The sequence below is a fragment of the Mobula birostris genome, chromosome 25 (genome assembly GCF_030028105.1).
Source record: "Mobula birostris isolate sMobBir1 chromosome 25, sMobBir1.hap1, whole genome shotgun sequence".
In the NCBI taxonomy this organism is placed as follows: domain Eukaryota; kingdom Metazoa; phylum Chordata; class Chondrichthyes; order Myliobatiformes; family Myliobatidae; genus Mobula; species Mobula birostris.
Genome location: NC_092394.1, coordinates 40,541,362 through 40,685,540, shown reverse-complemented (window position 1 = coordinate 40,685,540; position 144,179 = coordinate 40,541,362). Strand labels below are relative to the sequence as shown.

The following is a 144,179-nucleotide window of genomic DNA, read 5'->3' as shown; positions in this document are numbered from 1 at the left end:
CCCTCCTGACAGACACTCTCACGTCTGTGTAAGAGACTGAAATCACAGGATCCTCGGGGGATGTGTGAGTTTGTGAAGGTGCCTCCGTGTTCTGGCAGTCAAAGTGAGCACAGAAGTCACTGAGATTAACTGGAAGTGAAACTCTGTTGTCACTCACGTTCCTCGATTTCACTTTGCACGAGGTGACAGCAACCAAGCCCGGCCACATCTGGCAAGAATCCTTCATTGATTCAAGTTTAGTCTGAAACTGTCACTTCATTCATGAGGTGGCTTTCCAGAGATCGTACCTGGACCTCTTGTAACTTTCTTGGGTGCCAGACTTGAATGCCTCTGACCTGGCCCCTGGGAGACTGCGGATCTCGTGGTTCATCCGGGGCTTCTGGTTGGGGATTTTGTGGGGACACAATTGTCTGTGACTGTTTTAGGAAGTCTGTGACAACTGTGGTGTGTTTGGTCAGATCCACAAATGAGTCCTCAAACATGGCCCAGTCTACCGACCCATACCTACTCCTCTTCCTCCTGCAACCACCTCCTTGTTGTCCTACTCACTGGAGCCATGTTCTTCAGCCTCTGTCTATGCAGGCAGGAGAAGGACAGCCAGGTGACCAGATTTCCCAAAGTGCAGTCCGGGCTGGGAATGGTAGGCATTCCTTATCTTAGTATCACAGGGTCAACCTCGGTGAGTGTCTGTTAGGATCGTTGATGTTTCCAGGTAGCACAGAATGCTGTTCCCTCGCCCCACCACAAGACCAGCTGCAGCTCTATAAAACTTTGGTTGGGCTACACTTGGAGTGTGGTGTGCAATTCTGGTTGTCCCATTGCATGAAATGCTGCCCCCCCCACCCCACCACAAGACGAGTTGCAGCTCTATAAAACTTTGGTTGGGCTACACTTGCAGAATGGTGTGCAATTCTGGTCGTCCCATTGCAGAAAGATGTGGAGGCTTTGGAAAGGGGGCAGCACAGGCTCACCAGGACGTTGCTTGGGTTAGAGAAAATGGGTTATAAAGAAAGGTGGGACACTCTTGGATTGATTTCTCAGTAAAGTCAGAGGCTGGGGGTGGGGGGAGACCTGATAGAAGTTTATCACATTATGAGATCTGTAGATAAAGTAGACAGTCAGAGTCTTGTCAGAGGGGGCCCAGGTGGTGATGAAAGCAGATACAATCGTGTGTTTCAGAGGGGCCCAGGGGGCAATGACAGCAGATACAATTGTGTGTTTCAGAGGGGCCCAGGTGGTGATGACAGCAGATACAATCGTGTGTTTCAGAGGCCCAGGTGGTGATGACAGCAGATACAATCGTGTGTTTCAGAGGGGCCCAGGTGGTGATGACAGCAGATACAATCGTGTGTTTCAGAGGCGCAGGTGGTGATGAAAGCAGATACAATCGTGTGTTTCAGAGGGGCCCAGGTGGTGATGACAGCAGATACAATCGTGTGTTTCAGAGGGGCCCAGGTGGTGATGACAGCAGATACAATCGTGTGTTTCAGAGGCCCAGGTGGTGATGACAGCAGATACAATCGTGTGTTTCAGAGGGGCCCAGGTGGTGATGACAGCAGATACAGTCGTGTGTTTCAGAGGCTCAGGTGGTGATGACAGCAGATAGAATCGTGGTGTTTCAGCAGGGTCTAAGTGCACACACAAACATACAGGGAATGGAGGGATATTTATCATGTGTCAGTAGCAAGAACTTTAGTTTAACTTGGCATCAAGTTCAGCACAGATGTTCTGGGCAGAAGAGCTTGTTCCTTCTGTGTTCGACATGTGGCTCAGGAACATGGTGTTCAGTTATTCCGTCCCATAAAATTCAGCGTAAACATGTCATGCCTTGGGTCATTTGAAACACTGTCCATTGAGAGTAAATCTGAAATCTGAAACCTTTTGGTTGGAGAAGGAACTGAGTAATCCTGCTGATGTTCGACTGGACCCCTTACATCTGAGAGTAACTAAGCATTAACTACCATGTGAGTAGAAAGCTTCTTTGTGACTGTAACAAAGCAATAATGAGTCTATGAAAGTGAGAATTATTACGCAGAAACAGAAAACCTACAGCACAATACAGGCCATTCGGCCCACAAAGCTGTGCCGAACATGTCCTTACCTTAGAACTTACCTAGGGTTACCCATAGCCCTCTATTTTTCCAAGCTCCATGTACCTATCCAGGAGTCTCTTAAAAGACCCTATCGTATCCACCTCCACCACCGTCGCCAGCAGCCCATTCCATGCACTCACCACTCTCTGTGTAAAAAATGTACCCCTGACATCTCCATTGTACCTACTTCCAAACACCTTAAAACTGTGCCCTCTCCTGCTAGCCATTTCAGCCCTGGGAAAAAGCCTCTGACTATCCACACAATCAAGGCCTTTCATCATCTTACACACCTCTATCAGGTCACCTCTCATCGTCCATCGCTCCAAGGAAAAAAGACCAAGTTCACTCAACCTATTTTCATAAGGCATGCTCTCCAATCCAGGCAATATCTTTATAAATCTCCTCTGCACCCTTTCTATGGTTTCCACATCCTTCCTGTAGTGAGGCGACCAGAACTGAGCATAGTACTCCAAGTGGGGTCTGACCAGGGTCCTATATAGCTGCAACATTTCCTCTTGGCTCCTAAACTCAATCCCATGATTGATGAAGGCCAATGCACCATATGCTTTCATAACCACAGAGTCAACCTGCACAGCAGCTTTGAGTGTCCTATGGACTCGGACCCCAAGATCCCTCTGATCCTCTACACTGCTAAACGTTTTACTATTAATACTATATTCTGCCATCATATTTGACCTACCAAAATGAACCACCTCACACTTATCTGGATTGATCTCCATCTGCCACTTCTCAGCCCAGTTTTGCATCCTATCAATGTCCCGCTGTAACCTCTGACAGTCCTCCACACTATCCACAACACCTCCAACCTTTGTGTCATCAGCAAAGTTATTAACCCATCCCTCCACCTCCTCACCCAGGTCATTTATAAAAATCACAAAGAGTAGGGGGCCCAGAACAGATCCCTGAGGCACACCACTGGTCACTGACCTCCAAGCAGAATATGACCCATCTACAACCACTCTTTGTCTTCTGTGGGCAAGCCAGTTCTGGATCCACAAAGCAATGTCCCCTTGGATCCCATGCCTCCTTACTTTCTCAATAAACCTTGCATGGGGTACCTTATCAAATGCCTTGCTGAAATCCATATACACTACATCTACTGCTCTTCCTTCATCAATGTGTTTCGTCACATCCTCAAAAAATTCAATCGGGCTCATAAGGCACGACTTGCCTTTGACAAAACCATACTGACTATTCCTAATCCTATTATGCCTCTCCAAATGTTCATAAATCTTGCCTCTCAGGAATTTCTCCATCAACTTACCAACCACTGTAGTAAGACTCACTGGTCTATAATTTCTTGGGCTATCTCTACTCCCTTTCTTGAATAAGGGAACAACATCCGCAATCCTCCAATCCTCCGGAACCTCTCCCATCTCCATTGATGATGCAAAGATCATCGCCAGTAGCTCAGCAGTCTCCTCCCTCACCTCATCCAGAAGCCTGGGGTACATCTCGTCTGGTCCTGGTGACTTATCCAACTTGATGCTTTCCAAAAGCTCCACCACATCCTCTTTCTTAATATCTACATGCTCAAGCTTGTCAATCTGCTGCAAGTCATCCCTACAATCGTCAAGATCCTTTTCTGTAGTGAATACTGAAGCAAAATATTCATTAAGTACCTCTGCCATCTCCTCCAGTTCTATACACACTTTTCCACAGTCACACTTGATTGTTCCTATTCTCTCACATCTCATCCTCTTGCTCTTCACATACTTGTAGAATGCCTTGGGGTTTTCCTTAATCCTGTCCACTAAGGCCTTCTCATGGCCCCATCAGGCTCTCCTAATTTCTGTCTTAAGCTCCTTCCTGCTGGCCTTATGATCTTCCAGATCTCTATCATTACCTAATTTTTTGAACCTTTCATAAGCTCTTCTTTTCTTCTTGACTCGATTTACAATAGCCTTTGTACACCATGGTTCCTGGACCCTACCATCCTCCCAATGTCTCATTGGAATGTACCTCTGCAGAACTCCACGCAAATATCCCCTGAACATTTACCATATTTCTTCTGTACATTTCCCTGAGAACATCTGTTCCCAATTTATGCTTCCAAGTTCTTGCCTGATAGCCTCATATTTCCCCTTTCTCCAATTAAACACTTTCCTAACTTGTCTGTTCCTATCCCTATCCAATGTTATGGTAAAGGAGATAGAATTGTGATCACAATCTCCAAAATGCTCTCCCACTGAGAGATCTGACACCTGACCAGGTTCATTTTCCAATAACAGATCAAGTATAGCCTCTCCTCTTGTAGGCTTAACTACATCTTGTGTGAAGAAACCTTCTTGAACACAACCTAACAAACTCCACCCCATCTAAACCCCTTGCTCTAGGGACATGCTAATCCACACTTGAGAAATTAAAATCTCCCACCAGGACAACCCTGTTATTTTTACACCTTTCCAGAATCTGTCTCCCTATCTGCCACTCGATGTCCCTGTTACTATTGGGTGGTCAATAAAAAACACACAGTAGAGTTGTTGACCCCTTCCTGTTCCTAACGTCCACCCACAGAAACTCCGTAGACAATCCTTCCACGTCGTCCTCCTTTTCTGCAGCCGTGACACTATCTCTGATCAACAGTGCCACGCCCCCACCTCTTTTGCCTCCCTCCCTGTCCATTCTGAAACATCTAAAGCCTGGCACTTGAAGTAACCATTCCTGCCCCTGAGCCATCCAAGTCTCTGTAATAGCCAAAACGTCATAGCTCCAAGTGCAGATCCACGGTCTGAGCTCATCCGCTTCGTTCATAATACTCCCACATTAAAATTGTTGTTTTACTTCATATGGGAGGGACACAGTGTCGTTCTGCTCCCCTAGTCATCACTTCTTAAAATACAGCGTATTTCAACATCTAGGGTATGACGTCAAAATGGTGTTTGTTTTCTTTGCTCTAATTGTTTTTTTTTGCAATAATTGTGAAAAATTTATGTTTAATGTTTGTAATTGTGAATGTTGCTTATATACTATGTGCCTGTGACATTGCTGCAAGAAAGCTTCTCGCTGCATCTGTCCAAATGAAAATGAGCTCACATTTGACTCTGTGTACAGGAGACCCAGTATTTTGGGTTGATGATGAAGAAAGTAGTCATTGTTTGCATTGGGTTCAACAGTGAGCTCTTCGATGCAAGGATCAAAGTCAAAGCTCACTCAACACATCCAAATTCTCAAATAGCACAAAGTTGTCAAAGGTATGTTTCCAATATTAGAAATGTCCTTCAACTCCATATTAAAGATGTCTTCACATTTCATTATCAAAGCTCTATAGAGAATTTTCACTTTAATGCACACTTCAGTGAGCACTAATAAACTCTACACAAATCTACAGATGTTGGTACAGTAATTATAACCAGAAGAATTTCCTGACAGAGAAATGTTATTAATTTTCTACCGGCCTGTTTCAGTGATGTGAATTATTTTGACAGAGCCCCAATGAGATCTGCTCTTAACAATATGGTTTTGCTGTCTTGTAATATAGAATTATTGCTGCATTTGTCAGAGAGCACCTGCATGTGACAGAGCCGAGAATGGCTGACAGTAACATAACAATGTTTGGACTGCTCGTAATCGGAAACAATCTGATCTGACATCGACACACTCTGATTTACACTGTCGTTACAGGTTTAATATATTGTAATGTTCTTTAGGATTAATGTCATATCGTTTCTTAGGTGGAACGTTCTCTTTAGCTTTGGAGGAATTTTTATATCATTCCTCACATTAACCCAGGCAACCTGTTCATATTCTATACCTTCACAGTATGGTCCGGGTCAATTTTGACCTGGCCCAAGAATCCCCTCATAACAAGTGTCTAGACCAAATTTTGAACCACAGATCTATTTAGAATGTATAAATAGCCTATCTGACATTAATAAATGGGTGATTAATCCTTAATTAATGTTTCAAAGATCTAAAATCCATTTCAATAGATACGGGTCAAATTTGACCAGGAACAGCCTCAGTGTGCAAAAATTTGTAGTACCTGTACAAAAGTATAAAATTTTTAAATATTTTCATTTTTGCGCATTTTGAGTCACTTTAGGAAAAGTTATCAAATTTCTGCTTTAAAAACTGGCATTTAGGGTGTTTTTACTGCTGTCAAATGTTAAAACGGGTCAAATTTGACCCCAACAGTATGTAAGGGTTAAATAAGTTGTTTTATACAGTCGGATACTCCAAGAGCGAAAATACTTAGTGGGCAGAAAGCACACATGAATGGGACTCATTGGTCTGAAAGGAGCAGTAATTCTCTGTCTCGTTCAGAGTTTCCATTCCCTGAGACACGACTCTGTCAGGTATCCTGACCTCTGGGTGCCAGCACCTCCAAATGGGAACTGTTGGGGGATGAGAGATTCCTGGCTGTCCTGAGGGCATGGGACAGAGGCTGCAAGAATTCCACACTGAGGGTCCCATGCAAAACTGTCTGTAGTGGGACAGAGGCTGCAAGAATTCCACATTGAGGGTCCCATGCAAAACTGTCTGTAGTGGGACAGGCTGAGGCTGCAAGAATTCCACATCGAGGGTCCCCGTGCAGAACTGTCTGTAGTGGGACAGGCAGGGGCTGCAGGGACACCAGAGGTGGCCACACTTTACTCTCCTGCAGCCAGAATATGGGCAGGAATCAGAGATTGGACTGCTTAGGCATCTGAGAAGATTCACCTTAGCCACCATTTCTACAGGTGAGCCACAGAAAGTATCCGAGCAGGAAGCATCTCAGCCAGACAGCCTCAGAGGTTTGGGTCAGCCTTGGCTTGCTGGGGCAGTGAGGTAGTGGCTCTGCCAGCTGTACCACTGTGACACCCAACACAGCCCCATGAAGACACAATGTCCAGCGAATGTGGGGCAATGGTGGGAATCTGCACCACTGTGTTAACCAACACAGGGTAAGGAACACAAGCCCATGAGGACCCACAAGGTACCACGAGCAAGGGGGAGTGTTGGGAATCTGTACCACTGGGTCAGCCAACACAGGGTAAGGAACACAACCCCATGAAGACACAAGGTCCCGTGAGCGAGGGGGAGTTGTGGGAATGACCCTACAGCTAACGGGACTCCAGCTGTCACACACCACACTGTGAATGAACGTTGTGAAGATGGTGCTTCACTGTCAGTGGCAACAGGGCAGCAGAGAATGATCAGACACCCTGCCTGAAGCAGGTCCATTAACGTCGAGGCAGGGAAGGTGAACATCCTCCTTTGAGTTGTGAGTTCATTAGGAAGCTGCATTGAGTGTAGATGACACTAATTTCACCGGAGGTGGCCTTCTGTTACTGAAATTCATCTGTCACCACAAAGGCCTGTCGACAGGAAGAAAAGCAAGAAAGACTGATGAGCTGGAGGTAATTAAACACGTCTCTACAGATGAGTAAAGATGACTGTAATTGGAAGTAAATTAGCAGAAGAAAGTTGCTTTAAACATTCAGTGGAATCGCTGTGTTATTGTGTGTGGACTTCAATGAAGTTGTTCTTTCTTTAATCCCAATGTCTCTGCCAAAATGGTGCTTCTGAGCTGTGTTTCGCACAGGGTTTGTTGGGCAGGTGAGGCATCCCAGCCTCACAGACAAAATACCAACCTGGAGCTGAGGCAACGTACATTCCCACTTCGAGTGTTGCCACTAACCCCAGAACAGTAATGGAGGGAAGCAAAGGCCACATCTCCAAATGACCCACCCTATGCATAGCAAGTAATGTGGAAAACAAAGAACTGGAAAACTCACCAGGTCAGGCAGCATCTGTGGAAAGAGAAACAATGAATATTTTTGTCATGGGACCCTTCATCAGAACATGCAAATACTGATCTGGGTGATATTGTGATTCCTCCCATTGTTGAATAGCCGAGCAATGATCAGACTCCAGAGCAGCTCATGGAGAGAATTCAGTCAGGAGAATGGACAGGGTCCGATCCGGACCAGGGACAGGGTTCGATCCGGACCAGGGACAGGGTTCGATCCGGACCAGGGACAGGGTTCGATCCGGACCAGGGACAGGGTTCGATCCGGACCAGGGACAGGGTTCGATCAGGACCAGGACCAGGGACAGGGTTCGATCAGGAGAATGGACAGGGTTCAATCAGGAGAATGGACAGGGTTCGATCCAGACCATGGACAGGGTTCGATCTGGACCAGGGACAGGGTTCGATCAGGACCAGGGACAGGGTTCAATCAGGAGAATGGACAGGGCTCGATCCGGACCAGGGACAGAGTTTGATCCGGACCAGGGACAGGGTTCGATCCAGACCAGGGACAGGGTTCGATCAGGACCAGGGACAGGGTTCGATCAGGACCAGGGACAGGGTTCGATCAGGACCAGGGACAGGGTTCGATCAGGACCAGGGACAGCAGATTCCAGTGTGTTACTGCTGACGAGAAGTGAGAGGAGAGATTTACGGAGTGAGATGCTTTTCCACCTTAAAATTATTCACTTTAGTTTATTCCATTCTGAACGTTGGTCTCAGGAGGGCAGGTCATGAGATTCATCTAATATTAAAGTCTGTGATGACACAGGACTGGTCAGGATGGCAACGACAGGAAGCTGGGCTTCCTGGGGTTGGGGGGTTAGGTGGCATTAGAAAGTGTGGGGTAGAGGAACAAGGGAGAATTACTTCCAGGACTACAACCACACTGTGGATTGTTCGACTGTTTCCTTCTCTTCCTTCCTGAACCATATTGGTTAATAGATGTACGAACAATCAAACTATCATCAATCATAGGAGTCTCGGTAACAGGCCTTCGTCAATGGCTAGAGAAGGGTTATTGATATCACGGGATTCTCGCAGAGCATCAATCAAGGGCCAGCATATTAGTTATAGACCATTCATTATCCTCTGATGGGTGATCACTAAGTAGGAAGCTTTTTTCTTTGCAGCAGAGAGGAACAAACAGATTGTTTAAGATGTCAATATTGCCACGCTTCACTGAGCTCTTCAGAATGATTTATCTCTGTTCATCAGCATCGATCGGCTGCTCCACATGGGTTCTCAGTCCCATTCGCCTCATCAGAGAGCAAACACACAATGGGGTGGACGGCAGGCTCTGTAGCTTATGGTCTTGCAGGTTTTTGAGAGAATAGAGGCCATCACAAAGATCACAATTGCAGAGCACTCCAAGTGTATCACACTGTCTTACTCATATTTATCTCACTTTTCCTTCTGATAAAGAAGGAGGCCATTCAGCCTGTTGAGTCTCTGCCAGCCCACAGGTGAATTCTATTGTCTCTCCTCCTTATTTCTGTGCACGCTATTCTCTCTCACAGGCTCATCAACTTCTCCTCGTTCTCCTGTCACCCACGCTTTGCAGCTTCACTTTGTCCCCGGCACCTTGAAGACTCTGTCCCACCCTGGAATCACATCTGTGCTACACTTGGGGTCATTCACAGTGACCAGCAGCACATCTTTGGGATGTGGGAACACACTCAGCCACAAAGAGAACATGCAAACTCCACACAGACAGTGCCAGAAATCAGGAGCAATCCTGAGTCACTGAAGCTATGAAGCCGGCAGTCAAACCTGCCACAGCTCTGTGCCATGCTGGAGATTGTTGGAGAAGATCTCAGGTGTTCAGGGGTTAAGTGCTCAGCACTGCAGTTGACTCAGATGTTCATGACGTGGGTCAGAAGGAGAGGTCAGCTGCTTTGTTGGAGGATTCAATAGACAGCAGGGAAGACGGCATTTCTGTTGTCACAGATGTGATTCCAGTACAGCACATTGTCTTTCTGGTGCCGCGGACAAGGTGAAGCTACATCACACAGTGAGAGAAGGCGATGAGCAGCCCAGGTACAGTAGACATGCTGTTTGAGACCCAGATTGGTACGGCAGTGAAGGCATTGATACAGCTTTAAAAAATTATAATAATATATTTCAGTTTAATAAAGGTAACTATACGGTAGAAGACAGAAGCAGGAGTATATGGAACATAGACCACAGGACAATACACTCAGGATCAAACACGGATCCGGGGACTGTGCAGCAGTATTAACCCGCCAGCACAGCTGGGATAGTCTTGCACTGGAGATATTTCAGAGTGGGCCAGAGAGTGACCAAGTCACACAGCACAGAGACAGACCCTTCGGCCCATTGAATCGATACTGACCATCAACCACCCATTTATACAAATCCTCAACTAATCCCACTTCACTCTCTCCACACCCCATCAACCCCTCCCATTGAATCAATACCAACCATCAACCATCCATTTATACAAATCCTAAACTAATCCCACTTCATTCTCTCCACACCCCATCAACCCCTCCCATTGAATCAATACCAACCATCAACCATCCATTTATACAAATCCTAAACTAATCCCACTTCACTCTCTCCACACCCCATCAACCCCTCCCAGGTTCTACCACTTGTCTACACACCAGGCACTATTTCAGATGCCAGTTCACCCACCAGCCCACACATCTTTGGGATGTAGGAGGAAACCATCTACAGCAACGCCATGCCTGACACAGGGAGAACGTGCAGACTCCACACAGACAGTACGGAATTTGAGTCTCTGGCTCAGTGAGGCAGAGGCTGCACGACTGTGCGATTCATGAGTTTAATTCCTGGAAAGTTTGTGAAGTGTTGGAAATAGTCACCATGGTCTGAAGGAGCACAGTAAGAGATCTTGTATCTATAAAATCAGATACACCAGGCCCCCCAGATAGAATGTACCCCAGAAGGATCCGGGGTCCTCGGGAGGTCATTACGATTGTATAAGACATGCGTTAGGTGACAGGGTGCGGAGGAGATTTACAGGAAGTTACCAAGACTGGAGATTCCTAGTCCTGAGCAGCCTGGCTGGGCTGAGGGTATTTTCCTTGCAGCAAAGTATTGTGGGAAATGAATGGGGACGAAGACAGAGCGAACATGGACAATGGTGGAGAAGGAAATTTGGGGAGTTCTGGAAATTACTGCCCAAGGACGGCAGAAACAGAAACCCCGGGATGAGCCTCTGGAACAAAAGTTGGGAAGAGCGATGAACCTAAGGAGTGAATCTTTAACCAGTTCAGTTACTAAGCAGCCTTGCCCTGTACTCCCATGTACATGTGAGGCATCTGAAAGAATGGAACTAGAGCTGGAGATCAAACACACTGAGTAAGTGCATCAGAGAATGATGTAACATGAGTCCATTCGGCCCATTGCTCCTGTACTGGCTCTGCAGCAAGCCAGTTCATCTCCGTTGCTCTTCCTGATCTGCCTGAACAGTGTGCAAGACAAGCTTTTCACTCTCTGTCGATAAAGCGACAATATCAAACCAATTCCAATTCCATTTCTCAGCAGCAGGAATGTTAGGAATTTCTGAGGTTCATGGAGAGTTTATGAACCACACACATATTTCACTCTCTGGGTAAAAATCCACACACAGGTCCAGTGACAAGCTTTGAAATAAATTCTGTTGAAAGTTTCCCTTTTCTTGCACTATGATCCATTTTCTTTGCTGGTTGATATCCCAGAAACTGAAATGTTTCATATTCATCCATCAGCATCCAACTGCAGCTCTGATTTATATTGACTTGATCTACTTCTCCGTTCTTTATGTTTAATGTTCTGTACTTACAGTATCTTTCCCACAATTCAGGTTTCCTCCTTCAGAAAATAGTTCTACTGATTGAAGTAATTGCTTTAGCTTTACTGATGATGGGCTGTAGAATTTCAAACTGTCCATGTATGGAAGGCGAGTCAGGGTAAAACTCACTGCTCCAGGAGATAACGTACTTCATCACTTTCGTATGTTGCTGTGTTGGATTTTAGATTGACGGCTTAAAGAGTCAGAGAACAGGAACAGGCCCTTCCGACCTCTCGACACCACGCGGCCGGCCTACACCATGTGACCAATTAACAATGAACCTGCATGTCTTTGGAATTTGGGAGGAAACTGGAGCACCTGGAAGAAACCCACGAGGTAATGGGGGAAAGTACAGGCAGCGGCAGGAATTGAACCCAGGTCAATAACGTTACGTGTACCACTACACAACCGTGTGTTAGAAACTGATCACTGCACTAACCACTACACAACCGCGCGTTAGAAACTGGTCACTACACTAACCACTACACAACCACGCATTAGAAACTGATCACTACACTAACCACTACACAACCGCGTGTTAGAAACTGATCACTACACTAACCACTACACAACCGCGTGTTAGAAACTGATCACCACACTAACCACTACACAACCACGCGTTAGAAACTAGTCACTACACTAACACACGTTAGAAACTGGTCACTACACTAACCACTACACTAACACATGTTAGAAACTGGTCACTACACTAACCACTACACTAACACATGTTAGAAACTGGTCACTGCACTAACATGCCACACATCAGAATCTGGTCCATTGATAGAAAGGCCTGAGGCAACAAATATCTCCACACATTTGAGTCAAACACGGCTAAATGCATTATTATTAAATAGCACAGTTTCCTATGAATAAAGTAAGGCTATGTTGCTAGATATTTATGAAAGGTTAGGTTACTGTGTCTGTTGCGTTGACGTACAGAGCTGACAATGGAGCCAGGCTGCAGGGTGGAGAAACCAGTGGTGCAAGTTTTCATTCGGAGACTTTGATTCACAGGATTTCTGATTCTGTCCTGCTTAGGGGCCGTGGACATGGCAAAATTACACAAAGTCATTAACGAGGGACCCGCTGAAGACTCTGTTTAGAAACATAGAAAACCTACAGCACAATACAGGCCCTTTGGCCCACAATGCTGTGCCGAACATGTACTTACTTTAGAAATTACTTAGAGTTATCCATAGCCCTCTATTTTTCTAAGCTCCATGTATCTATCCAGGAGTGTCTTAAAAGACCCTATCATGTCCACCTCCACCATTGTCGTCGGCAGCCCATTCCACGCACTCACCACTCTGCGTAAAATACTTACATCTCCTCTGTACCTACTCCCAAGCACCTTATGCTATAGAGTTATACGGCACAGAAACAGGCCACTCACCCCACCCTGCCTCACCCATCCCTACTGATCCCATCTTCCAGCACACAGAGTTTCAGCTTCGTATGACGAGGCAATTCGTCTCTGTCTCAATACTGTCAGGGAATCTGTTTCCTCCACTCTCTGCGGCAGAGCATTCCAGGTCCTTAGCCGTCTCTGGGTGAAAAAGGTCCCGTCAGATCCCCTCCAAATCTCCTCGCCATTACTCCAAACCATGTCCTCTGGTTTTATCTCCCTCTGAAATAGGGAAAGGTTTCTTGTCGTCTGCCTTATCATAACCTCTCGTGAATATGTACACTTCGATAATGTCCCCTTGTAACTTGCTCCACTTCAGCGAAATCAGACCCAGCCTCTCCGGTGTTAGAATCTGATCAGATTCAGGTTAACTTGCTCCACTTCAGCGAAAGCAGACCCAGCCTCTCCAGTGTTAGAATCTGATCAGATTCAGGTTAACTTGCTCCACTTCGGTGAAATCAGACCCAACCTCTCCAGTGTCAGAATCCGGATCAGAGAACGTAAGTGCAAGCAGACTAGAAACAGAGGTCATGGGTTAAGGGTGAAAGGTGAAATGTTTAAGGGAAACGTGAGGTGAAGTTCTGTACTCAGAAGGTAGTGAGAGTGTGGAATGAGCTGAAGTGGTGGATGTGGGTTTGATTTCAACATCTGAGAGGTTTACATGGTACATGGATGAGAGGATTAGGAGGGGCAGGTTGATGGGACTAGGCAGTATAATAGTTTGGCATGGACTAGATGGGCTGAAGGGCATGTTTCTGTGCTGTATTGTTCTGTGACTGTATGACTGTGTTGGAAATGCCCCCTTAATTTTGTTCTGCAGCCCAGACGGTTGTTCAACCAATGTATCATTGTTGTGAGACCTACTGTTCCTTGTCTATAACCTTAATGTTCCTCCTTGAAATGGAGTGTTCACTTTAAACAAATTAGTTAAGCTGGACGCTGACTGGTGTTTTGCTCAGGTGCAACATAAGCTCTGTGGTTCTCTTCTCCATCCTCTTTTTGTAAAATCAAAACATCCACATCCCATAGTCGAGGTTTCTCCATGTCTTTCCATGTTCACAGACTGTGCACATTAACTGCTCTGCTTCTACCTCGATTTGAAGTTGCACCATTAATTACCTTGCATTTCCTCACACATGCTGAATGACATTTACTTGTCTATGCTTTTCAAAACTCAAAATGAATGTGGTCCCAGATTATTTCCTCTAAAACATTCCACAGCACCAACTTCAGGTTGACTTGCCTGCAGTTGATCTCTCTCTCTCCCCTCTCTCTCTCCTTCCCTCTCTCTCTCTCCACCCCCCCCCCCCCAACATTTTTAAATAGCAGAGTTCACATTTGTGTTTTTGCAGCCTCACATCCCAGGAGGAAGGTGGCCGGACTCTTATTGACCCTTACGCTCTTTCGAAATCCCAGGATGCATCCGATCAGGACCAGAACTCATTTTAGGATCTGCTGATTAAATTGTGTACTCTATTCAAACTAATGTCATCCCTCCAAGCTCTTCAATCATTACATCAGCAGCTTGTCTTCCATCATGAAGAAAGACACTTCATGAGAGGCTGGAGGATCACTTGTATGGTATCAAAAATTGTTGGCAATGCCCAGTCAGAAAACTGGGAATTAAGGAATTCTATTCCATCAGAAGGTGAGCTCTCTGACGTCCATCAAAGGCGCCTAATCATCATCATCATCATCATCAGGTGCCGTTCCCAGTTTGAGCTTTGACTGCCATGGCCCACACACTCCTATTTTGGGTCAAGTGGACCAATTCATTGGTATTCATTTCCAGTTCTCTGGCTGCTGTCTCCATCATCATTTGTCTTTATCTTCCTCTTGCTTTCTTCCCTTCAATTTTTCCCATAATTACCATGCATTCTCACTCCTCTTTCCTAATCACATGTCCAATGAAGTTACATTGCCTTTACATGATCTCAAACTGTGGAAGGTGGTGGATGAGGGTTCGACTGCAACATTGAAGGTAAATTTGGATGGGAGGGGTATGGAGAGCTACGGTCCGAGTGCAGGCCAACGGGATCAGGCACTTTCATAGCTTGGCAGTGGAACTTTTGATGACTTCAGCTGAAATAAGATTAGGGAACCCTGCAGGCTTCTCCTCAACAAGAGAAACTGGGCCAGGCTTCTGTTGGTATAATGACCTGACGATCATAGCTTTATATTACTGGACAATTTCAAATGCTGCCGAATGCTTTTTCAATGGTCAGGGTACCTACCTCCCCCAGCATCTCGGGCAAGGCACGTTAGAAATATATAGAAGGTTGATTTTAAGATAACAAACATTTTCATTACAGACATCTTAAAGATAGGTTAATTCAGCTTAGTCTAATCAGCCTCATGTTCAGCCATGGTGTGACTCTAAGCTGAACAAAGTTAATGTTCAATTCAAGAATCACTTCTCAGTTTACCTGCAACTGAAGAAAGCTGGGAAGCTAGCAGAATGGATATTAATCACTAGTTGAGGATTAAATTACAAGGTTAAGAGTTAATCACTGCCCTTGGGTTCAAGTTCATTAGTAATCACAGTTCAGATTGATATAACTATGTCAATATAAGATGGTTCAGTGACAGACGGAAGCAACGGCTTCTATGGGGTCAACCGAAGGTGGTGTTGTCTTTTTTTAGATATATTGTTTACGATCACAAGTCTCTGCTGCACAGTAACAACAAAATCCTGCAGCTCTGCCCGATCAGCGAGCTGCTCGTTGGGGAAAAACTGAAGGAGCCGGACGATGAGGACCACCTGCTACCGGCGTCAGAGTTGGGGCGCGAAGGCCGTGTGCGGCCAACGGCGGGTGATTACTAACCGCTTTTCTTGTGAACACGGCACCCTGTTGGACATTGGTGGTGTGGAATGCCGCAAGTCCGGTTCATCGGTTTATTAGTGAACGACAGCTGTGGATAGCACAGCAGCTGTGTGGTCTCGGTGGTAGCACAGACTAGGCCTCAAGCCACGGTGTCTCCTGTTTGCAGCTGCCCAGGGGGAGGAGTCAGAGTTGGGCACTCCACTGGAGTGCTGGATGCGGTGTGGTGCTGCGCCCATGGTGGTGTAGCACGGACTAGGCCTCAAGCCGCGATGTCTCCTGTTTGCAGCTGCCCGGGGGGAGGAGTCAGAGTTGGGCATGGAGTGCTGGATGCAGTGTGGTGCTGCGCCCATGCTGGGGTCAGTGCTGCCCCCAGTGTTCACTCAGCAGAGGACAAGCTATATTGAGTTTGACTGCAGACTGCTGTAACATTCATGAACTGAGGGACTTGGACCATTTTTTCTGTGACTGTATTTTACTGCTACCTTTATGTGCTTGTATCTTCTATATGTTTGCTACTTATATGTGCTATATGTGCCCTGTGCTGTGTATGAATGCTGGCACTGTATTTTACACCTTGGTACCAGAGTAACACTACTTTGTTTGTTTGTATTCATGGTATTCATGTATGGTTGCATGACAAATAAAGTTGAACTTGGTTTTAATTAATCACCATTTACGGGGTGTTAATTGCATATTAGTGGGAGGATAAGAGTTTTAGTTGACTTCTAGACTTCACCTTTCATATCTACTTCAGATATTGATTTTTAAAAACACAGTTAATTATTGGCTGTGCACAGTACTGTGGCGGAATGGAAATCTCCCGGCTCTGCTCACTAATCATCTGCCTGAGCAACTTGTCTCCTTCTTGCTAGCGGAGGTCCCAGGAGCGGTTTATAATTGAATTACCTGTGCTCTCAGATTCAAGGTGAAATGCTAAATACTTTCATTCAGAACAAATCCTACATCTGTCCTGTAAGGGAACCCCGGCTATGTTTCACCGTTTAACAGAATTCATCTGTTTTAGCTTTTGGTTCAGCTCCTGTGATGTGTTCCCGATAACTTAGCACTTGACCCTTGCAATCTACGTTAACGACTCACTCTCCCTTGTTTTCCTGGTCAGACATTCGATCTCAAATAACACAAAAAAAATGGCATTTTAAACATATAGTGTAGGCCCTGTCATCATTCCTACAAGGCTTTAGACCTGAAAAATACACTTCAGTATTAGCTTGGGTTTGATGTTTCTCCAATGACTTTATGGTCAAGGACAAAGGCAGCATGTTAAAGGATGAAATGCTCGGCTGGAAAATCAGCCTGTTTGTGCATTTTTATAGTGTGTCAGATCTGGACATTAAAGCTACACTGTTTACAATAGTTAGACACACACGGTTATTTTGGGGTTGTTTAGGAAATAGGCCGAGGAAATAGTTAGACACATGATATTATTTTAGGGTTGTTCAGGAAATAGTTGGACATGCGATTAATTTAGGGTTGTTTAGGAAATAGGCCCAGGAAATAATTGGACACACTATTATTTTAGGGATTTTAGGAAACAGTTGGACACATGATTAATTTAGGGTTCTTTAGGAAACAGACCTAGGAAATAGTTGAACACACAATTATTTTAGGGAGTTTAGGAAACAGTTGAACGCATGATTAATTTAGGGTTCTTTAGGAAACAGCTGGACACATGATTAATTTAGGGTTCTTTAGGAAACAGGCCCAGGAAATAGTTGAACACGATTATTTTTAGGGAGTTTAGGAAACAGTTGAACACACGATTATTTTAGGGAGTTTAGGAAACAGTTGGACACATGATTAATTTAGGGTACTTTAGGAAACAGTTGAACACATGATTAATTTAGGGTCCTTTGGGAAACAGTTGGAAACATGATTAATTTAGGGTTCTTTAGGAAACAGTTGGACACATGATTATTTTAGGGAGTTAAAGAAACAGTTGGAAACATGATTAATTTAGGGTTCTTTAGGAAACAGTCCCAGGCTCTTCTGGGATGATCTCTGTTTACTCCTTTTGCATCTAATACCATCCAGTTTCATCCAATAATTCCACTTCAGCTCAAACTTCTCAATGGGAATCAGCTTTTAACAGAGATGTGACCTACTACATTGCGTTTCACTCACAGTAAAACAAGGATCAAATCCTGCAGAAAGTTGGGAAGGAGCCATGAACTGTAGAGGTTTATCTGGTTTTCCACCAAAATCTGGACACAACTTTTGTCCAAAGAATCACCAGCTATGCTTGTCACACCTTTCCATCGTGCCCTTCAGCATATGAAACCATGATCACTTCCCCTTGTCACATCTTTCCATCATGCCCTTCAGCATACAAAACCACGACGACTTCCCCGTCACACCTTTCCATCGTGCCCTTCAGCATACAAAACCACGATCACTTCCCCTTGTCACACCTTTCCATCGTGCCCTTCAGCGTACGAAACCATGATCACTTCCCCTTGTCATACCTTTCCATCGTGCCCTTCAGCATACGAAACCACGATCACTTCCCCTTGTCACACCTTTCCATCGTGCCCCTCAGCATATGAAACCACGATCCCTGGCCCCTTGTCATATTTTTCCATCGTGCCCTTCAGCATACGAAACCACGATCACTGCCCCCTGTCACAGCTTTCCATCGTGCCCTTCAGCATACGAAACCACGATCACTTCCCCTTGTCACACCTTTCCATCGTGCCCCTCAGCATATGAAACTACGATCACTTCCCTTTGCTGAGCCTGCACCCGACCACTGGGACCATACACAGTACAGGAGGCTCCTTGGGACACTCCATCAAATGGAGACACCACTCCCCAATCAAATGGACACAACTTCATCTCTCCTAATCCAACGTAATAATGGCCATCAGGAAAATATTAACCTCTGTTGTTGGACCAAAATGTCACGAAGCCAGTTCCATTTCCTTACAATTGTCCCAGATCCCTCAACACCTTTCCTGTCCATGTACGTATCACATATCATTTAACTGTTGTTGTTCCCCTCTCAGCTATCTCTCTCAGAATTTGATGTGAGATATTAAATGCTGAGCTTTGCATACGCGTTGTAGTCACCCAGATGGAAGTCTGATGATAGGATTCAGAAACAGGAAAAGCTGGGAATTTGATGCTGGATATTAAATGCTGGGCTCTGCCTACGTGTCGTAGTCACCCAAGAAAGTGTCTGACGACAGGTGTCAGAAACAGGAAAAGCTGGAAACACTCAGCAGATCAGGCAACTTCAGACAGAGAAACCAAGTCAACGTTTCAGTTTGACGACCCTTCCTCAGAACAGGGAAAGAGAGAGAAAATATAGTGTGAAATTGCAGAGAATATGGAAGAGGGGCTGTCGGACAACAAGAATATTTCTGATAGGCTGAGGTCAGGCTTATTGTGGAGATGAAATGTTAATGTGGGTAGATACAGAGTGACGGTGATGGGCGATGTGTTGTAAAAGGCAGGACAGGGTTTGATAATGGAGGAAATAAAAGCAAAACAAAAACTCAGGCAGGATGGCAGATGGATGACTAACGACAAAAATGGTCCACTCTAATACGGACAGAAAGAACGAGTTAGCAGGAGTTACAAAACTTGATTTAAAGTTTGGAAGGCTGCAATGTGGTGTCAGTGAAGAACAGATTCTGTTCCACACGTTTCCATCGGGTTTTGTTATGGCAAAATGGCTGGACATAGACAGACGGTCAGCGTGGGGACAGGATGGTCACAGACAGACGGTCAGCATGGGGATGGGACGGTCACAGACTGATGGTCAGCATGGGGACGGGACGGGATGGTCACAAACTGACAGTCTGTCATGGGGGGGAACACGGGGAGCTGACCCAAATGCAAGACACAGACACTGAAGTACTAGGAACAGGACTAGGTTTGTCAAGAATGCAAGGGAAGTGAGGAAGAAACGACACTGGACAAGACACAGGCCCTGGACAAGACTAGGATACAGGGGCTGGGCTAGGACTAGACTAGGGAAGCGGGACCTGGACGAGGAACAAGGAACTTGGAACCTGGACAAGGACTCCGAGCCAGAGACTGGACAGGGACCCGGAACCAGGGTCTTGACTCGGGCTCTGGATCTAGGTGAGGACAAGACGTAGCAAGGAAACAGGACTGGACGAGGACATGAAGCTCAGACTTGGTCTTGGGAGACAGGAACGCAGAACACAGAGCCTTGGTCTTGGGAGATAGGAACACAGAACACAGACCCTTGGTCTCGAGAGACAGGAATATGGAACACAGAAACAGGACCCCTCCTTGGGAACAGGTAGGGTTGGGATTCAAAAACAGAATGCTGAGCACAACGAGACGTTTCTCAACACAAGGTAGCGGCAAACAGCCGGACCTACCTAGCAAAGGTGTGGACACAGAGACAGTTCCAACTCAAGGTAGCAGCAAATGGCCAGACCTACCTAGCAAAGGTAAGGACACAAAGAGACAGTTCCAAGCAACGAATGAAAGTTCCTTATTTAGACACAGCAAGGCTCCTTGAGCAGGCATTTTTAATTTTGTCTAAAGGAGCCTCTCTGATTCCAAACAACATATCATAATTACTGGATATTGAACCATCAGGAAAAGGTTTCAAATTAGAAATGACATCTAATAAGTTCTTATCAGGACGCATAGGAAATGTATGTAATTGAGATCGTAGAAAGTAATTTGTAGATATCAAAAAAGTGGGTTTTTGGTAAGCTATATTTAGCTGACAATTGTTCAAATGAAAAGAGATTTCCTCCAACAAACAGATCTTGGAAGCATTTAATACCTAATCTATCCCATTCTTTAAAAACTACATCCGTCATAGAAGTTTTAAAAAAACAATTCGAAAGGATGGGACGAGAAAGAGAAACTCTCAATAAACCAAAGTATTTTCTAAATTGCAACCAGATCCTCAAAGTATGTTTAACTACCGCATTGTCAGTTAGTTTGTTTAAAGATAAAGGAAGTGAGAATCCAAGAAGAGAAATTTTTTTAACAAGAGTTAGCTTCTAAAGAGACCCAAACTGGACAGTCCTCACGGTTAATGTAATATGATCAAAACGTAAGATTTCGTATATTGACTGCCCAGTAATAAAACCTAAAGTTTGGTAAAGTTAAACCTCCATTCTTTTTAACTTTTTGAAAGTGGACTTTATTTATTTGAGAATGTTTGTTTTTCCATATATAAAAAGATAGGATAGAATCAAGAGAATCAAAAAAGGACTTGGGAATAAAATGGGTAAGGCCTGAAAAAGGTATATACATTTAGGCAGGATATTCATTTTAATAGAATTAATTCAGCCAATCAGCGATAAAGAGAGGGGCGACCAGTGTGATAACCTCCTTTTCACATAATTCAATAGTGTAAGAAATTTTTCTTTAAATAGGTGTTTGTAATTCTTAGTAATTGCTACACCCAAATAGGCAAATTGATTTCTTACAATTTTAAAAGGAAGGTTAGTATTAATTGACACCAATTTATTCAAGGGGAAAAGTTCACTCTTATGTAAATTCAATTTATATCCTGAAAACTGACTGAAACAGGAGAGTAAAGAAAGCATAGTAGGTAATGAAGTCTCAACATTAGAAATAAAAAGCAATAGATCATCAGCATAGAGAGAAACTTTGTGGGTAGTACCTCTCCTTAAAATACCAGTGATATCCCTAGATTCTCGAAAGGCAATAGCTAAGGGTTCTAAGGCCAGATCAAAGAGCAAAGGGCTCAAAGGACAGCCTTATCTGGTTCCACGTTGGAGTTTAAATGGTTTAGATTCTGAAAACTAGTAAGAACCTGAGCAGAGGGAGATAAATAAAATAATTTAATCCAATGAATGAAGTTGGAACCAAAGTTAAATTTTTCTAAGGTTTTAAATACAAACCCCATTTCCAGAAAAGTTGGGATATTTTCCAAATTGCAATAAAAACAGAAATCTGTGATATGTTAATTCACCTGAACCTTTAACTGACAAAAGTACAAAGAAAAGACTTTTAGTAGTTTTACTGACCAACTTAATTGTATTTTGTAAACATACGCAAATTTAGAATTTGATGGCTGCAACACACTCAACAAAAGTTGGGATAGAGGCATGTTTACACTTGTGTTACATCACCTTTCCTTTTAATAACACTTTTTAATCGTTTTGGAACTGAGAATACTAATTGTAGTAGATTTGCAATTGGAAATTCTTGTCCATTCTTGCTTGATATAAGACTTCAGCTGCTCAACAGTCCGTGGTCTCCGTTGTCTGATTCTCCTCTTCATGATGCGCCAAACATTTTCAATAGGAGATAGATCTGGACTGGCAGCAGGCCAGTCAAGCACACACACTCTGTGTCTACAAAGCCACGCTGTTGTAGCCCACGCAGAATGTGGTCTGGTATTGTCCTGCTGAAATAAGCATGGACGTCCCGAGAAGAGACGTCGCCTTGATGGCAACATATGTCTCTCTGGGATCCTAATATACGCCTCAGAGTCAATGGTACCTTCACATACATGCAACTCGCACATGCCGTGGGCACTAATGCACCCCCATACCATCACAGATGCTGGCTTTTGCACCTTTCGCTGATAACAATCTGGATGGTCGTTTTCATCTTTGGCACGGAGAACTCGATGCCCATTTTTTCCGAAAACTGGCTGAAATGTGGACTCATCTGACCACAGCACACGGTTCCATAGTCTTTCGGTCCATCTCAGATGAGCTTGGGCCCAGAGAACTCGCCGGCGTTTCTGCATAGAGTTGATGTATGGCTTCCTCCTTGCGTAATACAGTTTCAAGTTGCATTTCTGGATGCAGCGATGGACTGTGTTGAGTGACAATGGTTTTCCGAAGTACTCCCAAGACCAGGTGGCTATAATTGTCACAGTAGCATGACGGTTTCTTAGGCAGTGCCGCCTAAGGGCTCGAAGATCACGCGCATTCAACAGTGGTTTCTGACCTTGCCCTTTACGCACTGAGATGTCTCTGAATCTTTTCACAATATTATGTACTGTAGATGTTGAAAGGCCTAAATTCTCTGCAATCTTGCATTGAGAAATGTTCCTTTTGAACCGACTAACAATTCTCTCACGAATTTTGGCACAAAAGGGTGAGCCACGACCCATCCTTGCTTGCAAAGACTGAGCCTTTGATGGACGCTACTTTTATACCCAGTCATGATACCTCACCTGCTACCAATTAGCCTGCTTAATGTAGTCTTCCAAACCAGTGTTACTTGAATATTCTGTGCACTTTTCAATCTTATTTTAACTCTGTCCCAACTTTTGTTGAGTGTGTTGCAGCCATCAAATTCTAAATTTGTGTATATTTACAAAATACAATTAAGTTGGTCAGTAAAACTATTGAAAATCTTTTCTTTGTACTTTTGTCAGTTAAATAAAGGTTCACGTGAATTAATATACCACAGATTTTTGTTTTTATTGCATTTTGGAAAATATCACAACCTTTCTGGAAATGTGGTTTGTAAATAATTCCACTCAACCTGATCAAAAGCCTTCTCAGCGTCTAGGGATATCACGCATTCTGATATCTCCTTAGAAGGAGAATACATAACATTTAGTAAATGATGAATATTAAAATGAGAATACCGATTTTAATAAATCCAGTCTGGTCATCAGACATAATAGATGGTAAAATATTTTCAAGCCTACGAGCCAAAACTTTGGATAGAATTTTAGTATCAACATTAAGTAAAGAAATTGGTCTATATGAAGAGTATTCAGTTGGGTTCTTATTTTTTTTAAGAATAAACAAAATGGAAGCTTCATAAAATGATTGTGGCAGCCTACCCAACTTAAAGGAATCCTAGAAGACAGAACATAAATACAGTATAAGCAATGAGGGAAAAGCCTTGTAAAATTCTCCAGAACATCCATCAGGACTCGGAGACTTCCCAGAGTACAATGAACATACAGCCTCGGCAATTTCCTCATAAGAAATAGGTTGATCCAACCACTTTCGATTATCAGCAGATAGTACAGGGACGTTTAATTGGTCTAAAAAATTATACATTACAGTATTATCTTTAGAAGAGTCAGAACTATAAAGTTTAGAATAAAATTCTCTAAAGGTATTATTTACTTCTAAATGGTCAGTTGTCCTATCACCATTAGCTTTACAAATTTCTTTGATTAGATTAGATTAGATTATGAGGACACTCAGTCCTCGTTTATTGTCATTTAGAAATGCATGCATTAAAAAAATGATACGTTCCTCCAGAATGATATCACAAGAAAACACAGGACTAACCAAGACTAAAACTGACAAAACCATTTAATCATAACATATAGTTACAACAGTGCAAAGCAATACCATAATTTGATAAAGAGCATACCACAGACACGTTAGAAAAAGTCTCAAAGTCCCTATAGACTCATCATCTCACGCAGGCGGCAGAAGGGAGGAACTCTCCCTGCCATGAACCTCCAAGCGCCGCCAACTTGCCGATGCAGCACCATTGGAAGCACCTGACCACAGCAGACTCTGAGTCCGTCCGAAAACTTCGAGCCTCCGACCAGCCCCTCCGACACAGCCTCTCCGAGCACCATCCTTTGCCCAGCGCTTCGAACCGCCCCGGCCGCCGAGCAACAAGCAAAGCTGAGGACTCAGGGCCTTCTCCTCCGGAGATTCTGGACCACACAGTAGCAGCAGCAGCGAAGCAGGCATTTCAGAAGTTTCACCAGATGTTCCTCTGTGCTTGCACGTCTGACTCCATCAAATCAGGATTGTGCACGGCACCTGACTTGACAAATAACAGTCACCACCACCGGAGTGGCCGCTGCGAGCTGCGTCATGCCGCCATCTTCTCCTCTCCTTTAGCTGTTTAGCTATAAAGGTTTTTAATTGGTTTGCCAATAATTTACCTGTTTTGTCTCCATGAATATAGAATTGACTTTTATCTTTTAGGAGTTAGCTTTCAATTGGATATGTTAAGAGAAGATCATATTTAGTTTTAATTTCAATACGTCTTTCTGGAGCCAAGGCATATTTTTGGTCTAATTGTTTCAACTAATTAGCTAACTCAATTTTCTCTTTATTGACCTTTTTCTTAACACTTGCAGTATAAGAAATAATTTGTCCTCTAATATAGGCCTTAAAATCATCCCATATAATAAGAAGTCTCTTCCAATGTATCCTCTTCAAAAAAAGAATAATTTGTTTCTCCAGAAACTTTAAAAAAATCCTTATCAGATAAAGAAGTTAAGATTAAAATGCCAAAATCTACTTATTTGTGGGAGACCAGGGAGATTTAAAGATAAAAGCACAGGAGCATGATCTGAAACAGCAACCTCTTTATATTCACAGGGTCGAACTAATGGAATCATTTGGCTAGCAATAAAAAAAAATCAATCCTGGAATACATATGGTGGACATGAGAAAAAAAATGACTACTTCCTATCTTCTGGATGTAAAAAACACCAAACATCAACAATACCGCATTTCATTAGAAAGGATTCAACGAATAAAGCTGATTTATTAAGGGTATCTGGTTTGGAAGATGACCGATCTAAAACTGGGTCTAACCAGCAATTAAAGTCTCCTCCCAACACTAATGAGTAACATAGAAACATAGAAAATAGGTGCAGGAGTAGGCCATTCGGCCCTTCGAGCCTGCACCGCCATTTATTATGATCATGGCTGATCATCCAACTCAGAACCCCGCCCCAGCCTTCCCTCCATACCCCCTGATCCCCGTAGCCACAAGGGCCATATCTAACTCCCTCTTAAATATAGCCAATGAACTGGCCTCAACTGTTTCCTGTGGCAGAGAATTCCACAGATTCACCACTCTCTGTGTGAAGAAGTTTTTCCTAATCTCGGTCCTAAAAGGCTTCCCCTTTATCCTCAAACTGTGACCCCTGGTTCTGGACTTCCCCAACATCGGGAACAATCTTCCTGCATCTAGCCTGTCCAATCCCTTTAGGATTTTATACGTTTCAATCAGATCCCCCCTCAATCTTCTAAATTCCAACGAGTACAAGCCCAGTTCATCCAGTCTTTCTTCATATGAAAGTCCTGCCATCCCAGGAATCAATCTGGTGAACCTTCTTTGTACTCCCTCTATGGCAAGGATGTCTTTCCTCAGATTAGGGGACCAAAACTACACACAATACTCCAGGTGTGGTCTCACCAAGGCCTTGTACAACTGCAGTAGTACCTCCCTGCTCCTGTACTCGAATCCTCTCGCCATAAATGCCAGCATACCGTTCGCCTTTTTCACCGCCTGCTGTACCTGCATGCCCACTTTCAATGACTGGTGTATAATGACACCCAGGTCTCGTTGCACCTCCCCTTTTCCTAATCGGCCACCATTCAGATAATAATCTGTTTTCCTATTTTTGCCACCAAAGTGGATAACTTCACATTTATCCACATTAAATTGCATCTGCCATGAATTTGCCCACTCACCCAACCTATCCAAGTCACTCTGCATCCTCTTAGCATCCTCCTCACAGCTAACACTGCCACCCAGCTTCGTGTCATCCGCAAACTTGGAGATGCTGCATTTAATTCCCCCATCCAAGTCATTAAAATATATTGTAAACAACTGGGGTCCCAGCACTGAGCCTTGCGGTACCCCACTAGTCACCGCCTGCCATTCTGAAAAGGTCCTGTTTATCCCCACTCTTTGCTTCCTGTCTGCTAACCAATTCTCCATCCACATCAATACCTTACCCCCAATACCGTGTGCTTTAAGTTTGCACACTAATCTCCTGTGTGGGACCTTGTCAAAAGCCTTTTGAAAATCCAAATATACCACATCCACTGGTTCTCCCCTATCCACTCTACTAGCTACATCCTCAAAAAATTCTATGAGATTCGTCAGACATGATTTTCCTTTCACAAATCCATGCTGACTTTGTCCGATGATTTCACCGCTTTCCAAATGTGCTGTTATCACATCTTTGATAACTGACTCCAGCAGTTTCCCCACCACCGACGTTAGGCTAACCGGTCTATAATTCCCCGGTTTCTCTCTCCCTCCTTTTTTAAAAAGTGGGGTTACATTAGCCACCCTCCAATCCTCAGGAACTAGTCCAGGATCTAACAAGTTTTGAAAAATTATCTCTAATGCATCCACTATTTCTTGGGCTACTTCCTTAAGCACTCTAGGATGCAGACCATCTGGCCCTGGGGATTTATCTGCCTTCAATCCCTTCAATTTACCTAACACCATTTCCCTACTAACATGTATTTCGCTCAGTTCCTCCATCTCACTGGACCCTCTGTCCCCTACTATTTCTGGAAGATTATTTATGTCCTCCTTAGTGAAGACAGAACCAAGGTAATTATTCAATTGGTCTGTCATGTCCTTGCTCCCCATAATCAATTCACCTGTTTCTGTCTGTAGGGGACCTACATTTGTCTTTACCAGTCTTTTCCTTTTTACATAGCTATCAAAGCTTTTACAGTCAGTTTTTATGTTCCCTGCCAGTTTTCTCTCATAATCTTTTTTCCCCTTCCTAATTAAGCCCTTTGTCCTCCTCTGCTGAACTGTGAATTTCTCCCAGTCCTCAGGTGAGCCACTTTCTCTGGCTAATTTGTATGCTTCTTCTTTGGAATTGATACTATCCCTAATTTCTCTTATCAGCCACGGGTGCACTACCTTCCTTGATTTATTCTTTTGCCAAACTGGGATGAACAATTGTTGTAGTTCATCCATGCAACCTTTAAATGCTTGCCATTGCATATCCACCGTCAATCCTTTAAGTGTCATTTGCCAGTCTATCTTAGCTAATTCACGTCTTATACCTTCAAAGTTACCCCTCTTTAAGTTCAGAACCTTTGTTTCTGAATTAACTATGTCAGTCTCCATCTTAATGAAGAATTCCACCATATTATGGTCACTCTTACCCAAGGGGCCTCTCACGACAAGATCGCTAATTAACCCTTCCTCATTGCTCAAAACCCAGTCCAGAATAGCCTGCTCTCTAGTTGGTTCCTCGACATGTTGGTTCAAAAAACCATCCCGCATACATTCCAAGAAATTCTCTTCCTCAGCACTTTTACCAATTTGGTTCACCCAATCTACATGTAGATTGAAGTCACCCATTATAACTGCTGTTCCTTTATTGCACACATTTCTAATTTCCTGTTTAATACCATCTCCGACCTCACCACTACTGTTAGGTGGCCTGTACACAACTCCCACCAGCGTCTTCTGCCCCTTAGTGTTACGCAGCTCTAACCATATCGATTCCACATCTTCCCGGCTTATGTCCTTCCTTTCTATTGCGTTAATCTCTTCTTTAACCAGCAACACCACCCCACCTCCCCTTCCTTCATGTCTATCCCTCCTGAATATTGAATATCCCTGAACGTTGAGCTCCCATCCTTGGTCACCCTGGAGCCATGTCTCTGTGATCCCAACTATATCATAATCATTAATAACAATCTGCACTTTCAATTCATCCACCTTATTACGAATGCTCCTTGCATTGACACACATAGCCTTCAGGTGCTCTTTTACAACTCTCTTAGCCCTTATACAATTATGTTGAAAAGTGGCCCCTTTTAATGCTTGCCCTGGATTTGTCGGCCTGCCACTTTTACTTTTCTCGTTAGTACTTTTTGCTTCTACCCTCACTTTACACCCCTCTGTCTCTCTGCACTGGTTCCCATCCCCCTGTTGTGAACTAACCTCCTCACGCCTAGCCTCTTTAATTTGACTGTATTTAATTTGAATAAAGACTGTATTATCTATAAAGTTTGAAACCCACCCCTCCCAGATTTAGCTTTGAGTTGGGCACGTGGCCAAGTAATGAAGGTGTTCGTCTGGCGATCTGAAGGTTGCTAGTTCAAGCTTCAGCTGTGGCAGTGTGTTTTTGTCCTTGAGCAAGGCACTTAATCACACATTGTTCTCGTGTCTGTGCGAGGAGTGGCGCCCCAGACTTCCAATCTGCACCTCGTAAGGCATAAAAATGCCCGACACAGGCCTCTCATGGTCTGAAACGATGTTCACTCCCCTCCCTTCCTCCCCTCCTAGATTTAGCTCGAAAGGAGGAACGAAAATGTAGCCCTCTCCACCGGCTAAAAAGGCGTGAATTGTCACATTTAGGTACATGAGTTTCTTGTAAAAAAAATAATTGGAACCTTAAGTTTTTTCAATTAGGCAAAAATCTTATTCCATTTCAGAAGGCGATTTAACCCTTTCACATTGACTAAGTAAATTAACAGCTTGGTCCATTTTTAATATTATTTAAAAGAAAGGTTAAGATCATGACCATACTGGAATGTATATTAAAACCCAACATGGAACCTTGAGATAGAGTAACCAAGCAACAGATTTGGCTGAGAACCCAATACAGCTTCCAGAAAAACCCTTCCCCCCCCCTCCACCCAAAGCCAGAAAGCCAACCAATAGATAGCCGGTAGCTATGAATAATAACATCATCCCCCCCAAAACAATCCTGCTGATTTAGCTCCAATCTATACCAAGGTTAGCTGCCTTCCAACCTAGACAAAGCAACAGAGAAAAAAAACTTAAACCTCATACCAAGAACACAGATTAATTAATTAATTGAAGCCTTATTAATAGAGAAAAAACCTGAAAAATACATATAATATAAAATACCAAAAAAAAAATCAAAAATAAAAATATATAAACACTCAAGGTATTAGTTTGTTCAAACCTTATTCTCTTAGTAAAACATTAAAAAGTTCAAAAAGAGAGTTAGCTACAAAGGGTTACCAAGAGTAAGAGAGGAAGTTATTCATGCAAAAGGATATTGAGCAGTTAGTCTTCTGATTCCAAAAATTCTTGAGCATCTTCAACCGAACGGAACTACTTCTTCAAGCCATCCCTCAATATAATTCTGAGCTGCGTGGGATAACAAAGAGAAGGCTTGAAGCTGAGTCGTTAGCCACCTTGAATTTCCTGTGACTCCAAAAGAATTTGCTGTTGTTTTGGATGCAATTCCCTCTGGTGTAATTATGTTGTTTAGAAATACATAATATTCGGTAGTTGAATTACCCAACTTGGATCCATCCAGTACAGCTGTAGGAAAGATTTGTTTTCCTCCATCTTTAAAAAAAAATAGAGGTATTAGAAGTTTGTTTTAAAAAGACATTACTTCTATTCCTATGGCTGTTAGTTTTTGGAATAGTCGCTTGGGGAATCTGAGGTGGAGAAGTATTTGGGGCTTAGTTAATAAATATTTATCGAGGAATAAAATTAAAGAAATTTCTTTTAAAATTATACATAGATATTATCCAACCAATGTTTATTTGATAAGGTTTAATTCTGATATTGAAACTAACTGTTCTTTTTGTGGTTTATGTCCAGAGGATTTAATTCATCTGTTTTGGAATTGTGAATGTGTTAGAACTTATTGGGTTGATGTTTGTCAATTTATAGATCAATATATTAATGTGGATTTTACTTTTTGTTTTGAAAATGTTTTATTTGGGTTTACTAATAATACCAAATCTCATAGGGATCACTTCTTTATCATAAATCTTTTGTTAATTTACAGCAAATTTTATATCTATAAATGCAAATATAGCAATAAGAAACCTCTATTCATATTTTTTTTACATTAGACTTGAAACTATACATTAATACTCTGAAAATTTCCCATAACCAGAAAGCTGTAAAGACTGTACAAATTTGTCAATGTTTCGGGTTATTTCTGTAAATGTTTTTGTTTTGTGACTCCCTTTAGATATAGTTCCATCTGTCCAGCAGTATTTACAGTGGATTTTCTTTTTTGTTTGTATATTTAAAGTTAATAGTCATATATTTGTTGCTGCTTATATGTAATTCCCTGGCTTTGTTAGCATATGTTCAGTATTTTTGTTTTTGTTCAATAAAATTTTTAAAAATCATTTGACATGGCACGTAATGATGATGTCATTTAACATGGCACACAATAATGATGTTATCTGACACAGCACATAATGATGTCATTCGACATGGCATATAATGATGATGTCATTTGACATGTCATGTAATGATGATGTCAATTGACATGTCATGTAATGATGATGTCAATTGACATGTCATGTAATGATGATGTCAATTGACATGGCCAATAATGATGATGAATGTAAGTGAACAGGGGGTCAACTGGCACAAAAATGGTTCCTGCTACATCTCCATGGAGACCGGAGCTGCTCCATTAGCTACGCTGTACAAGTGAGCAACACCTCCAGACTGGAAACAATAATCGCTTGGCTCCACATGAACCCCAAGAAGTGATTGGTACCTCTAGCATTCTGCCAAACAATGCAGCAAGCATTGCAACATGTGTCTGTACCGGCTTTCCGTAAATGCCCTGCTTTTGCCGTCCTCATCAGAATCCTCTCGGGCCAAACTGGTGAGTAACCTCCCTCCCCTGTGGAACGAGCACATTAGCCCCTCATCTATGTGTGTGAGCTTTCTGTGAGTGTACCCACATGTGTGACCATGTAAATATATGTGTGTGTTTGTGATTGTGCGTGTGTGTCTGTGATTGTGTGTTTGTGATTGTGCGTGTGTGTCTGTGATTGTGTGTTTGTGATTGTGTGCGTGTGTATCTGTGTGCGTGTATCTGTGTGCATGTGTATTTATGAGTGTGTATCTGTGTGTGCGCATATTTGTGTGTGTACGTACACGTGTGTGATTGTGATTGTGCATGTGTGTGTGTGTGTGTGTTTGTGATTGTGCGCGTGTGCAGGGTTTGACCCACAAAATGGCCTAAGTCATAAGGAAATGCATAAATATTGAGAAACTTCCGGGACTGTCAATGAATACAGCCTTTGAAACAAGCAGGAAAAAGCATCTATCAATTAGTTAGTTGATATTCATGTCCATCAGCCTCATTTCCTCAACCAAACACCCAAAGAGTAAAATATTGTCCACTTTGCCACATTTTATAATGCAGATATTAGTGTTTTTCACAAGACTGCTTAGGGAGTCAAGTTAATAGTGGCAGAATTATGTGCCCTGTATGGACAGAGGTCGAGTTAAGTCAGTCGTGTTTACTTGTGAAAGGAAATTCAATCAGCTATCGGTAAAGCCAAGTTGCAAGTGTGACATTGGCTACTTTACCAATACCCTAAACCGGGTTAATTTCACCTCTGGAGCAGGGAATTTTTCTGGAGAAGATTGGGTTTACTTTGTGCAGTCAGAAAAGATCCATAAGATGTACAGGAACTAAAGAAAAACCATTTCCTGTTTGCAGGGGAATTTGTACAAAGCAGTTTAATAGTAATGAGAAAGAAATACACGATGCTGGGATGGATTTCTGCCGAATGTTAGACATGATTTCAGTACACCAGAATGTTAATGAGGAATGTAGCACGCTGTAATGTTTCACCGCTAATGTAATGGTCTCTCTGTAATGTTTCACTGCTAAGGTAATGGTTTCTCTATAGCAGCAATGTTTGGATTATGGCTAGAGATAACGGGGGCTTTGGAATGTGTGCCGTCCAATGAGAGGCGTGTTGTTCTTTCTTGTGGGTCTGGGAACAGGGATTTTGCTGTCTTTTTTCGGCGAGAGAAGAGGAGAAAATGCGCGAGTGGAGAGAGTAGTAGACCGCCAGACAGAATGGACTCGGAGTGAGGGTCCGAGGGTCCGCGACGCTCGGGGGAGGTCGATGGGGAACGAATGGATGGAACCGTGAGCTCCAACGTGCACTTTAGACTGTTTTATGTGAACGAGGTCTTTTTCTTTTTTTGATTCTTTACTAACCTATAGTCAAATTAAGAATTATAAAGTTCAATCATTTAATCGCATATTGTGTACTGTTTGTTATTTTGTGGTACTGATTTGTAATAGGGGACACATCGTGCATCATCCATCCAAACAAGATTTCTCAAGTTTGACCGGGCCGAGGCTGTCTCCCCCTAGATTACGCTGCTAGCCAAACCGAGAGTTACAGGAAGAAATACACAATGATGGAATGTTAGACAAGATTTCAGTACACTGGACTGTTAACCAAAAGCTTGCAGCTCTTTACCAGACCTGCTGTACTTCTAAATCATATGGAAATAGGAAATATTGAGACATCTCATCTGCAGGGGCTGTGTCCTGCATTTTGTGTGTGTTGTCAACGAACACAGCCTTGTGTTAGAGAAGCTGCAGTTCTTCATCGGCAGAGGGATGTGTCAATCAAATTCAGTGTATTTGCACGCAGTTGTGGTCCAGGAGATATTTGTCAGGCTTTCAGGAGCCAGAACGTGCCTCTGCCTTACTCATCTCAGGAGGTGAACTCGTTAACAAACATAATTCAGACAACTACAATGGTGAGAAACAGTAAGTTTTCACATTGTTCTCAGCATAGTCCCATAAGAGTCTAGTTGGTAATCTGGTGGTGACTCCTACCCTCTGTCAGGCTGTCAGGATCTTCCCTTGTGGTCTCTGCCCCTCTGGAGCTGCCCTGGCCAGTGTGCCAATCTGCTTCCCCAGCTGCAGGCACAGAGTTGGCAGTAGTGTGGTCAGGCAAACAGGAGGGGGCTCTCACTATGGATGTCATGAGAGAACATGTGCGGGCACAGAGTTGGCATTAGTGTGGTCAGGCAAACAGGAGGGGGCTCTCACTATGGGTGTCATGAGAGAACATGTGCGGGCACAGAGTTGGCATTAGTGTGGTCAGGCAAACAGGAGGGGGCTCTCACTATGGGTGTCATGAGAGAACATGTGCGGGCACAGAGTTGGCATTAGTGTGGTCAGGCAAACAGGAGGGGGCTCTCACTATGGGTGTCATGAGAGAACATCCATCCTGGGCATCTCCCAGCAGCCACAAGGCACTGATGTACATGGACAACGCTGTGTCAACGTTGTAAGTCACTACAGCACAGAAACAGGCCATTTGGTCCATCTAGTCCATGCTGAACTGTTACCCTACCTAGTTCCATTGACCTGCACCCGGACCATAGTTCTCCATTTCCCTCCCATCCGTGTACTTATCCAAACTTCTCTAAAATGTTGCAACCTACAAACATTGTTTGAACATATATAAAAGGGAGGATTAATAGTGACAATACAATGCTAATTTGAGTATTATCTTTCATTTTCAGAAATTAATTTTGTGTTTGGCAAAGGATTTTATTCAGTAAAGTATAAAGTATAAGTTATGTGATTATTTTCAATTGTTGAAGAGATATTGAGTAAAGCAGACTGAGCTCAACATTGTGCCCGTGCTTTCTTGTCCCCTGTTCTACGTCTCAGTGAACAAATATAATCCAAGTAACTACACTGAGTTTGATGCTGTGTCCATGCTTTCTTGTCTTAGCTAACAAATATAATACATTGGTGTGTTTTTTGAAACAGAGACTACAAAGGCCCAAGGCTGATTCAAATGAACACACAGACACATTTACACACCACCTTCATTGTCACCTACCCAACCTTCTGCCCCTCCTGAGATAGACTCTGTAAATCTCACATTGGCACTTCAATCACACAAGAAATAATAGAATTGGAGCAGGAGAAAGTCATCACGACCCCAGGGAGCTGCCTAAAGTGAAGTGGATAGAAACTGTGCCCCTTCGAGAAGTACACAGTAGTAACCTGTACTTGTGAGAGCCATTCCTATTTCTGTGATATGTTTCATGGCAGGTCACCAGTATCCTGTACTTATGAGAGACATTCCTATTTCTGTGCTGTTTTAGGGCAGGTTGCCACAGACAGGTCACTGACCCTCGTTATATAAAACCCATCTTGCCAGACACGTCAAGAAACCAAATGAATTTAGCAACAGTTATGTGTAGAGTCTTGTATCAAAGACTAATCTGTGCTCCAAGCAGCAGACTAACATAGCTGAAATTTCCAATAACACTTTGATTTATTATTACTGACAAGGGTCAACAAATGCAAATATTTTAGGAACTTACATTTACTTGCTGTGGATTCCCTTTGAACAAAATTCCAACAACGCTATAAAGTTCTCATAACCAGGCTCGTGATCATTGAATTAACATGCTTACATAAACGTAACGATGGTCTTCATTGTCCCCACCACACCTCAAACGATCAAACATCAGAAGATTCACATGGAACTGGCCTTGCTTCACACCTTGCTCGATGGGAAATGTCCGCCACCCATAACTGCTTGTTGGGAGATGACTCAGAGGAGCTTGAGAGTGATGCACTTTTAGCATGTTGTTCCAGAGCTACAACGGTCTCTTTCCATAGAAGTTATGTTGCAAACTAGACATACTTTAACATGAGATACAGGATCAGAATTAGGCTTTTCAGCCCATCAAGTCTGCTCTCCTTTCAACATGGCTGATTCATCTTCCCTCTCAACCCCACTCTCCTGCTTTCTCCCCGTAACCTTTGCTGTCCTTACTATTCAAGAACCTATCAACTTCCGCTTTAAATGTTCCCAGTGACTTACCTCCACAGCCATCTGCAGCAACTAGCTCAACAGATTCACCATTCTCTAGCTAAAGAATCTCTGTGTTAAAGGGATGTCTGACTATTCTGAGGCTGTGCCCTATGCTGCTAGTCTCCCCTACTACTGGACACATCCTCTCCATATCCACTCTACCTCAGCCTTGCAATATTAGGTAGATTTCAATGAAATCCCCTGCATTCTCCTAAACTCCAGCGAGTGCAGACTCAGATCCAACAAACACTCCTCATATATTAACTCTTTCATTCCTGGGATCATTCTTGTAAATCTCGTCTGGACCCTCTCCAACGCCAGCACAATCTTACCCAGATATGGGGCCCGAACCTGTTCACAACTCTCCAAATATAGTCTGATCAATGTCCAATAACGTCTCAGCATAACGTCTTGCTTTTATATTCTAGTCCTCTCGAAATGAATGCAAACATTTCATTTGCTTTCCATAGTACTGACCCAACATGCAAGTTAAAGTTTAGGGGACCCTACACTAAGACTCCCAAGTCTCTTTGTAGCTCTGAATTCTGAATTCGCTCTCCATTTAGAAAATAGTCTCTGCCTTTATTCCTTCTTCCAAAGTACACATCCACATGCTTTTCTACACCGTTTACATCTCCCAATTTTTCCCCACTCTCCCAATCTGTCCAAGCCCCTCTGCAGATTCCCTGCTTCCCCAGCACGACCTGCCCCTTCATCTATCCTTGTATCATCCACAAACTTTGCCACAAAGCCATCAGTTCCATCATCCAGATCATTAACATATAACATGAGAAACAGCAGACCCAACACCGACACCTGCAGGACCGGTGACCCCTGTTTCCATCCAGGGGGTCAGTGTGGACATGGTGGAGGATTACAAATACCTGGGGATATGAATTGACAATAAACTGGACTGGTCAAAGAACACTGAGGCTGTCTACAAGAAGGGTCAGAGCCATCTCTATTTCCTGAGGAGACTGAGGTCCTTTAACATCTGCCGGACGATGCTGAGGATGTTCTATGAGTCTGTGGTGGTCAGTGCTATCATGTTTGCTGTTGTGTGCTGGGACAGCAGGCTGAGGGTAGCAGACATCAACAGAATCAACAAACTCATTCATAAGGCCAGTGATGTTGTGGGGATGGAACTGGACTCTCTGACGGTGGTGTCTGAAAAGAGGATGCTGTCCAAGTTGCATGCCATCTTGGACAATGTCTCCCATCCACTACATAATGTATTGGTTGGGCACAGGAGTACATTCAGCCAGAGACTCATTCCACCGAGATGCAACACAGAGCGTCATAGGAAGTCATTCCTGCCTGTGGCCATCAAACTTTACAACTCCTCCCTTGGAGGGTCAGACACCCTGAGCCAATAGGCTGGTCCTGGCCTTATTTCATAATTTACTGGCATAATTTACATATTACTATTTAACTATTTATGGTTCTATTACTATTTATTATTTATGGTGCAACTGTAACGAAAACCAATTTCCCTCAGGATCAATAAAGTGCAACTATGACTATGACACCACAAGTCACCAGCAGCCAATCAGAAAAAGGTCCCCCTTTATACCCATTCTTCGCTTTCTGTCAGTCAGCTAATCTCCCGTCCATGCTTGTATCTTTCCTGTATTACCATGGGTTCTTATCTTGTTTAGCAGCTTCATGTGCGGCACCTTCTCAAAGACCGTCTGAAAGTCCAAGTAAGCAACATCCACTGACTCTCCTTTGTCTATGTTGCCAGTTATTTCCTCAGAGTTCCAACAGACTAGTCAGGCAAGATTTCCCCTAAAGGAAACTACACTCACCTCTGCGCACAACTCTCTGAAATTTCTGTCATGCTGCTGCTGTCCTTTGTGAAGACTGACGCAAAATACTACGTTCGTCTGTCATTTCTTTGTTCCCCATTACTACCTCGTCAGCGTCATTTTCCAGAAATCCAATGGCCACTCTTGCCTCTCCTTTGCTCTTTATATACCTAAAAATACTTTTGACATTCTCTTTTACATAATTGGCTAGCTTACCTGCATATTTCATCTTTTCTCTCCTTATTGGTTTTTAGCGGCCCTCTGTTGGTGTTCAAAGGCTTCCCAATCCTGTAGCTTCCCACCAGTTACTGCTATACTGTGGGTCCTCTCCTTTGTTTGTGTGCTGCCTTTGATCTTCTTTGTCAACCACAGTTGCCTCATCCTCCTTTTAGAATGCTTCCTCTTCTTTGGGATGAAATGAGTGAGTGAGTGTGTGTGTGTGTGTGTGTGTGTGTCAGTCAGAGAGAGAGAGAGTGTGTGAGAGAGGGAGGAGGAGAGAGAGAGAGAGAGAGAGAGAGAGAGAGAAAACTTTCCTCTCTGAAGACACTGGTTGATTAACAAAGGGATGTGATGTGATGATGAACCAGATGCTGCACATTGATGAACAAACCTGACATTTAGTGACTCAGGGCTGTAAAGTTCATTGGGTACAAGAGCATTGTACTTTGGGGAAGACTGCAACTCTGGCAGATCACCAGCCCTGTCCCAATCACCTTCTCGCTAAAGTATTTGCAATCTTCCTCTCGCTGAGCTGAGAGTATCAGTGACGTTCCTGATGTAACAGACTATGAGACGTGTCTGAGACCTACAGCAACAGCCTGGAGTGATCCTGTGCCTGGGAAATTAAGAGTGACCACGGCCCTGACCCTGACCTTGACTGGCTGTGAGGACAGTCTAGCCAACATCAAAGGTTTCAGGAAGGTCCGAGATCCCAGTGAGGCTTTCCTTTGTTCCGAGTCATTACTGCTCAGAGAAGTCTAACTATGAGTGCAGTCCCTGGAAAACTTGGGTGAGTAGGATCACAATGATCAGTTCGTCTCTCCTTCCTGCCATCAGCCACCTTGGCCATCTGCTGTGTTTTCAAAGCACGGGCACCATTTACACGTTACCCATCCAGAGGAGCAGTAACTCCTGACAAAGACTCACTGGAAGTTTCTCCTGCAGAAACGTTGTGGGGAGAAAGGAAGACTCATTCGGAAGCATGCACAGTGAGTGGAGTAAGTGGCAGTTTGAATGTGATTGGCATCGGAGACAGTGGAGGAGCATTGTAAAAGCTGCTCGGTCTCTGTGTAAACAAGGACTGATAGATTTGTACCAATAAATACAAAAACGAAGCTGGAATAGTGCAGAGTATTACATTATTGTTTATAGATTCTGGGCAAGTTTCAGTTCAGTACTAATAACTTCACTGATAATAATAATCCTGCTGGAAATCTCCAAAGCAACCTCATTTCCCCGAAAGCAACAACGTTGTTCTACTGACATTAAATATTTTCAAAAGTGCATTATTTATGATCAAACTATGCATACATTATACATTGAGATTCGTCTCCTTACAGGCAGCCCCAAAACAAAGAAACACAAAGCAACCCAGTAAAAAAGTGGTACAAACACCCAAAGTTCAAAGATAAATAAAACAAAGCATGCAAACAATAAACTCAAGCGGATAGCATTCTGAACTGAGGTCCACAGAGAGTGAGAGACCCACAGTTCAGCGCAGAGCTGAGTGACACAGAGAGTGTGAGACCCACAGTTCAGCACAGAGCTGAGTGACACAGAGAGTGTGAGACCCACAGTTCAGCGCAGAGCTGAGTGACACAGGGAGCGTAAGACCCACAGTTCAGCGCAGAGCTGAGTTACACAGAGTGTGAGACCCACAGTTCAGCACAGAGCCGAGTGACACAGAGTGTGAGACCCACAGTTCACCGCAGAGCTGAGTGACAGAGAGTGTGAGACCCACAGTTCACCGCAGAGCTAAGTGACACAGAGAATGAGACCCACAGTTCACCGCAGAGCTGAGTGACACAGAGTGTGAGACCCACAGTTCACCTACCCGACTGAAGTTATCCCTCCGAAACCTCCCATTTTCCCAGGACTCCTGTAACGCTCCTTTAGAGGGTGAGAATCATTGTGCTCCTGCAAATTAGCCCAGTAGTTTGCCATCAACTGCATGCTTCTTAGCTCCAAAGGCATTACTCCCATTTCTACCTGGAGGGCTGACGCTGGTGATGTTTTAAAAAGCCCCACTGCACACTCTTAAAGATCTGAGCCTGAATCACATCCAGTTTCCTTATAAGAGACCTAGCTGCTGATCCATATACTATATTTCCATAGTCCAACACAGAACTTACTAAAGCCACATATATTCTCTTCAACGCTGAACAACTTGCTCCCCATTCCCTACTAGTCAAATATCTCATCACATTTATCTGTTATGTTATGAATATTATCTGTTCCTTCTCTCCCGTTTAACACACCTGGGTGTTGACTGATTGTTCTTTCCCTTCTCCTTCTTCAGACAAATTTTCTGAACTGTGTATCTGTACAAACGACTTGGCCATGATCTCAGCGTTATCCCTACTGGAGACTGCTGTTTCCTCCTCAGATATCATTACTGGATATTCCCATTCCCTTCTATCTCCCCCCATCCTCTTAATCATTCCCCATCCCTCTCCCACAGGTGTTGTTCTTCCTATTTTGTTGCAAAAACTCCTCCAACTTGCCCTTTTAGCTTGACGTATAGCTCTTCTCACCACTGCCTGTGCCTTCTTATATTAAATCAAATGCTGCATGTTATAGGTTCTTTTAACCAGCCTGAATGCTCTATTTGTTTTTTTACAGCCTGACAACATTCCTCTGTCCACCATGGTACCAGTTTTCTATTCATCCTATTTTTACTCCTGGGTATAGATCCTTCTGCTGCCATAATAATTGCTGAAGTCACCTGACTGTTTAATTCATCTATATTTCCAGAAATGTCAATCTTTGTCAATGCCTCTTCACTCAACTTCTGGAACTTACCCCAATCTTTTTTTCCAAACACCCACTTTGGGATTCCACCACCTGATCTTACTTCAACTCTTTCACCCATTGAACATAAAACTGGGTAGTGACCACTGCCTACTTTCTTTTATAAAGTGCTTGAGTTCCTGGCTATTGGTCAGTAAGCTCCTTGCATTCCATTGCAAAAGAATCACCATAATTGGTATTAACCAACCCATGACACTTCCTGGCTTGACACGTGTCCCTGAGCCTTCTCATTAAACCGAATTATGACAACACCTTCTTTCTGAACTTCCTCACTTTCAGAGCTCGCTCTACTGTCATTTCTTATTCTTTTATTCCCCTTGTCTCGGTTTTCATTATTCTGTCCCCCATCTCCTCATTCCCTTTATTTCTCCCTTCACAATAATCCATTTCTCCCCAGCTGCCTAGCTCTGAACCCAAATCCTTATCCCGCTCCTTCCCCACTCTTTCCCTCAACCCCCCTCACCCTCACCTTGTCCACCATCACCTGACCCACACGACCCACCCCAGCAATTCCCGCTCCTTCCCCACTCTTTCCCTCAATCCCCCCCTCACCCTCGCCCTGTCCACCATCACCAGACCCACACAACCCCTCCCAGCAATTCCCGCTCCTTCCCCACACTCTTTCCCTCAATCCCCCCTCACCCTCACCTTGTCCTCCATTTCCAGAACCGCCTCCCAATAATTCCCGCTCCTTCCCCACCATCTTTCCCTTAACCTCCCCTCAGCCTCACCTTGTCCTCCATTACCGGACCCACACAACCCCTCCCAGCAATTCCCGCTCCTTCCCCACTCTTTCCCTCAATCCCCCCCTCACCCTCGCCCTGTCCACCATCACCAGACCCACACAACCCCTCCCAGCAATTCCCGCTCCTTCCCCACTCTTTCCCTCAATCCCCCCCTCCCCCTCGCCCTGTCCACCATCACCAGACCCACACAACCCCTCCCAGCAATTCCCGCTCCTTCCCCACACTCTTTCCCTTAACCTCCCCTCACCCTCACCTTGTCCTCCATTTCCAGAACCGCCTCCCAACAATTCCCGCTCCTTCCCCACCATCTTTCCCTTAACCTCCCCTCAGCCTCACCTTGTCCTCCATTACCGGACCCACACAACCCACACAACCCCTCCCAGCAATTCCCGCTCCTTCCCCACCCTCTTTCCCTCAGCAAGTTCCAAACCACATTCACACATTCACCCACTCCAAAATCAGCCGTAGTTCAGCCTCTCGCCAGCCCAGCCGACCCGAAACACTCGGCGCCCCCCCGGTTACCTCCCTGAGGACGGGCCGCAGCCTCGGCCGCGACCCGCTGACCCCGGGGTCACAGGTCAGACCCGTTTAATGGCTTTTACAGTTCAGTTTAGCGGCTTCGCTCCGTCACTGAACATCATGTTACAGTTCTTACCGTGTTGTGTTCATAATAACGCGTTTCATTTGTATTTTAAACCACATCCAGAATGACGGGCCCCGCGGCAGGCGGTCCCGTGGACGGAGGGTGAGGGGTCAGTCTGTGAGGGGAAGGAGTTTCTGTTTCCCCGAGTCGGGTCTGGGCGGCTGCCGGGCCGAGTGAGGCTGTGTCCGGCGGGAGAGGCTGGAGGGGCCGAGCCGAGGCCGGGAGAGCATCTGCACGTCGTGTCGGAGCCGCTGGAGAGACTCCGGGTGGGTGGAAGCAGACAGCCCGCATGGTCGGTGAGAAAGGGCCGTCACTCGCCCCTCACTCACATAAACTCACCCCGCGTCCCTCCGTCACTCACACAAACTCACCCCGCGTCCCTCCGTCACTCACACAAACTCACCCCGCGTCCCTCCGTCACTCACACAAACTCACCCCGCGTCCCTCCGTCACTCACACAAACTCACCCCGCGTCCCTCCGTCACTCACACAAACTCACCCCGCGTCCCTCCGTCACTCACACAAACTCACCCCGCGTCCCTCCGTCACTCACACAAACTCACCCCGCGTCCCTCCGTCACTCACACAAACTCACCCCGCGTCCCTCCGTCACTCACACAAACTCACCCCGCGTCCCTCCGTCACTCACACAAACTCGCCCCGCGTCCCTCCGTCACTCACATAAACTCACCCCGTGTCCCTCTGTCACTCACACAAACTCGCCCCGCGTCCCTCCGTCATTCACACACTCGCCCCGCGTCCCTCCGTCACTCACACAAACTCACCCCGCGTCCCTCCGTCACTCACACAAACTCACCCCGCGTCCCTCTGTCACTCGCCCCGTGTCCCTCTATCACTCACATAAACTCACCCCGCGTCCCTCTGTCACTCGCCCCGCGTCCCTCCGTCACTCACACAAACTCACCCCGCGTCCCTCCGTCACTCACACAAACTCACCCCGCGTCCCTCCGTCACTCACACACTCGCCCCGCGTCCCTCCGTCACTCACACAAACTCACCCCGCGTCCCTCCGTCACTCACACAAACTCACCCCGCGTCCCTCCGTCACTCACACACTCGCCCCGCGTCCCTCCGTCACTCACACAAACTCACCCCGCGTCCCTCCGTCACTCACACAAACTCACCCCGCGTCCCTCCGTCACTCACACAAACTCACCCCGCGTCCCTCCGTCATTCACACACTCGCCCCGCGTCCCTCCGTCATTCACAAACTCACCCCGCGTCCCTCCGTCACTCACACAAACTCACCCCGCGTCCCTCCGTCATTCACAAACTCACCCCGCGTCCCTCCGTCACTCACACAAACTCACCCCGCGTCCCTCCGTCATTCACAAACTCACCCCGCGTCCCTCCGTCATTCACAAACTCACCCCGCGTCCCTCCGTCACTCACACAAACTCACCCCGCGTCCCTCCGTCACTCACACAAACTCACCCCGCGTCCCTCCGTCACTCACACAAACTCACCCCGCGTCCCTCCGTCACTCACACAAACTCACCCCGCGTCCCTCCGTCACTCACACAAACTCACCCCGCGTCCCTCCGTCACTCACACAAACTCACCCCGCGTCCCTCCGTCATTCACACACTCGCCCCGCGTCCCTCCGTCACTCACACAAACTCACCCCGCGTCCCTCCGTCACTCACACAAACTCACCCCGCGTCCCTCCGTCATTCACACACTCGCCCCGCGTCCCTCCGTCACTCACACAAACTCACCCCGCGTCCCTCCGTCACTCACACAAACTCACCCCGCGTCCCTCCGTCACTCACACAAACTCACCCCGCGTCCCTCCGTCACTCACACAAACTCACCCCGCGTCCCTCCGTCACTCACACAAACTCACCCCGCGTCCCTCCGTCACTCACACAAACTCACCCCGCATCACTCCGTTACTCACACAAACTCACCCCGCGTCCCTCCGTCACTCACACAAACTCGCCCCGCGCCCCTCCGTCACTCACACAAACTCGCCCCGCGTCCCTCTGTCACTCACATAAGCTCACCCCGTGTCCCTCTGGTTACTCGCCCCTCACTCACATAAACTGACGAGCAAAGGTCCAGCGAGAGCACGTGAAACTAAAGCCTCCTTACAAACATTGTGGTCGGTGGTGAGAGGTGTGAGGGGCTGGGGAGAAGGGCCTGGGAACTGTCATCTGCCGTCGTGTACTGACAGTTGTGTGCTCACGTTGAGAGAAAGGGGAGCAATCTGTTTCATGTTCCCTGCTCAGCAAAACTATCATTCTGTCATGGTTTAGCAAAGCCTATGTTCAGAAGAATGATTTAATGTGCAACATCGTCTGTGGTCTATTGTTAGTCATACTCATTGTACTGGGTCTTTAATCAGTAATCTGGAGGTGAAACTAACAGGGATGAAAATGGTAATTTAACGAATGAATAACCCCCCCCCCCCCCCCGCCGCCCCATCAGACAGGTGTAACTGTCTAGACACACCAGTTTGATGCTGAGACCCTGTTTGATAGGAGAGATGGAAAAGGTCTCTCAGAGCATCTGCTTCTGCCTCCATTTCTCCACAGTTTGGTGTGAAAGATTTCCCTGAGTCTGTGTGAGAGACAGGAATGTGGGACTCCTTCAGCATCTGAGTGAAGTTAGTCTGGTGACAGTAACTGGGGTAATATCTCATGCCTCACATCGTAGGCTGTGTTTTTTTAAAGAACATTTTGTGTTCAATATAAACATACTGGCCTCTTCTTAAATTTAGATTACCTGCCAGAAGCACATTTTGGGGGAGATTTTATGTTGGGATTCCTGCTTTGGGCACATAGCAACAATTCTGACATACACATTCCATCCAGATGGTGCCTAATCATCCTTGGGTCCCCCAACCCGTCCAATCACTGCCCCATCTTGGTTTAACAGAACCATTTCCTGGATTGAGACCGAAAGAGAAAGGAGCAGGAGCAGGCCATTTGGCCCATCGAGTCTGCTACGCCATTCAATCATGGGCTGATCCAAGTCTTCCATTCATCCCCATTCCCCGCCTTCTCCCCATACCCTCTGTTGCCCTGGCTAATCAAGAACCTGTCTATCTCTACCTTAAATACACCAATTGCTTGGCCTCCACAGCCTCTCATGGCAGCAAATTCCACATATTTACCACCCTCTGACTAAAGTAATTTCTCTGTATCTCTGTTCCAAATGGACGTCTTCAATCATGAAGTCGTGCCTTCTTGCCCTACCATGGGAAATAATTTTGTCATATCTAATCTGTTCAGGCCTTTTAACATTCCGTATGTTTCTATGAGATCCCCCCTCATTCTCCTGAACTGCAGGGAATACAGCCCAAGAGCTGCCAAACATTCCTCATATGGAAACCCTTTCATTCCTGGAATCATTCTCGTGAATTTTCTCTGAACCTTCTCCAATGTCGGTATACCGTTTCTAAAATAAAGAGCTGAAAACTGCACATAATTCTCCAAGTGTGGTCTCATGAGTGCCTTATAGAGCCTCAACATCACAACCCTGCTCCTATGTTCTATACCTCTGGAAATGAATGCCAACAGCACATTCACCTTCTTCACCACCAACTCAACCTGGAGGTTAACCTTAAGGGTATCCTGCACGAGGACTCCCAAGTCCCATTGCATCTCAGAACTTTGAATTCTCTCCCCATTTAAATAATAGTCTGCTCGTTTATTTCTTCCACCAAAGTGCATGACCTATGACCTTACACTTTCCAACATTGTATTTCATTTGCCACTTCTTTGCCCATTCCCCTAAAAAAGTCTCTCTGCAGGCTCTCTCTTTCCTCAACACTACCCACTCCTCCACCTATCTTTGTATCGTTGGCAAATTTAGCCACAAATCCCTTAATACCGTAGTTCAAATCATTGACATACATCGTAAAAAGTAACGGTCCCAACACTGATCCCTGTGGAACTTCACTGGTAACCGGCAGCCAGCCAGAATAAGATCCCTTTATTCCCACTCACTGTTTTCTGCCGATCAGCCAATGCTCCACCCATGCTAGTAGCTTCCCTGTAATTCCATGGGCTATTATCTTGGTAAGTAGCCTCATGTGCAGCACTTTGTCAAAGACTTTCTGAAAATCCAAGTACACCACATCTACTGCATCTCCTTTGTCTACCCTGCTTGTAATTTCCTCTAAAAATTGCAGTAGGTTAGTCAGGCAGAATTTTCCTTTCAAGGAACCATGCGTGCTTTGGCCTATCTTGTCATGTACCTCCAGGTACTTTGTAATCTTATCCCTAACAATCGATTCCAACAACTTCCCAACCACTGATATCAGGCGAACAGGTCTACAGTTTCCTTTCTGCTGCCTCCCACCCTTCTTAAGTAGTGGAATAACATTTGCAATTTTCCAGTCATCCGGTACAATGCCAGAATTGATTCTTGACAGATCATTGTTAATGCCTCCACAATCTCTCCAGCTACTTCCTTCAGAACCCGAGGGTGCATTCCATCAGGTCCAGGAGATTTATCCGCCCTCAGACCATTGAGTTTTCTGAGCAGCTTCTCAGTCGTAACTTTCACTGCATGTACTTCACTTCCCCGACACTCTTGAATGTCAGGTATACTGCAGATGTCTTCCACTGTGAAGACTGATGCAAAATACGCATTCAGTTCTTCTGCCATCTCTGCGTCCCTCATTACAATATCTCCAGCGTCATTTTCCATTGGTCCTATATCTACCCTTGACTCTCTTTTACCCTTTATATAGTTAAAAAAGCTCTTGGTATCTTCTTTGATATTAGTCACCAGCTTCCTTTCATAATTCATCTTTTTCTCCCTAATAATCTTCTTAGTTTCCTGCTGCAAGTTTTTAAAAGCTTCCCAATCCTCTATCTTCCCACTAGCTTTGGCTTCCTTTGTATGCCCTCTCTTGCTTTTACTCTGGCTCTGACTTCACTTGTCAGCAACGGTAGTGTCTTTCTTCCATTTGAAAATTTCTTCTTATTTGGAATATATCTGTCTTGCACTTCCGTCGTTTTTTGCAGAAACTCCAGCCATTGCTGCTCTGCTGGCCTTCCTGCTAGTGTCCCTCTCCAGTCAACTTTGGCCAGTTCCCCTCTCATGCCATTGTAGTTTCCTTTATTCCACCGAAATACAGACACATTGGATTTTAATTTCTCCTTCTCAAATTTCAAAGTGAACTCAATCATATTGTAATCACTGTTCCCTAAGGGTTCCTTAACCTTAGGCTCTCTTATCACCTCTGAATCATTGTACAACACCCAACCCTAGTGGGCTGAACAACAAGCTGTTGTAAAAAGCTACCCCTTAGACGTTCTACAAATTCTCTCTTGAGGTCCATTACTGACCTGGTTATCCCAATCTACTTGCATGTTAAAATCCCCAACGATTATCAAGACATTGCCCTTCTGACACACCTTTTCGATCTCCTGCTGTAATTTGTAATCCATATCCCAGCTACTGTTTGGAGGCCTGTGTACAACTGCCATTAGGGTCCTTTTACTGTTGCCATTTCTTAACTCAACCCATAGAGACTCTACACCTTCTGATCCTATGTCACCCCTTTCTAATGATTTAATAGTATTTCTCATACACAGATCCACACCACCCCTCTACCTACTAACCTATCTTTCCGATACACCGTATATCCTTGGACTTTCAACTCCCAATGGCAGCCATCCTTTAGCCAAGATTCAGAGATGGCCACAATGTCCTACCTGCCAATCTGTAGCTGAATTTCAAGATGGTCCATTTTGGTCAATGTTTGCAATGTACTTGTATTGTATACTGGTGTTCAAATAAATTATATTTGTGATGAAGTGTGATTGTGCTTGTTCACCAACAAAAGGCATTTAATCCTATATTTATTTATTTTATTTGTGGAATCTGTGCGGAATCGGCCCTTCCAGACTTTCAAGCCCAAGCACCCAGCAACCCCACCAACCCGATTTAAGCCTAATCTAATCGTAGGACAATTTACAATGACTGATTAATCTACACAGTGCGTCTTTGAAATGTGGGAGGAAAGCAGAGGACCCAGAAAACCCCCACGTTCCACAGGGAGGATGTACAGAGAACACCAGGACTGAACACCGAACTCCAGCGCCCCGAGCAGTAATGGTGTTGCGCTAAACGCAAAGCTACTGTGGTGCCCCAAATATTACACATCATACTGATCAATATCAACCCTCTATCACCTTTTCAACTGTAAAATCAATTTCCAGTTATACTTACCTTCCTTTTTCCAGACAAGAGCTTGCTTTTAGTATCTGGGGTCTGAAAGCTGCAGCATAATGATTGAAGCTTCCCTGGAGTGTGTGGCCACTTAATGAAAACTCACAAAGGTGACCGTTGTGTCCGACCCAGATTCCTGACCAGCCGTCGTGTACGTCCAACCCCACCTTGCACTACAAAGGAACCGTACAGAGGACAACAGAAGGAAGCCATGGCAACCTTTCTCACATTTTCTTTGGCCAGTTATAAGGATTGTTTTAAGCTTCAGCTCCTTTACCCGGGCTGATCTGTGAAATGATGCATGGTTACGTAAGGAATCACAGACTCCCAATAGCACGGAAACTTGTACATTGGTCCACCAAGTCCACTCCAACTATCAACATTAGTCTCTTTGTGCTCCTGCAATTCTCAACAACTCTTTGCCCACCCACCCCTGTGACAAAAGGATTGTAGCAGTCACCTAAGTACTAGGGACACTATACTGTGGTCAATGAACCTACTACCTTATGTATTTGGGAAGAAAGACTGTCTTTGAAGAAAGTCAGTACACTCCGAGGAATTTCACACGGTCACAGAGAATGTGTGAAATCCACATCCAAGATCAGGGTTAGATCCAGGTCACCAGCTGTGAGATAGAAGCTTGGACAGGGTCAGGGTTAAATCCAGGTCACCAGCTGTGAGTTAGAAGCTTGGACAGGGTCAAGGTTAAATCCAGGTCACTCCAGCTGTGAGATAGAAGCTTGGACATGGTCAGGGTTAAATCCAGGTCACCAGCTGTGAGATAGAAGCTTGGACGGGGTCAGGGTTAAATCCAGGTCACTCCAGCTGTGAGATAGAAACCTGGACGGGGTCAGGGTTAGATTCAGGTCACTCCAGCTGTGAGTTAGAAGCTTGGACAGGGTCAGGGTTAAATCCAGGTCACCAGCTGAGAGATAGAAGCTTGGACGGGGTCAGGGTTAGATTCAGGTCACTCCAGCTGTGAGATAGAAACTTGGACGGGGTCAGGGTTAGATTCAGGTCACTCCAGCTGTGAGATAGAAGCTTGGACAGGGTCAAGGTCAAATCCAGGTCACTCCAGCTGTGAGATAAAAGCTTGGACAGTTATATCACTAATGGGGGTGGGGGTGGGGGGGGGGGGTCCCATGTGCCTGTCCAGTATTGCCAAGAGGACAGAAGTCGGAAATAAATTATAGGAGTATATTTTACCTTTCATTATCCTGGATATCTTAAGGTTTTTTGATTTGAGTTTTTAATTAAATTTTGGGCCTGTACCCACTGGAGTTTAGAAGAATGAGAGGGAATCTCATTGAAATGTATCAAGTATTGAAAGGACTGAATAGCGGATGTCGAGAGGATGTTTCCCATTGTGGGTGAGTCTAGGACCAGAGGGCACAGCCTTAAAACAGAGATGAGAAGGAATTTCTTTATCCAGAGGGTGGTGAATCTGTGGAATTCGTTGCCAAGATGGCTGCGAAGACCAAGTCATTGAGCATATTTGAAGTGGAGGTTGATAGGTTCTTGCTTAGTCAGGGTGTCAAAGGTTATGGGGAGCAGACAGGAGAATGGGGTTGAGAGGGATAATAAATCAGCCATGGTGGAATGGCAAGCAGCCTTGATGGGCTGAATGGCCTAATTCTGCTCCTATGTCTTCTGGCTTTATGGAAAGGTGATTGGAAACCAAACTCCTTGAGATGTGAAATAAAGCAGAAGCACCACAGGTGATTCTAAAGGAGCTTAAGGCTCCATGTATTTTTGGATTGCCAACTTTGGTTTACTTTACTGAGAACTTTAACATGACCGACTGCCTCAATATCCCTGTCAATCCAACCATCTTGTATCCCTTCTTGAATGTTTTGATGTTAATATCACCAGTGATTACTTCTGTGCATCCACCGCTGCAGTGTCCGGGCGACTGGCGATTAGTCCTTCATTGTGGACACCTGTGATGTAAGCCTGAAGATTTAGAAGTTCCAGAGATGTAAATTGTAACTTGACTTGTATATCTGTATTTCTGTAGAGAGGCAGGAAGGTTATCAAACATTACAGCGGGGTATGTGTGCGGTTGCAAATGGCTTTCAATTCAGATAAGTGCAAGGTGTTGCATTTTGGGAAGTGAAACAAGGGATAGGATGTACAGTGAATGATCAGGCCCTGGGGAATGTTGGAGAACAGAAGGGCCAAGGAGTACAAGTATATAGTTTGCTGAAAGCAGTGTCACAGACAGACATGGTGGTAAAGAATGCGCCTGACGTGCTGGCCTTCATTAGTCGGGTGTTGAATATCATACACAGTGCTACAAGTTCTGCCCTTAGTGAGGAAGCACTTGGAGTTTTGGGCATGATTCAAAGTGTTTGTATGTCACCATATACTGCTTTGAGTTCATTTTCTTTCAGGCATTTACAGGAAAATAAATAAATACAATAGAATTTATGAAAAACTGTACATAAACAAAGATTGAACAACCAACCAATGTGCAGAAAAAGGCAAATCATGCAATTAATACAAATAAAAATAAATAATACAAACACGAGTTGTAGAGTTCTTGAACTGTAGATTGTCTGTAGGTTGTGGTCACGAGATCCTGCAGGTACTGGAAATCCAGAGCAACTTGCTCACAATGCTAGAGTCAGTTCATTGTTAAGCTGAGGGAAGTTATCCACACTGATTCCAGAGCCTGATGGTTGTAGGATAATAACTGTTCCTGAACCTGGTTGCGTTAGACCTAAGGCTCCTGTACCTCCTGCTCGATGGTAGTAGTAAGATTTTGGAAGTCCTGTTTTGGGAAGGACGTCGTTAAGCTGAAAAGAGCACAGAGAAGATTTGAGGATGCTGCCAGAGCTCGAAGGCCTGCGTTATAGGGAGAGGTTGGCTAGGCTAGGACTATTTCTTGGAACAGAGGAGATTGAGCAGTGACTTTAGAGATGTATAAAATCATGAGGGGCATGGATAGGTGGGTGTACAGAGTCCTCTGCCCAGGGCACCAGTTGAGGGTGAGATGTGAAGGAGATTCACTGTCGCACACACAATGGTGCATGTATGCAGTGAGCTACTGATTGTAACGGGCACAATAACAACATTCAGAAGAGATCTGGATAATTACATGGATAAGAAGAGCTTAGAGCGATTTGGCCCAAATGCTGGCAAATGGGACCAATTTAGTGGGGGCACCGCGATTGGCATAGGTGGTAGTGCCTGTCTTTGTACTCTGACCCTGATCTGCTCTACATGGGTGGTAGTGCCAGTCTCCATACTGTACTCTGACCCTGACCCTGATGTGCTCTACATGGGTGGAAAGACCGGTCTCTGTACTGTACTCTGACCCTGACCCTGATCTATCTTACATGGGTGGAGGGGCCTGTCTCCATACTGTATACTCTGACTCTGACTCCGATGTGCTCTACATGGGTGGAGGGGCCTGTCTCCACACTGTATACTCTGACTCTGACTCCGATCTGCTCTATACTGATGTGTTTTTTTTCCCTCTCTGGGAATTTTGAATCCGACACAGGTTGTGTTGCACCTTAACAGTTCCCATTTGATTGGAGTGGATGTTTTGTATTGTTAACTAATACAGCAGGTAAAACCCAACAGGCAGGGTGGGGGGGGATAAAAGATTTGGGTGTTGGGAATCTAAAGCAGTCATTGACAGCACTAAATGTGGAGATTAAAATGGCTCCATTCTCATTTGCTGGATTAACATCACGTAATTATCAGGAACCGTTTCTAATGTACTATTTAATAGGTCAATACGAGCTCATCAGATTTCCTTGGTTAAGGGAGTATCCGAATCCTACAGGAAATAAATGCTGATCTTTTCTTCATTGCTCAGCACCGGTAACTGATGCCAAATAGTGTCACTGAATGTGGAGTCGATGTCAATATCGAAGCTTTGTTACTACACTTCAGTGAGAGGTTTCCAGCTAATGTCCTGTATTGATTGAAATTCAGATGTTGGCTATTGGACATGATTGCTTTTGGGAGGAATGCCTGAGAAATGTCTCTGCTGAATCCAGCCTTTATCGGCTCAGGAAAAGCGATTTGGCTGTTAGAGATCAGGGCTGAGGTAAGCCGTACATCTTCAGCAAAAGTATAATAAGCCCTTATTTATAAATAATACATTTGCTTAACTTTTATCAACATAGTGCCAGCTCAGGTTACAATGTTTGAAAAGCCAGTGGCAAGATCTTAAACTGTAGAACAAAATACCTTAGACACTAAAAACAATTTTAAAAAATCCTGGATCTCTAAATGTGAAATAGAACACATCTGGTCAGGCTGCATGTGTGGTGTGAAGAAACTGAGCTCTGATCCGGACTTTTGTATACCCAAAGTCTGGAACGCAACTCAGGATGAATTCAGTAGGTTGAAGATAATGGGAATTGGTTCTGCTGCTCCTGTATTACCAGCGTATATATGACAAGTCGTCTATAGTCTAGTACACAGTAGGAAACCATTACAGTGAGCTCAGCTTCACGACTACACTCTCTAGTCCGGTGAAGACCTTCTCTGATAAACTGATGCAGTGAATTCCTATCTACGACACTGAACAATATCACTTAAACCTCGTCTGTGATCATCATGTGAAGCTGTATGCAATGTGTAGTCTGTAGATGGAGAGAGGGTACAGAGGAGGTTTATCAGGATGCTGCCTGGTTGGAGAGCATGTCATGAGGAAAAGGTTGAGCGAGCTAAGGCTTTTCTCTTAGGAGCGAAGGAGGATGAGAGGTGACTTGTAGAGGTGTAGAAGATCAGAAAGAATCGGGTTTAATATGACTGGCTTATGTCGTGAAATGGGTTATCTTTACAGCAGCAGTACAGTGTGTGCGTTCTCTTAGTATCTTCCTCACCTATAGCATGTTGTTTCTCGTCCTCCTTTGCCCCAAAGAGAAAAGCCCTAGCTCACTCAACCATTCCTCGTAAGACATGCTGTCTAATCCAGTCAGCACCCTGTAAATCTCCACTGCACCCTCTCTAGGGCTTCCATATCTTTCCAATAATGAGGTGACCAGAACTGAGCACAGTTCTCCAAGTGTGATCTAGCCAGAGTTTTATAGGACTGCATCATGACCTTGCTGCTGCTGCACTCAATCCCCTGACTAACGAAGACCAACACACCATACACCTTCTCTACCACCCTATCAGTGTGTGGCAACTTCGGGAGATCAGTTAACTTGGACCACAAGATCCCTCTGTTCTTCCAACCTGCTAAGAATCTGCCATCAACCTTGTATTCTCCCTTCAAAGCACAAAGAGCAGGTGTCCCAGATCGCCACTAGTCACAGATCTCCAGGCAGAATGTGCTCCATCTGCTACCACCCTTTGCCTTCTGTGGGCAAGGCAATTCCGAATCCATGCAGTCAATTCCATGGATTCCATGCCTCAGTACTTCCTGGATGAGCCTTCCATGGGAAACCTTGTCTAGCACTTTAATAAAATCCATATCGCCCACATCTGCCACTCTACCTTCCATCAGTTTGTTCTTCACTTTCAGGGAAAAGTCAGTCAGCCACTTAAGGCACAACCTGTCCCTAACAAAGCCATGCTCACCGTCCCTAATAAGACCATGCTTTTCCAAATGTTTGTAAACCCCATTCCTAAGAATCCTCTCCATTAGTTTGCCCACCACTGACATAGGACTCACTGGCCTATAATTCCCTGGATTATCCCTATTACATTTCTTAAACAAAGAACAGTATTTGTTCTCCAATCCTCTGGTATTTCTCCTGTGACCAGTGAGGACACAAAGATCTCTGTCAAAACCCCAGCAATCTCTTCCCTCACTAAGAATACTTCATTCTGTATTATTTTAGCAGTTTTTATGCTGCCCTTTTTTTTTGGTCAGTCAGTGATGCTTCATGGGGTTCATCAGAGACCCAATGGACTGGTGGCTCAAACGTGATTATCTCTGAATCTGAGATGGAATTAATTTTGGTGAAGCTCCTGTCCCTTTGCCGGATTTGTGAGGTTATTCTCTTTATTTCACCTAACTTGTTTTGTGATCTATTTGCCATTGTGCAGGTTAGAAGGAGCTTCCAGATTCAGCATAAGTAATTATCCTGCCTTCCTTAACATGTGTTACAAGCCAAAATTACACGTGTTTAACACACACTCTGGTTTGTATACTTCCACCAATTTACCATATGGGATAAAGTTGGCCCCTGAAATCTTTTCCTTTGCCATGTGTGGAAAGCTGAAAGGAATCCTGAGCTGTTTAAACAACTGGGATATCCTTGTTGCCACAGAGATGGAAAGCAGTGCTTGACAGTGTCGGATGAGGTACTTGGCAGGTTACAGAACCACAATGTCCAGCCGTAGTGTAACAAGTGCATTTATGCAATCTGCAGTTGTCAGTTTGATTTTCTGAACCGGTGTGAATGGCTGAGACCTGTCTAGAGAAAACTGCAAGAGATCTGACTGCTAATGCCATGTTTTGCTCTTCCGGGGATGCTGCAGTATTGCTCAATTTTTATCAGGTTTGGCCAATATTTATAGTCCTCTATGTAAGTTATTGTAGAGAGTGGAGGCCTGGAGTGCATGAGAGTTATGTCGAGCAAACAGGTAAATCCTGTTGCGGTGCATCATGACAAACAGAAATCAGATTGACCCGCGGAACCCCTCAAGTATGAAATGTTATTCACTGTTTGACAGAGGTTCTGGCCGTCAGTTTTGGGATCGCTCGCTTTTGGAAATTTCTCGATACCAGTTGTTTCACTCTGATCATTTACCTTTAAAACTACTTTGAACCAGAGTACAAATGTTACAGCAGACATCCAATCATGTGGGGGTGTGAAGACCCTTGCGGTTAAAGCTGCATTGGCTGTTGGTGAGTCAAGGTGCCAGAATGCCGCCCGGTGCATTGACACTGAAGGTGCTACAGGGGTACTCGGCACATAGGAGGTGTTCATATGAAGGTAATTGATCAAGATCTTCAATGTCCTGGTCTATGTATGAAGAATGGAGGCTATAATTGTGTACAGCTATGATCTAAACATGTACCCATCTCTTTTCGAGAGGATGTATGTTGACTACTTTCAGTTATTACAGGACCGTTTGTTGTGCCTGTCGATGGTAATGCTTCCAATCTCTGACAAGCCATTGCAGTTAAGCACCTCCTACGGCATGGATTGTAGACCCAAAGTCTACGTTTTGTGTGATATATGGCCTCCCGCATTACTGGATTCTTATAATGCTCCACAGTTCAGGCTGGTACAATTTCGCTCAAAAGGAGTCTGACATGCTGTAATATCCCCATATCATTGTAGGAGTGATGGGAAGGCAGAGCATTCCGTCCTTTGAAGGAAACATGGAAATGTGGTCATTGGATAAAGGGTCCATATTATCCCTGAATTATTAGCTGCCGTTGTTTATAGATGGGACCAACTCCACACTGCACAATTGACTATTCCTGGGTTATGAACGTGTCTAACATTGCTGCAGTGTAACCTGGGGAGTGGTGGGGTGGGGAGGAACCAGTGAAGGAAAAGAAGAGTTGAAACTGGTACAGGTTACAAGGTGATGGAGAAATGGCCTCTGACCATCAAGCCATGGAGGATTGTCAAGGTGACGTTGTGAGAAGATTGCAGAAGTCCCTGGATTTTAGATGTCAAAATCTTTATTGAGACATGTCTATGATATCAAAGAGTTGGTAATCAAGCAGGTGAGGTACAGATTGTGTTATGGGATTAGTTCTGTGATGCAGCCACTCTTGGCCAGGGCATGGGTCAGAAGGCAGCTGAAAACTAAGTTCAGGGTAAATTTATTATCATATACAACCCTGAGATTCAATTTCTTGCAGGCATTCACAGTAAATACAAAGAAACGAAATAGAATCGATGAAAATCTACACCCAAGCAAAGATGGATAAACAACCAATGTGCCAATGACAACAAGTTATGCAAATACAAAAGGAAAAATAAAATAAATAATATTGAGAACATGAATTAGAGTCCTTGAAAGTGAGTCGAAAGTGAGTTCAGTGTTGGGGTAAGTGAAGTTATCCACTCTAATTCAGGAGCCTGATGGTTGAAGGGTGAACCTGGTGTGTGAAACCTAAGGCTCCTGAACCTCCTTCCTGATGACAACAGCAAGAAGAGAGCATGGCCTGGATGGTAGGGGTCCTTGGTGCTTTCTTGTGGCAATGCACCTTCTAGGTGTGCTTGGTGGCCTTACCTGTGATGGGCAGGTGAGGTGATACACAGCCTGTTGGGGGAGGTAATCCATCAGAATTCGGGGCCTCTGCTTGGACACTAAAGGGAGAACAAAAACATTTTAGTTGGGATCTCAGAGATTTTAAAAAAACTGATCATTTAAATTCATAGTTGAAAGTTGTATTTTGTATGTAAATATCACTTCATAGTGTATGTTAAATGTTTGCAATTGTGTTTTAATTTTAGAGTTGAGTACCATGTGTATGATTTGTTCTATTTTGAAATAGCAGACATCGCTGTTAGTAGGTGGTGACTATTTTCTGTAAAGAATCTTTCCTCTGTAGCTCTATCATTATTACTTGTCTCACTGATCAGTAAAAGATCCCACAGCACTACATTCAGCTCAATATCAAAATCCCAGTGTGGGTGTGAAGGCTTTAATTGACTCCTTATTCACAGCCTCTTGTGGAAGCTCTTGATCTGTTACTGTGATTGTCATCTCTAACAACTAATTTAATAATTGAGACCTTGTGATATCATTGTGGCATTTTATGCATTCCAGTACAGTTTTAGTCTCCTTATCTGAAATCCCAAAATCTGAAAACCTCCAAAATCCAAATTCTTTTGGAGCACTGGCATGATGTCACAAATGAAAAATTCAACAAGGTGTTGGGAAGGTTCCCAGGTGATGCGTAGGTCTCTGTATCACAGACAGTTCTGGGGAGTGACCTCACACATGTAATGAACTGGAGTTAATGAAAAACAGAGAAACACTGTATAAAGTGAAAAATGAAGATCTTGATCATGTATTGACAGAGTGGATTTGTCAGCGTCAGAGTGAACACATTCCACTTAACGGTATGTTCATTATGAAACTCGCAAAGATCTACCATGATGAACTAAAAATGTAAATATTTATCAGGCCGGTTGTGGAAATTTAAGAAAAGGCACAGCATTAAATTTTGAAGAACAAGTATTTGCTAATCATGAAACAGCAGGTAAATTAATTTTTCTCTCTGTCCTCCCCTCTTCTTCTATGCCCCACTCAGGCCTATCACCTCCCCCTGCTGCCCTTCCTCTTTCACTTTCTCTTATAGTCCACTCTTATATCAATTTTTTCCTCTCCAGCTTTTACCTGTCTTCACCTATCACCCTTCTAGCTATCCATTTTCTCCTCTTCCACCCCCCCCAACCTTTTTATTCTGGTGTCTTCCCACTCCCTTTCCAGTCCTGAAGAAAGTCTGAACCCGAAACGTTGACTGTTTGTTCATTTCCATGGACACTGCCTGACCTGCGCAATTCCTCCAGCATTTTGTGTGTGTTGCAGAAAAATTCATGTTGAGTTTGTGAAGATCATCGCTGCTGAACACCAGAACAAGTCTACAAAACTGATTGTTTTTATACCTTCTGTAAAACCTGAAAAAACTAAAATACAATTACAGTGTACTGTAACCTTTTAATCAAAACACGGCATTGTAGGTAGAGACTGAAAGCCTGTGTTGTTTGCTTGTTGTTCAACAAAGGGTGACTGCTACCTTTAGAGATATAAACCAGGAGAGCTAAGAATAATGGTGAAAAACTTCCCTGTGTGGCATTGTCTGGATGCCCTGTTGATCAAATGTGCAGCAGGAAATTGATTGCTCTGCGAGCTCCTTTACCTGACATTCCCTTTGTCTCCCCTTTTGGGAGCAGGCTATTAATACATTCGGAAACCTGGGCTGTGACTTTGTCATTAAAAAGTGATTGATAAGGCCGAGCTCTTGAACATGGAGCTGGTGGCTTACCGGTGAACAATGACACTGAATAATGACTGTTTCAATGTGGAACCATTTTTGGGTGGAAGTTGATTGCCATGGAAAATGACAGTGAAAGCACAGAGCTGCTGCATTGATATTTCAGTTTGATTGGCATTTAGTTCATTGTCCTCATTGATTTCCTGTTGTAGACAACCGCTCTGAAGTGTTTTGCTAGGAGCTATGGAAGAGTTGTCTCCACCTGTTGGCAGGGTGTAGATCATAGAGTCATAGAACAATATAGCACAGAAACCGGTCCTTCGGCCTATCTAGTCTGTGCTGAACCATTTAAACTGCCAACTCCCATTGACCTGCATTGGGACCATCGCCCACCATCCATGTACCTATCCAAACTTCTCTCAAACGTTGAATCGAGCTCTCATGCACCACTTGCACTGGCAGCTCGTTCCACACTCTCACGACTCAGTTTACCGACGCACAGATGAACCGTGAATGACTCTCCATGTCGCTCTTTAATAGTGTCCGGAGGTCAAACAGCAAACTAATACAAAACAGAAGCGGCTACTAAAGCCACAAAATGTGTCCCTTTTAAACAGATCAAAATTTTCTCATTCTCCAGCTATACTCTTCCTCATTTTTAAGAACATTACCAATTACTGCTGAAATAGAGATTTCAGTTTATTAATATTTGGGTTCTGGACATTGTTAGCATTGATTGTCTATCACCAATTGCCCATGAAAAGCTGCAGTCCTGTGTTGGGGGTACTTCTGGATAAGGAGTAGACCCAGTGATGATGAAGGGATAGCAATACATTTCCGTGGCTGTGGTGGGCTACTTGGGGAAAGTTGTGGTTATTGTGTTCCATCGCATCTGCTGCCCGTGACTCCCTCAGTAATAGATGTCGGTCTGGGCCGGTGTGGGTGGTGGTCTGGGCCGGTGACTGTAATGTTTATTTTATTGTCTGCCAGTGGTGGAATGAGTGAATATTTGGGGTAGTTGATTGGGAGCCAGTCGAGTGTGCTGTTTGGTTATGTGTGGTGATGGCCTGCCTGGGAGTGGCACTCATCCACTCATTCTGTGATGCTCCTGACTCGTGCCCTAGTAAATATTGGAAAGGTTTTCAGGCAAGTCCCTTTTTGCAGCCTTGGCATTTTTGTTGCTGGTCCAGTTGAGCTTCTAATCAATAGTGTTGATGGTGGAGCACTTGGTGTTGGCAGTACCATTGAATGCCAGGGATTTGTTGCTCTAGTTACTGCCTGGCACTGGCATGGTGCCAGTGTTCCGTCCCGTTCATAATATTGGCTAGGTATTTCACCAGGCTGAAAGTACGCTGGCTGGTTGGTAGTGGTTTTGTTATTGTCACATACAGTGAAAAGGCTGCCTTGCTTACTGTTCATACAGATCTAATCCCACAGCTCATGTTTGTATGTTGTCCAATGAAAGTAATGGTGACACAGAAATGAAACCAGCATTTGACTGAGTGTGGCATCGATAAGCACTGCCAAATGGAAGTTGACGTCAGGGGAAAAGTGATTCCTCAATCTGGTTGGTGACCAATTATCGCAACTCCAGGACATTGCTGCAGGAGTCCCTCAGGGCAAAGTCCCTCGCCAACCATCGTCAACGCTTCAAAGTCAGAAATATACACTTTACTGAGACTCACACAACGTTCAGTTCCGCTTGCTGTTCCTCATCAAGGCCTTTGCTGTGAATCAACAGAACTGCTTCAGGCCCCTGCTTTGGTCACTGGGAAGCTTTGTCTCGTAATGACATTGCTTTCACTGGATAACAGGAGCAGAGCATTGCGTTACAGTTCGATGATGTGCACAGCAGAGGAAGAGAAGCTCAGAAGAGGGCTGAAGTTGAATGTACCAGGAGTTTCATGTAGTTTGGATTAGTTTTTGGGAGCTGTGTGCTGGAAGGCAGAGTTTGGTGGATCAGCTACAGTACATGAAAGGTCTTGTCCAAAGAACAGACTGATCGATTGCTTTTGGGATTACTGACATTGTCTCTCGAAAGCTTCTTGTGTGCCCTTGGGAAGGGTTTTAGCCAAGAACCTTGCATATTCATTTACTTTCCAATGAATGTTTAATGTATAAAAAGCAATAAGACCAAGAACGCATCCAGTGTCATTACCTGACAGGTCAGAAAGTGCTTTGTAACTTGGCTTTCAGATGAAAATCACCACTATAAAAATACCCTAAAGTAAGACGTTGAAAGGTGGCTTTCAGTGAGAAATGAACCATTAAGCAGCAGTAATAAAGGAATCTGCGTCAACAGACCTTGGGCCAGATTGGATTTTGATATTGAAATACATTTTAAATACTGTGGTATATTAACATTTCCAGTGGTTCATGTGTGGATGTGTTGGAGATTGGAATTCGTTAACAGAAAACAAGGACAGGTTAAAATGACATTGGGGATTAAGAGAGGGGTAATATTACCAGACTTTGAGATACTGAGTTTTTGTTAGTGGAGATGGGAATTTGATTTTAAAAGGACATAGCTTGGTTTTATTATATTTCAACCAATCAGTAAAGCAAACCTGCAATAACAAATTGCCAATGTTTGTATGTTCATGTTTCTCTATAATAAAATATTTCACAGATCAGAGACTCCAGTTCAGTATTTTATGGAATGCCCAGTACAATTTTTCATGGAATTGATGTCACGTACCTACAGTTTAGATGGAAAAAGGGGTGGTGATGTACACAAGAGACTTTTAGTTAGTTTGTGTCAAATATTAATTGAAACAAACTGGGAAAATGTTGAATGAAGTTAAAGGGGACGTTTTCTAAACCGTGAAATTAAACCATTTCAACTAATTCATATGAAAGATGGCCGAAGCACGTCAGTTGCTGTTGCCAGAAATCTGGGGTGTCCTGATTGCACTTGGGATAGTCAAAGGGGTCACCATTTTGCCTTATGAAAGGTTTGAATACAAGCTTGAAATTAAAACTGAGAAATAAGATTTAAATAAAAAGGTAACCAAATTGTGGAAAGAATTGCCAAGAAGACTGTCAGTGCACAACTGTTGAACTGAGATGCTTGGTTGTCTCTATACAGTGAAGGATCTGAGGGACGTGATCAGAAGGAAATGGGTTTGGATTAATCCATGAATGTAGAACTGGCTTGTTTACTGACAGCTTTGTGTTCCTTCTGCACATTCACTTATTAGGGTATAGTAAATAATAAGCTGTCTAATAACTTAGAATACTGAAACTTGTTCTAGTTCCCACCCATGAGCCATAGTTTATGATATCTCTGGAGTGACGCCAGTTGAATACCATTTTTGCAGTTCTATGAGGACTGAGCCAAGCAGAAGTGAATTTAGATTATGTAAAATGTTTATAATTAATGTTTCATTTCTGATCTGTATGACTGCAGATTTCCATCCATTCGTTGAACAACTTCCATTGTATACCCTCACCATGGCTGAAACAAAACCTGACTGGGCTGTTAGAACCAGCAGAGCATCTGAAGACCAACCGGTAATTCTTCAGGATATTCTTTTCATGACTTTCAAGAGGTCTGACTGGCCATTCAGCGAGGTAAAGGCAGGAGGAATTTGCTAGCTGCCCGAGAGAGTCACTCTGGGTCTGCCAGTGTCCTGCCGCAGTGTGTAAATGTCGATCTCAGAACAGTAACTTGAAAGAACGTTACATGTTTCTCTCCCCATGAAGCATGAAGGTAACACAAAATCATTATTTCTCAGTTGTCCCTCAGTAGTGGGATGGAGCGGAACTGGCCCATTCCCAGTCTCAGCTCCGGGGCTCCAAGCTAAGGGGTTACATTTCACAGAGCATCGAACAGTACAGCTCAGTGTGGGTCCTGCAGCTGATTTTTTAACCTCCTCTACGACCAATTTAACCTTTCCTACATTGCCCATAACCCTCCATTTTTCTATCACCCACATGCCTATCTATGTGTCTCTCAGATGTTCCTAAAGAATCAGCCTCAACCCCCACCCTCACAGTGCATTCCAAGCACTTAGCATTCTGTTTAAAACAAAATCACTTTTACAGGTCCCCTGAACTTTCCTTCATTCACCGTAAAAGGAAGTAGATTGGGGATCCTGAACTACCCAGAAGCCTGTAGTCAAGCATTGTTTGGCAGAAGCAGTTTTGGCTTGGGCTGGGCCCTGATGTTTTTCAGGGATAAACAGCAAATTTGTGCATGTACCAGGTCAAGTGTGGACAGTGTGCCATTGGGAGACAATATGGCCCCACAAGTCTTCCCCTTCTGAAATGGTGCAAGATTGAGGGTGAAGCGATATGGGAGGATAGATATGTGTCTTTGGTCTGACTTGTATTGTGACTATGTACAAGTGATGTTCCATTAATTCTGTTTTCAGGGCCCCTTCCACTACATGTCCCTGAGGATGCAGGATGTGACTGGTGATGGCGGTGTGTTGAAAGAAGTTCTGCGGCCTGGCTCGGGCAGTGTAATTCCATCTACCGCATCGGTCTCTGGTGGGATCAGTCACTGAGTTTCCTGAACTCTGCGTTTCGAGACTGGGGCGATTACTCTGGATGGGCTCAGTGAACTAGGAGGCTCTGCTTGGAAATGAGGGGCTTCCCATCTGCCTTTAGTTATAGTTCCCCTTTCCCCAGCTGCGATCATTCAATCATAAGGTGACATGACTGAGGAAAGGGTCTCTAGTTTCAGCCTGGACCCAGTAAATGTCTGGACGACAGTCAGACTGTTTGAGCCAGTGGTTCCCATGATAGAGCAAGAATTCTGTACTCATAGAAACATAGAAAACCTGCAGCACAATACAGGCCAAAGCTGTGCCGAACATGTACTCCCCTTAGAAATTACCTAGGGTTACCCATAGCCCTCTATTTTTCTAAGCTCCATGTACCTATCCAGGAGTCTCTTAAAAGACTCTATCGTATCCACCTCCACCACCGTCGCCAGCAGCCCATTCCATGCACTCACCACTCTCTGCATAAAAAAAACAAACAAACTTGCCCCTGACATCTCCTCTATACCTACTTTCAAGCACCTTGAAACTGTGCTCTCGCGTATTAGCCATTTCAGCCTTGGGAAAAAGCCTCTGACTATCCACACGATCAATGCCTCCCATCATCTTGTACACCTCGATCAGGTCACCTCTCATCGTCCATTTCTCCAAGGAAAAAAGGCCGAGTTCACTCAACCTATTCTCATAAGGCATGCTCCCCAATCCAGGCAACATCCTTGTAAATTTCCTCTGCATCCTTTCTATGCTGTCCACATCCTTCCTATAGCGACGCGACCAGAACTGAGCACAGTACTCCAAGTGGAGTCTGACCAGGGTCCTATATAGCTGCAACATTACCCCTTGGCTCCTAAACTCAATCCCATGGTTGATGAAGGCCAATGCACCGTATGCCTTCTTAACCACACAGTCAACCTGCGTAGCAGCTTTGAGTATCCTATGCATTCGGACCCCAAGATCCCTCTGATCCTTCACATAGCCAAGAGTCATACTATTAACATTATATTCTGCCATCATATTGGACCTACCAAAATGAACCACCTCATACTTACCTGGGTTGAATTCCATCTGCCACTTCTCAGCCCAGTTTTGCATCCTATCTATGTCCTGCTGTAATCTCTGACAGCCCTCCACACTATCCACAACACCCCAAACCTTTGTGTCATCAGTAAATTTACTAACTCATTCCTCCACTTCCTCATCCAGGTCATTTATAAAAGCACAAAGAGTAGGGGTCGCAGAACAGATCCCTGAGGCACACCACTGGTCACTGGCCTCCATGCGGAATATGATCCGTCTACAACCACTCTTTGCCTTCTCTGGGCAAGCCAGTTCTGGATCCACAAAGCAATGTCCCCTTGGATCCCATGCTTCATTACTTTCTCAATAAGCCTTGCATGGGGTACCTTATCAAATGCCTTGCTAAAATCCATATACACTATGTCTACTGCTCTACCTTCATCAATGTGTTTGGTCACATCCTCAAAAAATTCAATCAGGCGCAACCTGCCTTTGACAAAGCCATACTGACTATTCCTAATCATATTATGCCTCTCCAAGTATTCATAAATCCTGCCTCTCCATCAACTTACCAACCACTGAAGTAAGACTCACTTATCTGTAATTTCCTGGGCTATCTCTACTCCCTTTCTTGAATAAGGGAAAACATCTGCAAACGTCCAATCCTCCTGAGCCTCTAGCGTCCCCATTGATGATGCAAAGATCATCGCCAGAGGCTCAGCAATCTTCTCCCTCACCTCCCACAGTAGCCTGGGGTAGATCTCATCCGGTCCCGGTGACTTATCCAACTTGATGCTTTCCAAAACCTCCAGCATATCCTCTTCCTTAATATCTGCATGTTCAAGCTTTTCAGTCTGCTGTAAGTCATCTCTACAATCACCAAGATCCTTTTCCATAGTGAGTACTGAAGCAAAATATTCATTCAGTACCTCTGCTGTCTCCTCCGGTTCCATACACAATTTTCCACTCGAGTAGCGATGGCAAATTGTGGGCAACTCAAGTGGCATAGGTTGTGTTTGTGAAATTGCTTTACCAGTGCTCACCCCTGTCTACAGTGTGAGGAGTGGTAAGCAAGGGAGGTGGGTTTAACTCGCTCAAGACAAAGTTTAACACCAGCATTGACCCATCTTGTTTATGTTGGATTTAGCTGGTAAAGGGAGAGAAACGAGCAGACAGAACACCCAGCTTGCTTTTGTAAAGTGCTGAACTTGCCGACGGTCACGGCCCCCTGCCTCCCCTGAGTGCCCTGCATCAGTGTTCTGAACTTGTTTGGGTCAAGACCTCAGCAGGATTGCCTGTGGTCGTAATGGCCACAGTAGCTGAATTGTCTGAACCCTTTCAGTCTGCTTGTTTGGGTCAAGGGCTCAGCAGGATTGCCTGTGGTCATAATGGCCACAGTGAATGGTTTGTCTGAACCCTTCGAATCTGCTTGTCACCTTCCTTGGTTGAGTTTGCATCTCAGCTTTGTTTTTTCTCCATTCACCTTTCTTGCAGTTCATTACAGTGCCTACAGTGAATACACAGACAAGCCCTTCGATTCCAACGTGCAGAGGAATTTACCAAAGTTCATGAAGATTGGTCAAGGTGCGTGTTGTCTGTGGTGTGGGGACCCTTGCTGATGCCATGGAGAGTGGCCTGTTACAAACTGGCATTGCAGTGCTGCACTGCTGCCGTTTGCAACTTGCCTGAACTGGGGTTATGATACTGCTGCATGTTCTCATCTTGCTGCCCAGGTAGCAACAGTACTCTGGTTTCTACACCGCAAGTGAAAAGGGGTGATTAAAGTGAGAAAATGGTGCCCACAGTACCAAATGTGTGCACTAAATGGTGCACTAAGGACATTGTCATTGTGAATTACCCAGTCTGGCTTTCATTCTTGCCCTTGCTGAAAAGGCAAAAACTGCAAGCAAGTGGTTCTGTGAACTGATTTTCTGTCTTGTGGATTGAAACCAATCAGATTCTATTCAGCAACTCGAAATCTGGGATCTTTCATGTGTTGCTGGTGGGCAGAAACCAGGTGCTGTTTCTCTGCTGGCTATCTCAGATCGATCTGTGTCTGCTTGTGACTATCTCAGATCGATCTGTGCCCACTTGTGTCTATCTCAGATCGATCTGTGTCCACTTGTGACTATCTCAGATCGATCTGTGCCCACTTGTGACTATCTCAGATCGATCTGTGCCCACTTGTGACTATCCCAGATCGATCTGTGTCCACTTGTGACTATCCCAGATCGATCTGTGTCCACTTGTGACTATCCCAGATCGATCTGTGTCCACTTGTGACTATCCCAGATCGATCTGTGCCCACTTGTGACTATCCCAGATCGATCTGCGCCCACTTGTGTCTATCCCGGATCGATCTGTGTCCACTTGTGGCTGTCTCAGATCGATCTGTGTCCACTTGTGACTATCCCAGATCAATCTGTGCCCACTTGTGACTATCCCAGATCAATCTGTGTCCACTTGTGACTATCCCAGATCAATCTGTGCCCACTTGTGACTATCCCAGATCAATCTGTGTCCACTTGTGGCTGTCTCAGATCGATCTGTGTCCACTTGTGTCTATCCCAGATCGATCTGTGCCCACTTGTGGCTATCTCAGATTGATCTGTGTCCACTTGGTGTTGTGGCTGTATGCTGTTGGTCAGTGACGCTGGGTGGTAGAGGTTGGAGTAAGTTTGCCGAAGACCATGGGCATTAGCCTTGTGAGTAATGTGTATTAAAGGCTGAGCTGGGGGAATCCCTACACCAATCAATTCTCCCTTCTGGCAGTGATTACCGTCACTAGAGTCTCACTGATATAAACTAGACGGTAAACAGAATATTTCTGAAGACAAGAGAATGCTGATGCTGAAATGAAGAGCAACACGAGAAGTATGGATGAACTCAGCGGGTCAGGCAGCGTCTGTGAGGGGAAATGAACAGTTGATATTTCAGATTGAAATCATTCATCTGGATTCCTTTGGTTCAGATCAAGGGTCACGACCTGAAACATCAACGGTACATTTCCTTTCAAAGTGAACTCCATCTTTGTGTTTCTGCACTTAATCTGTTACCAATGGAAAGTAAGGTTTTATGAAGGCTGGTTGGGGACTCCTGTGTGCTTTCTCTAACTGTAAAATCAAAGTAGCAATTGTACAGACTTCAAAGCAAGGGACCAGGTATTATTCTTGTACTAGTTGCAGGCCATTTGGGATGGGATCTTGCCACAGTAAGGGGTTATTCTGAGCACAAATCCTCTTGGGCGCTGTATGAAGCCTCTGAAGTTTAACTGTGCTCTTCTGTTCACCCCCAGCCTCTCAAAGTGACCTTGAATTTGCAGCAAACTGGTGCTGAGAAATCATGTTTTTTTGAGGTGGAGCCTGTCTTCACAGCACTGATTACCCAGCTCCAGGTTATCCATGGTGCACTAGCGCCATCTAGAGATAAAACCCAAGTACTTCACCTCCTGGATTTTCATGTACTGTATTTGAACAAAAAGCTGCTCTTGTCATCAATAAAACACTCTGAGATCCTCAATTCCCAATATTTTTCACATTGGGCAGTTAGATTTTCTTGGTAGCCTAAATGTAGGCTAGTGAAAGGAAATGTTATCCTAAGGACTGGTTGCATGGGGAAGGACACTGACCTAGACCAGTGAAATGACAGTGTTCTCTGCCAGTCACTGTGCAGCAAGGTTATGCAGTGTTTGCCTTCAACTTGGCACTAAATTGGCCCCTCCATTGACACGTAATGGCGTGCTTGACATGGAGCTGTGTAAACTGAAATAACTTGGTAGCATTGTGATTCACGTCCCTCAGTAAGATCACTAAATTACTAAGCAGAGAAGACAATAAAGTCCTTTGCAAGGAGCTGTAGAAGCCACACACCACTGCACTCAGCAATGCCAGAAATTGAGATTTGAGCCATTGGACCAAATATGGCACCTGTTATAACATGTCTTTTGTTTTTGTTCTAATTTTTTGGAAATTTATATAATTTATTATTTTTGTGTATGATATTTGTGTGATACAATGTGTTTGTGATGATGCAGCAAGTCGGATTTTCTTTGCATCCGTGCATGCATGTAGCTAGGCAAATGATGATGAACTTGACATCGACCTTAACAGCTGATACTCGATGAGGTGGATCAATCATAATTCTGCTGCAAGCCAACTGCTTTTAAGTAACAGTGGGTCGTTCGAACCCTCGATCCTACCATTCAACTGCTTTATAATTCCCATTCCCATCCCAGTTCCGATGTGCGGGTCCACGGCCGCCTCCTGTGCCAATATGAGGCCACCCTCAGGGTGGAGGAGCACCGCCTTGTATTTCATCTGGCTAGCCCCCAACCTGATGGTATAAGTACTGATTTCTCCTTTCAAGAAACACATTTTCCCCTCCCCCTTCCTCTATTCCCCATTCTGACCTTTTACCTCTTCATTAATAATAGGCATCCGTTAGTCTTGTGAGACCATAGATTTGCGACTTGGAAGGTTTTCAGGGCGCAGGCCTGTGCAAGGTTGTATGGAAGACCAGCAGTTGCCCATGCTGCAAGTCTCCCCTCTCCATGACACCAATGTTGTCCAAGGGAAGGGCATTAGGACCCATACAGTTTGGCATCAGTGTTTTCGCAGAGCAATGTGTGGTTAAGTGCCTTGTTCAAAGACACACATGCTGCCTTGGCCAAGGCTCAAACTAGCGACCTTCAGATCACTAGATGAATGCCTTAACCACTTGGCCACACGCCAACACCTCTTCTTACTTGCTTATTACTTCCCCTGGGTCCCTTTCTCCTCTGGCCCATTCTCCGACCCTTGACCTTTCACGGCCTGGCTTCACCTGTCACCTTCCAGCAAGTGTCCTTCCCCTCCTCCCACCTTTTAATTCTGGCATCTTCCCCCGCCTTCTCAGTCCTGAAGAAGAGTCTCAGCCTGAAACATCGACTTTCTATTCTTTCCATAGATGCTGTCTGAGCTGCTGAGTTCTTCCAGCATTTTGCGTGTTTCTTTATACTGTTCATTTCCTTGAATTCCTGTTGTTCCAAAACCCCCTGTTTTCTACTTGCTAATCCTAAATAGTTCGCCCTTTGTTTGAAGAAGTTCTAATCTTTCCAATAGTGGAAATGCTCTTCCATTGATGTTGTGTCTGAGCTGTCTACGTGATATACAAGACAGGACAGTATGATATGGAGAGCAACCTGTTGCCCATGTAGCAGGGTCTCTCTCTCTATGCTGCTGATGAATCCAAAGGAACGGCAGAGACCAATACAGTTTGACATCAGCAGCATTGCAGGAGTTGCCAGTCAGCGTTGAACTCAACGTGGGATTGTCTCAGAGGCTCCAACTCTGGATTTTTTTCTGGGAGTTTACTCCTGAAGCCTTCCCCATGAATGGGTATAGCAGCAGAGGATTCAGGTCAGATTTTTCCTTCTCCTAGATGAGCTGCCAACCACAGCTGAAGAGGCCCATCCGCCTGAAGCATCTGGTTTTAAGGAACCAGTAACCCACCTTTACCCTTCTCCTGACAGTAGAAACGGTCGCAACAGGGTTAGTAGCGAAGTCACACTTCGGAGCTGGACTTTGTTGTTGGAGGCTACTGAGACACACGCCATTGAGAGCATTGAATAGGTGGTGGGAGCTTATCCCCGTTACATCCCCTGTCTATGACAACCTTAAGGAACCAAAGTACATGTATGTCACCAGATACCACCCCGAGTTTCATTTTCATGTGGGCATTTGCAGTAAATGTAAACAAACACTGTCAAATCTATGAAAGATTTCACACAACAAACCGGATAAATAACCAAGTGCAAAATACAACAAATTGTACAGATGCAAGAAGGAAAAAAGAAAGAAGGTGATCAATAATTATTGAGAACATCAGTTGTAGAGTCCTTGAAAATGAGTCCATAGGTGAGAAATCTGTCCAGTGTTGGGGTGAGTAAAATTATACACTCTAGTTCCATAGCCTAATGGTTGAAGGCCAATAACTGTTCCTGAACCTGGTGGTCTGGGACCTAAGGTTCCTGTACCTCCACTCTGATGGAAGCAGTGAGACGAGAGTGTGGCCTGGATGGTGGAGTAAACCTTGATGATGGATGCTGCTTTCCTCTGACAGCACACCTTGTAGATGTGTTCAATGGTTGAAAAGGCTGTATCTGTGATGGGCTGGGCTGTATCTATAACTTATTGTAGGCTTTTCCATTCAGGGGCTTTGTTGTTCCCCAATCAGGCCATGATGCAATCAGTCAGTACGCTCTCCAGTGCACATCTACAGAAGTCTGTCAGAATTTTAGATGACGATGACATGCTGAATCTTCACAAACTTCTAAGAAAGTTGAGACTCTGGTGTGCCTTCTTTGTAGTGACACTTGTGTGTTGGACTCAGCCAGATCCTCTGAAATGGTAACGCTGAGGAATTTAAAGTTATTGACCTGCTCCACCTCTGATCCCCTCATGGACTGGCTAATGGACCTCTGGTTTCTCTTCCTGTAGTCAATAATCAGCTCTTTGCTTTTGCCGACATTGAGTGAAAGGTTGTTTTCATGCCACCATTCGGCCAGCTCCCTTCTCTATGCTGATTCGTCACCACTTTTGATTTGGCCAACGACGGTGCTGTCACCGGCAAATTTAAATATGGCATTGGAGCTCTACTTAACCCTACAGTCACAAGTATCAAGTGAGTTGAGCAGGGGCTAAGCACACAGCCTGTGGTGCATCTCTGATGATAGAGATTCTGGAGGAGATATTGTAGCCAAACTGAACTGACTGAGATCTGCAAGTGAAAAAATCAAGTTTCTAGTTGCACAAGGAGGTATTGAGGCTTGGGTCTTGGGGTCTATTGAATAGTTTTCCTGGGATAGTAGTGTTGAATGAAGAGCTGCAGTCAAGAGTATCCTGAAGTATGCACCTTCACTGTCAGATGTTCCTGTGTTAAATGAAGAGCCAATGAAATGGAGTCTGCTCTTGACCTGTTCGCTGAAGAGCCAATGAAATGGCGTCTGCTCTTGACCTGTTAACTGAAGAGCCAATGAAATGGCGTCTGCTCTTGACCCGTTGTGACAGTAGACAAATTGGAGCTGATCTAAGTCGCTCCTCAGGCAGGAATTGATATGTTTCATCACCAACTTCTCAAAGCACTTCATCACAGTGGATGTAAGTGTTACTGAACGATAGTCATTCTTCTTGAATGTCATAACCTCCTACAGAGTTAAACCTTGCGACACAGGGGACAGAAGAGCTTCGCTTCCAGATGAGCTCGATGCCTTCTGTGTTTGCTTTGACCACCAGAACAGAGAGGAACCATCACATGCCCCCATGTCTCCCAGTGATCCCTTGGTCACAGTATCTGAAAATGACATGCGGCTGCCTTCAAGAGAGTGAATCCAAGGAACGGATCCAGTCCGGATAGTGCACCTGGCCAAGTACTGAAGGCCTGTGCCGACCAACTGGCTGGTGTATTCATGGATATCTTCCACCTCTCGCTCTGGCAGTACCCATCTACTTCAATCACTCCAGTGCCCAAGAAGAGCATGGTAACCTGTCTAAATAACTGTCGCCCAGTGGCACTTGCATCCGCAGTGATAAAGCATTTTGAGAGGCTGTGTTGAAGCATATCAGCTTCTTTCTGAATAGCAACTTGGATCCACTCCAAGCAACGTCTACAGCAGATGCCATCTTATTGGCACTTCACACAACCCTAGGACATCTGGACAGCAAAGATGCACACATCAGGATGCTCTCTTTACATACGATGCTCTCTTTGCATACATAGGATTGATTACAGCTCAGCATTTAATGCCATCATCCCGTCCAAACTGATCAATGAATTCCAAGAACTAGGCCTCAATAACCCCTCTGTGTGATTGGATCCTGGATTTCCTCACTTGTACACCCCAGTCAATTTGGTTTGTGGAGATGTTTTTGGCAATCTCCATCAGCACAGGGTCACCACAGGGATGTGTACTTAGCCCCCTGCTTTACTCGCTTTGCACCTATGACTGTATGGCTAAGTACAGGTCCAACATCATATAGAAGTTTGCTGATGACATTGCTGTTGTGTGTTGTATCAAAGGGGGTGATGAATCAGCATACAGGAAGGAGACTGGACATTTGGCTGAGTGGTGTAAAAACAATAACCTTTCACTCAGTGTCAGTAAGACCAAGGAACTAATTGTAGACTTCAGGAGAGGGAAACCAAAGGTCCATGTGCCAGTACTCATCAGAGGGTCAGAGGTGGAGAGGATCAGTAACTTTAAATTCCTGGGTGTCACTATCTCAGAGGACCTGTCCTGGACCCATCATATAAATATAATTGCAAAGAAAGCATGACAGCACCTCTACTTCCTCAGGAGTCTGCGGAGGTTCAAAATATCATCAAAAACCTTGGCAAACTTCTATAGATGTGCAATGGAAAGTGTATTGACTGGTTGCGTTACATCCTGGTTTGGGAACTCTAATGCCTTTTGAGTGGAAAATCCTACAAAAGGTAGTGAATTCGGCCCAGTACATCACAGTTAGAGCCCTCCCAACCATTGAACACATCTCCATGAAACATTGCCATAGAAAAGCAGCATCCGTCATCAAAGATCCTCACCACCCAGGCGATGCTCTTTTCTTGCTGCTGCCATCAGGTGGAAGGTACAAGAGCCTCAGGTCTCACATCACCAGGTTCAGGAACAGTTACTACCCCTCAACCATCAGGCTCTTGAACAAAAGGAGATAACTACACTCATTCTATTTCTGGGGTTCCCACAACCAGTGGTCTCACTTGAAGAATACCTTGTTATTTTATGCTTGGTGTTTGTTGCTATTCATTTATATTTGCATTTACACAGTTTATTGTCAACTGATCCTGTTTACAGTTACTGCTCTATAGAATTGCTAAGTCCTCAGGGTTGTATGTGGTGACGTATATTTACTCTGATAATACATTTTACTTTGAACTTTGGGCACCGGTATAATTAAAGCCTGCTTGAAGCAGGTGAATACCTCAGACTGCCAAAGTGGGAGTTTTATGATATCCATGAATATTCCATTAAGTTGATTAGCACAGGTCTTCAACACCCATCCAGGTTCACCATCAGGCCAGAAGCTTTTCGCAGGTTCATCCTCCTGAAGGATGTTCTCGCCTCAGCAGTCTGAAATCACAGGAGCATCGGGAGCTGTGGCTGTTCAGGAAGATGCCTCTATGCTTTGCCAATCAAAGTGATCATAAAAGGCATGGAGGTCATCTGGGAGTGAAAACTTATTGCCACATACGTCACTGGTTTCACTCTGTAGGAGGTGACAGCATTGGAGCCCTGCCGCAGCTGTCGAGCATCCTCCGGTGATTTAAGTTTGGTACAGAATTACCACTTAACATGTGAGATGGCTTTCCAGAGGTGGTACCTGGATCTCTTGAACTTTACTTGATCATCAGACCTGAATGCCACTGATCTGGCTCTCAGCAGATTGCGAATCTCTTGCATCGCCCAGGGCTTCTGGTCAGGAGAGGCTGAATGACTCTGTGGAGAGACCCTTGTCCAGAACTGTTTTTATAAAAGTTATTGGCAACCATGGCGTACTGGTTCAGATCCTCTGAGTCTTTGAACATAGCTCAGTCCACTGATTTGAAGCAATCCCTTAGCCACTCCTCTACCTCCTGCAACCACCTCGTTCTTGTCCTTGCCTCTGGAGCCTTGCTCTTTTAGCCCTCTACATCTATGCAGGTAAGAGGACTGCCAGATGATCATATTTTCTGAAGTGCGGTCTAGGGATGGAATGGCAGGCATTCCTGATCGTAGTATACAAGTGGTTGAGTGTGTTGGTACCCCTGGTGCTGCAGGTTATGTGTTGATGATAATTGGGCAGAGATGTCTTCAAACAAGCCTGACTGAAGTCCCTGGCAATAATTTGAAAGGCATCCAGGTAGGCTATTTCTAACTTGCCTAACTGCGGTACTCACTGTATCGAGTTGTTTAACATCTGCTTTTGACGGTCAGGATCACAGAGGAGAATTCTCTCAGTAAGTAGAACAGATAGCACTTAATCATTAAGTGTTCCATGTAGGAGGGCAAGAGCACAGCAAGATGGTTACATCTGAGCACCATGAAGGGTTTATCATGAAGTACAGACCCCAAACTCTTGTCTTCTCTGAATCAGCACTTTGGTTCATTTGGTGGCCTGAGAAGCCCCTCAGGCTGGAGCACCATGTACAGAGTGAGCCATGTTTCCATGAATCCCTCAATGCAGCAATCCCTCATTTCCCTTCAATACAGCAATCTTGCTTTTAGATAATTTATGGTCTGTGGCTGCCCAGTTATCGAACCTATGCAGCACAGAGATTTTCGGGCACCAATGGTTTGCAATTTTGTAGTCTGATTCTTAACATTCTTCATCAGCGGAATTGTGTTCCTACCTTCCAGTTTGCAAGTACGATTCTCAAACCGTCATGGCCATTATTCTTTTAACCACTTCTTTTAAAATCCTAGGACATGAGCCATCATGGGACTTAACACCTTTTGGCCCCGTTATTTTCTCCAGCATTTTCTTTACTGATTCTTAGTTTCTCATTCTTGATTTCCCTTTTTGTTTTGGTGATATCCAATCCAATATGATCCCCTCTTTTATAATTTCTCCTATTTATCTGTATGCGACCAATCTGTTTCTTTTTTGTTTCATATAAACCTATTTTAGAATTGATTAAATACCATGTTCAGTTTTCGTTAGCCATATTTGGATTGTGTTACATGTGGACTTTTAAATTAATATTATGTAAAATGATTATGATTTTAAAAGAATGTAAAATCTCATTGTTGATCTACTGATGTGCTTTAATCAGGTTTCCCATCTACTTTAATCAACATGCCTTGTATCTAATTTATTTAGATTCAGTTTCTCTGAATTAGACATTAGCTTGCCTCACTGCACAATGCTGGAACTAAATGGTCTGCTTTGTCGTTGCATTATTTCTGAATATTTAGTCATTGTCTCTCAAAGAACCAACCAGGGTCCATCAGCCACCAATGCTTTCAATCGGGTAGCCTCCAACCTAATGACATGAACGTCAATTTCTCTAACTTCCAGTAATGCCCCTCCTTCCCTATCCCCCGCCCCTTTTCCCTCTCTCACCTTATCTCCTGGCCTGCCCATCGCCTCCTGGTGCTCCTCCTCCCTTTTCTTACTTCCATGGCCTTCCGTCCTCTCTTATTAGATTCCCCCTCCTCCAGCTCTGTATCTCTTCAACGATCAACTTCCCAACTCTTCACTTCATCAACCCCACCCCCCCAGGTTTTATCTGTCACCTTGTGTTTCTTCCTCCCCTGCCCCCACCTTCTAACTCTTACTCCTCATCTTTTATTCGCTAGTCGTTCTGAAGAGTCTTGGTGCAAAATGTTGACTGTGCTCTTTTCCATAGACGCCTAGCTGCTCCAGAATTTTGCGTGTGTTACTTGGATTTCCAGCATCGGCAGATTTTTCTCTTGTTTGTGACAGTCAGCTCCGCTTCTTGTGCCCCGTACCCTCCTCAGTACATTAAGAAGTCTGGAAAATGGTCAGATAATTTCTGTCCTGGTCTCTCTGCCCCTCTCACCCTTACATTTGTCAAGTCTAATTCCTTCGTGCTCTTTAAACAAAAGTATCAAGTGTCCCTGTTTAATTTCTCTTTGTTATTTGCATTGTAATGTCTGTATTAAACCCATTGACATCCAGAGAGGTTGTGAGGTGTTGTTGATTCTCCTTGAGGCAGTCCAGTTGGACTATATGTACTGTGTGACTAGTGCTGTGCTAAATGGGCAAAGTAATGCAGTTTACGTTTTGCATCTCGGCTGCTGTGTGTGTTTTCATGGTGCCCGGTGTGTTCCAGATATAACGCTGCCTGGTATGGAACTAGCAATACCGACCATGAGGAAAGGAGAGTTTTCACGATTTCTTTTCAAGCCAGAATATGCATTCGGGAAGATGGGCTGCCCCCCTCGGATCCCACCAAATGCCACTGTAATGTTTGAAATAGATATCCTGGATTTTTTAGATACATCAGAGTCTAATGAATACTTCTCTTTGACACAGGTAAGCAAATTTGCCTACTCCAGTATAAAGCAATGTTGGTAAAAGTCTTGCCACTGCGTAGCACAATTTGCTAACTTATGATTTATTTGAACTGCCAGTCTGGTACCTGTCCCTGGGATTCAGTTCTGTTCCACTTGCACTTGAATTTCTTGTTTGTTTATTTTCCTGGAAAGTTTCTGGGTGTGGAGATTTGGGACAGGCTGCGTTTTGCATAGTAACCTCACTAATAAGCAAATCTGAAAATCAGTGACAGCTTGATCAGCCTATCAGGGCCTGTGGTGACACAACTCATCCCATACAATAGTAGCATTTCAGTATTTTGAGCAATGTCATAGTCTGTGTGTTTATTACTGTGTTAAGGCATTTCCAAGAGATGTAAATTGAATTTGCTTTGATTCTATGTCTGGCATGGCCTTGCAACTGCATGATTAGTGCAAATCAAAATCCAACTACAGATGCTGAACCTCTAAAATAAGAGCAGAAAATGGCACAAATATTCGGTCAGTTAGGTGGAGGAACAGTTGACCTTTCAGTGTGAAAGTGCCGCCTGACTTGTATTTCTAGCACTTCCTGACATTTTCTGTTTTTTGTCCCGTATGCTTAACTCTTTTCTTAACCCTTTTTCCACTTGTTGCTTGTCTAATTTGTGAGCTTCATTTTGAAAGTAGTTTGAAGCAATGTTCGGGGTTGAGTATAAGTTGTTAAATGACTTCAAATCTTCTGCTTTTTGTCCTTTTCTCATTTAATCAGTTTCTGTGAACTTTTTTTTTCCCTGCATTTATGAGTCTTATTCCCTTTTCTCTGTGCCATTTCCACTACTTTTTATATTGACTTTATTAAATTTTTCTGTTGTTAAAGTGTGGTCTGTCCAGTTTGCTGTATAAGCTTGCCACTAGTTCCATGTAGGGCCACACTGGTCTAACCACATCCCAGCACTGTCAGGATATGCTATATATACTATATATTACAGTAAGACCTTGGAAACTTGTAGTTTCCAAATCCTGAGAGTTCATGTGCTAGATCTGCTTGTGTTTGCATTACTTGTGTTGTTTGATTTATTACACTGAACCAACGGAGCTGCTGTACGACTGATGCCATTGTATCTGTCCTGTACCTAGGCCCCGTCACACCGGGAAAACGGACAATTGTGTCAGAGTGCTGTTTCTGGATTTCTAGTCAACCCTGTTGGCCCGCAGACTTGGTCTGAATGCAACACTGTACAACTGGCTGTTGGACTTTCTCTCTAGCAGGTGGTCAGGATGCACAACCACTCCTGCCTCTTCATCATCCTCAACATGCAGCTGTGTGCTGAGCCCATGACCATACACCCTGCTCTCACTTTTGCACAGCCGAAACCTGAGCAATCACATCGTCAAGTTTACCGATGACGCGGCAGTGGTGGTCTGTCAACAAGACAAAGGAGATGGTTATCGATTTCAGGAGAACTGACACCACTCACTGCAAAACTGCGAGCATATCTCCCACAACCACTCATAGAAACGTAGAAACAGAAAACCTACAGCACAATACAGGCCCCTCAGCCCACAATGCTGTGCCAAACATGTACTTACTTTAGAAATTACCTAGGGTTACCCATAGCCCTCTATTTTTCTAAGCTCCATGTACCTGTCCAGGAGTCTCTTAAAAGACCCTTCCATTTCTGCCTCCACCACCGTCGCCAGCAGCCCATTCCACACACTCACCACTCTCTGCATAAAAAAAAACTTATCCCTGACATCTCCTCTGTACCTACTTCCAAGCACCTTAAAACTATGCCCTCTCGTGCTAGCCATTTCAACCCTGAGGAAAGGCCTCTGACTATCCACACAATCAATGCCTCTCATCATCTTGTATACCTCTATCAGGTCACCTCTCATCCTCCGTCGCTCCAAGGAAAAAAGGCCAAGTTCACTCAACCTATTCTTATAAGGCATGCTCCCTAATCCAGGAAACATCCTTGTGAATCTCCTCTGCACCTTTTCTCTGTTTCCACATCCTTCCTATACTAAGGCGACCAGAATTGAGCACAGTACTCTAAGTGGGGTCTGACCAGGGTCCTATACAGCTGTAACATTACCTCTCAGCTCTTAAACTCAATTCCATGATTGATGAAGACCAATGCACCGTATGCCTTCTTAACCACAGTTGACCTACGCAGCAGCTTTGAGTGTCCTATGGACTCGGACCCCAAGATCCCTCTGATCCTCCACACTGCCAAGAGTCTTACTATTAATACTACATTCTGCCATCATATTTGACCTACCAAAAGAACCACTTCACACTTAGCTGGGTTGAATTCCATCTGCCACTTCTCAGCCCAGTTCTGCATCCTTTCAATGTCCCTTTGTAACCTCTGACAGCCCTCCACGCTATCCACAACACCCCCAGCCTTTGTGTCATCAGTAAATTTACTAACCCATTCCTCCACTTCCTCATCCAGGTCATTTATAAAAATCACGAAGAGAAGGGGTCCCAGAACAGATCCCTGAGGCACACCACTGGTCACCGACCTCCATGCAGAATATGACCTCTCTACAACCACTCTTTGCCTCCTGTGGGCAAGCCAGTTCTGGATCCACAAAGCAATGTCCCCTTGGATCCCATGCCTCCTTACTTTCTCAATAAGCCTTGCATGGGGTACCTTGTCAAATGCCTTGCTGAAATCCATATACACTACATCTACTGTTCTACCTTCATCAAAGTGTTTAGTCACATTCTCAAAAAATTCAATCAGGCACGACCTGCCTTTGACAAAGCCTTGCTGACTATTCCTAATCATGTTATGCCTCTCCAAATATTTATAAATCCTGCCTGTCAGAATCTTCTCCATCAATTTACCAATCACTGAAGTAAAACTCACTAGTCTATGATTTCTTGGGCTATCTCAACTCCCTTTTTTGAATAAGGGAACAACATCCGCAATCCTCCAATCCTCCGGAACCTCTCCCATCCCCACTGATGATGCAAAGATCATCACCAGAGGCTCAGCATTCTCCATCTTGCCACCCACAGTAACCTGGGGTACATCTTGTCCTGTCCTGAGACTTATCCACTTGATCCAAAAGCTCCAACACATCCTCTTTCTTAATGTCTATATGCTCAAGCTTTTCAATCTGCTGTAAGTCATCCCTAGAATCGCCAAGATCCTTTTCTTTAGTGAATATTGAAGCAAAGTATTCATTAAGTATCTCTGCTACCTCCTCCAGTTCCGTACACACTTTTCCACTGTTACACTTGATTAGTCCTATTCTGTGAAGTCTTATCCTCTTACTCTTCACATACTTGTAGAATGCTTTGGGGTCTTCCTTAATCCTGCTTGCCAAGGCCTTCTCATGGCCTCTTCTGGCTCTCCTAATTTCATTCTTAAGCTCCTTCCTGCTAGCCTTATAATCTTGAAGATCTCTGTCATTACCTAGTTTTTTGAAACTTTTGTAAGCTTTTCTTTTCTTCTTGACTAGATTTTCAACAGCCTTTGTACACCATGGTTCCTGTACCCTACCATCCTTTCCCTGTCTCATTGGAACGTACCTATGCAGAATGCCATGCAAATATCTCCTGAACATTTGCCACACTTCTGCCGTACATTTCCCTGAGAACATCTGTTCCCAATTTATGCTTGATTAGGCCTGATAGCCTAATATTTCCCCTTGCTATGTTAAAGGAGATAGAGTTGTGATCACTATCTCCAAAATTCTCTCCCACTGAAGGATCTGGCACCTGACCAGGTTCATTTCTCAATACCAGATCAAGTACAGCCTCTCCTCTTGTAGGCTTACCTACATATTGTGTCAGGAAACTTTCTTGAACACACCTCGCAAACTCCACCCCATCTAAACCGCTCACTCTAGGGAGATATCAATCAATATTTGGGAAACTGAAATCTCCCACCACGACAACCCTGTTATTATTACACCTTTCCAGAATCTGTCTCCCTATCTGCTCCTTTGTCCCTGTTACTATTGGGTGGTCTATAAAAAAGCACCCAGGAGAGTTATTGACCCCTTCCTGTTTCTAACTTCCACTCACATGATGGTGTCGAGACTAGCACGTGATTTGGATTTAAGTGAGGGAGAGTTGTGCAGCGTCAGCCTCACTCTCTCTTCCCAACTCCCATCTGGATCCAGTGGCAAGACAGAGTCGAGACGGCTGGAGATGGGGCTAGGCGCAGTGGATGACCAGGGCATCTTCTGTGTCTTGTCCTGCTCCACACATTCCACGACGCTTGCAAAGACTGCCTTCTTGACCGTTGGACCTTACATTGGTCTCATCCACTCAATCCGCCGGACTCTGTCTTCACATGCTGGGATAGACAACTCCCTATCTCACTGAGGGTTTGAGACCCGTCGGCTACCCTCACCTGGTTTAGCCGGCTTGTCGAAGCAGTTGCCTGAGGTGTGGCCGCAGTCACATGCAAACAACTACGGGGAGTCACAGGTGAGAGCTGAGTGCCAGGTGGGGACCAAAGGTGGACTAACCGCCTTGAAAAGGACGTGACATGTTCCCCCACCAGAGGTGCTACCCCTCCCTGACACCCCATACACCCCTATGTACACTTATGTGTACATATATATAAAGTATATGTGTGTCTGTGTATATAAAATTTTATTTTTCTCTCATATTATTTATGCTTATTGTCTTTTTTGTTATAATGTTCTTGTTTTACTGTTTTTGTTTTGTGCTGCATCCAATCCAGAGTAACAATTATTTTGTTCTCCTCTACAAGTGTACTAGAAATGACAGTAAACAGTCTCAAATCTAATAATATTAATTGTGTTACAGAATTGCAATGATGAGATAGAGGCTGACATGAATGTGCTGTGCAGTGCTAAGGCAGTTGTGTCATATGAGGCATATTTCCCACAAATGGATTAACGAAGGGTGATCTGATTGAAGGAGTTAATAAGGTGGGCCTCTGGAATGAGAAATGAAGGGAAGGGGAGGCTGAATGTTGAGATGAAAATTGAGCCTCTAAGTTTAGAAACAAAATATTTGCAGAAAATCTTTGAGAAACAAAGACCCCAGAAGGGCACAGGTAAAAAAAACGTATTGTTTAAAAGAGTTGTTATTTATGAAGTAGGAACATTAGACCATAAGACCAGAAGGTATAGGAGCTAGAGTAGGCCATTCGGCCCATCGAGTCTGCTCTGCCATTCAACCATGGGCTGATCCAATTCTTCCAGGCATCCCCATTCCCATGCCTTCTCCCCATACCCTTTGGTGCCCTGGCTAATCAAGAACCTATCTATCTGCCTTAAATACACCCAATGACTTGGCCTCCACACCGCTCGTGGCAACAAATTCCACAGATTTACCACCCTCTGACTAAAGTAATTTCCCCTCATCTCAGTTCTAAATGGACTTCCTTCAATCCTGAAGTCATGCCCTCTTGTCCTAGAATCCCCGACCATGGGAAATAACTTTGCCTATATATAAATCTGTTCAGGCCTTCCGAAATGTTCCTATGAGATCCCCCCCTCATTCTCCTGAACTCCAGGGAATACAGCCCAAGAGCTGCCAGATGTTCCTCATACGATAACCCTTTCATTCCTGGAATCATTCTCATGAATCTTCTCTCAACTCTCTCCAATGTCAGTATATCCTTTCTAAAATACCGGAAAACTGCACACAATACTCCCAAGTGTGGTTTCACGAGTGCCTTACAGAGCCTCAACGTCACATCCCTGCTCTTATATTCTATACCTCTAGAAATGAATGCCAGCATTGCATTCATCTTCACCACTGACTCAACCTGGAGGTTAACCTTTAGGGTATCTTGCACAAAGACTCCCAAGTCTCTTGGTACCTCTGCATTTTAAATCCTCTCCCCATCTAAATAATAGTCTGCCCATTTATTTCTTCTACCAAAGTGCATGACCATATACTTTCCAACATTGTATTTCATTTGCCACTTCTTTCCCCATTCCCCTAAACCATCGTAAGGCTCTCTGTTTCCTCAACACTACCCACTCCTCCACCTATCTTTGTATCATCGGCAAATTTAGCCACAAATTCATTAATACTATAGTTCAAATCATTGACATACATCGTAAAAAGCAGTGGTCCCAACATCAACCTCTGTGGAACTCCACTGGTAACCGGCAGCCAGCCAGAATAGGATCCCTTTATTCCTACTCTCTGTTTTCTGCCGACCAGCCAAAGCTTCACCCATGCTGGCCACTCCTTTGTAATTCCATGGGCTCTTATCTTGCTAAGCAGTCTCATGTGTGGCACTTTGTCAAAGGCCTTCTGAAAATCCAAGTACACCACAGCTACTGTATCTCTTTTGTCTACCCTACTTGTAATTTCCTCAAAGAATTGCAGTAGGTTTGTCAGGCAGGACTTTCCTTTCAGGCAACCATGCTGGCTTTGGCCTATCTTGTCATGTGCCTCCAGGTACTCAATAATCTCATCCCTAACAATCGATTCCAGCAACTTCTAACCACTGATGTCAGGCTAACAGGTCTATAGTTTCCTTTCTGCTGCCTCCCAGCCTTCTTAAATATTAAATGATGTAGGACTTTTTTAAGGTGGTACCATTGAATGGGAAGAATTATTCACTACAGTTTCACTCTACATCTTTGCTGGGAAGTGTACATACAGTGAATGTGATGATAACTGGCTCATTGTCCATTGTGATATCTTCTGCAGTTAAGCAGTTGTGTGGTACTTCCCGTAGTGACTTGGGAGATTAAGGCTAGCCGTGAGCAAAATGCTGGAGACCAATTTGCTTTAGGGGTGGTGGATGTGGGAGAATATTGGTGAGGAGGAACAGAAATTTGCTGGATCAGTTGGAATTTGGAAATCCTGTTCCCACGACTGAGGGCAAGCTGATAGGAACATGGAAGAGCTGCTTGGTTACGCTCTTGGGTATGGAGCGTCTTCCTCCCACTTCTATCCATCTGACCTACTCTGTAATTCCACCATTGTCATTTTAAAGCCTCTTAACCCTGTACTGCTATGTGTCTCCCAGTTGCTGCATCTTAAATGCTGACAGGCTGCAGCGGAAAACCCTGTCATTTCAGCCATCAAAGGAGAACATTCTTGATGTTGCAGATCGAGGACCCAGAAGTATGGCAATAAATCATGAAAATATTTTATGATCCAGTCACCTCTCTCATCCAGTGGAATCCAGAGACTTAAAAATAAAAACACCATTTATGAAAGACAGTTTACTTCTTTAAGCTGACTTTTACTCCAAGATGTGTTAATCGGGACTGGGTTTTGTGGAAAGTGCCTTGATAACAGCTGGTTTTCTTTTATTCCTCTTGATAACCTTTTATTCCTCGGTTTTAGGCAGAGCAGGTTAACTACCCTCTGGACAAACTGCTGAAGGTTGTCAACACGGAGAGGGAATTTGGGAATTATTTCTTCTACCAGAAACAATACCAGGATGCCAAGGACCAATACAAGAAGGTAGGAAGGAGTGGGTGGAAGTTTACTGCTGCTTTCTGACACCATGAGTTGGTTATGATGGTGGTGGGTAGGAAGGGTTCCGGATCTGTTAATTTGAGCTCATCAAATAGCCTTTATTAAATGTAAAAGTTGGTGGTCATGGTTGTTTTATGTGTTCCTAATAAAAAGATGACTGAAACCAACTTGCTGTACTGTAGTGAAGGCAGAGACAAAGAATGAAACAGAACAACAAAGTCATAGTCAATCCAACTAGACTAGGCAGGTAAAGGACATTCCTTAGATAACAAGTAACCCATGAAATAGGTTCAGTGGCACAAAACGAGCTCCACTACAGTTGCTAAAAATTCACTGAACAATTACACGCTTAAGTGATAGTATAAAAATATGACCGAGCATAAAGTGAGGTGGCACGGTGGCGTAGTGGTTAGCACAATGCTTTACAGTACCAACAACCCGGTACAGCACCACTGCCTGTGAGGGGTTTGTACGTTCTCACTGTGACCGCATGGATTTCCTCTGGGCGCTCCAGTTAAATCTACTGATCCCCAAAGTCAACGGACCCTGAATGGAAGACGGTTGCGAGTGCAGTTCCTATTTTTAACAAAAAACCGAAGTGTGGAAGGCATGCTGCACTACAGGTATGGTTGAAAAGCAGACACCCTCCCAACTATCCTGCTGGGGAATGTACGGTTTCTACAAAATAAACTGAGAGGAAGATTACAGTACCAAAGGGACATCAGGGACTGCTGTGTACTTTGCTTCATGGAAGCATGGCTCACGTCTGCCATTTCTACACGACACTGTATCCCGATGGTTTCACCTTTCTCTGCTAAGACAGGTCACTTTAGTCCTTTAAAGTTAGAGGAAGGGGAGTATGCTTCATGACTAACTCATCATAATGAGTTTTTTAAAGGTAGAGGAAGGGGAGTATGCTTTACGAGTAACTCATCATAAACAGTTTTTTAAAGGTAGAAGAAGGGGAGTGTGCTTCATGATGCATGGACACGATACTTCTGTTTTGGTCCTGCTCACCCATCCTGAAACATCTAGCGGTCAAATGTCATCTATCTTATCTGCCAAGGGAGTTTTCTGTCCTCATCCTGGTAGCGGTGTACATTCCACCTCTGGCCATCATCAGGCAGACACCAGAGAAAGATCAGCAGCCACAAAACAGCACACCCTGATGACTTTCCTATCATTGTGGAAGGTTTCAACCAGGCCAGCTTGAGTTGAAAAGCTCAGCTAGCTACATCATGGACACTAGCCTCCCCAGCATCAAGGATATCTTCAAAAGGCAATGCCTCAGAATGGCATCATCTGTCATTAAGCACCCAGGGCATGTCATCTTCTTATTGCTGATATCAAGGACATACCTGAACACACACAGTCAACATTTTAGGAACAGCTTCTTCCCCACCACGATCAGATTTCTGAATGGACAATGGGTCCATATACATATCTCACTTTTTTCTCTTTTTTATTCACTTTTTGCACTATTAATTTAATTCTATATTATAATATTTTATTGTTTATTATTATGCCAGTAACGTTGCACACACAAGATCGCAAATGCTAGAATCTGGAGCAGTAAACAAACTGCTGGAGGAACTCAGCAGGTCAGGCAGCATTTGTGGAGGGAAATGGACAGTCGATATTATGCGTTGAGACTTTACATCAGGCTTATTGATTAGATTGATGAAGGTGCATCACTGATTTGCCCCTTGTAATTGTGAGATTCCTGGTAAATATAGGGGTGATATCTAATTGTACTATATTTTACCTCTATACTACCTTGTTAAAGATCATTTTGTGCCATTTTAAAAATAATGATTGTGCCTGTAAACTAATACGTCTCCTCTACTTCATTGTGTTATCTCAAACATCTAGTCTTCAATTCATTGTCCACCTTTTGTCCTTTTCCTCTCAAGTTCCTGAATATGCTTCAGTCTCTCGGGTTTGCACATATTTCCACATCCTCATCTTGCCTCCTGCTGCATCTCTTCGTACTTTTGTTAGCTGTAGAGTTTTCCACAAACTTCTGGTCAGCTTCCCCATTTTTCCTCTGAGCTTGTACAAAACTCTGTTTCTTAAATCATGTCAGGATCTCTTTACCCTCTACCCCTTTGCTGGCTGATTGGTTACGTAGGGGTTGGTTTCAGAGTTAGCCTTGTCTTCGATTTCTTCCATGTCCCTGGCCCTTCAAACTCCCAGACCTGTAATTCTCTATAATCCTTCTCTGGCTCAACGATCATCCTAGAATGTAATTGTACACAGCAAACATTGCTAATGGGCCAAAAGTCTGACTTTTCTAATGTCCTCTAGATTTATTTATTGTTCTATGCATAGAGCTCCCTCGCCTCGAGTAGATGTGGCCTTGCCTCATCCCTTTGCTACACAACTTTTCAGAAAATATGGGTGTCACCTCTCTTGCATTTCTGGTCCACAACACCCTCTTTTGATTGTCATTCCACTTGTTTTTGAGCAATAGACCCTGTGCTTCCATTGTGTTAAGGCTCCTCGTCAAGCATTCTACATAAAATATTCCTGTTGGAGCTGGATCTCGTTTTCCCTTTGTTTGTTCACCTTCTGAATATTTTGAACGGTCTTCACTACATTTGCTGCTCACAGTTTTGTTTAAGCATTCCTGTATTGTACTAGTGCATCCATTGGAAAAGGAGTGAGGAGACCTCAGTCTAGGTTGCTAATCTCTGGGTTTTAATTGCATTTTAATTTCCCCCATCCCAGCTATATTACACAGCCAGTCCCAGAGAGATGGCGGAATTGTCCTACATGTTCTCCTCTTCTCGTTGTTTCTCCTCAGGCCCTGTCCGTGTTTGCTCAGCTCCAACCGGTTAATGAGGATCAAAAGCAGCAGATTGACTCCTCCAAGTTGTTGCTGTTCCTGAATCTGTCCATCGTGTGTCTGAAGCTGAATGCTCCAAGCCGTGCACTAGTTTATGGGGAAAGGGCCCTACAGATCGATAGCAAGCATCCCAAAGCATTGTTCAGGTGTGGGCAGGTAAGTGGTTTACACTACGTGCAGCTTCCTGCTGAGAAAGCTCACACTTTACTTTTGTGAATTCAGTGCTGAAGGGGAAGAATTGTCATGCCTGATTGGCTTAGAGCTTTGGAAGCAATTTTAATGTTGAAATCTTGTAAATTAAGTGAACAACTAAATTATGTCTTCGATTGGATTGTAATTTCAGTTCCCTGTTCATGAATGTACCAATGGGCACAGACAAAGGACAGTTTTATTTCTCAGCCTGTTTTGAGTTAGTCTGGGCTTGTAGAATTGCATCCACTGCTGTACTTTAGGAGGCTATTCAGTCTATCAAGTTTGTGCCAGCTCTTTTTAGAGCAAGTAGGTTAGTGCCATTTTCATACACTTTCACCTTATCCCTGTAAATTATTCCATGTAAGTTATTCTCCCTTCTGCTCCATGCAACGTGCTCTTCAAAACTCTGACTCTGTTTCTACCTCCCAGACAGGCAATGAGCAAGATCTTCAGTCTATTTGTCAATAAACCACCTGCACATCCCGATCGTTCTGTACCCACGCCTGGAAACTTCACTCGTTGGTCCATGAAACATCTGCTAATTGGACATTTCTTCTCAACTTGCTCTACATAAGGTCACCATGATATTGCTTGGGTCTTGTTTGTTTCAAGGAGAGCATCTCCAATCGAACCTGTACCTGAAGTCACCCATCACACACAAAATATTGGAGGAACTCAGCAGGTCAGGCAGCTTCTCTGGAAATGAACCCGGAATGTCAACTGTTATTCATTTCCATAATGCTCCCTGACTTGCGGAATCCCTCCAGCATTTTGAAGTACAGAAGCCCAAAAGTACATACTCAGTGATTTCAGAACTGCTTCTTCCCCTCTGCCATCCAATTTCTAAATGGACATTGAATCCGTGAGCATGACCTCACTACTTTTTTACAAGGGATGATTGATAAGTTCATGGCCTAAGGAAGAAGGGATCAATTTTAGAAAACCTAGCACATTTATTTTTCCTACATTTACACCTTTAGTCCGTCGGTCTTGGAGCATACGGATCCCATCTTTGTAGAAGTCAGTGTCTTGGACCTCCAGAAAGTGGTCCACAGCAGGGGGTGATTGATAAGTTTGTGACCTAAAATAGAAGGTGACGAAGAGAAACTTCAAACTTTCTGCGTTTTCACTCAAAGAGTTGAACTGTACGTGCATGTAACGAAAGCTGTATAACTCATCTCCTTCTACCTTGGGCCACAAACTTATCAATCACACCTGCTGTGGACCACCTGAAGATCCAAGACGCTCTCGTTAGATGCACGTGCAGTTCAACTCTTTGAGTGATAATGCAGAAAGCTTGAAGTTAATACAGGTTTCCCCCGCTATCCGAAGGTAGAGCGTTCCTATGAAACGGTTCGTAAGCCGGAATGTCGTAAAGTGAATAAGCAATTACCATTAATTTATATGGGAAAAATTTTTGGGCGTTCCCAGACCCAAAAAAAACCTACAAAATCATGCCAAACAATACATAAAACCTAAAATAACAGTAACATATAGTAAAAGCAGGAATGATATGATAAATACACAGCCTATATAAAGTAGAAATACTTTTCTGCAGTACTGTCTAGCGCAGCGAAAATCTCGCGGAAGCGCTCTCGGCAGAAACATTCTTTCCAGTAACCTTTAAGCTATGAAGCTGCCAAATCATACCAAATAACACATAAAAATACACAGCCTATATAAAATAGGAATAATGTATGTACAGTGTAGTTTCACTTAACAGAATCGGGGAGACTCCAATAAATTGCAGTTTTGTCACAGTTAAACACTTGCTTATACGAATAACCAGCTGACACAATCAGCAATCACCTCTGATCTGGGCTGACATTTACGTGCTGGGCAGCACCTAATTAATTTACTTGATTATTTCGGCTTTTTTCTTAAAGATGTGCTGGGTGCATTCCGACTACCGCTGCACCACTGCATTCTGCGCGGCAGTGTATTGGTCCGCGGCCCGGAGGCTGGGGACCACTGCTTAAACTATAAAGCTGCCCTCGCCTCAGAAACCGATCGAACGACCCATGACTACCTTTAAGTTCCACTTTTGCAACACTTTCATCACCATGGTCCAGTGCTTTCTGTTTCAGCTTATTAAAAAGACTAATTTCTCCTTAAGTATAAGAAAACTTAATGGAACACCACACATCGTACACCCATCAATCCACTCAAGCAATAGACTTTCCATTTTATCCATTATTGGATGCCGACTAGGAGAGACCACTTTGCTACGAGCAGAAACAACAGTAACATCGGCAGCTTTCAAGATTCTTTCTCTCTGCGTATAAATAGTGTGAATGGTGGATGCAGGCAAGTTCAACGCCCGGACAATGTCCTTACTTCATCACCACGATTGAAACGCTCAATTATGTCTAGTTTTACGCTAAGTGTAACACCCTTACGAGCTCTTTTAAGCTTTTCCGATATCTTAGAACTCATCTTACTAACGGATGCACAAAATAAATCGAGATAATGCACGTGTTTAAGCAGTGCCAGCTAGAATGCGGTTCCAGGGGAGAAGCTTGGCTGCTCGGGGCGCGCGCTGCCTTTTTTCGTAACAGTGAAAGCACCTTCTGTTAGCGAAAACGGGTAACTAACTTAGGTCTTTCATAACAGCGAGGTTTTGTAAAGTGAAGGTTCGGAAAACGGGGGGGGCGGGGGGCACCTGTAACTCATCTCCTTCTACCTTAGGTCACGAACTTACCAATCACGCCTGCTGTGGACCACTTCTACAAAGAAGGGATCCGTATGCTCCACGACCGCTGGACTAAGTGTGTACATGTAGGAGGGGACTACGTTGAAAAAAAAATGTGCTAGGTTTCTAAAACTGACTCCTCCTACCTTAGGCCATGAACTTATCAATCACCCCTTGTAATTCTGCTTTTGTTTGCACGACTCATTTTAATTTAACTGTTCAGTAGACAGTGTTGACGCATGGCCAAGTGGTTAAGGCGTCAGTCTAGTGATCTGAAGATCACTAGTTCGAGCCTCAGCTGAGGCAGCGTGTTGTGTCCTTGAGCAAGGCACTTAACCACACATTGCTCTGTGACGACACTGGTGCCAAGCCGTATCAGCCCTAGTGCCCTTCCCTTGGACAACATCGGTGGCATGGAGAGGGGAGACTTGCAGCATGGGCAACTGCCGGTCTTCCATACAACCTTGCCCAGGCCTGCGCCCTGGAAACCTTCCAAGGTGCAAATCCATGGTCTCACGAGACTAACGGATGCCTATATAAAAAAAATAAAAATAAATAATTCAATAGGCATGTATATACTTTAATTCTTTTTTTCTCTATATTTATCTATCGTGTATTTCATTGAACTGCTGCCTTAAAGATAACAAATTTCACAACATATGCCTATGATATTTAACCTGATTCTGATTCCTAGCATGTGCAGACTTTCTCATGTTTATCATTCTAGTAACTTTTTTCTGCACTTTGTCCAGGACATACACATTTTCCTAAAAAATGCTTTACAGAATTGATAGTAATAGACTGAATGTACCCTAATTAATTGTAAAGATTTACCATAACCCGCAAAACACAGCGGGGGTTGTGGTAGAAGCTGGTGCTTTAGGGACGTTTAACAGACTCTTAGATATGCACATTGATGAAAGAAGAACAGAGGGTTGTGGGCTCTGTCGGAGGGAGGGGTTAGATTGATTGTAGAGTGGGTTAAAAGATCAGTACAGCATTGGTGACCAAAAGGCCGATACTATGTGTACTCTCCTATGTTCCATAACCTCTACGTCAGAGAGACCAAGCACAGACCAGGCAACCGATTCGCAGAATGCTTGCATTCTCTCTGCAATGATCATCTGAGCTCCCAGTCACACGTCGTTTCCATTCCCACACCAAGCTGCCCATCTCTCTCCTTGTCTCATCTCAGAGTGAGGTGTAACTCAGAGCAGAGAAATAAGACCCCATATTCTGCCTGGGTAGTCTACAACCCAATGGCATGAACGTTTGTGTTTTTCAACTTCAGGTAATCCTTGCCTCTGGTTTTCTCCATGATGACCCCACCTCCACTCACTCTCTGTCCTTCTGACCCCCTATTTTTGTCCCCTTTCCCATGCTTTCCATCCACCTACTAGCCTCACACTTCACCCACCGACTCTCTTCTCTCCACCCTCCCAAACACCCGACCCTGGCCTTCTGGTTCTGGTTCTTTTGACCTTTCACCTCTCCCCTAATGGTTCCCATTTATAACCTTCCTTATTTATCAGATTCCAACAATATTAGCACTTGCATATCATCCTCCAGCAGCTGTCTCTACCTTCACCCCGCCCGCCCCCCCACCTTTTGGCTCCATCTTTTTCTTTACCCCTCCCTGAATTTCCTGTATTCTCCACCAGCACCCTCTTTACCCACCATCACCTCTGGCCCTGGTCTCAGCACCTCACCATGCCCCCCTCCTCTGTTTATACTGGCCACCTCCCCTCCCCACTCTCAGTCCTGATGCAGTGATTTAACCTGAAACCAGCCACTCCTTTCCTCTCTCGATGCTGTTCAACCCATAGAGTTTCAAAAAGCCGGTTGTTTGTTGCTGCAGCTCATCACGATTCTGCTTGCTTTCCTTGGGCAGCATTTTTATCTAAGCCATCACTTGATACTTTGCTGGGTTCAGTTTTGTAACCACCCTTTTATGTGGGGTTTGGTCAAGCACCTTCTGGAATCCCACTGCATTCCTTTCAGTATTCTTGGCATGTCAAACACTGTTTGCTTTTAAGAAATTGATGCTGGCCCTCTTTCAAAATCCTCCAAATGCCTATTAGTGGTTTGAGAATTAAAAAGAAAATGCAGATGCTGGAATTCTGGAACAAAACAGGAAACACTGGATAAATTCAGCTGGCCAGGCAGCATCTGTGTAAAGAGAAACAGTCAATATTTTGCAACTGCAGCCCTTCATAGAAGCTATTAATGGTTTCTGTTGTTATTTCCAAATGTTTTCCCACCACCAAGATGAAGGCGACCAGCTAGTTTCCCAGAAAGTACTTGCATATTTTTTTGTGCTATGGTGTTGCATCACCACTTTCCAGTTCTCTGGGAGCTATGTTTCTTCTAAGAAAGTTATGAAGCTGTTTGAGTGTCCACCCACGCCTCCTATAGAAATCTAGGATATAATATATTTGAAACAGGTGGCGACTATGCTTAGTTAGCTGTTCTAACACCTCCTCATCACTTTTTCTTTATCTTTTCAGCTGAGGTTTCTGTGGTTAAAAACTGATTTTAAAAATAATTATCAATTAAGTGTACTAATCCAGCTGCTTTCTATGACAGTAATCTGCACTGCCCATCTTTTCTCTGCAGGCCAGTAAAAGACTCTTGGATTCCTTTCTTGTATCAACCAGCATGCCACCATTTTCCCTCTTCACCTGTCTTATTTTCCTTTTCATCTGTTCCTTAAGATTTCCATGTAAAGTCGAGTTCCTATTTTGCGTTATTTGGCAGATGCATATCATGCACCCCTTTTGTTTCATCGTCTCCTTTGTCTTCCAAGGAATTCTTGTCTTGGTTATTTTTCTGTTTTCCCCTTTGTGAGACTGTACAAAGCCAACATCTGAAATATAATCTTTTTAACTTGTTGTTCCAAAGTATTTTATCTACTAATCTTACCTTTGGTTTTGTTTTAGCCTGGTCAAATTCTCTCATCACATTGAAGTAAGCCCTGTGTAATGTGTAGTACATTGAAGTATGTATGTGCAGTGAAAATTACGACTGAGAGGGAAGTGAAGTATGTGCAGTGAATTGAATTGAATTTACTTTATTTCTTCATATACATGAGGAGTAAAAGTCTTTCTGTTATGTCTCCATCTAAATATTCTATGTGCAATCATAGTAATTTATAGTAATTTATAATAAATAGAGCAGTCCGTGTAATATAGAGTACAGTCAAATCAGCATGAGTTCATTAGTCTGATGGTTTTGTAGAAGAAGCTGTCCCGGAGCCTGTTGGTCCTGGCTTTTATGCTGCAGTACCGTTTCCCGGATGGTAGTAGCTGAAATAGATTGTGTTTGGGGTGACTTGGGTCCCCAATGATCTTACGGGCCCTTTTCACACACCTGTCCTTGTAAATGTCCTGAGTCATGGGATGTGCACAACTACAGATGCACTGGGCTGTCCGCACCACTCTCTGCAGAGTCCTGTGATTAAGGGAGGTACAGTTCCCATACCAGGCAGTGATGCAGCCAATCAGGATGCTCTTAGTTGTGCCCCTATAGAAAGTTCTTAGAATTTGGGGGGGGCCATACCAAACTTCCTCAACTGTCTGCGGTGAAAGAGGTTCTGTTGTGCCTTTTTCACCACACAGCTGGTGTGTACAGACCACGTGAGGTCCTTGGTGATGTGGATGCCAAGGAACTTAAAGCTGTTTACCCTCTCAACCCCAGATCCATTGATGTCAATAGGGGTTAGCCCGTCTCCATTCCTCCTGTAATCCACACCAGCTCCTTTGTTTTTGTGACATTGAGGGAGAGGTTGTTTTCTTGACACCACTGTGTCAGAGAGATGACTTCTTCCCTGTAGGCCACCTCATTATTGTTTGAGATAAGGCCAATCAATGTAGTGTCATTGGCAAATTTAATTAGCAGATTACAGCTGTGGGTGGTGATAACAGTCATGGATATACAGGGAGTAGAGGAGGGGACTCAGTACACAGCCCTGAGGGTCTCCTGTATTGAGAGTCAGAGGATTGGAGGTGAGGGAGCCCACTCTTACCAACTGCTGGTGATCCAACAGAAAGTCTAGGATCCAGCTGCACAAGGCAGGGTCAAGGCTGAGGGCTCTGAGCTTCTTGTCAAGCCTGGATGGAACTATGGCGTTGAATGCTGAACTGTAGTCCAAGAACAGCATTAGCATCCTTCTTCTCCAGATGTGTAAGGACGGTATGTAGAGCAGTGGCTATTGTGTCATCTGTTGATCGGTTGTGTCGGTAGGCGAATTGTAGGGGTCCAGTTTGGGTGGTAGCATGCTACAGATGTAATCCTTGACCAGCCTCTCCAAGCATTTACTTATTATTGAGGTGAGTGCGACAGGACGCCAGTCGTTCAGGCATGTTACCATGGTCTTTTTTGGTAAAGGGACAATGTTGGATGTCTTGAAGCAGGAGGGCACTCTACACTGAGAGGAGAAGAGATTAAAAATGTCTGTAAACACACCTGCCAGTTGTGCTGCGCACATCCTGAGTACTCGCCCTGGGATTACGACTGAGAAGGTGCTCAGGAAGCCTAACAGTCTGAGAGTGAATAAATCTCCTGGACCTGATGGAGTGCATCCTCGGGTTCCGAAGAAAGTTGCTGGAGAAATTGCGGAGGCAATAACAATGATCTTTCAAGAATCGATAGATTCTGACATTGTAGATGTCTGGAAAATTGCAAATGTTACTCTGCTATTTACAAAGGGTGGGAGGCAGCAGAAGGGAAACTATAGACCTGTTAGCCTGACATCAGTGATTGGGAAGTTGTTGGAATTGATTGTTAGGGATGAGGTTACGGAGTACCTGGAGGCTGGTGACAAGATAAGCCAAAGCCAGCACGCTTTCCTGAAAGGAAAATCCTGCCTGACTAACCTACTGAAGTTTTTAGAGGAAATTACAAGCAGGGTAGACAAAGGAGATGTAGTAGATGTGGTGTACTTGGATTTTTAGAAGGCCTTTGACAAGGTGTCGCACATGAGGCTGTTTAGCAAGGTAAGAGCCCTGGAATTACAGAGGAGTTCCTAGCATGGGTGCAGCATTTTCTGGTCGGCAGAAAACAGAGAGTAGGAATAAATGGCTGGCTGGCTGGCTGCCGGTTACCAGTGGAGTTCCACAGGGGTCGGTGTTGAGACCACTGCTTTTTACGATGTACGTCAATGATTTGGACTGTGGGATTAATGGATTTGTAGCTAAGTTTTCCAATGATGCAAAGATAGGTGGAGGAGTGGGAAATGTTGAGGAAACAGAGAGCTTGCAGAGAGACTTAGACAGATTTGGGGAACGGGCAAAGAAGTGGCAAATGAAATACATTGTTGGAAAGTGTATGGTCATGCACTTTGGTGGAAGAAATAAACGGGCAAGCTGTTATTTAGATGGGGACAGAATTCAAAATGCAGAGATGCGAAGGGACTTGGGAGTCCTTGTGCAGGATCCCCAAAAGGTTAACCTCCAGGATGAGTCTGTGGTGAAGAAGGCGAATGCAATGTTGGCATTCATTTCTAGAGGTATAGAATATAAGAGCAGGGATGTGATGTTGAGGCACTATAAGGCACTCGTGAGATCACACTTGGAGTGTTGTGTGCAGTTTTGGGCTCCTTATTTTAGGAAGGATATACTGACATTGGAGAGGGTTGAGAGAAGGTTCATGAGAATGATTCCAAGAATGAAAGAGTTACTATATGAGGAATGTCTGGCAGCTCTTGGGCTGTATTCCCTGGAGTTCAGGAGAATGAGGGGGGATCTCATAGGAACATTCCGAATGTTAAAAGACCTGAACAGATTAGTTATGGCAAAGTTATTTCCCATAATAGGGTAGTCTGGGACAAGAGGGCATGATTTCAGGATTGAAGGACGTCCATTTAGAACAGAAATGCAGAGAAGTTACTTTAGTCAGAGGGTGGTAAATCTGTGGAATTTGTTGCCAGGAGTGCCTGTGGAGGCCAAGTCATTGGGTGCATTTAAGGCAGAGATAGAAAGGTTCTTGATTAGACAGGGCATCAAAGGGCAAGGGGAGAAGGCAGGGGAGTGGGGATGACTGGAAAAATTACATTAGCCCATGTTTGAATGGCAGAGCAGACTTGATGGACTGAATGGCCTACTTCTGCTCCTTTATTTTATGATCTTATGGACAAAATGTGAAATGGATAGACTATAATGTTGCTTAAAATAGATCAGTACTGGTGAAACACTGGGCAATTTTCTCTCTTGAAGTACTATTACTCACAGTGACGTCTTAACAACGTGCTGAGACTCGGATGGTGGACAATGGTGCAGCCAGTAAAGCTGCTGTCTCACAGCACCAGAGTCCTGCAGTTGTTCCTGCTTTTGGGTTCGGTGTGTGTGGACTTTGTCTGTTCTCTCAGTGACTGAAGTTCCCCCCACATATTAAAGGTTGTGTCTGTGTTGTGCATCTGAGTGTGTTCTGTGTATCAAGCTCTCTTCTCGCTGCTGCCATCATTTAGAAGGTACAAGAGCCCCAGGACTCTCACCACCAGGTTCGAGAACAGTTATTACCCCTTAACCATCAGGCTCTTGAACAAAGGGGGACTACTTCACTCAACTTCACTTGCCCCATCATTGAAATGTTCCTATGACCAATGATCTCACTTTAAGGACTCTTCATCTCAGTATCTCATGTTCGTATTATTTATTGCTATTTATTTATATTTGCATTTGCACAGTTTGTTGACTTCTGCACTCTGGTTGAATACCCTGGCTGGACAGTCTTCCTCTGATCCTGATATAGTTACTATTCTATAGAGTTATTGAGTATGCCCACAAGAAGATGAATCTCAGGGTTGTACATGGTGATATATATATATACTTTGATAATAACATTTACTATGAGCTTTGAACTTGGATGGATTGGCGACTGGAATTTCCCAAGCATGTAGGTGAGCAGTGGAATCTGGGTTAGTCGATGAGAGAATAAAATAATGGGGTTCCTGTAAGACGAGCATAAATGGATGTTTGATGGCGATGAGCACTTACTAGCAAAGGGTTGTACATCACTATGACTGTGGTTCTCGATAAGGCATGAAGGAAAAGGGAATAGTTCCTTGCCCCGTTTTGTGGCACACGTTTAAATTCTCAAGTCAGGCTTAAAGCCACAATCCTTCTGCAGAAGTGAGATCAATATCACTTAGGGCAAGAACAAACTCTAACTGAAGATTCTCATCATCTCAATGAGCACTCAAAATGATTAAACTTGGTTTGGATTTCACAAGGGACTCATCCCTAGTTACTACTGAGCTAAACCGATTTCACAACCTATTGACTCACTTATACAACTAGTGTCTCGATAATTATTGTTGATTTATTCATTTCTTTTATATTTGCACAGTTTGTTGTCTTTTGCACATTGGTTGTTTGTCTGTTTTTGTCGTGTGCTTTTTCATTGATTCTCCTGTGTTTCTTTGTCTTTACCATGAATGCCCACATGAAACTGGATCTCAGGGTTATGTATGGTGACTTATGTGTACTTTGATATACATTTACTTTGAACTTTGAACTACTCAAACTGTATTCTGTAAACCTTGTGGAAAAATGTCTGTGCAGGGCGGCAGAATGTGTGGCTGCTGACATCGCCTGAGCCTGAAACATTAAAGCTGTTTGTCTTCTCACAAATCCAGTCTGACCGGCTGAGCATTTCCAACATTTTCTTTCACCTCATATTTCTTGCATCTGTGGTTGTTTGATTTTCATTTGGCCTCTGTTTACATCACACCCTCAGCTGGACTGAGTTTAGACCACATACATCAAATCCCTTATGGACAAGTGTGACCCCACAAAATCAGTTAGAGTTTTCCCCACTCAGAAGCCCTAGATGGACCAAGAGATCGACAACCTGCTGAGGATCAGATCAGTGACATTCGTGCCTGGCGACCAGGTAGAATACAAGAAGTCCAGATGTGACCTCCAGAAAGCCATCTCGTGTGCGAAGTGACAATTCCAGACCAAACCTGAATCACAGAAAGATGCTCAGCAGTTGTGGCAGGGCTCGAATACTATCACCTCCTACAAAGTGAAACCAGGCGACGTACATGACAACACAGTTTTGCTCCCGGATGAGCTCAATGCCTTCTGTGCTTGCTTTGACTGACAGAACATCTGTTGCCTTCTTCAAGCAGTCTTCGATAATACTGTCGCCTAAGAAGAATGTGGTAACCTGCCTCAATGACTATTGTCCATTAGCACTTACAGTACGTCCACTGTGAAAAAGTTGGTGGTGAAACGCATCAACTCCTGCCTGAGCAGTGACTTGGATCCACTCCAGTTTGTCTCCTGTCACAACAGGTCAACAGCAGATGCCATTACATTGGCTCTTCACTCAATCCTGAAACATCTGGTCAGTGAAGATGCATACATCAGGATGCTCCTGAATGACAAATGCTCTGCATTCAACACTACTGCCCCACAAAAACTAATCAATAAGCTTCAAGACCTTGGCCTCAAAACCTCCTTTGTGCAGCTGGATCCTCAATTTCCTCGCTTGCAGATCCCAGTCAGTTCGGTTTGGCAACATCTCCATAATCACCATCTGCGCAGCTGCCCCACAAGACTATGTGCTTACCCCCTGCTCTACTCACTTTACACTTATGACTGTGAAGCTAAGCACAGCTCCAGTGCCATATTCAATTGTGCTGATGACATCATTGTCACAGGCTGAATCAAAGATGGTGATGAATCAGCATGCAGGAGGGAGATTGAAAATCTGGCGGAGTGATGCCATAACAACAACCTCTCACTCAATGTCAGCAAGACCAGGAGCTGATTATTGACTTCAGGTGAAGGAAACTGGAGGCCCATGAGCCAGTCCTCATCAGGGGGATCAGGGATGGAGAGATTCAACGGCTTCAAGTTCCTTGATGCTGGATGTGTCCTGGGTCCAGCACACAGTGCCTTTACTTTCTTAGAAGTTCACTAAGATTCAGCACATCATCTGAACTTTGAGAAACTGCTATAGATGCATGGTGGAGAGTATACTTCACCATGGCCTGTTATGGACCTTGAATGGAAAAGCTTACAAAAAGTAGTGGATACAACTTAGTCCATCACGGGTAGAGCCCTCCCCGCCACTGAAATATCTACAAGAACGCTGTTGCAGGAAAGCAGCATCCATCATCAAGGACCTCCACCACCCAGGCCATGCTCTCCTCTCACTGCTGCCATCTGGAAGTAGGTGCAGGAGTCTCAGGTCCCAGACCACCAGGTTCAGGAACAGATTGACTCCTGAACCATCAAGCTCTTGAACCCAAGAGTACAACTTCACTCACACCAACACTGAATTGATTCTGCAACCTTTGGACTCACTTTCAATACTCTGCAACTCCTCTTCTCAATAGTTATTATCTATTTATTAGTTTGCTTGCTTTTTGCATTTGCACACTTCTTTGTATTTTACACATCGGTTATTTGTCCATCTTTGTTGTGTGCAGTTCTTCATTGACCCTACTTGTGTTTCTTTGTACTTACTGTGAACACCCGCAAGAAAATAAATCTCAGAGTAGTAAATGGTTACTTATACTGTATGTACTTTGATACAAAATTGACTTTGAACTTTGAATGCACTGGGCATTGCCTTACTAAATCTGAGCTTCAGTCAGCTCTGTACATGGTACTCTTTTGATGCCAGTACAGGGTTAGTTCAATAGAAAGCTGAGCCAAAGTGCTGCTTTGCATGTTGTATGTCTCTGACTCCATGACCATGAAAACTAAAGCTTCTATATTATAAACAATTAATCCTTTCAGTGCCTTGGGAGTGAATGATTGCCAAAGGCTTCCTACACCCACTGTAACACTCCTGCATGGTGTGTTATCTCTTCAGTACCCTGTTTATATCCTTCTCTACGACTGCAATCCCCTTCTGCACTGCTCCTCCACATACCTCTCTTCTGAGATATGTTTAGATACGTTATTGCTAGGGTGCGATTTGTGGTGGGTCAGAGGCTCCCAGAATGGAATCAAAGTAGTCAGGCTGAATTTGTGTTTTGTGATGATACCTGGGTTATGTCCGAAGCAAAATAGCTGGAGTTGCTTTGCACTTTCGTGCAAGGGTATTTATTCAGTGTGTCAAAAATCAAACTGACAAAGCTTCGGGAAAATGGTGAGAAGAAAACTTCCAATATTTACAAAGAGCTATCTGCTAGACAACACTATAAAGAGTGCCACACTATTTTGCCCAGTGTGAACTCCTGGCACAAACAAGAGAAAATCTGCAGATGCTGGAAATCCAAACAGCACACACAAAATGCTGGAGGAACTCGTCAGGCCAGGCAGCATCTATGGAAATGAGTAAACACTGACTGTTCAGTCTTTTCCATAGATGCTGCCTGCACTGCTGAGTTCCTCCATCATTTTGTGTGTGCAGCTCAGTCTCTCTCCGTCCTACTGAGAGTGTTCCGCCTTGTTATTCTAGGCACCAGGACACATCATCTTTAATCACCAACAAAGTTAACCTAAGACTGCACAGGAATCAGAATATGATGTCCCCCACAATGTAGTTACAATCTACGGTGCATCTACGGTAAAATAGGCTGAAGTATCTACCTTAAATACAGTATACAAAGAATATGTACACATTTACACCACCCCATTACTAAAACAATGAAATATTCCAAAGTGTTTGGTGAGAAAGCACCACAAAGGCAACCCATTATAAGAATAAACGGGGGAAGATATTGAAGTGAGCACACTCAGCACAAAGACAGCAGAATGACAAGGGTGTGTGTTTGTGTGTGTGTGAGTGTGTGTGCGTGTGTACATTTGAGAGTGTGTGTGTGTCTGTACACAAAATTGAGGCAGGTAGAGCGATGACATTTAAAAGACATTTTAATGAATACTTGCATAAAGGTTTAGAGCAGGGGTTCCCAACCTTTTTTATATTATGGACCAATGCCATTAAGCAAGGGATCATGGATCCCGGGCTGGGATCCCATTTAGAGGAACATGGGCCAAATGCAGGCAACTGGAGCTGGCTGAGGAAGACACTGTGGTCAGCATGGACAAGTTGAGCTAAAAGGCCCATTTCACACTGTATTACTCTGACTGCAGTTGTATGTAACCCTTCTCGTGTCTAACCAAACTGCTTTTGTCCTGTGCAAGGCCTGCCTGCTAACGTTGGAGTACGACAGAGCCAGAGATTTCCTGATTAAAGCACAGAAACTGGAGCCATTCAACCCTGACATCAACAGTGCCCTGGTGAAACTGAATAGGTGAGAGTCTGTCCCAGAAAATTCTGATCTGCAGGCCATTGTATGGGGAAGTAATTTGAACATTTGAAATAAGACTGGCACCATTTTCAGACTTGGTATGGGAGCTTTGCCCATAGTGGGAAGTAATTCAGAGAACTGAGCACATGATTTTCCAGTTGGGTCGGAATCATACGCCAAGAAACGACCTCTGTGCTGCTTGTATTCATAAAAGAGAATTCACATTTTTTACTTTTTGGTATGGCTATTTTAGATATATTATCGGGGTAGTAATGTTATCGAGGCGAGAAGACTGCAACTAGTGGGGCACTGTCTACGCCACCCCAAGCTACCTGCCAGCCTAGTCATCATATGGGAGCCCAAGCACGGGAGGATGAACCCTGGGCGCCCTCCCAAGACTATGGTCCACACGCTCCTAGAAGACAGCGGCGCGGCTAATGTAGATGAACTGAACACACTGATGAGGGAGAGGGAGAAGTGGAGAGTCTGTCACCGTGCCCGACGCCAGCCCCCTAGGCCTGAGTCGATATAGCAGTAGTAGTAGTAATTTTATCTTGCTTGGATTGAGCCTTGACTCTATGAAATGTAGATATGTGGGATTTGGTATTTTTCATGGTAAATTCATAGACTGTTCAATGTTAAAAGATTTTCTGTAAACCACATCAGGAAATTTACTGGCAAACACGGGCACATTTTATGAAGTCTTTCAGTATTTTCTGCATCTCTTTGCTTTTCATGGTGAAGTCCAGGAGGAGCCAGCATTTGGTAAACTAGCTGACTGTTAACACTGCACACATCTCAGCAATGCTGCTGTTAACCTGGAGTAATGTACCACAATAAAGCAACACCAACTCCAATGGGTAGGTCATGGCATCCTGATGCGTAACTCGTGTCTCCCCAAACAGATCCTTTACCCCCAGCCAAAGAAAGGTCAGCAAGCCCCTGGTGGGCAAAGAAAGCACTTCAAAGATAACATCAAAATCAACCTGAAGAAATTACATCTAAAAACTGGGAAGCGATTGCACTCAGTAGATCCACCCGGAGGAAATCTCTTCAAGAGGGAGCTGCGCTATTAGAGACCGACCGCTGCTGCGCCACAGAGAATACACGACAGCCGTGGAAGGAGAGACTGAACAGCCACTAACCACAGCCACCACGTACTCGTGTCCACACTGCACCAGAATGTGAGGATCCTGGATCGGCCTCTACTGCCACTTGAGAACCCACTAATAGACAACGGCTTAGCAGAACATCATACTCAACTTGAGTGATTGCACTAGTGATGCATGGGTAATGCATCCTCATTCCTGAGTGGCTGCCTAACAAATGTGCCTTTTATCATTTTTAATATACTGATCATACACTAGGTGGAGCTGGTGAGCTTCACCATGAGGAACAGAGGACAAGTGTAGATGTTTAATAGTGAGCCACTGTATCCCTATTGTAATGCTGCTGTCTTAGAAGCTTGTGCAGGAAACTTAAATTATCAATCATTACATTACCATCCCTGTGACTTGGCTTGATTTGGTCTAGATCTAATTTTATGATTTTAAAACAAACTGTTATAAATATTTTATTGCCCTAATCTGGGAGTAGAGTGGCTGGGAAACGTTCTGTGTCACTGTCACCCACTCGCGTTGCTTCAGAAACTGGTCAGGATGGTACAGGTCTTGTATTTTTATAGATAACTGAAAATTAGCCATGAATTGAAGAGGTGGTGACCAATAGAAAGTAGAATTATCCACGATAAATACTTAAAAGCACCCAGCTTCCAGCTGCAGAATTTCTCCATTTTAATCGTTTTTCTTTTCACGCAGCTGTTATCGAGAGTGGAACTTGAAGGAGAAGGAAATCTGTGGCAGGATGTTTGCTGCCTAGGAGCTTCTGATAGTGAGAGACAAAGGTGAGTAATTAGTGACTACTTCCTATTTAAGCAGAGTCTGTGCTCTTAGTCACGGTCAGTGATGGCTGACTTCCACGGCAGTTCTGAGGTGGTTGGGGTCAGTGTGAGTTTCACAGACTCTGCCCTGGAGACAGGAGATACTTGAAGGATGACTGAGTGGGCAGTGTGTATATGCCTCCTGCTCTTTTACTAGGCTTCTGCATGCCTCCACCAAAGAGACCTGAGGTTTTCAGTGCTTTCCCGGACACTTAGCATAGCAGTCAGTGTAATCACTTTTCAGTGCCAACGATCACCAGTTAGGATCAATTCCCATGGCCATCTATAAGGAGTTTGTATGTTCTCCACATGACTGTGTAGGTTTCCTCCAAGCGCTCCAATTTTCTCCCACATTCCAAGGACGTGTGGGCGAGGTTAGTGAGTTGCGGGCATGCTCTGTTGGTGCTAGACCCATGGTAACACTTGCAGGCTGCCTCCAGCACACTCCTCAGCCTGTATTGGTCATTAATGCAAAATAACACATTTCACTGCATGTTCTGATGTACATGTGACAAATAAAGCTAGTCCTTACTCTTCATTAGCCAGGGGTCAGAGATTCTTCCGAGTCCAAGGAGTCAGATTCTTGTACAGGGAGATTTGAGGAGCATCCTCTGCAGCACACACAACACAAAATGCTGGAGGAACTCTGCAGGTCAGGCAGCATCTGTGGAGATGACTAAACAGTCGGCATTTCGAGCTGAGACCCTTCGTCGGTACAGTAAAGGAAGGAGGAAAGAAGCCAGAATAAGAAGGTGAGGGAAGGGGAAGGAGTACAAGCTAGAAGGTGATAGGTGAAGCCCAGTGGGTGGGGGGGGGGCGCGGGAATGAAGTAACGAGCTGGGAAGTGAAGAGAGGAAAAGGTAAAAGGCTGGAGAAGAAGGAATCTGATAGGAGAGCTCAAATAGCGTTCCTTGTCTGGGAATGTAGTGTTGGACAGGCATCCTCCCCACTGGCTGTGTAGTTAGAGCCTCTGCTGAGGACATCAGCTTGGGCAAAGATGCTGGAATTGCTTCATTCATCCTGCCTGTAGATTCGGGGGATTTTGCAGGGTACCTTTCCAGTGTTTTACGTAGGCAGTCCATATCCCTGGTGCGTACACGAGAGGGAAGATGGCTGCTGACTTGCAGACTGAGTGCAGTGGTATATTTGAGATGTTGATTTTCAGGTGGGTAAAGACTACTGAAGCACTGGCTATATCATGAATTTCATCAGTGTCTGACTTCACTAAGTGGTAGGCTCCCAAAACGTAAGAAGCAGGTTACATTTTTTTTGTAACATTATTGTGAAGGACGTGGTGTTGTGCTGCAGATTAGGCTGGTTGAGAATCTTGATTTTTGAAGGCACTGAAATTCCTTTCTCTCAAGTGCTTCAGGGAATGAGTCATTAACTCAGCCTCTGAGTGCGCAAACACTCAAATCTCAGCTGTGAATTACAGCTGATTCATTTTGCAATGAGTTTAGTTTTGGAGCAGAGGGCAGAGGTTGAACAGTTTCCCATTCTCCTGTAGATTAGCGCCATTCCAGAGGGGGTTGCATGGGCCCAGTCCGGTATACCCAGCTTTGTTGGTGTAACTGTAAAATTGGCCACATACTTGTAGAGTTGATGTTGGGTGGCTCTTCTGCTGCTTCCGCAGTATGTACTGAGTCTGTGAACACAACATTTCTTTAGCGGAAACTGCACACGCTTCACTATGCTCCTGACATTAATGTACCAACAGACAATTCTATCTCAAACCCAGGACCAAACTGTTACCAAATACATTTCTAAGGTGTTTATTGTTGCATCGGCAGTTAACTGTTATATCTGCTGAGCTACATTCTTGTTGCCCTTTGAACAGAATGTTCTTTTTTTTGCCACTTTACCCTCTTCCCACTCCTCAGACCAGCCGGACTATCTAGTAAAGACAATATTGCTCAAACAGGAGAAATTCTGCAGCTGCTGGAGATCCGAGCAGCACACAAAATGCTGCAGGAACTCAGCAGGTCAGGCAGCATCTGTGGAAAAGTCAGCGTTTGGGGCCGAGACCCTTCATCAGTCCAGACGAAGGGTCTCAGCCTGAGAGGACTGTTTTGCTGCTTGATGTATTGATCCAGTCTTGGTTCATGGCAATCGTATAAAAATTAGGAACGTCCTATTCCTGTGGTCATTAAGTATTTGCTTCAGTTAGTTTTTCAGTCTATTCACGAAACTCTTTGAAGGAGAGCATCAGTTTTTTACTGTCCCCTCTTGAGGCTAATTTGGCTTTAATCTGTCTTGTATTCGCAGCAGGCGACCCTGAACTGGATCCCATTGAACTTCAGTAGCCACTTATCGCCTGTCCTGCAGCCCAAGGCACACATTTCCATTTACACCATGTTCCACTTCCTGTTCCAAGTCCCTTTCATTCCAGTAGTTTAATCTGCCAATAATTCTGCAAGCCCTAACTCATCAGAAACCATCCCATGCATGAGTTATTATAATACCTGCCTCTGTGTCAGCTCACATAGCTGACAGCCAGGACAAATTTGTGACAACTCTCAAGCAACCGTTGCCTTTTCTTCTCCTCGTCCTTCGCTGGCATTGACCATGAGCACAGCAACAGCTGAGTCACATGGTCGTCCGCTCACTACCGCCTTGTATTTGTGCTGGCCGGCTCCGATGGAGTCAACAATCTCCATTTTGTTAAAGCGATTAGTCTTGGGCAGAGTGCAGAAAGTTTTTATTTTGCCACTAAGCACACTGCATGCTGTATCTGGGCCTTAGCACTAATCATCATCTCACCTTTTGTGAATTTTGTAATTACTTATGAGAGAAAGTTTGACAGAAAGCTGTATTATACATCCTTCATTCAGGCTGAAGAGGGAGGCTGACAGCCAAGCTGCATGTTGAGGTCATTTGGAGAAATTAAAGGTGTTAGTTAACCAACTGTGTCCCTTTTCATTAAAAAGATCTTTTGTCAGCTTTGGCTCAGTTGTTCCATATTTCCCTCTGTCTGAAGGTTGTGGGTCCAAATTTCAGTGATTTGATTATATTGTGCTACTTTGACGTATCTGATAGTGCTTTACCCCTAAACTGAGACCTCTTTTTCCTCCTGGGAAAATTTAAAGGGCGATGAAGTTCTCCGGGCCAATATATATCACTCAGCTGTGTCATCATTCTATATATTTCAGGATATTGCTGCTTAATCATTGTTCTATCTAAAGTATTCTTTTGTGAACTCAGAGTGGGAAGGAAGCAATCATGGTTGGGAAAAGTGGGAGGGGAGGGAATGGGAAGCACCAGAGAGACTTTTTTCTTCAAACTTTTCTCCCCTCACTTTCTGGTATTTAACATTTCCACCCTGGGGAATAAAGACTCTGACTATATCGTATCTGTGTGCCTCATAATTTTATGTACTTCTATCAGGTCACCCCTCAGCTTCTGATACTCCAGAGAAAACGCTGTAAGCTTATCCAACTTCTTTATAGTTAATGCTCTCTAATTCAGGCAGCATCCTAATGAGCCTGTCATGTACCCTCTCCAAAGCATCCACATCCTACATGTAGATTGGTGACACAATGATCCAAATTTAACCCAACCCAAGTTTTCTGCCGCCTTAATGAGATTTCCCAACTTTTGTACTCAGTGTTCCAGCATTGAGCACCAAGATAGCACTGGCAACATACAGCAGCAGTTTGTGGCTGGCTCAGGAAGCTACCAGATACTCCACTAGACATACTGTACTTCTGAACTACAATCTCTGCAATCCCTTGAAGAAAAGTACTTTTGGACCATCTAAATGAACTAGCAATTTTATGATCTGAAGGATCGGACGAACTTGACTCTCGATTATAGCTGCACCCATTGTCAGAGCAGCTATCACTGGGGGATGCTGCGTCAAAGCCAGAGAGTGGAAAAGAAGCCAGTTTTCGACAGTACCTGTGCTTGACCATCTCCCTTTCTTTTCGCTGCTGCCATCAAGTGGGAGGTGCAGGGATCTTGGGCCGCATGCCACCGGGTTCAGGGGCACGTATTGTTCTGCAGCCATTGGGCTCCTACAACAGGTTCACTTGCCTCAGCGCTGAATTGACCCACAGTTGCCGACTCACTTTTGGGGTTTCTGCAGCTTATGTTCTGTGTTTTGTTTGTTTATTTTTTTTAACTATTTGCACAGTTTGTCATCTTTGTACATTGGATGCTTGTTAGTATCTTTGTGTGTGGTTTTTCATGGATTGTATTGTGTTTGTTTTGTGGGTACGTGCAGGAAGATGAATCTCGAGGTTTTATATACTTCGATAATAAGTTTGAACTGATGAGGGCAAGTATGCCATATTCTGTCTTTACCACCTATCTACTTGTACCCGCCGCTTGATCCTGCTGATCTCACGTAGATGTGACTGGGCTGATTCAGCGAGTTTAAACTGAAGAGGTGTGAGAAACCAGTTCTGCTCAAACCCACCCCTCACTATTTCAATCTCCAGTGGTGGGTAAACAGTTCTATTTCTGGGTTAGGCAGATTGGCTGACTGTCTGCCCAAGTCTGGGCTTGTTCCTGCAATACAATAGCCTGGGAATAGCTTCGCTCCTGACGCAATAGAAGAGCGCTGATGAAGTAGCTTGTGAACTTCATGAAAAGTGCTTTCTTCTCTCCACTTTAAAAGGGAATGTTCTTCCAGTCTTTCTTTTTTTTTAGGTATAATATGAACCAGTGCTCTTGGGTATCCACAAGGCTTGTTGTGGAGCAAGATAAGGACGGAATGGACATGACTGCCTAGTGCACAGCAAAGGACGTCCTGTGGGTTCACTCCATGTACACACTAGTGGCCACTGAATCAAGGCTCTCCCATTCTGCCAGTCTAGTGCAGGAAATATCTGGAGGAAGGCGAGTTTAGCAGCTATGAATTAAGCTGCAGTGGGTTGTAAACTATCTGTTGCAGCTTTATCACTTTACCCACTGCATCACTTTTCCAATGTCCTTACTGGCTTGGAGTTGAATTCCATTTGCTGTGCTTTATGTGAGGGTATCCTTGTGAACCTTCATATTTAGATTAGCTGTAGGTTTTAAAACTAGGATTATGAACAGAAAAGCCTTTAGGTAGTAGGCTTTTTGTTACGTGCCTATGACCTTTAGTGAACTGTTGCAGCATCAAACCTCAGTTCAGGCATAACTAGTCAAGTGTTACGAGACTGGTTCTTATTCTTACAGAAACATCTGCATGATGCTAAGCTAGGGCACGTCATCAGTGATGTTACCTGGGGTCGTCAGGTGTCTCAGGTCTTACAACATCATACACCCTCGCCCAGGCGACCTGACCGGGGTTGATCAGACCCCGGCCTGTGCCCTAGCAGCAACCCACTGATCTGTCCTTTTTAGCCAGAGCCACCTTGACGCTTTCTCTGCTGCATCTGTGGTGGTAGAAATGGCTCTCCTTCTTCTCTCTCCCGTGATTCCAAGTGCAGTGTATACTTCGCAGAGCAACTGGCCTGCAAAGCCACGACACCCGACCTCCACGGGCCAACACTTTGCTCTCCAGCCTCTTCTTTGGCAGTTCTTCTTCAGATCTTCATACTTAGCTCTTTTCCGACCGTAGGCGGCCTCCATGCGTTCTTCCCACAGCACGGTAAGCTCAAGCATAAGAACGTGTTTCGATGGGTCAGACCACAACACAGTGTCGGGCCGTAATATAGTCTCTGCGATGTGGGGAGGAAACTGCAGCTGTTTTCCCAGGTCTGCTTTTAGCTTCCAGTTCTGCCACAGTTATGATCACTGTTGTCATTATCTGCAGTCTCCTCTCCACATCACCTTCGGCCACTGTTTCCAACACTAGATCTATGTCCTCATCAAATCTTTGCCACTCTGCTGTCTGGCAGGCTTTGGGCCATCTGATCCACTCAGTCTGAGATGTGATGTTGGGATGCACAGCTTGCACCACGCGGAGACTCTGGGTACTGTGGGGTGTTTCCTGACCCCGCTCCTCCTCTGTCTCACCAGATTGGGAATCTGCGCATTGTGGTGCTCTCTGTTGCTCTTTACACTTCATCCTTGACCGGTGGATTTTCAAGCCCCTTCTGGTTCTTACAAATTTTGCCACAGGTGCACTGGCATAACCAGTCAAATGTTACAGGACTGAAAATGAATACAGATAAATAATAGTTTATACTAATTCCATGGAACTGGTAAAAGATTACAATATGTTTTATCTGCACAGGGATTCGTCAAATTCTTCCCACTGCAAAAGTAGAAGTAATTTGATATAATTTTCATTAGTCCCAAAAGATTCTCCCATGAACTAGGATGTTCAAACGACAGTTGTGAATTTTGAAGAACTCTCGGATAGATTTGGACACAGTTGGCAGTCACTTATCAATTGTGTTTGCTTGAGATGGAGAGATTCAGGATCCGCTTTATTATCACCGGCGTGTGTCATGAGATTTGTTAACTGGGCAGCAGCAGTTCAATGCAATACATACAATACAATGCAATTTTCTTAATGCATGCATAACTAAATGACAATAAAAGTGGACTGTGTGTCCTCATAATCTTAACATAAAATAGAAGAAAGAAAGCAAAAATAAATAGATTGTAAATCAATTACAGTTTCTATTAAATAGATTAAAAATCATGCAAAAACAGAAATAATATATTAAAAAGTGAAGTAGTGTTCATGGGTTCAATATCCATTTAGGAATTGGATGGCAGAGGGGAAGAAGCTGTTCCTGAATCGCTGAGTGTGTGCCTTCAGGCTTCTGCACCTCCTACCTGATGGTAACAGTGAGAAAAGGGTATGCCCTGGGTGCTGGAGGTCCTTAATAATGGACGCTGCCTTTCTGAGCCACCGTTCCCTAAAGTTGTCCTGGGTACTTTGTAAGCTTGTACCCAAGAAGGAGCTGACTAGATTTACAGCCTTCTGCAGCTTCTTTTGGTCCTGTGCAGTAGCACTCTCCCCCATACCGAACAGTGATGCAGCCTGTCAGAATGCTCTCCCCAGTACATCTATAGAAGTTTTTGAGTATTTTTGATGACATACCAAATCTCCTCAAACTCCTAATGAAATATAGCCGCTATCTTGCCTTCTTTATAACTGCATCGATATGTTGGGACCAGGTTAGAATCTCAGAGATCTTGACACCCAGGAACTTGAAACTGCTCACTCTCTTCACTTCTGATCCTTCTATGAGGATTAGTATGTGTTCCTTCGTCTTACCCTTCCCAAAGTCCACAATGAGCTCTTCCGTCTTACTGATGTTGAGTGCCAGGTTGTTGCTGCGGCACCACTCCATAGTTGGCATATCTCGCTCCTGTACACCCTCTCATTACCACCTGAGGTTCTACCAACAATGGTTGTATCATCAGCAAATTTATAGATGGTACTTAAGATATGCCTAACCACACAGTCATGGGTATATAGAGAACAGAGCAGTGGGCTAAGCACACACTCTTTGAGGTGCACCAGTGTTGATTGTCAGCGAGGAGGAGATGTTATCATCAATCCGCACATACTGTGGTCTTCTAGTTAGGAAGTCGAGGATCCAATTGCAGAGGGAGGTACAGAGGCCCAGGTTCTGTAACTTCTCAATCAGGATTGTGGGAATGATGGTGCTAAACCCTGAGCTATAGTTGACGAACAGCATCCTGACGTAGGTGTTTGTGTTGTCCAGGTGGTCTAAAGCCATGTGGACAGCCATTGAGATTGTATCTGAAATTGACCTATTGTGGTGATAGGCAAATTGCAATGGGTCCAGGTCCTTCCTGAGGCAGGTGTTCAGTCTAGTCATGACCAACCTCTCAAAGAATTTCATCATTGTAGATGTGAGTGCTACTGGGTGATAGTCATTAAGGCAGCTCACATTATTCTTCTTAGGCACTGGTATAATTGTTGCCTTTTTGAAGCAAGTGGGAACTTTCGTCCGTAGCAATGAGAGGTTGAAAATGTTCTTAAGTACTCCCACCAGTTGGTTGTCACAAGTTTTCAGAGCTTTACCAGGTACTCCAGCGGGACCTTCCACCTTGCAAGGGTTCACTCTCTTTAAAGACAGCCTAACATCAGCCTCTGAGACAGATCACATGGTCAGTGGGTGCAACAGGAATCTTCACAGAGTAATTGTATTCTCCTTTTCAAAGCGAGCATAGAAGGCATTGAGTTCATCTGGTAGTGAAGCATCGCTGCCATTCTTGATATTGGGTTTTGCTTTGTTGGAAATAATGTCTTGCAAGCCCTGCCAGAGTTGTTGTGCATCTGATGTCTCCTCCAAACTCGTTCAAGCTTGTTTCTTGGTCCCTGAAATCCCCCTCCGCAAATCATACCTGGTTTTCTGGTATAGACCTGGGTAGCCAGACTTGAATGCCACAGATCTAGCCTTCAGCAGATGACGTACCTCCTGGTTCATCCACAGCTTTTGGTTTGGGAATGTACAGTAAGTCTTTGTAGGCACACACTCACCCACACAGGTTTTAATGAAGTCGGTAACAACTGCAGCATACTCATCCAGATTCAAAGATGAATCCCCGAATACAGTCCAGTCCACCGATTCAAAGCAATCCTGTAGCGCTCCTGTGCTTCCCTTGTCCAAATCTTCTTGGTCCTCTCTGCTGGTGCTGCAGTCTTCAGTCTCTGCCTATACTCAGGGATTAGAAGTACAGCTTTCAGACTTCCCAAAGTGAGGGTGTGGTATAGCATGGTAGGCATTCTTGATGGTGGTGTAACAATGGTTCATTGTGTCTGGCATTGCAAGTGATCTGTTGATGGTAATCGTTTAGTGATATCCCCCCCCCCCCCGCCCCAGACTAGCCTGGTTAAAATCCCTCAAAACGATGGTGAAGGTGTTAGTGTGTGCTGTTTCGTGCATGTTAATCCCATTGCTCAGATCATCTAAAGCATGACTGACATTGGCCTGAGGTGGAATGTATACTGCTACCAAAATGATCCTGGAAATCTCCTGTGGTAGGTTAATAGACAACCCTTAACTGTGAGATATTCCAGATTTCATGAGCAGAATTGGGACAGCAGTGATATATTTGTGCACCAAGAAGAGTTGATCATGAGGCATACTCCATCACCTCTGCTTTTGAGAGACAGTATAGATCTGTCCTGACGGCGTATAGTAAATCTGTCGATCTGAATCGCTGCATCTGGTAAGGAAGGGCTTAACCAGGATTCCGTGAAACAAAGGACACACGCGGTCCTAGTGTCCCTCTGATTCAGCACCCTGGCTCTGAGATCATCGATTTTATTCACCAGAGGCTGCACATTTGCCAGCAAGGTAGTCGGTATTGGGAGTTTAAAAAACCCGTTTCCTTAAACGCACTTGTATCCCTGACCTGCAGCCACGTTTTCTGCGTGGAATCCAGCGAGGAGTCCGTCCACAACCGGCTTTGTTTCCGTCAGTTTTAAGCAGCGATAGTTCATTTAATCGCATTAAGACATCTTTGTTAACTCTACTGACCTTGGAAGCAGTTGTGATCTTAGCTGTATCAGGCTGAAACGGAAATACTTAATCGTATCCATTGAGAGTTCTGCTGCTACACGAGTTGCCACTCGAGGCACCCTGAAACATTCCTTGGCCTTATGGTTTGATCACGAGCTTTGCTGACAGAGGTTTTAGGCTTACAACAGATGTGGAGATTACTGCAGCTGCTTTTTAAACCTAGGGCTAGATGTAAAGGGGTAGCCATCTGAAGTCAAAAGCTTCAAGTGAATCAGTCAGGTTGAGATTTGACTAAATTTCTGATCAAAAGATATTGTGCAGACTAAGGGCACGTAATATGCTGTAAATTTCTATGTCCCATGTTCAATAGTTGTATCATTAGCATATTTATAGATGGTGTTTGAGCTGTGCCTAACCACACAATCGTGGACATAGAGCGAGGAGAGCAGTGGGCTATGCACGCATCCTTGAGGTGCACCAGTGTTGATTGGTAGTGCGGAAGAGATGTTATTTCTGATCCGCACAGAGTGTTGTCTTCCGATGAGGAAATCAAGGATCCAGTTGCAGAGGGAGGCTCAGAGGCCCAGGTTTTGGAGCTTATTGATTAGAACTGAGGGTATTATTGCGTTGAACTTTGAGTTCTAATCAGTAAACTGCAGCCTGACGTAGATATTACTATTGTCCAGGAGATCAAAGGCCAAGTGGAGTGCCAGTAAGATTGCATTTGCTGTAGACCTATTGTGGTGATAGGCAAATTGCAGTGGGTTCAAGTTCTTGCCTAGGCAGGAGTTGATTCTGGGCATGACCAATGTTTCAAAAGTATTTCATCACGGTAGATCACAATGTTGTGCCGACCATGCAATCTACTCTAGAAACTGCCTAGAATTTCCCTAGCACATAGCCCTCTATTCTTCTAAGCTCCATGTACCTATCTAAGAGGCTCTTAAAAGACACTATTGTATCTGCTTCCACCACCGCCGCCAGCAGTGCATTCCACGCACCCACCACTCTCTGTGTGGAAAAACTTACCCTGACATCCCCTCTGTACCTACTTCCAAACACCTTAAAACTATGCCCCCTCGTGTTAGCCATTTCAGCCCTAGGAAAAAGCCTCTGGCTATCTACACCTTCAATGCCCCTCATCATCTTATACACCTCTATCAGATCATCTCTCATGCTCTGTCGCTCCGAGGAGAAAAGGCCAAGTACACTCAACCTATTCTCATAAGGTACGCCTTCCAATCCAGGCAACAGCCTTGTAAATCTCCTCTGCACTTTCTCTTATAGTATCCACATCCTTCCTGTGGTGAAGTGAGGCGACCAGAACTGAACACAGTACTCCAAGTGGGGTCTGACTGAGGTCTTATATAGCTGTAACATTACCTCACGGCTCTTGAACTCAGTCCCATGGTTGATGAATGCCAACACATCATACGCCTTCTTAACAACACTGTCAACCTGCGCAGCAGCTTTGAGTGTCCTATCGACACGAACCCCAAGATCTCTCAGATCCTCCACACTGTCAAGAGTCTTAGTGTTTATATTATATTCTGTCTTCAAATTGGACCTACCAGAATGAACCACTTCACACTTATCTGGGTTGAAGTCCATCTGCCACTTCTCAGCCCAGTTTTGCATCCTATCAATGTCCCGCTGTAACCCCTGACAGCCCTCCACACTATCCACAACACCCCCAACCTTTGTGTCATCAGTAAACTTACTAACCCACCCTTCTACTTCTTCATCCAGGTCATTTATAAAAATCACAAAGAGGAGGGATCCCAGAACAGATCCCTGAGGCACACCACTGGTCACCAACCTCCATGCATCTACAACCACCATTTGCATTCTGTGGGCAAGCCAATTCTGGATCCACAAAGCAAGGTCTCCTTGGATCCCATGCCCCCTTACTTTCTGAAGGAGCCTTGCATGGGGAACCTTATCAAATTCCTTATTGAAATCCATATACACTACATCCACTGCTCTAACTTCATCAATGGGTTTTGTTACTTCCTCAAAGAAGTCAATCAGGCTCGTATGGCAGGACCTGCCCTTGACAAAGCCATGCTGACTATCCCTAATCAGATTTTGTCTCTCCAAATGCTCATAAATCCTGCCCCTCAGAATATTCTTCAAGAATCTTCCCACCACTGAAGGCAGACTCTCTGGTCTATAATTTCCTGGATTATCTCTACTCCCTTTCTTGAACAAGAGAACATTTACAACCCTCCAATCCTCCGGTACTTCTCCCGTCCCTGTTGATGATACAAAGATCATCGCAAGAGGCTCAGCAATCTCCTCCCTCGCTTCCCACAGTAGCCTGGGGTATATCTCATTCGGTCCCAGTGACTTAACTAACTTAATGCTTTTCAAAAACTCCAGCACATCCTCTTTCTTAATGCCTATATGCTCAAGTGTTTCAGTCCACTGTAGGTCATCCCCACAATTGCCAAGGTCTTTTTCCCTTGTGAATACTGAAGCAATGTATTCATTGTGTACCTCTGCTACTGCCTCCGACTCCATGCACACATTTCCACCATCGCACCTGTGTGGTCTTATTCTCACATGGCTCATCCTCTTCCTCTTTACGTAGAATACCTTGGGGTTTTCCTTATCCTGCTCACCAAGGCCTTCTCATGGCCCCTTCTGATTCTCCTAATTCCATTCTTAAGCTCCTTCCTAGCAACCTTGTAATTTTCTAGGGCTCTAACAGTACCTAGTTTATTGAACCTTTCGAAAGCTTTTCTTCTTAGCTAGATTTTCTATATACCTTGTATACCGTGGTTCTTTAACTCTACCATCCTTTCCCTGCCTCAATATTCCCTGAATAATTGCCACATTTCTGCCGTGCATTTCCCTGAGAACATCTGCTCCCAACTTATGCTCCCAAGTTCCTGCCTAATAGCAGCATATTTCCCCCTACCCCAATTAAATGTTTTCCCAAATTGTCTGCTCCTATCCCTCTCCAGCACTATAGTGAAGTAGATAGAGTTCTGGTCACTACCTCCAAAATGCTCTCCCACCAAGAGATCTGACACCTTGTTGGCAGAATTTCAGATGGTGACAAGAAGGCATGCAGGAGAGAGATAGATCAGCTAGTTGAATTATGTCACAGTAACAGCCTTGCATTTAATGTCAGTAAAACCGAGGGATTGATTGTGAATTTCAGAAAGGGAAAATTGAGGGAACACACACTGGTCCTCACCGAGGGATCAAAAATGGAAAGGGTGAGTGGTCCCAAGTCCCTGGGTGTCAACATCTCCGAGGACCCATCCTCAGTCCAACAGATTGATGCAGTCACAAAGAAGGCATGGCAGCAGCTTTATTTCATTAGGAGTTTGAGGAGAATTGGTCTGTCACCAAAGACGCTCACAAATTTCTACAGATGTTCTTGAAGAGCATTACCATCTGGTATGGAGGGGGCCACTGCACAGGATCAGAAAAATCTGGAGAAAGTTGCAAACTCAGCCAGCTCCATCATGGGCTCTAGCTTCCCCAGCATCCAGGACGCCTTTGGTAGACGATACTTCAAAAAGGCACCATCCATCACCCAGGACATGTCCCCTTCTGATTGCTACCATGAGAGAGGAGGTGCAGGAGCCTGAAGGCACATGCTTAATGTTTCAGAAACAGCTTCTTCCCCTCCACCAACAGGTTTCTGAATGGACAATGAACACATGAACGCTACCTTAGTTGTTTTTTTTTTTGCGTCTCTTTTTGCACTACTTAGTTAATTTAATTTTCTTTGTGTGTGTGTGTGTGTGTGTGTGTATGTATATATCTACGTATAGTTTTTTTTAATTATGTGTTGCAATGTACTGCTGCCTCAAAACAACAAATTTCACAACATACGTCAGTGATATTAAACCTGATTCTGACTGCAGCTGTCTCCTTCCGGCTTTTTATCAGGAGGTACCACAATTCAGGTGAGGTTTTAAATTAGCATCACATTTGCCTCTCCTGTGGTTGAGGGGTAGTTTGTTGTCATGGTGTAGTTTGATTGTTCGACGGAGAACATTCTTCTTGTGGCCATTGTTTCTCTTGACAGCACCAGCATGCCTGTTTAGAACTACTTTGCTTGCAGGGCAGAAACCCAACTCCAAGGCTGTTTATGGAATGTGATTTTTTTTTCTCAGCTTTGAATCACTTATTTATTGATTGAGAGAAATAAAATGTCAGTTACATACCAAATAAAACCTTAATTTTAAATGGAATTAGATGAATGAGCAGAAATGGTTCAAAGCATACCTCTAATTTTTCAGTAGTAAAACTTCACCTGATATTGGAGCAGTTTTGTAACGTGGTGGGATTTATATTTAAAATTCCTCAAACTGGCATGGCTGTGCTTTTAGATTGTGACTCGGCAGAGATCGTCGAGTACAACTGAGGAGGCTGCTGCGAGAAGGCTCCTGAGGTCAGCGACTGGAATCATATCATTTGGAGACTGGACAGTCTGTGATCTCCGCATAGGAGAAAGGAAAAAGGACACATTGTCCATAAACTCTGGCCGGCCTTGGTTTAAGCGGTGGATTGTCATTCCATAAAGCTCGTCCTGAAGCATATTCTGTTTCATGGAGAAATATCCCAGTAATCTCCTGCAATTGATAATTTGAATGTGATAGCTGGACTCTGATGCCTAGTGCCATGGCTCCTACTTTGTATAAAGTTTTTGGAGGTGATAACTAATTATGCCTTCACACAAGTGAGTCAACCTCTACTGATTGGATTTGAATTAGATTTTCAAACTGTACATTTTCTGCCACTACTACTACACAAATCTGAAAAGTGGAGTTGAGTGGTTAGATTGGGAAGGTTATTCCTGGATAATTAGTCAAATTGCAAGCAAGAAGAAATCTGCAGATGCTGGAAGTCCAAAGCACAACACAAAATGCTGGAGGAACTCAGCAGGCCAGGCAGCATCTACAAAAAAAGTACAGTTGACGTTTCAGGCCGAGACCCTTCGGCAAGACTGGAGGAGAAAAAGATTCTCAACCATAGGAGGGGCAACTGTGATGCTAATTTAAAGCCACAAATGAATTGTGACATCTCCAAACAAAAAAGTGGATGAAGACAGCTGCAGTCAGAATCAGGTTTTTTTTTCCTCTAGTCCTGTGGAAGGGTCTCGGCTTGAAACATCGGCAGTACTCTTTTCATAGAAACATAGAAAACCTACAGCACAATACAGGCCCTTCAGCCGACAAAGCTGTGCCGAACATGTCCTTGCCTTAGAACTACCTAGGCTTACCCATGGCCCTCTATTTTTCTAAGCTCCATGTAGCCATCTGGGAATCTCTTAAAAGACCCTATCGTTTCTGCCTCCACCACCGCCACCGGCAGCCCATTCCACGCGCTCACCACTCTGCATAAAAAATAACAAACAACTTACCCCTGACATCTCCTCGGTACCTACTTACAAGCACCTTAAAACTATGTCCTCTTCTGCTAGCCATTTTAGCCCTGGGAAAAAGCCTCTGACTATCCACACGATCAATGCCTCTCATCATCTTATACACCTCTATCAGGTCACCTATCATCCTCCGTCACCCCAAGGAGAAAAGGCTGAGTTCACTCCACCTATTCTCATAAGGCATGCTCCCCAATCCAGGCAATGTCCTTGTAAATCTTCTCTGCACCCTTTCTATGGTTTCCATGTCCTTCCTGTGGTGAGGTGACCAGAACTGAGCACAGTACTACAAGTGGAGTCTGACCAGAGTCCGATATAGCTATAACTTCTCAGCTCCTAAACTCAATCCCACGGTTGATGGAGGCCAATGCACCGTATGCCTTCTTAACCACAGAGTCAACCTGCGTAGCAGCTTTGAGTGTCCTATGGACTCAGACCCCAAGATCTCTCTGATCCTCCACACTGCCAAGAGTCTTGCCATTAATGCTATATTCTGCCATCATATTTGACCTACCAAAATGAACCACCTCACACTTATCTGGGTTTTCCATAGATACTGCCTGGTCTGCTGAGTTCCTCCAGCATTTTGTGTGTGTTGCCTGGATTATTAGTGTTGAGTTGAAGAGGTGTTCTCTTCACTGCAGTAACATGCTGATTAAAATATGGATTTTGAAATGTATCAGTATCCTAGTGTCAGTGTAACTAAGCCTGCTTTGTTAAATACATTTTACACATTTGAAGCAAAAATAATGCATACTGTCAAGATTCAATTGTGTTTAGGTACACGATTTGTTTTTGTGACTGCGTATCGCTGCACATTCTATAGATACCATCATACTCAGATATATCTCATCCTCTCATCAGTGGGTGTTCAGTTCCTCATCTGTTTTGGTTTTGACCATTTTGTTGAATCGAGCACAAAGACAGCTATGCAGCAAAAGGTCTGAAATATGGGCTGAGTATGAAGTCTGAGCTGGGATTAGGCTCCAGAACACCAGGGGTCAGAAAGAAGTAGGTGTCTAGCTGGAGCCGAGGTACAGAGTGCTGAGATATTTCTTACTCCCTTCAAATTCAGTGAATTTGCTGAGAAACTTGCTTAACTGTTGTGAGAAATCTAATGAAGTTGGTCTGACCTTTAATAGGAGTGACATACAAATTCTGAAATCCTGGTAGACCAGCACCACCATAGTCCCAAGGAGGGTTTCAGAGTTTAACTGTGTTCACAAGGCAAATGGTATTTTAATCTTGACCACAGTCTGAATGCAGAACTAAGGAATAGACACAAGAATCTGCAGATGCTGGAAATCTTGAAAAACTCACGCAAGGTGCTCCAGGACCTCAGCAGCAATGGTGGGCCTCATTCCTTATTCCCCTTCACAGATGCTGCCTGACCTGCTGAGTTCCTCCAGCATTTTGTGAGTATTACAGAAGTAAGGAAGTGTATGCAAAGCCTAGAATTTTGTGTACAATTTTGATTGCCTTACCTAAGAATGAATGACTTCCAATAGAGGGAGGACAGCAAAGGTTCACTAGACTGGTTCCAGAGATGCTGAATTGGCTGCATGACAAGCTATGAATAGATGAGGTGTGTATTCTCTAAAATTTATTAAAGAGAGCAGCAATTTCTTGTGGGATTTGTTTTGAACATTCTTACGGCCTGAGAAGCTGTTTGGAGGGAGGATCTTGATTTTAGTTGGAGTCCAATATCAGGAGCACAATCTGAGATTTTTCTTGTTCCTTTTCGCGCCTTGTGGTGCATTGGGTGGCATTTTTTTTTTGCTGTTTCCGTAGCATTTGTTTGTTTTTTACGAGGCCGAGTCACTAGCTCGCCAATCAACCCGGTGTGGATGGAAAACGTGCAGGGAGTTGGCCGGATTTGAACCCGGGACCACTGGCCTTAAAATCCAGTGCTGATGCCACTACACTACCGGCTGGCTAGAATCTGAGATTTAGGGGTGGGCTAATTAGATTCAAGATGAAGAGAAATTTCTTCACAGTAGATGGTGTGTCTTTGGCATTCTGTAGCCTATAGGGCTGAGGAGGGTTGATCATTGAGTTCACTCAGAAAAGAACTTGATAGATATCTAGACATTGATGGAATTAACAATGATTGGCCTTGGGACAAGGCAGAGGCACTGAGGTAGAGGATGACTCTTGATGATTGGCAGAAGTGACCCAAAGGAATAGACGGACTTCCACTCCCATTTCTTATGTAATTCTCTGCTGAATGTTTCAGTTCTCTCACCACCTTTTGCTTACTCACGAATGCTTTGTTTATGCATCACATATATCATATTCATCTTAAATGAAAATAAGTATCACTTGTGCTTTTATTCCACATTTTCTACCACTGCCCCTTGCATTGCAAAGGTAGGTTAGCATGAAATGGGATTAACTTTTTTTTCTGTTTAATTTGAACTCCTATACCCTGTTGCTCAGTCAAGCTAACAAACCTCAACTCTCTAACAAGCCCCATGTTCAAATCCATTTGACCATACAAACCTCAGGTCATGCTTGCCTTATCTTGTAATTTTTTGGAATCGTGCTTGCCTTATCTCAGTAATCTTCTCCCATCTTACATTATCTCTCAGCTATCCTAATGTCTGGTTTCAATCACTCCTCCAGTGTTTACCTCTTGTTCATCTTCCTTTGTGCTTCGTCTTTCTCATTGTCTTCCCCCTTCACACCGTATATACTGGCAATCCTTCCCTTTGTACTGCTCATGCTGGGTATCTTCCCTTTGAACAGCTTCTGGTGATCTTTTCTCTTCTCCTCTTAGTCCTGATGCTAGGTCTCAACTTCTGCCCTTTGCCTTCACAGATGCTGCTTAACATGTTATGTTCTTAGTGTTCTGTTCTTATTGTTCTAGATTCCAGCATCTGCAGTCTTTTTGTCTTCATTTCCACGTCCTTTTGTGGTGCTCCAATGTTCCATTTCCATGTCCTTTTGTAGTGTTCCAGTGTTCCATTTCCATGTCCTTTTGCGGTGCTCCAGTGCCTGTGCACGTTACGCCATGCCCTGTTTTCCTTGATTGCCTCATCCTATACCACCCAAGACTTCTGCTGTACAATCATCCAATTAGTTTTTTCTGCAACTTCCGCATGCCTTGACAAGCCTTTATACACTGTGGAGAATGGTTAGAGTAAAATGCTTCTTTACAGTTGTTTTTTCTGAATGATCAACATTAAAGCATTTGTGTTTATAAGGTCTGTTATCTAAATCAGACCTTGGAGCCTCCAACACCGATCACTGCAGAAACGTGTTCAAATTTGATGCAGTCAGCTAGTCTCTCCTAGTTAAGTTTGCATTCTACCAAGCTATTTAATCCCTCATCTTTTTACCCAGTAGTTCTTCGTATTCAATTATCTTGGTCATCAGAGCGGTTTAAACTTCTATTCCCTCTGAACTTAATCTGGTACAATCCAGAGGTGGTACTCCATTTTACAGCTGAGAATCAAACTGAGATCCCATCTGCTTGTTGGATTAAAAACAAAACCGGTGACAGTAGTACGAGCAGGAAATTCTCCCAGTGGCCCTCCAGCACTTTTCTCTCAGTGTTAAACAGATTTCTGCTCGTTTACATTGTGTGAGGAAATATCGTCTCTCCTGCTTTAAATGTCTATAGTCACACTGTGAATGAAACCTTGCAGGGGGAGGAAGCAGTGGAATAGAAGGAAACAGTCAGTTACATCTAAAGGAGAGTAGTTTCAAACTAACCTGCGTACTGGATAATTGACTGGACCCACAGTAATTGATTGCTCTTTCTGTCGCCCACGGGTGCCATTGCAGAGTTTAACAAGGCAGCCAAATCACCCTGATTCTACCAGTCAACGCACACAGAATGCTAGAGGAACTCAGCAGGCCAGGCGGCATCTGTGGAAGAAAGTACAGTCAATGTTTCGGGCCGAAACCCTTCAGCCCTCTGCTCCCCCTGTGTTCTCTGCTGCAATCTGAGCGTCGACTGTACTTTTTTCCATAGACGCTGCCTGGCCTGCTGAGTTCCTCCAGCACTTTGCGTGTGCTGCTCGGACTTCCAGCATCTGCAGATTTTCCCATGTTTTGTGCTGATTCTACCAGTTCCTTCCCAATAGGTTAGGTTGGAACAAGCCCTTGGGATTGAATTATGTTAAAGTGATTTGTTTCCTGCTGATACTTCTCCTTTTCTTGACAGGGCTTCAGCAGACCTGATGATGCAGTGGAGGAATGGAATCTGTTTCGTACAGAGACAATACTAAATATAAAACTTAAAATGTTTCAAGTGGAATGCGTTTTGAAATATGTTAAAATACTTGCTTAAAATTGGTTAAATGTTTCCCATACAACAAGTATGTTTCAGGTAGCGGCACTCTGCAGTTATTGGGAACTAACTGGGACAATGTACAAGTGTTGCTGCAAACATCAAATGTCCCGTGTGTATTCTCCATTTCGTTTGAAACCCATGAGCTACTTGGTTGAAGTTGTATGCTCCTTGAGTAATCTGATTTACAAGAATAAGCTCTCAAGTTATTTGTCATTGTTTAGATATTAAGTGTGCATGTACCACTGGTGCAGTGGATGTTTTCTTACACACTGGTGGAGAGGTAACAGTGATCTCAAAGAAATCAGTCAACTCAAAACTGACAGACATTATTCTGTGTATATGTTGTTCCCAAGAGTTCTGTTTAATTTTGCTTTAAATAAACTGTTTGATTACGAAAGTTGTCTGACAATTGCAAAGCTTCAATGAAATGGATAAATATGCACAGCTTGGAGACCATCCTTGTGAATTTACTGTTGTTATAAGGAGTTTGGTACTTCACTGGCCTTGTTCTAATTTTTCAGCCTTCTAAATATTTTAAACTGTATTTTTAATTTTATGAGCATAGGCAACATCTTAAATGGAAAGTTCAACCCAAACTGGATTGCTTGCCTCTGTTGTAATAGTGTGATACCTCCTCAGCCAGATTTCTGTCACCCTGTGTAAACTCATATTTCCAGTTCAGGTCAATGGTGTAACCAGCCCCCAGGGTACTTCCTTTGTCTGCTTCTGTGCATTAAATCAGAGTCCTTGGTGTTTTATCTAACTCAGAACTGCTCCTTCGGTCCGTTGGCTGAGAGCTTTTACTGAATTTAAAGCAATAAAAGGTCATGGACCCAGTGTTGTCTTCTCGAACTAATTGGTTCCCAAAATTACAGTGACACATGAGGTCAGCCCAATTCCTGAAAATCAGGAAGGGTTATTGGATGGATTATAGCGCTCTCTCTAGAACTGAGTCATGTGTGAAGGAATCTGATAAACAAAACAGCAACCTGTGCAGGAAGTTCAGCTGTGGTGACAAAATGAACAGCACTGAGGTGGTTTCATTGCAGTAGGGGCAGTTTCTTGGGCACTTGGTTCCCCTCTCATCTAAGGTCATTATTTACTCCCCTGACAACTGGAGCATCTAACATTAAACTTGTGTTGCAGAAAAATTAAAATCTGAATATCTAGAGCAAACTGCTGAAGTATGACCTCATAACTTCAAGGCAAGAGAATCAGCATCTCTGGCCTGGTTGGACAGGGAAATGATTGCATCTCCTTAACCAAACAGATTTTGGGCTTTCTATAAATCCATAAACATTAACAACTAAAGTAAAATACCCAATGAATTTTCAGTTCAGAATTAAATATCAACAATTAACTTATTTTGGATTAAAGGTAACATGCTCTTATAATGAAAGCATCTTCTGCAGGGGACGTGTCCGCTCTCCAGGCAGGTACGAGTGTTTCAAATCTACAGAAGAATTCACTTCATGAAATTAGCACTGAGCAAATTGGGCAGAAATTCCTGTGTTAACCTTGCCTCGCTCTTGTTCTTGCCTGTATTTGCTGTAGCATTTATCCTTGAATAAGGGAAACAGCATTAGCCTCACTGCTACTTCATCAGTAAATATGGGCCCATTAGTACCGACCCTCTGGGAGTGGTATGTGAACTGATTAAGTGTACTGAGATACCTGGTTTAACTTTCACTACACTTAGTTTTTTTGGGGGGGAACAGGTTATTTAGGATTCAGGTCAATCCACCTTCTTGCCTCATCTCTTCCCCACCCCCCACCCCCCAAAAAAAACAAATGAAATTTCATCAGCATCCAGTCATGACCGTTGTTGGTATGTTGTGAAGCCATCACTAAAGAGTTGTGGCCCAGCAGTGCCTCATCAGAAACAAATTGGGGATTGTAATTGAGTATGAGGCAGCAACAGCCAGAAAAGAGATGTTGCTTTCTGTATGTTCTGCTTTACCAGTTGGTTGTATGCCTCATCTTGTTTCCCCTCCCCCCACCCGTCTGCCTTCTATTGTGACAGACCCTGTCTTTCAGGAGATGGAGCAAAAATGAACCCTGAGCCATAAAGTTCTGGAGAACAGGAGGACTGGATGCCTCGTGAGATTTTAGTGATGACTTCTTCAGTTGACCAGTCAATCAACAGCTACTGTCCAAGATGAAACTTTTAGAATAGTTAGCTGACTAAGGTCTTGGAGTTGAGAGTCTCCTGGAGCCTGGGGAGGTGATAGCTGTGAGAAGTGAAAAGACTGAATTGTTTTGGAACTAAAGGGGTCAGAGATAAAAGAGTTCCCACAGGACTTTCTTCAAGTAGAACATACACAAATTCCACCGACTTCTGTTTTAAGTGACTTCAATAAATCAGTTGTGAAATAAAATGCTCTCCTTCTGCCAAATCCATAATCTCCTTTCTGTTGTTTACTGTGATATTTAGACGGGATATCCTAGTTAAGCTGGAAACCTATGATACTGGGAGCATTTATGGAGAGGTGACTCGAAGACATGGCACTACAAGAAGCAAAGGTTATTTAAAAATCATGCTGTATTCTGAGGTTGTCTAACGTGCTAATAAAACCCAATTTTGTTTTATTTCTGTGATGCTTTTTGTAAATCAAGCATTGCGCCGGCAATTCATATTAGGTTGTGTGCGGGTTTATTTGTTGCTGAGTAACCCAAATGTTCTTACTGCCACGAGTCCTGCCCCTCAACGCCAGAACTGATGCAGGACCGTCAACGTCGTGCTCAGTCTCCAACGTCAACAGAGAAAAGCTGTCACTAGCAGCTGAATCAAAGCTGTCCTCAAAGAGATACAGCAGAGGAACAGGCCTACCGAGTGCATGCTAACTATCAACCACCCACTAACTCCATTTTTTAAATTCTCTCCATATTCCCATCATCGTCCCACAGACTCCACCACTCACTACGTATAGGGGAATTTACAATGGCCAATTAAGCCACCAACCCACACACCTCTGGAATGTAGCAGGAAGCTGGGTCACCCAAGGGAAACCCACACAGTTACGGAGTGAATATGACAACACTCAAGATCATAATTCGACTGCGATCTCTAGTGAGGCAGCAGTTCTACTTAGTGAGCTGACCACAGTGATTATTTGTTGAGCCAAATGAATTAAGCTTTTTCTATGTTGTCTTTACACCTGTTCTTTCCAGGACTAATGTTTCACATTTACAAATGGATCTACTGGCCCTCTACAGCTTCCTAACTGACTGCTCAGAGCCCTGGACCATGTGCTGCACATTCTCAATATCCCCTAGCATTTGTAAGTTTGAATCAGCATCGTATCAGCTCTACATTTGCCATACAAATTTGTGGAGAGGCAGGAAAATTTTACATTTTTAAGATCTTTTCCCAAGAGTTGGAATATCTACAAAGACTAAAGGCTTTGAACTTTTAGCTTGCACTGGGTTTCAATGTTGATCAAATGCTTCAGTCTAAATTACATTAGTTGGATCTGAAGGGATCCGTTAAATGGAGGCTAAGGATCGCTTTTCCTTCATCACTCAGATGGATAACATTGTTTGACTGCATCCTTCGTGTTCTTCTTCTCCATCTTGTTTTACGGCGGTTGGCACCCAGCTTAATGGTGCATTACTGCCACCTTCTGCTCCGGAGTGTGCAATAGACTTACATTCTAAATCCCTTCACCCCAATCTCTCAATCTCTCAATCAATCAATCAATCAATCAATCAATCAATCTCTCTCTCTCTCTCTCTCTCTCTCTCTCTCTCTCTCTCTCTCTCTCTCTCTCTCTCTCTCTCTCTCTCTCTCTCTCTCTCTCTCTCACACACACACACACACACACACACACACACACACACACACACACACACACACACACACACACACACACACACACACACACACACACACACCCTAACCTACACTTTATCCTCCCATCTTTGGCCATCCTGATACCCTATTCCTGCTTATCTGTCATATTCTATGAAAAAAACCCTTTGCTTCTAATTCCTAATTTTCTAATTTTTGAAAAAATCCTTAGTGTTGCTACAGCACTCGTCATTGTACTCCGTGACCAAAAGCTGGGCATTCTTGATGGGAAAAATAAAGAAATAGCTGAGGCATCAAAGGACTTGAATGTTGTCTTTGTAAAGTTCACATTAAAATAGGGTAAGTGCCAGTGAAGAACTTAAATTAGTATTAATAAAACGTACAGGAGATGAAGGACCATCAATACATCTAAAATTCCCTTGATTCAGGGACTGTCCCAGCAGACTGGAAGTTAGCAAATGGAGTAATACAATTAGAAACATGAGGGAGAGGAAAGCAGAGTTTCTCTGAGACTGACTGAGGTTGGATGCTGATGGACACTTCCCTCAATCTGGAAAGGCTTGATCCAAGGGGCACGATCTCTAGATCGTGGGTTAGTCATTTTAAACTGAGACAAGAGGAGATTTCTTTGTGAAAAATGGTGCGAATCTTTGGCATTCTCTTACAAGGACAGTGCCTGCTCAATCCTTGAGTGCATTTTAAGGATAACACCAATTGATTAATAGGCATTAAGGAACCTGATGTCACAGAAGGCTGTGATTTAACAATGACCCTGAGCACCAAAGATGCAGAATTTTGACCCAGAATATCGACAGTTCCTTTCGTTCCACAGGTGCTACTGGACACACTGAGTTCCTCCTGCAGTTTGTTTGTTGGTCTGTCAGCTATGATCATGTTGAACAGTGGAACAGCTGCCAAGGGCTCCAGAGGTTACAGCTGCTATTTTTTACACTTTTATGTTCCAAGTGTGGTTAAGAAATGAACTTCATCTGCTTGGACCTTTGCTCCTGTGAAACTTAGTCAGACCTCTGATATTTGGGGCAGGTTCATGGATGGGACAGAGGCCTACTGCAAACAACTGGGACCAGCTCAAGAAGGCACTTTGGTCAGCGTGGACAAATGGGGCCAAAGGGCCTGTTTCATGCTGTATAAATATATGACCCTATGACCCTATGACCCTGACACAGACTTTTCTTCTCCTCTTCTCGGGCCTTTAACTCCCAGTGGAGCAAAGGCCATTGATGACCTCCTGTCTCCATTGTCCAAAGTCAATGGTGTGGTTGGAGTTCATCAGTGTTTCTGCAATCCATGGTATCCACTGTTCTGGGGATTGGCCTACACAGGTTCACCAGAGGCCAGTTGGCCAGCCGGCCAGCCTTGCCCATTTCCACCTCTCATGACAGGGGTGTAGGGTTGGACTCTGAGAGGTGGCACAGGCTTTTAACTCGTACAAAATCTAAAGGGGTGATGCCAGGAAGCTTCCAACTTTGAAGTGTGTCCATTACAGAAAGCAACTCTGTAACTACAGGTCATCAATTTAAAAGCTGCCTGATTTGATTGATTATACTTTGAACATCTTAGCAGATTGTTCCAGGAATTTTAAACTAGGCCCTAAGGTTTTTTTAATACCAAACACTGGAATTCCAAAACAAATCTTTTGAAATTTGAACTATTTACAAAATAAAGATCTATTGTGCTTTGATTAATGTTAGGTTCTGAAATTAAACTGATTTAAACATCAGTTAATATAATGAGTTTTGCAAATATTGTCAAATTTAATTTATGTTTCATACTCCTTGGGCCAAAGAGTTTTGTTTGGCACTAGCAGCAGTTCAGATGCAAGGTAAGCGCTAAGCAAGTGGAACATGGGGCAAACTGTCTCAATCTTGCAGCCAAGTCCCCCCCCCCCGCCACTCCCCCGGCTGGGAGGAAGAGGATCGATGAGCCAGAGGTAGCAGTGAATTTCCCTGTTTGCAGCCAAGTATTTTCACCCCTGGCCAGGATTAAGAGGGTCAATGAGCTGGAGGCAGCAGTGAATTTCCTTGTGGTGTGCTTCTTTGACCCGGTGATTAGAGGAGTCCTCGTACCGGGCAGGGTTCTCTACTGGATCAGCCATCTGTGTGAAGGGGAGAGTTTGACGCACTGGGTACTCCCCATGGAGTCATGGAAACAAACTAGTTTTAATATTGTTGTACTGAGATCTCTTGGCTGCTTACCTCGTATTCCCCAGCTTGATTCAAAAGTTTGAAACAGGAGAAGGAAGAGGCTCCTCAAGCCTGCTGAACAGCCCAACTAATTGTAACATTAATTGTACTTCTGTCTACCCCAGAATCCCCTGAAACCTTCTGTTTTCCCTCACCCCATCTATCTGCCTCAGAACAGAATCAGGGTCTTGCCTTCACCACTCTTTGAGGAAGAGGGTTCTCAAGATCCACAAGCCTCAGACAAAAGGTTTCAGATTCTTCCACAGGAGGAAGCATCGTTTTCCCACTCACTCTGTCAGAGTTACTATATTCATTACTCTACCTGTGGCGCAGGTAATTCTGTCTTTTAACCCAGAATCGCATATGCTTGGTTAATCTATCCAGCCACTTCATGGAGTTACGCACTAAAATCTTTCTTGAATGTGGTTTATTGACTTGGCCATGAATTTCCTTGTTTGCAGCCAATTCAGCTCACCACTTCAGGCTGACCCCTGTGAAAGCAAATCCTTTCAGTCCGCTTCCTCCTCATGTCCCTGTAGCCCCGTAACTTGTTGTCACCCATATACCCAACCCCTTTGATTCTCTTACCTGAAAACAGGGGTAATCTAACACAATCACTTTACCTACCCAGGCGATTTGAGAAGTCACAGCACTTGATGGAAATCTGCATTGATACAGGGAGAACGTGCAAACTTCACAAAGACAGCACCCGTGTTCAGTGTCGAATGCGGGTCCCAGGAGCAGTGAGGAACTAACTGCTGCACCACCTGCCTCCCTTAAACCTAGGGGTGTTCCCACCAGGCTTTGGGGCTGGTCCTGAACTGACATCACAGTTCGATGCAGCAATTGTGAAGGTGCCGTTAGGGAATTGAGTCTCGCAAATGATGAACTCTTTGTTGTTGAATTCAGCAGAGGCGTCATTGAGACTAAAGCTGGTTTCTCACCACATATGAAGTTGGCTGACTTGGAGATCTCAGAAAGCAGGAGGAGCGCTTGGCCACAGCAGATACAGGGGCTCTGCAACCAACTCAGTGACTTTGAAATAAAAACCTCAGTAATCTGCAAAATAATATCAGAGTAGGCGGGCATGTTGGTGAGGCTAAATTGCAGGACTACAAGGAAATGAGGAAGAGTGGGACTAATAGGTTTTGATCTCCAGGGGGCCAGCATAGACTTGGTGGACTGAATGGCCTCCTCCCTTGGTGAAGTAAGTAAAAGGTGCTCAAGAACAGGAGGTATTGGCTTTTGTTTATTATTGTCACGTACTGAGGAACAGCAAAGGTTTTTTGGATAGACCATGCCATGCATAATTACATCAAGGTAGTAAAAGGAAAAACAGAATGCAGTATCCAGTGTTACTGTTACTGTTCCAGAGAATGTGCAGTCCAGGTGAACAAGTAAAGTACAAGAACCACAACAAGATAGATTGGGAGATCGAGTGTTTGAGAGTTCATCTTTGGTTATGTTCATCTTTTGAATGGCAGGATGGTGTCGGCTGATGTGATGTTTCAAAAGTATTTTCACACATTTGCAATGTTTTAATTAGAGATTTTTAAACTTCAAAGTAAATTTATTATCAAAGTGTATATGTGTCATCAAATGCAACCCTGAGATTCATTTTCTTGCAGGTGTACTCAATAAATCCTTAATAGAATAATAACCATAATAGAATCAATGAAAGACCACATCAACTTGGGTGTTCAATCAGTGTGAAAAAGACACCAAATTGTGATAACACAAAAGAAAGAAGTAATAATTAAATAAGCAGTAAATAATGAGAACGTGAGATGACAATCCTAATCAATCCTGATCACTGTGGCGGGAGGAGAGATAGCAGTGCGCCGCACGTACGCAGCCCTCCAGTAAAAGTGATATCGTATCCGTTAAATAGGGGCCGTGGACAATTCTGATTTGATGGAGAATGGACATGAAAGCACAGAGGAACATCTGGAGAAATTTCTGAAACGCAAGTTTGCTGCTGTTGTTACTGTGCTGTCGAGAATCTTCTGGAGGGAAGGCCTCAAAATCCCCGGCTTTGCCTGCTGTTGGCGACCGAGATTGAGGTCGAATCGTTCGGATAGAGATGGTGCTCGGTACTCGGTGTCGGGGAGCTGATCGGAGGCTCGAAGTTTTCGGACGACTCAGAGTCAGACTGTGGTCAGGCATGGCAGGGAGGGTTTTTCTTCCTTCTCCCGTCTGCATGAGATGTGGGACATTTGAGAGACTTTGAACTTTTTACTGTGCTCATGGACCGTTCGTCATCAAGTTATGGTATTGTTGCACTGTTGTAACTATACATTATAATTATGTGGTTTTGTTAGTTTTTTCAGCCTTGGTCTAACCTGTGTTTTGTGATATCACACCAGAGGAAATATTGTATCATTTCTTAATGCATGCATTACTAAATGACAATAAAAGAGGACTGCGTGTCTTCATAATCTAAAAAAAGGTATAGAACTTGGGTCTCTGTGTCTCCCTCTGCAACTGGATCCTCAGCTTCCTAACTGGATGACCACAGTCTGTGCACATTGGTAATAACACCTCCTCAACGCTGACGATCAACACCGGCGCACCTCGGGGATGTGTGCTTAACCCACCGCTCTACTCTCTCTGTAACCATGAATCTGTGCCTAGGAAAAATACCATCTATAAATTTGCTGATGATATCACCATTCTTGGCAGAATCTCAGATGGTGACGAGAGGGCTAACAGGAGTGAGATATGGCAGCTAGTTGAGTAGTGTTGCAGCAACAACCTGGCACTCAACGTCAGCAAGACCAAAGAGCTGATTATGGACTTCAGAAAGGGTAAGATGAAGAAACATAAACCAATGCTAATGGAGGGATCAGAAGTGGAGAGAGTGAGCAGTTTCAAGTTCCTGGGTGTCAGTATCTCTGAGGATCTAACCTGGTCCCAACATATCGATGCAGCTGTAAAGAAGGAAGGACAGTGGCTATACTTCATTAGGACTTTGAGGAGATTTCGTTTGTCACCTAAAATACTCAAAAACTTCTTCAGATGCACCGTGGAGATCATTCTGACAGGCTGCATCATCATCTGGTACTGGGGTGGGGGCTGGGGTGGTGGGCTTCTGCACAGGATCAAAAGGAGCTACAGAAATTTGCAAAATTAGTCAGCTCCATCTTCGGTACTAGCCTCCATAGTATCCAAAACATCTCCAAGGAGCAGTGCCTCAGAAAGACGGCGTCCATTATTAAGGACCCCACACCCAGGACATGTCCTCTTCTCATTGTTACCATTGGGAAGGAGGTACAGAAGCCTGAAGGCACACACTCAGAGACTCAGGAGCAGCTTCTTCCCGTCTGCATCCAATTTCTAAATGGACAGTGAACCCATGAATTTTTCTTATTTCTGTTTTTGTACTACTATTTTTAATTTAATTACTTAATATATATATGTATACTTACTGTAATTCATTTATTTTGTTTCTATATTTATCATTAACTGCATTATGCTGCCACCATGAAGTTTCACAATGGTTGTGTATGTGGCCTGGTTACACAACGATGCATTAATAAAAATTCCGGAGATGGGAGCTAAGGTTCATGGTTCTTTACTGGCAGAAACCAAATTCGGCATGCACGTGCAGATCAATACACACCTAATAGTGCATGCAACGACCTGTTACTAAAACATAAAGTAGTCCCTTACTATAATTTAGGCTATACGGTACACTCCTCCCCTTTTATTTTAATAGTGTATCAACTGTTTTTTTTACTGGGTCACTATGCTAAACTAATGTTTACCCTTAACATACAAATGCCTACCAATACTTAGCAACTTAATAATATCAAATTATAACAAAGTAACACAATAATATCGAATTATAACAAGCCTTTTTTAAACTTTTGGTCTAAGACCCATTTATAACTCAAATCTCTGGGGGGTCTTCTCTGCCTCTCTGGGTAACTTCTGTCAATAAACTTGCTTGTTTTAATACTGACTTCCATATAAAGGTCATGAAAAGTTGACCACTGAGCATAGACAGTTAAGAAGATGTGCACCTCCAACTTGCTAAGAGGTCTAGGCAGCAGATCACCTCCATATAATGAAGACTCCTCCATGCAGCTGACATAGATATATACACATCTTTGTGCTATCACTTGTCTTCCTTACCCATATCTCATTTGTTCCAACTGAGCTAATTACACAGCCAATCTTCGTACTCTCCTTAAATTCCAAATAGATAGCCTGACCTTTATGATACCATCTCTTATCCTAATATAACTTTCCATCTTCTATTCGTGCTTCATATCTTTGTGCTGGTGATTCAGCAGGAGTGCTGGGAAGATGCTCAGGAGAAGACGGAGATGCTGGTCTTTTCGGAGATTTAAGCTTTTTGATAGTTTGCAGATCTTCCATTATCTGTTCATCTGTTAACAAGTAATTTAACTGCACAGGTGCAGGTTCTCGTCTTTTGTCTGTAATTGGAGCAGGGTCATTAGGTCTCCTCCTTAGTTTCCTAGTCATTATTGGCTTTACCTCCATAGAATCTCCTGTGAGTTCCATTGTTAGCCTCTCATTCTCAATCATCTTTTTCTTTTCTTCTAACCCAATCTTTTTATCTTCAAAGTCCTTCACTGCTGCTTTCTTCTTTTTAATAAAATTCCTTTCCACTTGATCTGTCTTCAGTTGCAGAAAAAAGCTCTGCATTTCATATTCTTTTCTTGTATTGTTGATCTAGTTTCTTCATCCTTTTCTGATACTCCTGCAAAGTGCCTTCCTGTAACTGCTGTAGCTGTCTTTTGAGAGATGTCAATTTCTCCTGGTACACCTGCTCTTTTACTTCATCCGAGTCACGGCCACGGATACTGCATTTGTCCTCATCGTTGACGCTGTCTAGCTCCTCCTCGTCATTGTAATAGTCGACAATGGGTGAGAGGAGAGCTGCAGACATCTTCCCCGCCGAGCTGCCTTCCTTTGTTGACACATCTAGTGCCTTGATGGTGTGCCAATCCAACTGGATTTTCCTGAGCCATTCACGTCCCAGCAATGGTGGTCCTCCATTTTTCAGTACATAGAGATTCAGCTGCCGTGCTTTGTCTCCATAGGTCACTGTCACTTTAATTTTACCTTTGGGATGCACTTTCTGTCCTGTGTAAGTCTTTAGCAGTAGTTTAGTTTGTTTCAGAGGTATGTGAGAAAACAGTCGTTTTTGGTTGTGTACAGAAATCACTGTTAAAGCTGAGCCTGTGTCCAATTCCATTTTCAGTCTCGCGCCTGCCACTTGTGAAGTGATCCTTATTACTTTTCGATCATCTGTCTCTTTCATGCTGTGAAGCTGCAGACAAGACAATTCACTTTCATCAGAGTCATTTTCATCAGAACTGCTTTCTTCTATTTTGTGTACCTTGTTGTGTTTTCCTTTCTGGGGTTTCTTGTTTCCCTGTATTTTGTCCTTTTTCTGCTGTTGACTAGCTTTGCATACTCTGCCAGTGTGGCCCTGTTTGCCACAGTTTCTGCATTCTTTGTCTTTAAACCAACAATCATCAGGGTCATGTGACCTGTTCCCACAACAGTAACATTTCTTTCCCTCATTTCTGTTCAGTGACATTTTATTCATAGCATATTCCAGAAATTTTTGTTGTATCTCTGAAGTACTCCGTGCTGCTATTTCCGTTGATATTGCAATGTTCAGCGCCTTCTCTAATGTAAGGTCTTTTTCACCCAGGGGCTTCTTCTGTGTGGTTTCACAGTGCATGCCACACACTAACCTATCCCTCAATACGTCCGATAGACCAGCTCCAAATTGGCAATGTTCTGATAATTTGCACAATATTCAGAAATGTTTTCATTTTTGCTCTGATTCCGATTGTGAAATTTAAATCTTTCAGCAATGACCAGTGGTTTGGGGTTTAAGTGCTGTTGGAGAGTGTCTACTATTTGCTTGAACGTTTTGTCAGCTGGCTTTTCAGGGGTTAACAAGCTCCGTAGCAGCCCGTATATTTTTGCTCCCATAATACTGAGTAAGACACTGGCTTTCTTTTCATCATTAACACTGTTAGCCTCACAATATAACTCCACTCTTTCAATGTAAGTTGCCCAGTCTTCTATGCCACTATCAAATGCTGTAATTGTTCCAATCATGGCCATCTTTGTTATGTTAATTTAGCCCCGTTTTCCCCTTGTTTTCTTTTTTTGATTCACGTGTCCTTTTTGCTATCGCCACGAGTGCAGTCCATCTAGATGTGTATGTCGTTCCTTTTTATCTCCCTTCTGGGACCGGCAGAGCCTCAGCCTCTGGGGTCAGCGCTGGCTGTGGTCTCGGCTGGACGTGCTGTGGCTCCGACTGTGTCTCTTGGTCTCTCAACGTTGCCGACCCCGGCTGTGCTCCCACTTCCTTTCAGACTCGCGGCCTCGCTCTGCCTCCTTCTCCTGCTCCTTGGCTCGTTCCTCGTGCTCTTCTTCTGAGTGTCGTTATCAATTAAAATACGGTGTTCCGATACGATGTAGGTTCATTAACCTCGTCGCCAATTTGTCGTGTATGTGGCCTGGTTACACAACAATGCTATTAATAAAAATGCCAGAGATAAGAGCTAAGGTTCATGGTTCTTTACTGGCAGAATACATACTCAGCACACACGTACAGATCAATATGCGCCTAATAGCGCATGCAACGACGTGTTACTAAAACATAAAGTAGTCCCTTATTATAATGTAGGCTATATGGTACAATAACATACGCCGGTGATATTAAATCTAGCTCTGATTCTGATTCTGAAGAGTCCTTGAAGGTGAGTCCATAGGTTGTGGGAGTATTTCAGTGATGTGGCAAGTGAAATTGAGTGAAGTTCTTCCCAGTGGTTCAAGAGCCTGTTGGTTGAGAGGTAATAACTGTTCCTGAACCTAGTGGTGAAAGTCCTGGGGCTTTTGTACCTTCTTCCTGTTGGCAGCAGCGAGAAGAGAGCATGACCTGGGTGGTCGAGGTCCCTGATGATGGATGCTGCTTTCCTGCAAAAACATTTTGTGTAGCTGGTGGGGAGGGCTTTACCCAAGATGGACTGGGCCACATCCACTACCTTTTGTAGGATTTTCTATTCAAGGGCATTGGCGTTTCTGTATCAGGCTATGATGCTGCCTACGCTACACATCTATAGAAGTTTGTAAATGTTTTTGATGTCATGCAGAATCTTCGCAAAATCCTAAGGAAGTAGAGACGCTGCTATGCTTTCTTTGTAATTCCACTTAATGTTCTGGGCCCAGGACAGGGCTTCCAAAATGATAACACCAAGGAATTTAAAGTTGCTAACCCTCCCCCCCTCTCAAGGACTGGCTCATAGACCTCTGGCTTCCTCTTCCTGAAGACAATAATCATCTCCTTGGCCTTGCTGACACATTGAGTAAGAGATTGTTGCTGTGGTACCACTCAGCCAGATTTTCAATTTCCTCCAATATGCGATTCATCACCACCTTTGATTTGGCCAACAGCCGTGGTATCATCAAATGTTAAATGTCAAAACTTTTTAAAAATGATTTTAAGGATGCTTAAGCTCTATTTGCCTCAGTTGGAGTTCTTGGCCCTGATTTGTGCTCTTGTCAGTGTTTATGGGTTCTATAGAATTACACTCACGATGACACACTTGCAGCCGTATTAAACAACAAAGTCTCGTAGTCTTTGTACTGAGTTCTTTCTGGGAGGGTTGCTCTATGGAGGTTAGTGCCAAGCACCGTCAGATCACGCTGCCTGCACATTTTGGGCCATATCACCATCCATTTCTCTGCAGTAAAGTTTGCCTGTCATATCTCTAAACATATCTATGTCCTTTTGAAATCTAGTATCAATATTTTGTCTAGAATTTACAGCTCTCATTCTTGTTTTTTAATCTCTCTGTTCACTTATCTCTGTAAGCTCCCCGGGCTCTGAGGTATCTCTGTTCTCCTGATTTGATCCTCTGGCTACTAATCATTTTATCAGTAATATCTATGCTTTGGGCCCCCATGGCTTGAACTTTCAATTCCCCTCCCTATATATCTTCTCCAGCTCTCTTCCTTTCTTGAGAGCCGAGAAGTCGTGAATGGAATTCTATTGCGACCAAATCCTACAATAGAAAGAAAGGTGAGTGAGTGAGCTATGTTTCATGTATGAGGTAACCCAGATTCTTCTATACTGAATTATGTTTTTCTCTCCCACTTTCCCTTTCCCTCTCTCTCTTTCTTTCACTCTCCCTCCCCCTCACTCTCTCTTTTCCTTTCTCACCCTCTCTCTTTGTCCCTCCCCTTCTCGCTCTCTTCCCTCCTCCCTCTGTCTCTCCCTTCCTCACGCTCTCTCCTTCTCCCTCTCTCTACCTGTCTCTCTTTCTCCCTCCCTCCCTCCCTCCCCCTCACTCTCTCTCTCCCTCTCTCCCTCTTCCTCTCTCCCTTTCTCCCTCCCTCCTCTCTTCCTCTCCCTTAAACAACTTCCTGCAGTTCTGTTGTTCTCACTTGAATAACCTTCATTTCTCTACATTTTGTCTATATGCCTAATGTTACTCTACTCTTTTATCATAACTTACTCTCCCAGCTAACTTTGTATCATCAGATTTGGCCACAATACACTTGGTCCCGTCATTTGCTTTCAACATAGTTTGAAAACAGCTGAGACCCAGTCCTGATTCCTGTGGCACAGTTTGCCAACCCCAAAATGATTCATTTATTCCGATTCAGCTTTTCAGCCAATCTTCTGTCCAAGCAAATACAGTATATTACCCACAACACTGAGATCATCTTCTGTAGTGATCAAAAGCCTGCTGAAAACCCATAATCACTTCATCTATTGTTTTCCATTCACCCAATATGTTTCTTGCATCTTCAAAAAAATAATAAATCTGTCAAATATGATTTTCTTTTCACAAAACCATGTTGACTCTCTCTGATTGTACTCTGAGGCCCTAAAAGTCCTGCTACTCCTCCCTTGGGGATGAGGATAGACCACAGGAGGAAACAACCTCTGCAGCACTTGGAAAATACAAACCCTGACCTTCTAAGAGGGACACCATCCACTATTGTCAAGCTGCCAGTGTTTCCCACCCCTCCTTCCCTGTCTCCCACAAATCCAGTGCTCGGCTCATACTGGCTGACCCCACAGACAAGAGCTGGGGTCTAGGGGACCTCAGGTGCCTGTTCCGTTTCAATTCCATTGTTTTTCAGCAGGCTTTCAGGTCACCTTCTGTGAAGTTGGAAGCTCCTTTGCTCTGCCACGCTTCTGTGAATCTATCAAGCACTAAGTGAATGTGCACATAATCTTTATGACCGTTTCCCAGCGGGGGCTCTCAGTTACTGTAAATCCTCTCTACAACAGAGGCATCAGTGACAGACAGCTGTATTGTGCAGGCTGCAGCTTCATCTGATGAATGTCGATTACAGAACCAGAGCTGAAATGATTTGCTTTTATCTTCTGTCAGAGCCACTATAGTGACAAGGGGAGGATTGTGAACAGCAATGGAAGGTATAAATATTCTTTAATCGGTAATCTAATGGCAGTGACGATGTGAGTTTATCTTGGATTGAGTATGTCCAGTGCTGTTTATGAAGTTTGGCTTCATTTGCTGCCAAGTTGTTTCTGGGTAGAAGAAAGGCTCAATTAAGAATTCTGCTGTTTGATACTTCAAAATGAGCGTTGGTGTTTTTTTCCAGATCCAGGGACAAAACTCGGAGTTTGTCACAGGGAAGAGGCTGATGACCATAAAATGCACGTCTGCTGAGTGGGAGGGTCGATAGTTCAGGATTCAGAGATGCCTGTGTGTCGGTAAAATCCCTCTTTGCGGATCTGGCCATCACAGGCAAGACTATGATTTACTAGGTTCATTAGTGTCCCTCCAGAAGATGGTGCCGAGCAGCTGCTGTCAGTCACTGCAGTCCTCCTGGTGATGCTGGGAAACAAGTCTCAGGACCTATACCCTGCAATGGTAATGGACCAGTGATCCACTTCAAGCCAGGGCGCAGACATATCTGCAGGTCGCAGTGTTCCCATGCACCTGCTGCCCCCGAGTGTTAAAACAATAGGTGGGTTTGAGAGGCAAGAAGCTGATGCATTTTGTCATTGCTACACCCTGCAGGTACCCGGTACTGTGGGAGAGCGTAGGTAACAGGTGGAGCATTTGGTGGACTGTTCAGTCTTAGAGCTTCTTGAGAGTCATTGGAACAAGAGTAAAGGGAGTATTCCGTTGCACTCCCGTCTCGTGGTAGGGACACTTGAGATGTCAGCACGTGTGTTAAAGGGGGTGCCTAAGCCAGAGGCCTTGATGTGCTAAGGAGTTTGGGAACTAGACCCCCCCCCCACCCCGAGTGTGAATATCAGCACCTAGCGAGCCACATCAGGAGTTCTGAACAGCAGGTCAGCAGATTATTAGAGATATATTATACGTTGGTGATGTGAATGCAAGACTGAGAAAACATTCGGGCATGGGATTCACGCCACTTACAATCCCGTGCTGATTATTGCCTAGGCTCTGCTGCATGCAGGCATGGGCACTTCATTTGTTGAGATGTTGTGAATAGAATTGAACCTTGGGATTTGGACCCTCCGTTAGAGGAATGTCATTGATGAGGCAGCTGAAGACGGATAGACCGAGGACACTGCCCTGAGGATCTCCTGCCATGATATCCTGGGGATGGGCTGCTTGACTTGTAACAAACACAGCCACTCTTCTCTGTGAGGGGGTTGACTCCAACTACTAGCATGTTTTCCCTCTGATCCACACTTGAGTTCGGTGTTATCGGAGTAGCTTGAGGCCACATTCACTCAGACACCAAACTAATGCCAAGGGCAGCCACTCTCAACTCACCCCCAGAACTCAGCTCCCTGATCCCTGTTTGCAACAAGGCTGTGATGAAGTTTGGAGCAGACTGGTCCTGGCAAAGCCTGAAGTGGGCATCATTATTGGTAAGTGCCACTTGATTAGCGAGAGCAGACTGCCAGGGCAGTAATTAGCCAGATTGGATTTGCTCTGATTTCTGTGAACAGAAAGTACTTCAGAAACTTTCCACATTGTCAGGTAAATGCCAGTGTTGTAACTGTAATAAAGTAATATAGCATCTACCTCTCAAACTCATTCTTCACAGTAAAGTGGCTTTAATGACCCTTCACCTCAAAATATCTTCATCTTCACTTTGCCTTGTTTCCTTTCTCTCCCTCACCATCCGATCTTCTAGATCACCTGTTGATCGTTTTAGCTGAAGCCCAGAGTTTAGTGTTGTCAGCTTATTGTCAGATATTGGAGTTTGGTAGTGACCTATATCACCCATGATCCTCAGCGGCGGCCCACTTAATCAGATGAGGTTTGTTGTTTACTGTCCCTCAAATAAAATACAGAGAAATAAAATCTGCCCTTAAAATTACAGCATGAAACCTGACAGAGAGCACTCGGTAAACACAATCCACGCTCATGTGCATTTGTGTGTATACACACACACACACACACACACACACACACACACACACACACACACACACTCACATGCACACACATCCACTAACACACACAAATTCACACACACACTCATATGCACATACGCATATACACATACTCACACACAAATTCACACACACACACACTCACACACCCATACACACAGACACAGACACACACACTCACATGCACACACATACACACAGACACAGGCACACACACATTCTCACACACACATACACATATACACTCACACACACACACACCCACACACGCACACACATACACACACACACACAACCTCATACACAGACACACTCACACATACACGCACACTCACTCACACAAACTCAGATACCCACACACACAAATACACACCCTTGTCATTCTAGCAACACATATCTAAGTTGCTGGTGAACGCAGCAGGCCAGGCAGCATCTGTAGGAAGAGGTACAGTCGACGTTTCAGGCTGAGACCCTTCGTCAGGACTAACTGAAGGAAGAGTGAGTAAGGGATTTGAAAGTTGGAGGGGGAGGGGGAGATCCAAAATGATAGGAGAAGACAGGAGGGGGAGGGATAGAGCCAAGAGCTGGACAGGTGATAGGCAAAAGGGGATACGAGAGGATCATAGGACAGGAGGTCCGGGAAGAAAGACAAGGAGGAGGGGGGGACCCAGAGGATGGGCAAGAGGTATATTCAGAGGGACAGAGGGAGAAAAAGGAGAGTGAGAGAAAGAATGTGTGCATAAAAACAAGCAACAGATGGGGTACGAGGGGGAGGTGGGGCCTAGCGGAAGTTAGAGAAGTCGATGTTCATGCCATCAGGTTGGAGGCTACCCAGACGGAATATAAGGTGTTGTTCCTCCAACCTGAGTGTGGCTTCATCTTTACAGTAGAGGAGGCCGTGGATAGACATGTCCGAATGGGAATGGGATGTGGAATTAAAATGTGTGGCCACCGGGAGATCCTGCTTTCTCTGGCGGACAGAGCGTAGATGTTCAGCAAAGCGGTCTCCCAGTCTGTGTCGGGTCTCTCCAATATATAAAAGGCCACATCGGGAGCACCGGACGCAGTATATCACCCCGTCGACTCACAGGTGAAGTGTTGCCTCACCTGGAAGGACTGTTTGGGGCCCTGAATGGTGGTAAGGGAGGAAGTGTAAGGGCATGTGTAGCACTTGTTCCGCTTACACGGATAAGTGCCAGGAGGGAGATCAGTGGGGAGGGATGGGGGGGACGAATGGACAAGGAAGTTGTGTAGGGAGCGATCCCTGCGGAATGCGGAGAGAGGGGGGGAGGGAAAGATGTGCTTAGTGGTGGGATCCCGTTGGAGGTGGCGGAAGTTATGGAGAATAATATGTTGGACCCGGAGGCTGGTGGGGTGGTAGGTGAGGACCAGGGGAACCCTATTCCTAGTGGGGTGGCGGGAGGATGGAGTGAGGTGGAGGAAGGGAAGCCCCTTTCTTTAAAAAATGAAGCCATCTCCCCCGTCCTAGAATGAAAAGCCTCATCCTGAGAGCAGATGCGGCGGAGACGGAGGAATTGCGAGAAGGGGATGGCGTTTTTGCAAGAGATAGGGTGAGAAGAGGAATAGTCCAGATAGCTGTGAGAGTCAGTAGGCTTATAGTAGACATCAGTGGATAAGCTGTCTCCAGAGACAGAGACAGAAAGATCTAGAAAGGGGAGGGAGGTGTCGGAAATGGACCAGGTAAACTTGAGGGCAGGGTGAAAGTTGGAGGCAAAGTTAATAAAGTCAACGAGTTCTGCATGCGTGCAGGAAGCAGGGCCAATGCAGTCATCGACGTAGCGAAGGAAAAGTGGGGGACAGATACCAGAATAGGTTTGGAACATAGATTGTTCCACAAACCCAACAAAAAGGCAGGCATAGCTAAGACCCATACAGGTGCCCATAGCTACACCTTTAGTTTGGAGGAAGTGGGAGGAGCCAAAGGAGAAATTATTAAGAGTAAGGACTAATTCCGCTAGACAGAGCAGAGTGGTGGTAGAGGGGAACTGATTAGGTCTGGAATCCAAAAAGAAGCGTAGAGCTTTGAGACCTTCCTGATGGGGGATGGAAGTATATAAGGACTGGACATCCATGGTGAAAATAAAGCGGTGAGGGCCAGGGAACTTAAAATCATCGAAAAGTTTAAGAGCATGAGAAGTGTCACGAACATAGGTCGGAAGGGATTGGACAAGGGGGGATAAAACCGTGTCGAGGTATGCAGAAATGAGTCATTCTGCTGTCTTTGCGCTGAGTGTGCTCACTTCAATATCTTCCCCCGTTTATTCTTATAATGGGTTGCCTTTGTGGTGCTTTCTCACCAAACACTTTGGAATATTTCATTGTTTTAGTAATGGGGTGGTGTAAATGTGTACATATTCTTTGTATACTGTATTTAAGGTAGATACTTCAACCTATTTTACCGTAGATGCACCGTAGATTGTAACTACATTGTGGGGGACATCATATTCTGATTCCTGTGCAGTCTTAGGTTAACTTTGTTGGTGATTAAAGATGATGTGTCCTGGTGCCTAGAATAACAAGGCGGAACACTCTCAGTAGGACGGAGAGAGACCGAGCTGCACACACAAAATGATGGAGGAACTCAGCAGTGCAGGCAGCATCTATGGAAAAGACTGAACAGTCAGTGTTTATTCATTTCCATAGATGCTGCCTGGTCTGACGAGTTCCTCCAGCATTTTGTGCGTGCTGTTTGGATTTCCAGCATCTGCAGATTTTCTCTTGTTTGTGCCAGGAGTTCACACTGGACAAAATAGTGTGGCACTCTTTATAGTGTTGTCTGGCAGATAGCTCTTTGTAAATATGAATTGCTATGAAGTGCTTCGAGCAATTGGTTATGGCACACATCAACGACAGCCTACCGGTCAACCTCGATGCTTTGCAATTTGCCTACCAGAGCAACAGGTCAATGGCAGATGCCATCTCTCTGACCCTACATTCCTCCTTAGAACAACTGGAGAATAAAGACGCATATGTAAGGCTCCTTTTCATTGACTACAGCTCTGCCTTTAATACCATCATTCCAAATAAACTGATTCTTAAGCTCTGGAACCTAGGCCTTAGCACTCAGATCTGCAGCTGGATCTTCAACTTCCTCACAGACAGGACCCAGGCTGTAAAAATAGGGGACAAGCTCTCCTCTACAATCACTCTGGGCACCGGTGCCCCACAAGGCTGTGTACTCAGCCCCCTGCTGTACTCACTGTACACCCATGATTGTGTAGCCAAGTTTCCATCAAACTCAATATATAAGTTTGCTGATGACACAACAATTGTAGGCCGTATCTCGGGTAATGATGCGTTTGAGTACAGAGAGGAAGTTAAGAACCTGGTGGCATGGTGTGAAGACAATAACCTATCCCTCAACGTCAGCAAGACGAAGGAATTGGTCGTTGACTTCAGAAGGAGTAGCGGATCGCACGACCCCATCTACATCAGCGGTGCACAGGTGGAACAGGTCAAAAGCTTTAAGTTCCTTGGGATCAATATCACAAATGACCTGACTTGGTCTAACCAAGCAGAGTCCACTACCAAGAAGGCCCACCAGCGCCTTTACTTCCTGAGAAAGCTGAAGAAATTTGGCCTGTCCCCTACAACCTTCAATAATTTTTATAGATGCACCGTAGAAAGCATTCTTCTAGGGTGCATCACAACCTGGTATGGAAGTTGTCCTGTTCAAGACCGGAAGAAGCTGCAGAAGATCGTGAACACCAGCCCAGCACATCACACAAACCAATCTCCCTTCCTTGGACTCACTTTACACCGCAGCTGTCGGAGCAGTGCTGCCAGGATAATCAAGGACACGACCCACCCAGCCAACACACTTTTCATCCCTCTTCCCTCCAGGAGAAGGCTCAGGAGCTTGAAGACTCATACGGCCAGATTTGGGAACAGCTTCTTTCCAACTGTGATAAGACTGCTGAACGGATCCTGACCCGGATCTGGGCCGTACCCTCCAAATATCCAGACCTACCTCTCGGTTTTTTTTTGCATTACCTTACTTTCCCTTTTCTATTTTCCATTTATGATTTATAATTTAAATTTTTATCATATTTACTATTGTTTTATACTCCAAGGAGCGCAAAGCGCAGAACCAAATATTGCTGTGAGGATTGAACGTTCTTGTATCAATTGTTTGACGACAATAAAGTAATAAAGTAAAAATATTGGCAGTTTTCTTTTCACCATTTTCCCTAATCTTTGTCAGTTTGATTTTTGACACACTGAATAAATACCCTTGCATGAAAGTGCAAAGCAACTCCAGCTATTTTTCTTCGGTCATAACCCAGGTATCATCACAAAACACAAATTCAGCCTGACTGCTTTGATTCCATTCTGGGAGCCTCTGACCCACCACAAATCGCACCCTAGCAATAACGTATCTAAACATATCTCAGAAGAGAGGTATGTGGAGGAGCAGTGCAGAAGGGGATTGCAGTCGTAGAGAAGGATATAAACAGGGTAGTGAAGAGATAACACACCATGCAGGAGGGTTACAGTGGGTGTAGGAAGCCTTTGGCAATCATTCACTCCCAAGGCACTGGGAGGATTAATTGTTTATAATGCAGAAGCTTTAGTTTTCATGGTCATGGAGTCAGAGACATACAACGTGCAAAGCAGCACTTTGGCTCAGCTTTCTATTGAACTAACCCTGTACTGGCATCAAAAGAGTACCATGTACAGAGCTGACTGAAGCTCAGATTTAGTAAGGCAATGCCCAGTGCATTCAAAGTTCAAAGTCAATTTTGTATCAAAGTACATACAGTATAAGTAACAATTTACTACTCTGAGATTTATTTTCTTGCGGGCGTTCACAGTAAGTACAAAGAAACACAAGTAGGGTCAATGAAGAACTGCACACAACAAAGATGGACAAATAACCAATGTGTAAAAGACAAAGAAGTGTGCAAATGCAAAAACACAAGCAAACTAATAAATAGATAATAACTATTGAGAAGAGGAGTTGCAGAGTATTGAAAGTGAGTCCAAAGGTTGCAGAATCAGTTCAGTGTTGGTGTGAGTGAAGTTGTACTCTTGGGTTCAAGAGCCTGGTGGTTCAGGACTCAATCTGTTCCTGAACCTGGTGGTCTGGGACCTGAGGCTCCTGCACCTATTTCCAGATGGCAGCAGTGAAAGGGGAGCATGGTCTGCGTGGTCGGGGTCCTTGATGACGGATGCTGTTTTCCCACGACAGTGTTCTTGTAGATATCTCAATGGTGGGGAGGGCTTTACTTGTGATGGACTGAGTTGTACCCACTAATTTTTGTAAGCTTTTCCACTCAAGGTCCATAATGGACCCTGGTGCAGTATACTCTCCACCATGCATCTATAGCAGTTTCTCAAAGTTCAGATGATGTGCTGAATCTTAGTGAACTTCTAAGAAAGTAAAGGCACTGTTTGCTGGACCCAGGACACATCCAGCATCAAGGAACTTGAAGCTGTTGAATCTCTCCATCCCTGATCCCCCTGTTGAGGACTGGCTCAGGGGCCTCCAGTTTCCTCCACCTGAAGTCAATAATCAGCTCCCTGGTCTTGCTGACATTGAGTGAGAGGTTGTTGTTATGGCATCACTCAGCCAGATTTTCAATCTCCCTCCTGCATGCTGATTCATCACCATCTTTGATTCAGCCTGTGACAATGATGTCATCAGCACAATTGAATATGGCACTGGAGCTGTGCTTAGCTTCACAGTCATAAGTGTAAAGTGAGTAGAGCAGGAAGCTAAACACATAGTCTTGTGGTGCAGCTGTGCAGATGGTGATTCTGGAGATGTTGCCAAATCGAACTGACAGGGGTCTGCAAGCGAGGAAATTGAGGATCCAGCTGCACAAAGGAGGTTTTGAGGCGAAGGTCTTGGAGCTTATTGATTAGTTTTTGTGGGACAATAGCGTTGAATGCAAAGCATTTGTCATTGAAGAGCATCCTGCTGTATGCGTCTTCACTGACCAGATGTTTCAGGATTGAGTGAAAAGCCAATGTAATGGCATCTGGACAGTGAAGATACATACATCAGGATGTTCTTCAAAGTACGTAGATGTACAACCCTGAGATTCATTTTCCTGTGCGCATACTCAACAAATCCATAGAATAGTAACTAAATCAGGATCAGTGGAAGACTGCCCAGTTAGGGTATTCAACCAGAGTGCAGAAGACAACAATAGACAATAAGTGCAGGAGTAGGCCATTCAGCCCTTCGAGCCAGCACCACCATTCACTGTGATCATGGCTGATCATCCACAAT

The 144,179-nt window shown here is 44.2% G+C and overlaps 1 protein-coding gene and 1 long non-coding RNA gene across 4 annotated transcripts; one reads left to right on the top strand and one right to left on the bottom strand.

Moving 5' to 3' along the window:
• Positions 1 to 27,985: 27,985 nt before the first annotated feature.
• Positions 27,986 to 41,361, bottom strand: LOC140187594 (uncharacterized). Its single transcript, XR_011883121.1, has 3 exons — positions 41,259 to 41,361; positions 39,085 to 39,167; positions 27,986 to 29,932 (listed from the first exon to the last, which is right to left on the bottom strand). It is a non-coding gene; the product is annotated as an uncharacterized lncRNA (long non-coding RNA).
• A 187-nt stretch (positions 41,362 to 41,548) lies between these two features.
• fkbp6 (FKBP prolyl isomerase 6) lies at positions 41,549 to 120,889 on the top strand. Of its 3 annotated transcripts, none has more exons than XM_072243056.1 (10): positions 41,549 to 41,746; positions 60,950 to 61,053; positions 61,917 to 61,968; positions 64,560 to 64,649; positions 74,892 to 75,094; positions 82,388 to 82,507; positions 85,329 to 85,526; positions 99,360 to 99,469; positions 101,284 to 101,369; positions 120,364 to 120,889. In XM_072243056.1, the coding sequence occupies exons 1-9, from the start codon at positions 41,740 to 41,742 to the stop codon at positions 101,342 to 101,344; spliced, it is 945 nt and encodes a 314-aa protein (XP_072099157.1). In that variant the 5' UTR covers positions 41,549 to 41,739; the 3' UTR covers positions 101,345 to 101,369; positions 120,364 to 120,889. The 3 variants fall into 3 exon arrangements, with proteins under 3 accessions (XP_072099157.1, XP_072099155.1, XP_072099156.1); XM_072243054.1 differs by having other exon boundaries at positions 41,551 to 41,746; positions 61,917 to 62,034; XM_072243055.1 differs by having other exon boundaries at positions 41,552 to 41,716; positions 61,917 to 62,034.
• Positions 120,890 to 144,179: the final 23,290 nt, after the last annotated feature.

Bases quoted from the DNA above. Each gene is read 5' to 3' on its own strand.
- fkbp6 (XM_072243054.1), top strand. The intron at 75,095-82,387 runs GTAAGCAAATTT...CCTCGGTTTTAG, and splicing joins AATACTTCTCTTTGACACAG to GCAGAGCAGGTTAACTACCC. The intron at 82,508-85,328 runs GTAGGAAGGAGT...GTTTCTCCTCAG, and splicing joins CCAAGGACCAATACAAGAAG to GCCCTGTCCGTGTTTGCTCA.